Source organism: Mercenaria mercenaria, chromosome 3, assembly GCF_021730395.1.
Source record: "Mercenaria mercenaria strain notata chromosome 3, MADL_Memer_1, whole genome shotgun sequence".
Lineage (NCBI taxonomy): Eukaryota > Metazoa > Mollusca > Bivalvia > Venerida > Veneridae > Mercenaria > Mercenaria mercenaria.
In genome coordinates, this window is record NC_069363.1 from 10,944,660 (window position 1) to 11,072,363 (window position 127,704).

At 34.2% G+C, this 127,704-nt stretch overlaps 1 protein-coding gene and 1 long non-coding RNA gene across 3 annotated transcripts; one reads left to right on the plus strand and one right to left on the minus strand.

Annotated features, from left to right (window-relative positions):
- Window positions 1–660: 660 nt before the first annotated feature.
- LOC123525922 (venom factor-like) lies at window positions 661–93,876 on the plus strand. 2 transcript variants are annotated; one of them, XM_053537859.1, is made up of 41 exons: window positions 666–825; window positions 4,499–4,595; window positions 8,591–8,651; window positions 11,400–11,594; window positions 12,067–12,143; window positions 17,890–18,021; window positions 18,433–18,475; window positions 19,646–19,733; window positions 20,372–20,474; window positions 22,838–23,101; window positions 24,567–24,734; window positions 27,035–27,127; window positions 27,684–27,755; window positions 28,910–29,107; window positions 29,931–30,080; window positions 31,596–31,670; window positions 34,192–34,303; window positions 40,373–40,603; window positions 41,603–41,747; window positions 42,875–42,942; window positions 43,890–44,056; window positions 46,303–46,524; window positions 47,764–47,860; window positions 48,413–48,505; window positions 49,397–49,585; window positions 49,854–49,932; window positions 50,579–50,741; window positions 52,722–52,799; window positions 54,681–54,855; window positions 58,980–59,152; window positions 61,314–61,469; window positions 66,169–66,356; window positions 66,696–66,872; window positions 68,218–68,305; window positions 73,997–74,077; window positions 75,541–75,649; window positions 76,399–76,497; window positions 79,028–79,138; window positions 82,526–82,615; window positions 84,495–84,633; window positions 85,848–93,876. In XM_053537859.1, exons 1-41 carry the CDS (start codon window positions 776–778, stop codon window positions 85,990–85,992), a joined length of 5,241 nt encoding a protein of 1,746 aa, XP_053393834.1. In that variant the 5' UTR covers window positions 666–775; the 3' UTR covers window positions 85,993–93,876. The 2 variants fall into 2 exon arrangements, 1 of the variants encoding a protein (XP_053393834.1); XR_008370102.1 differs by lacking the exons at window positions 76,399–76,497; window positions 79,028–79,138; window positions 82,526–82,615; window positions 84,495–84,633; window positions 85,848–93,876 and having other exon boundaries at window positions 661–825; window positions 73,997–74,161.
- Window positions 93,877–95,723: 1,847 nt separating this feature from the next.
- Window positions 95,724–101,150, minus strand: LOC123525454 (uncharacterized). Its single transcript, XR_006681459.2, has 5 exons — window positions 100,438–101,150; window positions 99,844–100,022; window positions 99,123–99,202; window positions 98,836–98,918; window positions 95,724–97,811 (listed from the first exon to the last, which is right to left on the minus strand). It is a non-coding gene; the product is annotated as an uncharacterized LOC123525454 (long non-coding RNA).
- Between the last annotated feature and the right edge of the window lie 26,554 nt (window positions 101,151–127,704).

Below are 127,704 nucleotides of genomic sequence, written 5' to 3' on the forward strand. Positions count from 1 at the left end.
ACATTATAAATCGCGATTAAATTGAGGTTCTGTCGGAAGGGATTTTATAAGATTATGAAATGTAATTGTAATGATAATAAAAAATAAGCGTTTAATTTTTCAAGAATTAATTTGCATTTGTGACAATCTCGTGTTGATTCCACGTGCCACTGCATGAGAGCTATGAAATGGGCTCTGTAATTATAGGTTATTAGCTTTGTATCGGGAATTATGCACGAGTTCTTCAGCGGGAATATTGCGCGACTTTAGGAGCGCAATATTCTTCCGCTGAAGAACTCGTGCATATTTCCCGATGCAAAGCTAATAACCTTTTTATTACATACGCATCTACACGTATAAATATTATGTAAATATCATAAATATGTTCAATAGCCTGAATAGGATTGACAATACTGAACTAAATAGAAAAAAATAGTGCAACAACACACTGAATTACGTCACGCACCCGATATGAAATTCAGGCGTCAGTGTATGGAAAAATATTGACATTTCCGGTACCAGTGTAACTTAACGGGGAATAGAAACGAGTATGTAATAATTGTTGTTTACTGTGTGACCCGAAACCAAATATTTTTATGCATTGCCTTTGAAATAACGAGGCTGAACTTTTCCTAGAAGGAAGAAATGCGAGTCTTTGTTTTGGCACTTAATCAAAACAAACTGATGCTATGAACCCGGATGCTACATCCCTAGAGACAATGAAAACACTCGTACGCATTTAACAAAATCCTTGAGCTTGTTAAATCACTCGCTGGCTGGCAGTGCAAGCGAAAGGATGTATAATTTACTGCTGTTGTTTGGAATATTCATTTCTGGAGTGAAATGGTACGAATTTAAAAAATTTTCTTTGTTTTGTAAAAAACTTTTGTTTAAAATATTTAATGGAAGACCGGCATTGCAAAATCTTTTATATCTTAACGCACTTTGTTCTGTCAGGAAATCAAAAGATATTTAATTAATGTCATGTATCATGTATAAAGATACTCATATAATGACGCGTTTAAGATGCATAAGGAAGATTTATCGTTAGTACTAATGGAATTAAATATTGAAAATGCAATCGCCTATATTTGCATTTTCAATATTTAATTCCAAAGAAATAATGTTCAATCTTGGTATTGTTGATTTCAATCATTCCCCCATCCAGTTCCTAACATTTAACAACAAAAACATTAACGGTAAATAGCAGTAAGTAATTGTTTGTTCCATTATGCAATACTTACGTTTAAATGTAAACAAAATTCTGATAAACTTGATGGAAACCAGCCATGCACGTGCTTATCTTAATGTTTCCTTACTGTGCCAACAACTACACTGTTGTTTAAAATGCGTTATATTTTTATGTTAAAAAGAAAAAAAATGTTTCCTGTGGAAACGCAAATTGATATAACGAATGTTAAATGATACAATCTACACCGAATGATACAAATGGTAAAAGTAATATCTAATGAATGACTAAGTAAGTAATAGTAAATGTAGTTCTGCACGTTCGGAAAAAAATATTGATTAAACCCTGGTTTTCCCAAACTTCAAAAAACGCCTAGAAAATTCGGAAAAAGATAGGGTCTTGTGCTTGATTTTCCGCTAGACTGATTTGATAAGTTTGAACCTCGCACAAGTTTTCATACTTTCACAAATAGAATTACAAATCAGATTTTGATAAAAATTCATCACAGTCGTAAATAAATATATGACACATAATATGCTGAAATAAAATGAGCCGCGCCATGGGAAAGCCAACAGGATCCATGCTGTTCGCTTACAGTTTCCCTATTACAAAAAGGCTTTGAAAGCGAACAGCATGGATCCTGACCAGACTGCGCGGATGGATGCGCAGGCTGGTATGGACCCATGCTGTTCGCAAACGCACTATGTTGATTTTCTCATGGCGCGGCTCAATTGTATTGGTCCATACGTTTATTATTTTAATAAAGATATTTGTCAATGATTAAAGGGATCAAATATTACACGCAGATCTTAAGACGTTATTTATAATAACTTGTAGAATCACATGTTTAAGGAAAGTCTGTTCTAAATAATAATTTTCGATCAGTTTTACGTACACACGTATTAGAATTTGTTCTAGAACCGACTTGTAGTAAAAAATTTAATTTAATGGTAAAGAGGTCCAGGAATTCGTCTTGAATGTTTATTGCGAGGGACATCTTCTGTCTAAGTGAAGAATACTCCGTGAAACATGACTATTTATTTGACAGAAATAATAATGACACATGATATTATCGCAAATTCTACAAACACTAAAAATTTCCTCCTAGTTCCTCATTAATCCAATGATGACGATTTTCTGTACTATTTACATGGAATACAAAATGTCAAAACTTGTATTTTTTAGAAAATATCCCATTCAATTATATTCAGGATATAATTATTTTATAACGCTTCCGAGCTTATCTGTAAAAAAAAAAGATTAACCTACAGCTAAACATGTTTTAAAGACAGATTTAGGTAGTGGAAATGGCTAGTAGATTTGACAAAGTACATTCATCGTTTTCTAAAAAATGTTTGTATTTTTCCAAATACCGTAAATTGGTTAATATCAAATTAATGTTGACATTTTTTTTTGCTTTTAGATTGAAGACCAGTTTTTGGGACTATATGATAGCGCTTTTCTGTCCGTCCGTCCGTCTTTCGTCCGCCATTACGTCCGTTCGTCCGTCATTACGTCCGTCCGCAACTTCGTGTCCGGTCCATAACTCTGTCATTCATCAAAGGATTTTAATATTACTTGGCACAAATTTTATTGTGCAAAAATTATATATAGAATGACCCAGTACTCTCGTCGATATATGGCCTTGTTGTGTCGATTCGCAGTAAAATCCGACTCGCTCACTTTTTCTGTTGTTATGAATATGTAAATGATTCCATAAAACATTTAAATGCTTAGTTTTAAAACTATTGCATTATGCAAAAAATAAAATAAAAATAAATAAATAAAAAGTTAGTGTAATCTTGTTTTAAGGCCCGCCGTGTGGTTTGACCATCCGATCGTGTTGGGGAACCTTGTCTTGTCAATGATTTAAACTACAAAATAGAGGTTGTTTTTCAAATCTGTTCACAAGAGGAGTTCTGTGTATGAAACCATAATTTTACCGTGCTTACTTTTTGAAGCACTTTCTTTTATTAACTTTAGTTTTCCGGGCAAGAACTCTTAAGGAAATGGAATAATATGCAAAGAGGTCATAAAAGAAAATGCAGTGTACAAGAAAACAATAAGTTTGTCTGGCTTGAATTTGTGAATTATCTTTATTTATCAAAGTTACCCAGAAAATTTTGTTTGCAGAATAACTCCAAATCTATAAAAGGGATATTTGTGAACTTTCAAACAATAATACAGAACATTGAGAGAAAATACAGCTTGTTTCGACAGTTCTTTAAAATGAAATTTAGTATATTCCTCATTTAATGCGTATTTTACATTTTTTATTTTTCTGTAACTTTTGTCTCTGTAACTTTGTCTCTACGCCTGTTGACGTCCATTTTTGATGAATCATGATTTCACGTCCGTCAGACTGTTTTTGAGTATCGTTTTTTCTCAGTCAACAAGTATCGACATGCTTATTACTCAACATATTTCCATATTAAGAATGAGTTAAAAGTTGTATAAATGTGGAGATCATTTTAACGTTGAAGTCCTTATTTACGTTAATCAAAGTGACGTCAGAGCGACAAATATGTCGTTGAGTTTTAATTAAATAGAAAGTTGCCTTTAAAGTAAGGATACGCATGTGCTTTCGTGTTATAACATCTACAGAATCCCGAGGGATTGGTTGTATTTAGAGGGGTATTTTGAGAAACTGCCGTTCTCAATAACGTTACCATGTGCACTTTTGTTGGAATCATCTCCCTTCATTAAATCAAGTTGTTCAGACTATAATTCTTAAAGTACCTACGGGAATTTATTCAAACCGCGTACAAAAACAATGCATATTAAAGAAAATTATATGTGTATGAGGACACTATAACTCTTTCCTATTTACTTCTTGAATTATCCTTTTATCAAATCAACTTGCTGAAACTACGTTTTTTTTCTCAATTTTTAATGCTTTCTGGCCTTTCTTCTTCAACATTTTGTAATACATGTCATAAAGATAACTTAAGAAATGTTCCAGTGTTTAAGCATTAGCCTTATAAATAATAATAAATCTACGTTGCCCAATTTGAACCATGTCATCATTATTAAAATTCTATGCTAAACTGAAACAGAACTGAAAAATTATGCAAGGGATTATGTTGACATTTCCCAGAATGACAGAGGACATTTAGGGGAAGAGCAGTGTGCAGAAGCCATGTTACTATTTCTGTTGCCTCTAAAGAATTATTCGCTTTTTGTATTTACCCCGACATGGCTGTTTCCTTTTACATGGCTTATTTTTATCCAATACCTTCAACTGCATTAGGCTATCAATTATACATTGTAAAACGCTTTAGTCAGCGGTATCTTTGGAGCACTAATATTCTAGTTTTTTTTATTTTGCAGCGGTTATTACTTCGTTACGGCGCCAAATATAATACGGTTTAACCACGATGAGACGGTTGTTGTGAGTGTATTTGGACTGAACAATGCAGTTGTCAAGGTAATGACATAGTTCCCTCTCTATATATATCCATTTACTATAACCAAATTCCGCTATAGTTCCCTTTATATATCCATTTACTATAACCAAATTCCGCTATAGTCCCTCTATATATCCCTTTACTATAACCAAAGTCCGCTATAGTTCCCTGTATATATATATCCATTTACTATAACCCAATTCCGCTATAGTTCCCTCTATATATATCCATTTAATATAACCAAATTCCGCTATAGTTCCCTCTCTATATATATCCATTTAATATAACCAAATTCCGCTATAGTTTCCTCTATATATCCATTTACTATAACCAAATACCGCTATAGTTTCCTCTATATATCCATTTACTATAACCAAAGTCCGCTATAGTTCCCTATATATATATATCCATTTACTATAACCCAATTCCGCTATAGTTCCCTCTATATATATCCATTTAATATAACCAAATTCCGCTATAGTTCCCTCTATATATATATCCATTTAATATAACCAAATTCCGCTATAGTTTCCTCTATATATCCATTTACTATAACCAAAATCCGCTATAGGTCCCTCTATATATATATCCATTTACTATAACCAAATTCCGCTATAGTTCCCTCTATATATATATCCATTTACTATAACCAAATTCCGCTATAGTTCCCTCTATATATCCATTTACTATAACCAAATTCCGCTTATGGTATAATTATTCTTGGTGACATCAACCTAAGAAAGAATTGCCAAACAGTCATTTTCTGTACCCTTGGAAGACTCAGATGTACGCGATTTTGAAGGTTTCCAGCGGATATAGTATATTGTCTATGAAGTTTTGAGATTTTTTCTACTTAGGAATGTAAATTTCGTGTGCATGAAATTTCCTAGTTTTGACCAAAACGGCAATTTCCTATTGGTATTAATGTTTTGATTTCTACAGTAGAAGAAAACATAAATGTGCATTTCATTTGTGCATTCGAATTTAACTTCGTGGATTAACACAACCACAAAATCAATAGAAATATGCGTCCTCACCTCCTCCCACTCCAATGAATATTTATGTCTTTACAGTATCATTAGAAACATAAATCTTCTTACCTAAAATGTAGTCTAGCGTATATAAAACCCTGTCCCATGGCAAAAATCTAAAATGTGTTTTTATGCTAACTAAGATATCCTGAAGTTTTAAAGGTAAAATTATAATTAAGAAAAAAATACAGTTTGCAAAATGTCTGAATCTTGTTTACCATTAAATTCTTAAGTAATGAAGACAATTTAATAAAAAAAACCCTTAAAAGTTCCTACAACACCCTCGGCGCCGCGAGGAATGCTATGTAACATAAATGATATTGCAAAAAAAAAAATGAAAACACCTTGTTGCGTAAGAGATGGATCAAAAGTCATCAGAAAGTTTTATATAACGGAACCTGTTTGAGTTTACAAAATATTTTGAATAGCTTTTAATTAAATTTGTCGTCGGATATTTTCACCATTTTGGACAAAGAAATATTTAAAACTCTCCGTCATTATTTCAATTGTGGATGGACTGTTATACATTTAGGATATCTTAGTTAGCGTAACTTATAATAATAGAAATAATAATAATAATAATAATAATAATAATAATAATAAAATATTAATAGAAATAATAATAATAATGATAACTTTATTTAAAGAGGATAACATATTTGCCTGTCTAATATATGGGTCTGTAGGATAATCCATAGACAGCGAAGTGAAAGAAAGTTTTATGAAATTTTGAAGAAAAAAAATCCTTTCGGCAAAATTCTTCATGGGCAAACAGTTTATAAATGAGGAACACCTGTTTAGCCAAGTATCAGCATAATTAAAGATGTCTTAAAGAGCAAAATGATGCTGTCACCATTCATAGAGATCAAATTTTAGAATTTTTTATCGGGTCTTGAAAGATATAACCATTATTCACAAATAACCTTGTTACTGCTGTAGTGGATCAAACAAAACTAAAAAACTGTTAAGATTACATTTCATGCAGCGGAAGCAAACGGAGTTTTTAGCCCACCATCAGATGGTGGGCTATTCAAATCACTCTGCGTCCGTGGTCCGTCCGTTAACAATTTCTCGTTATCGCCTCTCCTCAGAAACTATTGGGGGGATTTTGACCAAACTTTGTCAGAATGATGTATTGGTACCCTAGTTGTGTCCCTCTGAAAATCAGACTGGTTCAACAATTTTTGAGTAAGTTATGGCCCTTTGTTTATTTTTATAATTTACATAGATTTATATAGGGAAAAACTTTGAAAATCTTCAGGGCCTAGGGCTTTGATATTTGGGTTGTAGCATCATCTAGTGGTCCTCTACCAAGATTGATCAAATTATTGCCCTAGGGTCAAATATGGCCCCGCTCCGGGGGTCACATGGTTTATATAGATTTATATAGGGAAAGTGTTTGAAAAACCTCTTGTCCAAAACCACAGGGCCTAGGGCTTTGATATTTTGTATGTGACATCATCTAGTGGTCCTCTACTAAGATGGTTCAAATTATTCCCCTAGGGTCAAATTTGGCCCCGCCCTGGGGGTCACATGGTTTACATAGATTTATATAGGGAAAAACTTTGAAAATCTTCTTGTCCAAACCACAAAGCCTAGGGCTCTGATATTTGTATTGTAATATCATCTGGTGTTTCTCTACCAAGATTGTTTAAATTACCCCCTAGGGTCAAATATGGCCCCGCCCCGGGGGTCACATGGTTCATATAGACTTATATAGAGAATTTTTTTGAAAAACCGCGTCCAAAACCACAGAGCCTAGGGCTTTGATGTTTTGTATGTGACAACATCTAGTGGTCCTCTGCTAAGATTGTTCAAATTATTCCCCTAGGGTCAAATATGACACCGCCCTGGTTTACATGGTTTACATAGACTTATATAGGGAAAAACTGAAAATTTTCTTATCCAAACCACAAAGCCTAGGGCTTTGATATTTGTAATGTAGCATCATCTAGTGGTTCTCTACCAAGTTTGTTCAAATTATCCCCCTAGGGTCAAATATGGCCCCGTCCCGGGGGTCAAATGGTTCATATAGACTTACATAGGGAAAAACGTTTTAGAATTTTCATGTCCAAAACCTACAACATTCAAATTCGGACCACATGTATAGTTTTGAGTGGCAAGATGAACCTTGACATGAGTTGACCTTGATCTTGACCTAGTATTTCTGTAGTTACAGCCTTCAAATTTGGACCACATGCATAGGTTTGTGTACCGAAACAAACTTTGACCTTGACATTGACCTAGTGACCTACTTTCACATTTTTGAAGGTACATGCTTGAAATTTGGACCACATGCATAGTTTCGTGTTCCGAAATGAAATTTGACCTTGATTTTGACCTAGTGACCTACTGTCACATTTCTCAAGCTACATCCTTCAAATTTGGATCACATGCATAGTTTTATGTTCCAAAATGACATTTGACCTTGATTTCGACATAGTGACCTACTTTCACATTTCTCAAGCTACAGCCTTCAAATTTGGACCACATGCAAAGTTCTGTGTACCGAAATGAACTTTGATCTTGAGATTGACCTAGTGACCTACTTTCAAATTTCTGAAGCTACAGGCTTCAAATTTGGATCACATGCATATTTTTGTGTTCTGAATTGAAATTTGACATTGAATTTTACTTAGTACTTACTTTAACATTTCTCAGGCTACAGCCTCCAAATTTGAATCACATGCATAGTTCTGTGTACCGAAATGAACTTTGACCTTGAAATTGATGTAGTGACCTACTTCCACATTTCTCAAGCTACATCTTTCAAATTTGGACCACGTGCACAGTGTTGTGTACTGAAATGAAATTTGACCTTGATTTTGACCTTGAACTAGTCTTGAAATTTGGAGCATTCAAAAATGGCTCAATGGTGGGCGCCAAGATCACTCTGTGATCTCTTGTTTGCAGTACGGCCGACTAGAACAGAACACATTTTCAAATAATTATATTTATTGAGTGCTTGTTTTTGTTCACTGCAGGTCTGGCTTCAACACGGCGATAAAAAGTTTTCCGAGATCGATGCTCGCGTTCTGAACGAAAGTAAGTTTTTAAATGAAAAACATATTCTATCTGTACTCTGTGAAATCTAGTCAGAATGTTTGGTACGAAAGTCGGTTTTAAAATAAAAAGCATATTCTATCTGTACTCTGTGAAACCCAGTCAGAATGTTTGGGACGAAAGTCGGTTTTTAAATAAAAAGCATATTCTATTTGTACTCTGTGAAACCTAGTCAGAATGTTTGGGACGAAAGTCAGTTTTTAAATAAAAAGCATATTCTATCTGTACTCTGTGAAACCTAGTCAGAATGTTTGGGACGAAAGTCAGTTTTTAAATAAAAGTTTTTAAATAAAAAGCATATTCCATCTGTACTCTGTGAAACCTACTCAGAATGTTTGGGACAAAAGTAAGTTTTTAAATAAGTTTGGGACGAAAGTAAGTTGATATTCTACCTAAACTTCATGAAACCTAGTTAGAATGTAAGTTATTAAATAACAAAGCAACATCACTTCGTGAAACCTAGTCGGAATGTTTGGGGCGAATCAGGCCCGGATCCAGAAATATTTGACGGGGTGGTGGGGTGGGGGGGGGGTGCGGGGTGCGTGGGGGAGGGGGGCACCAATCTAGAACCTAGAACGAAGACGTCACCGCTGAGGCACATAGCGCCGAGTGTGGGTACATAGGGGAGTGGGGGCAGCCTCTGCCTATTGTAAGGGTGGCAGGGTCTCTCCCCAGGAAATATTTGAAATACAGGTATGAAATGGTGGCCTCTGGTGCATTTCCTGGTGGGTAGTCCCTTTATTCTAGGGGGTCAGGGGGCTCATCCTCCGGAAATTTTTTAAATGTAGATGTGAAATGGTGGCATCTGGTGCGTTTCTGGGTCTAAATTTTGAGAAAATACTATTCCTTCGCCAAACAGAAGGGTGCATCTTTGATGGTATATGTCACTTCTCAGCAAACTGGAGGGAGGGGCACGGGACCCCTAGGCCCGGCCCTGGATCTAAGCCTGGACGAAAAAAAAAATGTTAGATAAAATATTATATTCTACATAAACCTCGTGAAAAATAGTCAAAATGTAGCTCAAGTTTGAAACAAGATTACCTTCGGATAGAAAACTAGTTCACATTGTCCGTCCCCAAATGACCCTGTTTAACAGTATAACTACATTAACAATCTAGAGGCCACATTATCTGCTTCAACGTCATAAACAGTAGACGAAAATCTCTGATTGCCATACATCACGATTTTAGTCTTTTGCGCAACCAATGGCAACAGATGGTGATATTAGGATTTTAAGCAGTCTAATATAGACAAGAAACTGATATAGGGATATTCAAACTAACATAACGAATAAAGACGAATTCAAATGTGTATTGGACTCCTATTAGTAATGTTTAAAAAATGGCATTTGCTTGGTATATTCTTAAAATTGACCGTGGTTCGTATTGTGTTGCAAATTTTAAACAACTTTTACAGTGCCGTTTTTTTTTTTTTTGTTTGTTTTTTTTTTTTTTTTAAATAAATTTTGTATAATTTATGGTATATCCTCAAGCTCAAATAGCCTACAGACAAATTTCAAAGTCATGGCCACTGTCCAAAACGTTTGCAGATAATTCATTATACCATTAATTTTGATAAAAGAAACCGTTGAACAAGCTATTGGTAAACAATGATAAAACACAAAATAAAACTGTCAATATCATTTTTCTAGGGTGTGTCAAGTAAATGAATTTAATGAGACAGAATTTTAACTCCAACATTGAAAAAAATAGGGTCTTGAGGGACTGTTTTAAATTTTGCTCACTTCATTCAAAAATAACCTTGGGGCAGAAGTAAAACCTACTACATTTCTTCCACAATATGTAATCTAAAGAGTAATGGCAAAATAGAGAACTTTTACCGCATGTAACTCAGTATTTTCAAAGATGTCTAAGTCTAACCCCTTCTGATTCAGAAGTAAATTCACTTTGAACAGCAAGAAATCGCTGATCTTTGAAAAAAATCCACTTTTGTACAATAAATCAATAATAAGTCTTGAAAAAGTCAAAACTAGAATAAAAGGATTATAAAGGGGGAAAATGGTCCCTGTGGGGCCTGAACCAACGCTCCCCTGAAAAATTTCTGTAAAGTAGGTTTATGGTAGGAATTGAAAAGGGAGTACTCTATTACGGATCTGATACCTTAATATAGAGGCTGGTTTATGCCATTTCGTTCTGGCGTGTTTGTGATTTTGAAGAGCACCAATACGCCTACACACCAAAACGATTAATATTACGGGTTTTACCATACCAGCGCACTTATTTGTCGTTAAAGAGCCGGAAATGGCAGAAATCGATTAATTATATGTCGAGATTTTACTGCTTTAGATAGAAACTGGCAGATATATCGGTGAACCACCAATGGAGAGATGTAGTTTTTGTGATCGGAACTGAATAGAAGATAACCCCCTTTCCCGTTTGACATTCTGTGTATCTTTCAACGACATTAAATGATATCCTAAAGACGAATACTACCAAAAGTGAAAAATTATATGACTGATTTAATGCTGCTATGTGTTGCAACAACCGTCTAAGACTCAACTTATTTCCATTGAACCAACGTCTTTTATCCTTGTTATAATTATGTTGAATACTTTTTCTAGCAATTCCTTTAAATACAGATTGAAAACAATACATTCGGCAGTTATGTTGTGAAAAAGTCGTATAAAATAGCAATGCTCATTATTCTGTTTTGATCCTACATGTAAATAGCGCTAGAAATATAATATAAAACCAACACTCTCTTTTCTAGACGCACCGAGGCATGCGATTATTAAAGTCACAGAGAATGATCTGTTTGACCCTGAAGTTGAAGAGAAGCCAAGAAAAATCAAACTATGTTCGGAATGGAATGGACAGACACAAACAAGAGAAGTAATAGTAAGCTATCGCACAGGCTACCTGATTGTACAGACAGACAAGCCGATCTATACTCCTCAACAAAAAGGTTTGGCTGGTTTACTTTATGTTGTCTTTTGTATTTTAAAGGTATATTATAATTTCCAGGACTAGTTACAGGAATTATATTCAGAATTAGACAAAGTGTCAACACCGACTGAAGAAATTTTTAACAAAATATGATTAATTGAAATTTTATCACATTTAGTGCAAGATAAAAGTGGGCAAAATCAATTTGGTTATGTGAATTTTACGCAAGTTTAATTTTTAAATCAGAAGCAAAGTAAAGTTTCTTGTCTAACGTGGGTAATCGACGTGGGAAGTCCCCACCTGGAATGGATGGAACAACTTCAAGCTGAGCCGACGACAAGCGTCATATTTAAATGAAAGTTAAACCGAACCACGAATAGGATAATTATAACATGAACGATAAATATTTGACCTATTTATTGGACAATAATACATGTTAGTAAATAAAACAATACCCAGACTATTATTGGTTTAAGTGTTTTGTTTTGCAGTGAAAATAAGAACTTTAGCACTTGACGAGTCCTTAAAAGCTGTTGTTGATGGCTGGCAAGTGGGTATGGATATTGTCGTAAGTATTGACACTTGTTACAACACTTAAGTAATCGACGTTAAGGGTTTAGATGTGACATTTCACAAAAAATAACGTGAAGGAATTATAAAAAAAAGAATACTTGTAAAATAATATTACTTAAGACTCTAACCAATTATCTAGGCCTAACAACAATACAATATTTTTTCTCAGTATTCCCGATTCATGATATAAATTTTTTTTCGACCTTGGCATAGTTTTGCGAGTGGGCCGCCTGAATAATTTTACTTAATATTTTCACTCAAACTGAGCTTTTGTGATCGCCCTGTGTCCGTCGTCGTCCGTCGTCGTCATCCGTCGTCAACAATTTGACTGTTGGAGAGTTCGATATTGGGTCATCTGGGGTAAAAAACTAGGTCACCAGGTCAAATCAAAGGAATTGCTTGTTAACACTCTAGAGGCCACATTAAAAAAATCTATATGAAACGTGGTCGGAATGTTAACCTTGATGATCTTTAGGTCAAGTTCGAATCTTGGTTAACTGGGGTCAAAAACTAGGTCACCAGGTCAAATCAAAGGAAAAGTTAGCTAACACCCTAGAGGTCACATTTATAACTATATCTTAATGGCACTTGGTCAGAATGTTAATCTTAATGATCTTTAGGTCAAGTTCAAATCTGGGTCAGGTGGGACAAAAACTAGGTCATCAGGTCAAATCTAAGGAAAAGCTAGTTAACACTCTAGAGATCACATTTATTACTGTATCTTTATGAAACTTGGTCAGAATATTAATCTTGATGATCTTTAGGTCAAGTTCAATTCTGGGTCATCTGGGATCAAAAACTAAGTCACCAGGTCAAATCAAAGGAAAAGCTAGTTAACACTCTAGAGGTCACATTTATGACCATATCTTAATGACATCAGAATGTTAATCTTGATGATCTTTAGGTCAAGTTCAAATCTGGGTTATTAGGGATCAAAAACTAGGTCACCAGGAAAAATCAAAGAAATAGCTAGTTAACACGCTAGAGGCCACAGATATGACCATATCTAAATGAAACTTGGTCAGAATGTGAAACTTAATGATCTTTAGGTCAAGATTAAATCTGGGTCAGGCGGGGTCAAAACCTAGGTCACCAAGTCAAATCAAAGGAAAAGCTTGTTAACACTCTTGAAGCCACATTTATGACTGTATCTTCATGACACTTTGTCAGAATGTTAACCTTGTTAATCTTTAGGTCAAGTTCGAATCCGGGTCATGTGGAATGTGACCTACTGACCTATTTTCTTGTTTTTTAAGATACAGCCTTGAAATTTGGATGACATGTACAGTTTAGCAAACCGATCTTAAAACTGACTTTCAGTGACCATGAATGTGACCTACTGAACTACTTTCTTGTTTTTTAAGATACAGCCTTGAAATTTTGATGACATGTACAGTTTTGCATACTGATCTGAAATCTGAATTTTTTAAGATACAGACTTGAAATTTGAATGACATGTGCAGTTTAGCACATCAATCTGAAAACTGACTTTCGGTGACCATAAATATGACCTACTGACCTACTTTCTTAATTAGCATTTGAAAATATGTAACTCATATTACTCAGGTGAGCGATCCAGGTTCATCATGACTGTCTTGTTATATTTACTTTCTGAAAAATAATGCTCACTACTTGTATATAGAAGATATTGATTAAACTTAATTTGATTTTACTTGTTTTATATGCAAGATATTTTTGTAAATTTATACAATCTGTTTCTAACAGAGACTATTAAACAGCTTATATTTGTATAGCACCAACCGAAGCTCAAAATTAGTTCTTCATTTTATTCTACACAAAAGTCATATTGTAAAGAATACATACAGCAGTTGATATTAAAGTTACAGATTTCTTTCTCACGTCTTGTGACTTTTGTGCAAGATTAAACGACACGTATTTACCCTATAATAATAGACTACGCCTTTCTTGCTATTCTCCTAATATGGAAAATTAACCTTTTTTATACAAGCATCAACAAAACACTGAAATGCTAACCCCAAATGGAATGCTACCTCTTAAATTATAACATTAGCTAGTTTAGAGGCTAGAGATTTATTGAGCTACATGTTTAAAATACACACAGGAAAATTCTGCACTGCGGAAAGTAACATGGAATTTTATTATAGCAGGAAAAACATTTATAAAACTGCAAGAGTATATTATCATTATATGACATAAATGCGTGTTTTCTTCCTAGAAGGCGGATAAAGTGTCCTCTTATTGCCCTCTTATCTTTCACTTTACAGGCTAACTGTGAAGACGCATTTTCCAGCCTTTTTTTCAAGTAAAGATACTTGAGGAGACATTCGTTTTCAAGTGTTCGTGAAGTATTAAGAAACAATAATTCTATGTGTCTCATTTTATCATCTCTTATTCATTTTATCATCTCTTATTTTAAAGCCGTGTCAAGAGTTGTGTTATGATAATAACAAAGAGATGTAAATTTCCCATTTTGAAAAAAGTACAAGAAGATAATAAATGCGACACAGAGATATTTTTCAACGCTGGTGGTAACAAAGTTTATGTACCCTATTCCCAGCGTTTTGGACATAATACGCTTTTTTAATGCTCTCATACGGCGGGACTCACATGATAATCGGCAAGTTCCGTTTGACTGTTTCGGCACATTCCGATTATGATAAATCATTTCTCTGTAATGTCCGAAGGATGCCGGAATAGTATTATGCGAATACGTAATCGCCCGGAAATTGCCGGTATACAAGGAAAAAGATTTGTATTACATGTGGCTATATCTGCATGCAACACTTTTTATCTGAAGTTATTACCTGTTTTAACTTAAAGTTTTTCATAGATTCAAAGTTATTGCAAAGCTCGTGAGTTAATTATCAGCAAATCTTAACATTTATATTGTTACCATATAGCTCACCAGAGCGTTTCATTTTCACGTTTCAACGTAAACATTCTTAAGGGGACGCATATTGCTACATTCACAGTTCATACAGAAATGAGGAAGGGGTGCATATTCAAGAAATTGATGGTGGGAAGATAAATCAAAGCCTTGAAACGTCTGGTGGTTGCGGGTTTTGGTAGATATATTTTCTGTTTAGTGGCAACTGTGTTCCTCAATGCCTTTCATTTACAGCTAGGATAAAGCAGGGAGCATCTGCATTTACATTTTGTCTATTAAAATGTCATGTCACCTGTACAAAATGTAACATTATGAAATAAGAAAATATCACTAAAACCGATGGATGCTCCCCGAAATATGCATTATTACATATTGAAAGAACAAAAGTGGAATTCACTGACGATAATGACGCTATAGTTTACTCATGTTGAGTAATCAAAAGGCAGTTACAGTATCTCATCTGAATGAAACATGAAGATAGTATGTGCATTTCCTATTGGGAGGGAAGTTTCAAGGAATTCCAGTCAGTGGTTGCTAGGGAATACTCCGGACAAGAAATTGTATTATAGTATACCTGATCTGTTGGTTACACTCTATTGGCAACAAAGCAAATGCCAATCTATAGATATACATGTATGAGAAACAAATACAAATGTGCCTCATATCTAAGATGAACCCTGCCTGGCCTTATATAAACTTATCTAAATTGCCAGCTGGAAATCAGTGATGTAAGCATGGGCTGGAATACCTTATCATTGATAGATCTTATATAATCTAAATGGTCAGTGTGAATGGATACAGGTTGAATTAGAACTGATTGACCATTGATAATTCATCCGCATTGTTTATGAATGGGACTGTTTTGTGTAGCACATGAACATCCTTTTGGTGTGGTTAGGAATAAAATAAAGATGCTATATGATTGTCAGAAATACACTTGTAACTTTGGTAGCGGGAAAAACCCGCAACCAAAAATATATTCCTAAATTGATATAATACTGATGGATACCTGTAATATTCAGTACTTTGTGAATAAGGATGTGGTACTATGAATGTAATAGGAAAATAGAGGTCTTTGTGAAAGTACATTCAACACAAAATATTAAGCTTTTGTATAAGGAAAAAACAGATTTTTTTTACAATACCAGTGTAACAAATAATGTTGTAGGGATGAGATTTTCTTTCTAACGCACCAGGTTTGCTTAAACATGTAAACATTTATCGCCACGTCATTTCAACTCGAGATGGACGCCATCTTTCTCAGTGATAAAAATATAAACAAAAAAATCAGAGTGGGGTTGGCATTGCAAGAGCATAACATGACATTCTACACAATGAATACCTTAGTACAGATATGTATAACGTCGATCACTTGAAATTGATCTTGAAAAAGTGGTTAATTTTAGTTAATTTACATGGTTTTTAATTTTCCCACGACTTCTCGGCCATTCACTGCAAAAAATATTACTGCGCCGGACACATTATAAATGGCACTAAAGTGAGGATAATTGTATATTCGTCCAGTTTTGATCATTGACATTTCTGCTGTATATTAGTAAGTTTTGTGAATGAGATTAGAATGTTACTTTTGCACATATACACATTGTTTGGACCTCTCAACCAAATTTCATACCTTATTTTAGGGATTTTTAAGACAATACATTTTCAAAAGTTTGTTGAATGTGTTCTGACATTTAAGTGCATTGTAGTTCATGAATACCAAATTGAAAATTAATAATGGAACCATTTCTAGGCTCTTATTGCAAGCCACTCCACTTCTGTAACAATACATGTTTTAATTAATGTTTTAAAGCAGCAGATTTGGCTAAAAAATAATCTTTCTTTCAAATTGAAGTTTGGTCTTATTATGAACATTAGAATATAAATTTTTGTTTCTAAAATATTTTAAAAGTTCCATATCAAGAAAAAAAGATGACTGCGTCGGGAATCGAACCCCGGAGAGCCGCGGAAATAAAGACATTTTCCCGTCGTCGTAACCAATAGCGCTATAGCTGAAGTAGTGAATAATGACTTCAAAATATAGATATTTTTAATCGAGACAGTTTACATGGAGTAAAAGTGTAACAAACGCTTTTCGATTTTCATCGTAAAAAGTAGTAAAAACAGCAAATTCTCATGTGTTTCCGTAACATAAAATTTGTCAGTAATTAAGTTTTAAAGCCTTTTGAAATATAGCATTTATTTCAAGATATCTAAAAAAAAATTTTTTTTGTTGTCGAACGATCTGGAGGCATGTTGCTTTAAGGGGAATATACTCTTTTAGTTTTGGAATGTGGCCTTCCTTGACCACCATATCTTTTCTTATGCACTACTTTGTAAAGAAACTAAATGCTGTGTTTTAGCTTACATATGCAAAATGAAAATAAAGACAGTGAACTTTTTCTTTAAATTAGAATCTGTAGGATATTGATAAATGTTTGGACAAGGTAAAGCGCTATTATTTTCGCACAAAAAATATTAATTGTGGACTTTGAATATACAAAATAAGTCGTATGTAATTCAACAAAAACTTTCTTGTTTGAGTTTTTTTTTTTTTTTCATTTTTATTTTAGTGAGCAATCCTTTGTGTACTTATAACAGTTGAAACAGTATCCATTTCATGTACCAAAACTTTGTACTTTTTTGCAGGTAAATTTTATCATAACCCACCCACATTTTTTCAAATTTCAAAGTCTGCGTCCCTTTAATGTCTATATCATTTTATGGTATAACGTACACTGTGTATTCATATAGGTATGACACTTCCACTCTTTTCAATATAAATGTTTTCTTTATAATGTCTATCTTTAATTCTTAGTTCTACTCAAGTTTTTTTGACAATATTACGTCATATAATACGTTGTTCTTCCAGAGTCCGTCAAATTTAACAATGGCAAGGAGGAGGATGGCACATAAGCCCAGTGGATTCTATCAACACGAGTTTACCTTGCCACCTTACCCGGAAGTAGGATTATGGACAGCTAGAGCTTTTTATGAGGGACAGGTAAATTTAATATTCCTCTTAGGGATAGATAACCAGTTACATCAAAATCAGGGTATACGAGGTATGTTCAAGAAGATTTTAAAACTACTGAATTCATTTGTACTGTAAAACAAATGTTAACATCAATCCAGTCCGTGAATTTCATGCTGTGTTTATTTATAGAAATACTCTTGTATTATGTAAAATATTAGGATATGCTGTCTACGGCGTGCAGTCAGTCTTTATCTGTACAAACTCTCATAAAATACTTATTGATACAAATTATTATCTATTTTGAATTTACATGCACGTTGTTTTTCAACAATAGAGTGAAGAGCATGTGTTTTATGTATTCGTTTGTCTTCAGTGTTTGAAATTGTTTCTATAAATATCATAGGAGCCACAAACGAACATGGATATTGTATTTTTCAGTACGAAACAGAATCCCGCTCACTCTTTGAAGTTCGAGAATATGGTAAGCATGCTGCAGTTAATAATGAAAAATTATAAGGTTCTGACTTCAGTTACAATATAATACGATACGATACGATACGATACGACACAACAGAACACAACACATGACAGAACATGGCAGGACAGGTCAGGACAGAACACGACACATGACAGACCATGGCAGGACAGGTCAGGACAGAACACGACACGACATAACACGACAGGCGTGACTGGACAGGACAAGGCACGGCAAAGCAAGGCAATGCAAGACAGTACAGTCAAGTACAACGCAAGGCAATGCAAGACAATGAAGTACAGTACAGTGCAAGGCAAGGCAAGGCAATGCAAGACAGTGCAGTAAAGTACAGTTCCGTTTCAGTACAGTACAGTACAGAGCAGAGCAGAGCAGAGCAGAGCAGAGCAGAGCAGAGCGGAGCGGAGCATTGTTTTGGTTTAACGTCGGATCGACACAATTATAGGTCATATGGCGACTTTTCAGCTTTGATGGTGGAGGAAGACCCCAAGTGCCCCTCCGTGCATTATTTCATCACGAGCGGGCATCTGGGTGGAACTACCGACCTTCCGTAAGCCGGCTGGATGGCTTCCTCACATGGCGAATTCAACGCCCCGAGTGAGGCTTGAACCTACATCGATGAGGGGCAAGTGATTTGATGTCAGCGACCATAACCACTCGGCCACGGAAGCCCCCAGAACAGAACAGAAAAGTACAGCGCAAGGCAATGCAAGGCATTACAGTACAGCACAGTACATACAGTACAGTACAGTGCACTTATACAATACACTTTACTACATACAACACATATTTCGTCAAGTTGACATTTGTAATAACAAACAATCTAATGCAAAAATGTCAGTGTGTTGGTAAATATAAAGTAAGATCCTAGACAAAAAAGGCATGCATGGGCTTCTTTAGAAAAATGTAATCTTCCCCATAGCAGACCCTAAAAATAAAATATCTTAACAATACGAAAGACCATTTCAGTATGAGTACATGGAGCTCAACTCCCTTGAATGCTTGTTAGGGTATATCGGCACATCCGCAAATGGAAAGCCGCCGAAACATGATCCGGAACGACCATTAAAAGTCTACATTTTTTCAAATAAGTCATCAAAACATGACTTCTCCAACGATTTTTCAGAATGATAAATTGTTTTTCAACTTTATTTTCAGTTCTTCCTACATATGGTGTAACCATTGACGTCGATGTTCCGTTCATTCTTCAGGATACAGCTGACATATTGGTCACAGTAACAGCCAAGTGAGTAATATGAAACCTTATGTTGTCGCAACGCTGTACTACGTAACGTAACAGACGTAACGCTAGGATTGAATATAATGTGTTTGATATCGCTCCAGTAACAGTTCTGGTCCACTGAAAATTTTGACGTTCATTTCGTATGAACAGCAAAAGGAAAGGCGCAAAAGTTACGTCAACGCTGCTTAGTGATAACAGGCCGCCGTTTTGATGACATCCGCGTATAGTCAGGGAGAACGTTCCTTAAATGACGTCGCAGTTGTTCCGTCTGGTGAACAGAATGGCCGGGAAGCTGATTTTAATGCTAAATGCAACAAAATGTGTACAATTTATGATATAATCTTGTTTACAAATGGAAAGAAAATAAAATGTAAATATAAGAAATGAAAATTATTTTTATTAAAGATTGTCTCAAAATGATTCTTTTCCTGGCAAATATTATGTACAAGCCATGTAAGTTTTATTATTTGGTTACGAAATTGTGAAGGACATGTGACACAACCATTATTCATAATTTGTTTGCCGCCCAGTCCGCACGATATTTTATAAGTGAGATACAATAGAGTTGTTTGTGAGCGTTGAATTATATCTACATTCTTACATATGGTATTTGAAATTATTATGATTGTCAATTCTTAAAGGTACGTATATGGCAAGCCTGTGCATGGAAATGCAAGACTTACCTTGAACTTGAAAGATGAAAATGGAATCAGCGAATACATTCTGGATGTCGGGAAAAAGTCGGTATGTCTATTTCATAATGTAGAGCATTGTTCCGGTAAAAAACAGATCAAGTAATATGCTATAACATTCCACTTACAGACATATCTTGCCCAAATTTCATATTTGAAAATACGAACAGTTACTAACTTACTATATATTGTCTTTTGTTAAAGGATGATAACTTGATTATATGAAAGTCACCGTCAAAGCATTTATGGCGGTAAAAAGTTAAATACAGCCACTATTAAAAAAAGGTGCTGCAGTTTGAAATTGAAAAACATAGATAACGGAGGCAGGTATTTTAAGTGTCACATTGCTCGGCCGGGTGTTCGTCCGTCCGTGCGTCCGTCCGAGAACGCGACTGATACCTTAGATGGTAGGAGGTGTGGCCTAGGACAAGAGAAAACTATTGTATTCATTCTGTACCCACTTAAGTCTTTTGTTCTTAAGGTGGGCATTCTATTGTTTTCAAACAATGGAATGACTACCTTATACCAAAATGTCGGGGCGTCCGTCCATCCGTCCAGAATTAATACTGCTTATAATTCAAAACCGTATTTAAGCTAGAATCACTAAACCTCACATTATTATTATTTAGCACATGACCTGTACTCACACTTAGTATTATCCCCTTGGTCCAGTGAAAGCAGAGTTTTTCCCCTTGATTTGTTTGGAAAAAAAGAGAATATTTATAAAATTTCAAAATGTATTTCAGCTAGACTCACCAAACCTCGCGTAATTATTAATTAGCACCATGACCTTTGCTCACACCTTGTATTAACCCCCTTGACCCAGTAAAAGCAGAGTTTTTCCACAATTCAAAAAGTATTTCAGGTAGAAAATAATGCTCCCTTTGCTCACACATTGTTGTAACTTCACACAATGATAGAGCTCATTGAGAGAAAGTACAGTGATAAGGAACCATAACTGTAGATGGTCCCATTTTTTAATTATCTCCCATTTTGTAAAAAGCTGGTCCCATTTTTGAATTATCTCCCTTTTCGTAAAAAGCTTGTCCGGAGCCAAATCCATAATTATGAAAGGGATTGACTTGACACTTTACATGTTGATAGAGGTCATTGAGAGAAAGTACAGTGTCAAAGAACCATAACTCTAGCTGACCCCATTTCTGAATTATCTCCCCTTATGTGAAGAAAGTTTGTCGCGAGCATAATTTGAAAACTATAAGAAGGAATGACTTGATACATCATGCAAATATAGAGGTCATTGAAAAGAAGTGCAGTAACCAAGATCTGTAACTCTAGCTGACCCCATTTTTGAATTATCTCTCTTTATGTAAAAAGCTTGTCCGGAGCCTAAGTCCACAACTATGAAAGGGATTGACTTGAAACTTTACATCTAGAAACAGGTCAGTTAGAGGATGTGAAATGTCAAATAACAATAACTCAAGTTGACTCTATTTTTGAATTATCTCCTCCTGTGTAAAAAAAGCTTGTCAAGAGCATTACTTTAAATTTATACGAGGGATTAACTTGATACTTCGCATATTCATAGAAATCAGTGAGAAGGAGTGCAGTGTCAAAGAACAATAACTCTAGCTTACCCTGTTTTTGAAATATCTCCCTTTATGTATGAAAACATTTCCGGTGTTACTTGAAAAGTATTAAAATGATTGACTCAATACTTCACATATTTATAGAGGTCAGTGAGAGGAAGTGCAGCGACTAAGAACCATAACTCTAGCTGGCCTCGCTTTATTATCTCCCTTTGTATTAAAATGTTTGTCCTGAGCATCTCTCCTTAACTATAAGAGATACTTTCTTCAAACTTTAAATTCTTATAGAACACATTGAGGGGGAGTGCAGTTCATATAACCAATAACTCTAGATCACCCTATTTTTATTATCTCCCTTATGTATAAAAGATTGTTCATAGAATAACTTGAAAACTATATAAAGGATTAACTTTATAATTAACACATTTATTAAGGTCTTTGAGAGGAAGTGCAGTAACTAAGAACCATAACTCTACCTGTTTTTGTATCGCCCCCCCCCCCCCCCCCCCCCCCCCCCCGCTTTCTGATATTTGCTTCGGGGAGCATTCATTGGTGTTACCGATTGCCTTGTTTTTTAGGCAGAGACAAACGCGATTAATTAAGTTACAAACATTATAAAGGTAGTGACAACCGCGACAAATGCAGGGACCACATTTTGAAGGTAGCGACAAACTCGATAAAGGTAGCAACAAAGTTCATGAAGTTACGGACAAACGCGATAGAGGTAGCGACAAACTCGATAAAAGGTAGCGACAAATAATTATTTAAAACTTTTACACTACTTATAATCCAAGACAGGTAGCGACAGAAATTAATAAGTAAATTTGTATAACGTAAGCTCTGTTCACACATTCTGTTCTGTTTATAGATGGAAACTGGAAATCAAGACATTGAAGGAAGTGTAACTGAATTCTCTATTCCTGTTGATCGTATCCTAAATTCTCCGCTGCTACAAAACAGTGATTTCCCGGCCGGGAATCGGTTAGAAGTGGTTGCTACGGTCCTAGAAAGCGCCACCGGCAAGGAAGAAGCTACAAGCCACGAAGGAACAATATTTGCCATTCAGCCGTATATATTCAAGTTTACGAGGTCAAAATTATACTTCCGACCAGGATGGGAGTATTTCGTGAAGGTACTTACTTCTGGTGCAAACTCTAATTTTGTTTTTACAGTTACATTTGAAATGAATTTCATGTAAATTTTAGTTGCGTCCTTAGCGGGATGACTACCATTATTTACCTCTCACCTCTGTTGGTTCTTGCCTTACTCAGGACGTCATGTGGGAAAGCCACCAATCCTGCTTGTGGAAGGTCGGTGGTTGGGCCAAGCTAGGTGCTCGCACTGGAGAAATTGGTCAGAAGTCATGTGACCATCAACGTGTCGAGGGGTCTGTAAACTCATCAAAACGAACAAACATAATACTAGTATCATAATGTATCATTCTAGACTCAGATAATGTAAACCTTGACCGCAGCCGGGTATGGCAAAGCTTTAAAATTATTTCAAGACCAGTCTTTTGGTGCAAAACGTAAAAATATCGCTCTCTCCGTCAGTCCAGACCATGTATGTCTGCCATTTCCTTGTCCGAACACCTTGTGCAAACCATCAACTTTTGACCCATATTATCTTTGCGCAACATCGCATGCAGTACTATTTCAAAGGTCAAGGGGAGGGGCGTAGCAGTTTTGGTTTAGGCTTTTGTACGTATTGAAACTTCACACATTTATTCCTTGTGATGATCTGAATAGTAACGCACAAGTTCCATATTTCTTTTTTGAATTTTTACAAAGTTATGTTCCTGTTGTTTTTTGCGTAGCAATGTTTTGGTTCAGTGTTTTGTATGTAAGCTTGAATCTTGGTCCCTATGACGACCAGGCATATAATGACAAGTTCCATCACTGTACTTTGCTTTTCACAAAATTATTTTTGTATGTAGGCTGGAGTCTCAGAAATAAATTGGAACATACTTGTTCACTGTGATGACGTACAGTTAACTCTGTTTTGCAGTTTTACAAAGTTATGTCTTTTCTGAGTTAACTTTTGTATGTAAGCTGGTATTGCTTAGTAAATATTCCATTTTTGTTAAGGTCACTGTCAGAATGGCTCAAAAATATCTTTATCGTGTTTTTTATCTTTTATAAATGTGGAACTTTACTTTATAACTTACACTCTGCTTTTATTTATACTTGGTAAAGGTATTAATGTCAATATCTAATTATGTTCCGAGCAAAATTCATCCTCTTAAAAACTGTATATATTATTCTGTCCTAATATCCAAGGTCAAGGGTTGGAATGGACACCATTGTCCGAACCATACCATTGTCCCTAGCATTCCAGTGTTTTCTGTGTCGCCGATATAACCTTGATGCCATAAACTACAACAGGTATATAGACAACCTTTAAATATTGAAAACATTTTGTATTTGTGTGGGTTCAAACGCGTATAATGTTCTAGAACAACTGTGTAAGTTGCTTGTATTCTATGCCTTTATTATCCGTTCAGAGGTCTTATATTCATTTGTTCTATGTCTCATTAACTGCCACATTGACATTGCATTTCTTCTCATTACGTCAACAGTATTTTTTTCTCATAAAAGGTTGAAATGTTATTTGCAAACGGACAACCAGTTACAGGGGAAAAACTGAAAGTGAAGATGTTTAAGAACGATCAGTTTGATAGCTCTATAGAAGCAGTGACAGATAGCAAAGGACGAGCTGTGTCCATTTTTATAACTTCACAAGATGCCGCTAAAATCACGTTTAAGGTAAGTGTTTCAGGATTTTATTATTGTTAAGAGTGAAGAAGCCTGATTTAAATTGGAAAAGTATCAGTACATCAATTAATTCACAGTGTGAATGTAAATGTAACATATCTGTGTGTATAAACAGTGATTTGTGTTTGGGTTAAAAAGCATACCCCTAACACTTGTACAGCTAAGCACTATATAAATGTTTGCTACCACTAAAAGACTTTAAAAAGTTTATTAGAACGACATTCAATCGTGAATGTAGAAAAACATTTTATATTCTTAATACAAGTTAAATTCATTTGATTTAAAGTCAGAATCTGTGAATGAACCATGTTAATGAAAGGAGCGTATCTGATACTGGATTAGCAGAGTTAGACACATATTAATTTGATTTCACGGTCAGTGTAATGGGTTGTTTAGGCATAGTCGAGTCTATATATGTAGTACATGTAAATATAAACTAATCCTTCCCGTTTGGGGAACAATCTATATTGTTTTTTCTACTTCCAGAACGGGAAACTTGATACTAAATATAGTAACTAGCTTCCCATTCGGGAGACAAAATCACCATATTTTACTTGTTTTATTTTCAGAAGGGCCAGTTCATAAGAATAAATGAAATACATCATTATGAACCTGAGAGATTTTTTCCAAATTTCTACCGTTCAATTTTCGAAAATTATAATATTTTTTATCCGACATTTGAATATCTTAATTTCAAAGCTTTCTGAACTGGAAACTTAACTTCCCAGTAGGGAAACGGAGATATATGATTATAATTATGGGAAAGTCAATTTACTGAAGAATTCTCATATTCAGTAAACAAAATTCCTAGAAAGTTGTAAGGAATCTGTCTAGAAGAGAAAGAAATGTACAATGTATATTTGAACTGCCGTAACTCAACTGCAATCCAATCTACTAGGCAACCCTTACTATGCACAAACTTGACATAGAGTTTGATTCCTACAAATTTGATAGACATCTAACAGAATTGTTGCTTTGAATCTTAATACATTTGGTAATAATCATAATATGAATCTAAATGCAAAAAAAATATAATATCTGATTAGTAAAGGGATCATAAATCTGACTAAATGCAAAATAATAGGGTTATTATAATGGTAGCTCGATCTGAGATACTGTATTCGGCTCGAGTGGATTTTGTCAGATCGGATCTCACGACGAGTGTGATCCGACGGCTTGCAAAATCCACGAGAGCCGAATACGAAATCCCAGATCTAGCTACTGTTATAATGACCCTTTTGTTAACTACCTCTACCTTTTTGTTTTGTTATTGAATAAAATCTTCAATTTATCTATTATATACTTATATAAATTCTGTTAAAAATCGGCTTGTATTTCACAATTAAATATGAACAGGCAGAAAAAAAATCCGTATTGTACCTTTTGTATTGTATGTTGCTGGACTACTTTTATTAATATGCATGACCTGACACAGTTCTATAAATAGCGCACATAAAAACTTCACTAAGTTCCATTTTAACGTCGGTAAATATTGAAGATTTTATTCAATAACAAAACAACAAACAAAAAAGTGGAGGTATATAATAAAAGGGTCATTACAACAGTAGCTAGATCTGGAATTTTTATTCGGCTCTCGTGGATTTTGCAAGACCTGGCAAAATCCACTCGAGCCGAATACAGCATCCCAGATCGAGCTACTATTATAATAACCCTATTCTGTAATATGGTTGTAAACAAGTTTGTTAAGGCAACAATTTTATCAGATTTTGATCACAATGATGCATTTTTATCTATTCTATTGGTACGATGTCTTTTCCTGTGCACTGGACCATTTAAAAGAAGCAAGTAAAATAATTTTACTTTAAAGATTGGATCACGTTTCCCGTTCTGGAAGTAGGGAAAACTCCATAGATTGTTTCCATAACGAGAAATTACCACTATTGATCATGGGCAACGATTTACAATATTTTCAAAGTATATGCTGATGGTTGAGCATATAAGTCAAGTGTCGTGCAATTTTGGTCCTATATTCTGCTGATGTGATATCTTTATCTTTCAGTTTTAATGATTTCTTTATTTAACAATGTACCACTTAGTATGAGTTAAAGTATACAGTATAATACAGATCGCTCGAAGTGGAAAAGGGAAAGTTAAATTCTCAAGACATACAGGGGCCCGAGAGACTCAGTGATAACAGAATATAGCTCGAGTGAGTCCGGGTACCTATGCTTGAGCGAGTGGTGTTTTACTGCATATACCTTCGTTTCCATTAAGTGTTTGTAAATCTTTTCATCAATCTGTCTAGAATTTAAAATGATGTATTTAAACAGGCAGCGACTTTAGATGAACGACAAGAGAGTGAACCATTTGAAGTGACTGCATATGCTGGACAGAATCAGATTCAAGTGGAACGTATTATTACCGTGAGCACACACTTGTATATTTCATCACATGTATCACGTAATACATTGAAACCGTTGTTAAAGGACACCTCTGAGGAGAGAACACCTCCCAATTTAGGCAGATATTTTTCCAGACAAAATAGTAGAGAAACTACCTCAGTACAACAAACGAATGTATTTTATAGCAAAGAAGGTTGCTGTATACGAGCGTATAATGAAATGAAAAGACGACGAATGATTCAATTTGATGAATTCGAATCCCCGCTTCCTCACAGCTCACCAACACACCACTGTAGTTTCGAACCTTGCTATTTGAATAGGAACGATTATTTTTTAATATGATAATTAGAAATAACTGCTTGCACATGATAAGTGATTCAAACCAGGTGCCCAACAGTATCTGAACTAGCATACATAGGGATATGGTTGTCCTGCCTCATAAGTAAAAACTGGAATCTGTTTTGAAACTCAACAAAACTGATCCTAATATCCTGTAGTACATGTTTATTAAATCAGTATTCAGTATCTACTGAGAGAACTCTATGAATAAAAATGATGCTTTATTATCTTTAAACAGAACGACAACATGATGTTAATGCGAGCATTTACAAACATACAAGGTGCTGGCTACACTGGAATGCTTTTCATGGTAGGTTATAACAACAATGATTCTATATCAGTTATTTAACTAATAATAATGATAATAATAATACTTATAACAAAAGTAATGAGCATACTACTACTTCATATTGTATTATAAAAAAAATGACCGTGGACTTCGTGGCAGAGTGATAAGGTCGATGACCCTCCTCTGTCAGTTCGAAACCTCACTAGCGGTGAGAATTGTTTCATGTGAGGAAACCATCCAGTCGGTAGTACTATATAGGTGTCCGACCTTGTCTGAATTGATGCACATCCACTGAAATAATCCGCCACCAAACGCATAATATTTCAAGTTGTGCCGATGTCACTTAAAGGCCTAACAAAACAAGCATGTCAAGATAATAATGATGTATATTATGATGACGGCAATGCTACAACTGCTGATGATGATTTTGATGAAGGTGAAGATGATGATGATTATGACAATGGACAATGGCAACAGTAGCGGTAATGATAATGAAGTGATGCTGAATATAAATTAAATCATGATGACGATGTTGATGATGATGGCTATGATAATAAAAATAAGAATGATGATAGTGATATATATATATATAAGAATGATGATGATGAAAATTAGATTGATGATGATGATGAAAAAAGAATGTTGATAATGTCGATAATGATGATGGAAATAAAAGTTGTAATGGTGATGAAAGAGATGGTGACGATGGTGAAATTAGAATAATTTAGATGAAATAAGAATAATGATAATGATGATGTTGATGATAATGTTGATAATGATGATGATATAAGAAAAATGCTGTTAAAATAAGAATTATGCCGATGAGATAAAAATAACGATAATGATGTTGGTGATGATCTTGATGATAATGATGATGATATAAGAATAATGCTGTTAAAATAAGAATTATGCCGATGAGATAAAAATAACGACAATGATGTTGCTGATGATCTTGATGATAATGATCATGATAAGAATAATGCTGTTACAAATAAGAATACTGTCGATGAAATAAGAATAATGATGAAAATGCTGAGGGTGAGGAGGAAAGGGAGAAGGATGTAGAGATGTGAAGTGTTGTTGTAATACGGATTAAACAAATATATTCTGGAGCATAAATATTAGATTATTTTATTTTTATTAAGTATACTTATGTCGACATTTATAATGTACAGGTGGTGACCAGAGGACAGATTGTATACACACAGTTTAAAGACGCAGCAAACCAGGCTAGTGTAGAGATACCGGAAGATCTCCAAGAGATAATAACTCCCAATGCTCGCCTTCTTGTATTCTATGTCGACAAAAATACTCATGAGCTGGTCGCTGATTCCATCAAGTTCGACGTAGAGAAGAAATGCCGTGGTCATGGGGTAAGATGTTTCAAAATATTTATGCAGATGAAAAAGATTCCTCAGTATCTGTTTTGTCGAATGCACTGAAAAATACATATGAATTCAATATTATAGATACATTTTACCTTTATTTGAAATATGTCTTAATTCCTTTTGCTTGAAATCAATTTTCGTCATTTCTGTTTGCTCTAGTGTAGGTAAAACACAAAATGTTTGCATATAAAGTTTCATTTCTTTTTCCTGTAATAAGGTCAAATTCTTTAGATTGTAATTTTATTTTACTGTTTTCTGTGTATTACCTGTTACTTGGTATGAAAAACAATTAACTACTGATTGTATCTGGAGTTGCGAAATTATTCGCCATGTGACATCCTAGTGAACAAAATTCCTCACGCATTAATCTTATTGGCTAATGCACAGTGATACATGTAATATGTATACCCCAGCATCTTTGAACATTGAAATATCTTCTGTCTTTTTAAAACGAATTTACTTTTGATGGAGACACGTTTCTTTGCGGATTTTACTACATATTGATAGAAACGCTTCAAAAAGACAATGTCACCATTAATGTTACAAGAGGAAAAATATGTTTAAAAAAGATAAAGTATTCTGCTGACTTAAGTGTCAGCAGTGTGTTGTTATTGTAAATATAATTAATTGATAAAAGGCATAATAGCTGATAATTTCGGTAAAGCACGTTAGGAAATGTGTTAGTTATAACGATTTGATGTTTAATAATTGAAATTAGTAAATCGGTTTTGTATCAAACAACGCCATAGACATGCGCCAGAAGTAAAGTGTAATCTTGGAAGTAAGAATTAATTTTGATTTAATACAGCTTAACTTGGAGACGATAAAACCCCTACTGAAACCTGGATCCAATGACCAGTTGACTATTTCTGGCTCCCCGCTTATGTGGGTTGGTCTTAATGTTATCGACAAAGCCCTCCTACTACTCAACGACAAAAACGTTCTTAGGAAAAGCAAGGTATGTATCTTTCACAATCCATTTCAAGTCAGGTTACTAAGTTTATCTATTGAAAATGATGGTCATTTTGTAAAACTTATTATAAGAACCTAACTTTAATTTGTAACTAAATCCATTAACTTTTATTTTATTTTTGCATTCTGCTTCTGATAAACGAAATACCGGGAACTGTACATGGTTGATGAGATCTACACTTTACAGTTTTAATAGCTGTTTCGATATATATAGAATCCAAGTTTTGCAGCTAAAATGTTACCATTTTGCTATTAACAATGCATGCTAGTTATGTGTAAAGTAGACAGGTAGGCCTAAATAGTTTTGAATGATAATTCTCGATCAAAGTTCGTTTTAAGGTCTTTTTTGTCAAATTTATTCTTTTAGAAAATATCATTTGTTTACAAATATTATGCTTTATTGTAGATCAAACCTTAAATTTAGGAGGAGTGTTAGGGACAATTTTAGCTAAATTCCAATAATCAAAAGTGTTTTCCTTCAAAATGAGCAGCTTGACCTATAATTATTTTTATGCATTTCAAAAGATTGCAATGTTTTGGATTTTGGAATTTAATTTGAACAAATGCTGTCTACACGTTTCATTAAAATGATTTTGTACGTAAAATAGGAATTTTTCACTGAAGAAATTGAATTAAATAATTTTCAGGTTATTGTTTTGACCTCATAACATTTCTAACATTTCTAATTATTCTTATATTTGATTTAGAACTGAGGTCAGTTCTGTTTATAACAATATATAGAAAGTTAACCTTTAGCTTGCTAAGTTTCTATAATGAACTTATCCATCTTTCAATTTGGACAGTACCATTAACTGTTAAAAGGGGTGCTAACCAAAACGATACTGACTGAATGGCGAACAGTACAGATCTGCAGATCTGCACTGGTCGCGAAACCAGGACCAATCGTGTCCAGCATGATAAGGGTTAAGACTAAATTTTAAAACAAGATTTAACATAAACGGCATTTTTGCATATTGTTATAGTATTCATTTGAAAAATATTAGAGCATGCAATAATTGATCGAAGTCGACAAATGAACAAAATCTGTCTATTACAAGGAAATATATACCGTAAGTTAACAATTCGAGATATTCATTCAATTTCTTGGAATTAAATATTAATTTGCTTCGTCAATGCAGTCGCGTATCATTTAGTGCAAGTTAAAGTTTTTTAAAAAAAATAATAATAAGGTAACGTAATAAAAAATGTAACGGTCTTTCCGAAGTTCAGTTTATCCAGCTAGAAGTCTCCTAGAACTAGTACTTTAATTGCCATATATTTGTTTCTGCTATATTTTTATAAGTTGATGTAAAAGGGAAATAACCATGTATTAATGTAGTTTTTATGCACTGTAAGACAATTTGTATTTTCCAAGGAAATTTACTATTTAGTAATTTTATCAAAAGCCGTATAGAAAGTAATAATGTACTCGCACCAAATGTAGTAATATAACGGATACTCTATACTGAATGCAATGACATGATTTATATTTATTCTACAGATGTTCGATGTTCTCCAGTCACATGACATTGGATGTGGAGAGGGCAGCGGAGAAACGAATGGTGATGTAATCATGGTCAGTGTGTAAAATTTGTTTTGATTAACACTGGGCGTCTGAAACTGAAATTTAACTGCTGGAACTGAAATTATACTGATGTATTTATATCAATTTCATACATTAAGAAGATTTGAATAAAATTAAAATAATTTTTTATCATGTCGGTTTTACACAGCGAGTTCATGGAGGCAAATAAGGTAAGACTAAAATCATTGATCATATCAGTTTAATAAAATGAGATTTAATAAAACTAATATCAATTATATCATATCATCTTAACAAAATGAGAACAGAAGGATTGAATAAGACTGAAAATATTAATCAAATGAGATTGCATAAGACTAATATCATTTATATCATACCAGCTTAACAAAATGAGAACGGAAGGATTGAATAAGACTAAAATCATTAATCAAATGAGATTGCATAGACTAATATCATTTATATCATATCAGCTTAACAAAATGAAATCAGAAGGATTGAATAAGACTAAAATCATTAATAAGATGAGATTGCATAAGACTAATATCATTTATATCAAAATGAGAACAGGGAGGCCAATAAGATTAAAATGATGTTTATAATATCAGTTTAAAAATGAGAACAGAAGGACTGAGTGAAATTAAAGTCATTACTTTCTTTTATATCATATCAGTTAATGAGTATAGAGATTTTTAATACAATGAAAATAATTATTTTAAATAAATTAACAGAATGAAATAGAATAGGGAGTTTGAATAAGATTGAACTCATTTTCATGAAATCAGTTTCACAAATTGAGAATAAAGAGACTTAATCTGAATACAATCTGTTTTACAAAATGAGAATAGAAAGGCAGATACAATTTAAATCATTTACTAGTATGTCCTATCAGATTTACAAAATGAAAACAGAGAGGTTGAATCAGACTGAAATATTTTTAATTGGAGTCAGTTAACAAAAATAGAATATGCTTAAGGTAATTAATATCAAATAAGTTTTACAAACTGAGAATAGAGAGGCGAGTAGAATTAAATCATTATTATATCATATTAGTATTGGTTTAACAAAATGAGAATAGAAAGTTAAAGGATACTCTAAAGGGTAAAGGGATGACTTGCTTTAATATGATTTTTCTCCACCCACATTTCTGAAGAAACTAACATGATGTGTAGCATACCAAAATGAAAGTAAAATATTGAACTATACCATGGTACTATTTTTATATAATTTGATGCATCACGATTCTTTCAAGATAATTTTTTTTATAAAACTCTATCGTTATCTTCAAACAATTTTTAACTCTCTCATCAGTACTTCAAATCAGCCAAAACGTTTATGTGCAGTATGAGAGGCCCTTAAACTGCCAAAGTGTATCACAAATGTTTCCTAATTTGCCAAAAAAAAAAAAAAAAAGAGTTAGACAAGTCAATTATTTTTGGGTATCTGTTTCTGTCCCCAATGAATTACAAGTGATATAATTAAAAAATGGGTTCATTTATTAAAAAACTTTATAGAACACCCTACAAAGGAACAATTTTCTTCATAAATAAAGTACTTGAATCACATCATACACGTCACCAAGTTGTGAATTTCTGTTTTGAGAAAAAGAAGAAAATGTATTATATGAAATACATCCCTAGGACCCACCTTCGTCAAAGCATAAACTTCCCTTATTTTTCTGCCAACAGATCAGACTACTTCATTCTACCATTCGTGTATCAATTGGTCAACAGTTTGAGCATTATATATACTTATTCACAAATAATTAGGCCTCTCCACCAAGATACCAGTCGAAATCCGTTATATTTACCTGGTGAAAATCGTCCATGTAATTTCGGTAACATCAAAGCAGTATAACTCCCATTAACTCTGGAGCCTCGATGACCACGTTATGATTATTGAGGTTCAGGAGATCATATGCTAAGCCGATGGTCCAGAAAAACCGTGACTTCATGCATCTGATAGAGGAAAGTATGGTGAATTTATATGAAATAAAAACAAAAATGTCCAAAAAATGTCAATTCACCCCTTAGAGTATCCTTAAATAAGATTAAAATCATCATTATTTCAAATCAATTAACAAAATAGAATATTGAGGTTGTGTTAGAATGATATCATTTGTAGTACTAGTATATCAGTTTTAAAAAAGATGAGAGAAGAAAAGTTTAATAAGATTAATTAGAACAAATTATTTCGTACAAGCAAAACAAGTGTGAGAATTAGAGACGTCAACTTGGAATTAAGTCATTACTTAATATCAGTTATAAAAAAATAATATAGATTTCTACATTCTTGGCACTGATTGTTTTGAATTTCTTCTGCCTCAATAGCTCAATGGTTGAGTGTCCGCTTTGAGTGCGGGAATTCGGGGATTCGATTCCTGGCCGCGTCATACCAAAGACGTGCAAAATGGTACTAGTAGCTCGCTTGCTTGGCACTCAGTAGGAGGTAAAATAAGCCCAGGCAAATATTTGTTGCTAGATACCTAGTTTGTCGTACAAGAGCTTTGCCATGAATTTTACTGAAACTAAACTGAAAACTGACTTACTCATTTAAGAAATCCGGACTGACGGTATTAACGAATGCTATGGTAGATGAGGACCGCATTGTGAGGAACAAAGAAAATTGTGAAGGAAAGAAGAGGAGAAAACGTGATATTGACACTGACAGTACGTTAAACACTTCTTATTTTTTGTCGAACTTACTGGTGAAAACTGGGTTGCTTTATGTACGCATAGTACTAGGGATCAGTATAGATTCATCCAGTAATTTACTTTTAACACCTTTTCATACACTTTACATTTAAAGCTCGACTGTGTGTGAAATTTCAAATAGTCAGGTCAAGTCGAAGTTTATTAGGCAAAAACATGTTCATCGCCAATAACAACAGTAGGAATTTCGTTGTCATACCTTGTCCTCGTCCACGTCCGCGTCCGCGTTACAATTGTTTTGCATGTAAGCAGGTTTCTCAGAACCAGTGAAACTAAATGCTTTCAAACTTCACATATATTTTCAGCATTAGTTGACCTCACATAGCAAGTAAAATAAGTTATGCCCATTTAATCTTAGAATGTTGGTTAAAGTTTAAGCAGTTATCTAAGATACTACTATGCCAAATGCTTTCGTCCTTCACATTTGTCTTCCCTATGAGATAACCTCACAAAACAAGTAACGTAACTCTAGCTTTTATGCTTGTTATCAAAATGATGCCACTTTTTAACTAAGAACTGTGTATATTGTTTTGCGTGTAAATACGTTTCCCAAAAACTACCTGGTCAAATGCTAAAAACTTTACACATGTCTGTGGCATGAGAGGACAAGTTATATAACTCTAGCTTTAATTTTGTCACAATTATGCCAATTTTTGTCAAAATTATGCCGATTTAAACATAGAAGATTCAAATAAGCAGATAGTTTCTCAGAAACTACCCGAGTGCTTTCATAAGTCTTTGTCATCGTGAATTGATCTCACAGAGCACTGTCTTAAATTTCTTAAGATTATGTACCTGTTTAACAACATTCCTATGTTAAAAAGGGTATAAATTTTGAGAAACTGTAAAAACAATCGAAATGTTTCAAGGGCTATTTATGTTTATATTCACGTGTGGCCTTCGAAAAAAATACAACACAATGGCGTTTTCGAACCAGGTTCCATATCTGCCACTTACAATTTATAGAATTATGCCCCTTTACAACTCAGAAAGTTTGATAAAGCTTTTGTTTGAAAGCTAGCTCTTGTCTTCAAACCAACAATAAATATCAAGAGTTGTGTTTTTTTTATATCAAAAATATTAACAAAGTATTCGTTTGTAAAACCATTTTTTGAGAATTTGTAGGACAGAGAAATCAACTTTTCAGCACTTTATCATGTTTTCCGAACTATGAATATTTAGGCACTATCTATACTTTATGTACCGATTGTACTAGTGATAACTAGTACACATCATATATCGAGTGTACTATGGTTACTCGTATACTTTATATATCGTTTGTAATAGTGATTATTGTCATGCTTTATATATCGATTGTAATAGTGATTATTGTCATACTTTATATATCGAGTGTACTGGTGATTATTGGTATACTTTATTTATCGATTATACTAGTGTTTATTGGCATGCTTTATTTATCGAGTGTTCTATTGATTATTGGCATACTTTATATACTGAGTGTACTATAATGTTATTAATCAAGCAATATGAAATCGCTTGATTAATGATAATATTATTATTCAACTTTCAACTGTTGGTGGTAACAGTATAAGAACTCCGTGAGTTACCTTATCTGCTTATGACAGCTATGCATGTTCAGGTGAAAAATCTTGACAAATTGTTTAGACGTATTTTAGAAATCATGATCATTTTCGCCAGTAAAACAGAATGAATTGTATGTAGGTACTTGAGTATAATTTTGAGAGATATTTTTAATGCGACAACATCAAGAGTAACTAGAACGTACCTTGTTTTTGGGAATTCCTATTTATTTTCTTTTAATTTTAGCGAGTACTGTGAACTGTATAAAAACTGCTTTAAAACTCATTTCTTTTTAGGCTGCAAGCAACGAGACACAAAATTACACACATATGTGTTGATCAAGATAATACAACCAACCAAGCACATATTATATAGTCCCATGCCTCGTTTAATTCTTATCCGAAATTGTTTGCAGTTCACAACTGACACTCTTGTTCGCCAATTTATTTATCCACTTTCCAGCACTTGAATCGCTATTTTTCATTGCACAAATAGTCCACACTATCAAAATGTCTGTTAAAGATAAGTCTCATCCTTTTAATTAATCTGAGTTTCCATATTTTCTTATTATTTTATTCATTGACAACTGCCAGAATTTCTGACAGGAAACACTTGCATTTTACACAATACCGAATAAGCGAAAGTACCGTTGTAATCTCTGAAGACGTACATCCCGCTCAGTCATACTTGGTTATTAAATGAACATGTTGGATGATATTTTTTTCTCAAAATGTGAAAAAAATGTACTGGTTGGCGGCCCAGATTCGGACAATTTTACAACCTTTTCAGCTGTCATATCTTCATTTTTAATTCAAGATCCATGAAATGTTACCTGCATCAAGTTCAGTTCTTCGGTAATACAAAACGCGAATTTGTTTGTATCTAAAAATAAACTGAACACGTCACTGAGGCCCGAAAGAGGGTACATAAATTTGACGTTTTTAGCGTGTTGCAGGACCCAGAAATCGGACAGTAGGAAAATGCTAATTATCGTCATTTCTGTCTCTCAGAATCACTTTTAGGTCGGTGTTAATGATAAAAAGACATGTTCACCTTGTTTACATTCAACTATTAATGTTTTATATAAGGCTGTCGAGAGTTAAAAAATTCAGCTGGCCTATATACGACACAAAATTTTGAGTAAAAGAATGGTTTAAACGCATTTAACTCATGTTATTAACAGGAAAAACCTTGACACTTGTTTTAAAACACGCAATTTTCTCGTCTGCATTTAGCAGATTGTAAATGTGTACCCCTTGAATAATGTTGGGGCCTCAAAACAAGTATGCGCAATGAAAGCACATGCAACTTCCCCCAGCGAGGGCTGTCACAACATTTCCTGAACAAATGTAAATATTCCAATTTTGTAAGTTTTACTTACTGATTTGCAATTGTTGCAGTGGATGTTGCACATAAAGCAAGCGTCTGTGTACTTGTCAACAAATGATAAAAAATAACGCCAAAATAAGCGTTTACGCGACTGTCTGGGTTGGGTCGTCCGAAATTCTGGGTCGCCAACCAGTAATCTATAACTCTGATGTAAAACAAAATGGCGTCATTTAAAAATCTAACGGAAGTGGCTTCTCCGTATTGGCCCTCTCTTTTGAACCAATCAAAATGCTTGAATTCCATATTGGCCCTGTTTTTCACGTATTGGCCCTGTTTTTATCATATTGGTTCAGTTATGTTTTGTATTAACTCTGTCTGTTTCATATGATGTTTGCAATTGATCTAATACATTGTGTAATATTGTAAAGTTGAATAATAAGGCTGATTATTGGCAAACTTTATATATCGAGTGTACTGGTGATTATTGGCATACTTTATATATCGAGTGTACTAGTGAATATTGGCATACTTTATATATTGAGTGTTCTGGTGATTATTGGTATACTTTATATATCGATTGTTCTAGTGGTTATTGGCATACTTTATATATCGAGTGTACTGGTAATTATTGGCATACCTTATATATCGATTGTACTAGTTATTAGTATATCGAGTGTACTGGGATAACTGATATGCATTATGTATTGAATGTACTAACTTGCAATATTTATATATCGATTGTACTAGTGATTACTGGCATACTTTATATATCGAGTGTTCTACTGATTATTGGCATACTTTATATATCGAGTGTACTGCTGATTATTGGCATACTTTATATGTCGAGTGTACTGGTGATTATTGGCATACTTTATATAGGTTAGAGGTCAGTAATTCAAATCCTTCTTTGTTTCATATAAAAAACGACAACTTCATGTCGTCTTTACGTATCTTTAGAGAACATCACTTTTTCCTACACCAATTTTTCATGAAAGTTCTATCACAAATTAACGCAAAAATGAAAAGAAAATAGGGGGTTGAATAGTTCCTAGTGAAATGCCAGTCAGTTGTGGTCTGCTACTCTAAAAATGGCGCATATTTGCTCTCCTCCGCGCAATAAACACCTACTTCCGGTTTCGATCTGCAAAACTTGCCATGTGGGTTGTATGAACATGAAAACCGTCTCATTTCATGCAGAATGTATTCTAGTAGCGAAAAAGTGTGATTAAAGCACTCGTTCTACACGAATTTGCGCAGAAAATGGGAAAATTAGGATCTATTTATTATGGACTTCTTTCGACTACACCACGGAAGCACATTTTCGACCGAATTACTGACCTTATTCCTATATCGAGTGTACTGGTGATTATTGGCATACTTTATATATTGAGTGTTCTGGTGATTATTGGCATACTTTATATATCGATTGTTCTAGTGATTATTGGCATACTTTATATATCGAGTGTACTGGTAATTATTGGCATACTTTATATATCGAGTGTACTGGTGATTATTGACATACCTTATATATCGATTGTACTAGTTATTAGTATATCGAGTGTACTGGGATAACTGATATGCATTATATATTGAATGTACTAACTTGCAATATTTATATATCGATTGTACTAGTGATTACTGGCATACTTTATATATCGAGTGTTCTACTTATTATTGGCATACTTTATATATCGAGTGTACTGCTGATTATTGGCATACTTTATATATCGAGTGTACTAGTGATTATTGGCATACTTTATATATTGAGTGTTCTGGTGATTATTGGCATACTTTATATATCGATTGTTCTAGTAATTATTGACATACTTTATATATCGAGTATACTGGTAATTATTGGCATACTTTATATATCGTCTAGTGTTTGCATCTTAATCGAGTGACTGGGATTATTGGCATACTTATACCCTGCCATGGGAAACACATAGTGGCTTGCGACAGCTGGATCAGACACTGGTTCCGCAGTTGTCAGATCATATGTCGTTCAAGTCTATGCAATAGAGAAACTTAGGAACAGCTGGATCCTACCAGATGCGCGATGCGCAGCTGTTGGATTTCTGTCGCAACCACTATGTTGTTTTCCATGGACGTCATATATCGATTGTACTAGTGATTAGTATCATGTGTACTTGGATAACTGATATGCATTTTATATTGAATGTACTAACTTGCAATATTTATATATCGATTGTACTAGTGATTATTGGCATACTTTATATATCGATTGTACTAGTGATTATTGGCATACTTTATGTATCAGTGTAACAGTTATTTCTGGTATACTTTATATATATACTGACTGTGTATACTGACGATAAATGGATTACTTTATATAGGGAGTGTACGTAGTATAATAAGTACGTTTTATGTATCAGACATACTCGTAAATAACTGGCATAATTTATGTATCAAGTGCACTGGTGATAACTGGTATACTGTACTGGGAATAAAAATATTCTTTATTTATTGAGTATACTTATGATAATTGATGTGCTTTATCTTTTGTGTATACTGGTGTGTTGGTGGTAGTTGGTATGCTTTTAATATGGAGAGAACTATTGACAACTGGCATGTTTTACGTATAACGTATACTATTGAATACTGGCATACTTTAGGGGCCTCCGTGGCTAAGGTCGCTGACCAGCTATCCAGCTGGCTTATAGAAGGTCGGTTGTTCCACCCGTGCCGCCTGTGTCGGTGTTACATTAAACCCAACAAAAACAAAACAAGATACTGGCATGCTTCATTTATCGTGTGTACTGGTGATATCTGGTACTTCTTATGTATTGAGTGTTCTGGTGATAATTATGACGCTCTTTATATCGAGAATACTATTGATAACTGGCATGTTTTATTTATCGAGTGTACTAGAGTGATAACTGGTACACCTTCTGTATCGAATCGAGTGTGCTGGTGACGTGACCACTGATGACCAAATAAAAAAAAACGAAAGATAATTGAAAGTATATAACAAAAGGTTAATTATAATAGCTTGATCTGTGATGAATTCGGTTGTCGTGGATTTTGCCAAACCAGATCACATCCATGATTTGTGCGCCTCCCACGATCCAGGTATGGTGGATTTTGTTCGAGTCGGATGAAACTACAGTACTTATAAATACTGATCCTATTTTCTAGGTTGTTACTATGGTGTTGACGAAACGTGCTGTGATAACGGATACTATTACGCGGAGGAACTTATCTACGAAGCCGATTTCCCAGAACGTCTAGATCCGTATGTTAATTGCTTTGTAAAAGCAAGAAATCTGACTGACGGCATATCAGATAAGACAAGTAAAACGGCTCTGCCAACGAAATGTATCATGGCTTTTTTTCTAAGCTGCATGGAGGAACTAGAGGACAGAATAGGTAAGTTTAACATACTTTTAGTACACATGTTTAAGATTTACAAGTAGTGTTCGTGGGTGAGCTTTTATGACTGGCCATGTTAATTTGTCGATCTACTGTCAGTCGAAATCTTCCTCAGCAATCTGAATAACAAAGAGTGAAGATTGCTACCAGATCTAAGGAAAGACGGTTAATACTTGCTTAACCATAACAGAAAAGTAGTCGGCATTTACCTTGATAACACAATAGTTACAAAAGGCCATATTTCTGGAAACTTACATTAAATGTTTTTTTGTCCGAGATAACATAGAATGGTTTTGTCCTTGATATCTCTGTCCAGATTAATGATAATAACTTACTTAAATATCATTTAAAGTACCGATCTTTAAGTCAGTAAAAAGTGTCGTATTATATCTTGTTACAACTCATGAAACTTATGCAGAAACTGTATGTTTTAAAGATTCATTTTGATTGTTGACAGAATTGCAAATTTACTGCTAGAATCATTAACCTTAAATTATTGTGAAATCAGTTAATTTCCTAAGCAGGAAAATTTCGTTGGTTTGGTTGAAACAGCTGTTTCGTTTGGATATGAAAATGTAAATTTCTTTTTTTTCGAAGGTAAAGTTCTATGTATTCGGTGGAATTAAATTTCATGAAATTCACGAAAGTTATTCCACTACGAATGTTAATAAATTTCACCGTAGTTATATTTTGCTATATGAGACCTTTTTGACCCATTAGTGGTTGCATCTGTCACTCCTCTTTAGTAATCATGATGATAATTTAAAGAATGTGTAGCGACACAAGTTCAAGAACAGGTGTATTACTAACTTGCTATATGAGAATTTGTCCTTAGATTTTGAGACTTGCCATATTTTACTACATAAACAGATTTAAAGTTTTGAAACCTTTTAAAGTTGGTTGGGAGGTTGCCGGGAGGAAGGCTCGGCTTCTACAACAATTTCATGTTATTACGCGTATACAGTTGAATACATTTCTTATTTTGTGTTGTTCTAGGAACAGACTTTATTGTATCAAAATCCTTGGGTGACGAGAGTGAATATGCCGCGGACCTTGCACGGTTGGCAGACGCAGGAGTCAAGCCTAGAACCAGATCAGATTTCCGGGAATCATGGCTTTTTGAGGTCGATCAGCTTGATCAGTAAGTATTTACTAATATTTCAGTCTACAATATATTTAACTTTGTTTGAATGGTGCTAGCACAGTATCATAGATCCATGCCAATGCGTAAAGGGGTCCGCGAAAGGAAAGGAAATGAAATACAAAAATCTAAGCACCCTTAGAAATATTTTTTTACATAAAGGTATAGGTATTAAAGTTTGAAGAAATTCTATAATAGGTAAAAATTTCGCCCATCTCATATACAGGGAATTCTAGCATACGCCTTAAAGAGTTTTGATGTTGTCAATGAGTCTGCTTCATACTGTTCCCACATATTGCATGTCTTGGTCTGCATAGACCTCTCTGTGCTGTCTGTGCTTTTTCCAGCTTACTATCCGAGACCAGCTATCAGTTATATATATGTTCTTTTCCTTTAAATGTATCATATTTTGATTATTATTTATAAGTAAATGATCAATATTTGTATGGGTACGTTTTGACTTCTGAAAAAATAAAACATGGGTACATTTTGACTTTCATATGTGGGTACATTTTCACTTCTTGTGGGTATATTTTGACTTTTTTATTTTTGGGTACATTCTGGTTTGGGTACGTTTTGACCTGCACCATTACCAGGTATCTGAATACAAATTCCCTGTAACTAAATTAAATTTACTTTTATGAATTGATGATATCAGAGGTGTAAGAAGGGTTTAGACCCGTATTGCTTTTAACCAAGAATCTGTAGGCTTGTAATAGCATATTTCATTTTAAATTCAACATTTATTTAATACAAGCTTAAACAGAGATTATGTCATACAGAGGTCAGTACATTCCTCCGGTGTTCCAGTTATTCGGGCGTAATACCGATATTACGAAAGAAGGCCGTTGAACACGATTGCACTTTCTCATCGTATTCTTTTGTCTTCATTCCTTGCACACGAATTTTGTTAACGAAATCGTTAATATTCGTGGCGAACTACTTTTCATGTGGGGAATCCTAAAGGACATATAAAGTTCCTATTCATTTTATCCGCAAAACCATAAACTCTTCAGCAAACCACGAAAGTTCTAGCCCGAGATATTGACAGCATATATGCATGATCATGAAAACTTAACCAATTTTCAAGTGAGATACTTATTAAATGATAATTCTTGCATTTTTAGAAATGGACAGAAAAAGAAAATACTTAATTTTCCAGACTCTATAACCGAATGGAAGATACAAGCAGTTGGTAAGTTCTTGCGTCTTTGTCATGTGAATTAAATAATTATTTAGGTATTTTTTTGATGAAAAGAATCAATGAAGTATTAAAATAATGTATTGTTTTACGAAACAAGTGTGTTTGTCAAAAAAGATATTGCTATAATATAACAAACCGTCAAATCAAGGAAGGCGAAATAACTTGCCATGTAGCTGGTATTAAAACAACGAAAATGGGAATATCAAATTCCATAATGATTTCAGGTCAGGCACTGCTGTTGTTTTTTCCATAGGCCTCCATTATAGGAAATGGCCCTGTCACATACCCCAAAACTGAAAGATGACCACTAAAATGTGATTCTTTCAGTAAGGCAGCACTTCAGACACAAAAAATACCCGGTAGCAATCAAGTTATTATATTCTTTTCCAATCAAAGTTTAACATTTTTCCTCAAACAAACCTCATGCAATGAGTCAGACACCTACAAAATATTCCAATTTTTGATATTTGTATAGTAGATGCAACCGACGTAAATGCTTCTAAATTATATCACGACAAACACAAATGAATTTGTAATTTCATTTGTCACAAAACACAAACTAATGTGTACAGCTAATGAAAATGACGTAAAAGTTTTTGTGCTACAGCAAATTATACGTAGTTGTATTTGCAATTCTAGATGTCACCTGAGACAAAGGCAGGTGTTCAGCGGACGAAGTAGATGTAAAACTCCTCTGTGTTATAACATAGTATCAAGATGTATCTGTAATTATAGGAATCACCTCAGAAGTAGGCATGTGTTTAGCTGATGTCATTGATGTAAAAGCGTCTATGTTATGAAATGATATACAAAGATAAAGTTGTAAGTCCAGTTATCACCCCCAAACAAAGGCATGTGGTTAGCTGATGCAACTAATATAAAAGCTGCTGTGTTATGTTATGAGATGAAATGTGTAGAGTATGCACTTGTAATTCCAGGAATAACTCAAGACAAGGGCATATGTATAGCTGATGCAATCGATGTAAAAACGTACAGAGACTTTTTCGTACAGCTTGATCTTCCCTATAAGGCCGTCCGTCTGGAACATTTTGACGTGAAAGCAACTATATTTTCCTATGGACTTCCTGTTGATGACAACAAACAGGTAGACTTTATTTTTTTAGAAAAACCATTGATACAACATCATATAGAGTAATAGAAAAGTCACTCAAGCTATTAAGCTTTGTTATCAAATCCCAATAATTACAAGGTTTTAAATTAGGCCGTTGTTTGTCCTCTACTGCTTGAAACCCAGTTTCGGGGACAATATGAATGCGCTTTTCCGTCCTTCCGTCATTCTGTCATTCCGTCCGTCCTAATTTCGTGTCCGGTCCATAACTCATTCATAAAGAGATTTTAATATTACTTGGCGAAAATGTTCCCCATGATGAGACGATGTGTCTTGCGCAAAACTCGGTCCCCTGGCTGAAAGGTCAAGGTCACAATTGGAGGTCAAAGGTCAGTAGGGTTTTTTTCCCTTTCTGGTCCATAACTATGCCATCCATTAAGGGAATTTTAATATTAATTGGCACAAATGTACCCCAAAAAAAGACGATGTGTCGTGCACAAGTTTCAGACCCCTAGCTCCATGGTCAAAGTCACACTTGGCGGTCAGATGTTAACATGGTTAGAACAGGGTTAATATTTCCCATGATGAGAAGACGTGTGTCATACGCAAAACCCGGACCCCTAGCTCAAAGGTCAAGGTCACGTGTGGGAGGTCAAAGGTCAGCAGGTTTTTTTTTCTTCCTGTCCAGTCAATAACTCTGTCATCCACCAAGGGATTACAATATTACTTGGCATAAATGTTCCCCATGATGAGATGACGTGTCATCACAACACCTGGAACCCTAGCTTAAAGGTCAAGATCCGGTGTATAACGTTGTCATGCAAAATAGGATTTAAATAGCAGTTGTCACAAATATTCCCCTGGATGAAACAATTTGTCATGCGCAAAACCCGGACCTTAGCTGAAAGGTCAAGGTCACACATAGAAGTCAAAAGCCAAAATGGCTTTATTCCTGTCCAGTCTGTAACTCAACAATCCTTAAACAGATTTTAATATTACTTTGCACAAATGTTCACTACCATGAGACAGAGTGTCGTGCGCAAGAACCAGGTCCTAGGTCTAAGGGAAAGATCACACTTAGAGGTCAAAAGTCAAATTCTTAGAATGACTTTGTCCGAAGCATTTCTTCTTCATGCATGGAGGGATTTTGATATACCTTGGCACAATGTTCGCAACCATGAGAACGATTGCCGTGAGAGAACCATGTCCCTATGTCTAAGATCAAGGTCACACTTAAAGGTAAAAGGTCAAATTCAAGAATGACTTTGTCCGGAGTGTTTCTTCTTCGTGCATGGAGGGATTTTGATGTAAGTTGGGACAAATGTTCACCACCATAAAGCACTCTTAGTTTTAGAATTACTTCCCTTTGTTCCGTAGGGAAAAAACGAGACCACTTTTCTGTGGTACAACATGCATGTAACATCCAATTTTGAGATGTATTTTGACCTATCTCTATCTGGTAAAGACTTTGTTTTACTACTGGCACTCCTGTTTATATTTATAGATATTATGGAACAATCAACCACTGTAGGTTTTTGTATATGCAAGTTTAAATCCAAATGTTTTGTTATAACATACTGTTTATGTAGTACAATATTGTTTATACATCATTGACAGATATCAGTTCATTATGTTATACTGCAGTAGAGAAAATCAGGTGCTTTCCAGTAGGGGACTTTGTATTGCATGGCAATACTTCATTCACTTGTTATGTATCATTTTCCATTAGTGTGTTTTGAAGTTCCTTTGGACAGATTTCGATCATCATGTACAATTTCGTAATAAATGTATGAAAACTAGCATGACCTTAAAACATCAGCAAATCGGGTAATGTTTAGTTTTTTCACGTAGTGTTCATACTTCTAACCCTTATAAAAGATTTTTTTGTGACAAGTAACTTCAATTTATCATAAATTACGCAAAACCTATTTGGTTAATGGCCACTTGCGACAAGGAAACAACTCATTCTCTCTTTAAAGAAAGGTTGAAATATACATTTTTAGAAGTCAGAAATCGGTGATAGATTATTAATCTTTCCAAAACAAATATGTTATATATTGAGGGTTGAACGCAATACTGTCGTAAGTCCTTCTTTATTTAATAGGAGTTACTACAGTATTGCGTTCAGCCCTCGATATATAGAGCTCTTGGAATCATGTTAATAAATGTTCGCCATTTCACACCGAAAACACAATATTCTCGCTTAACTCTACAAGTCTTACCTCCTGTAGATGCATTTAAGTTCCTAGTTATGATCCGAATAATCATATCTTTTGTTGTAGGCTAATATATACTTGCACGGTGTAGAACATCTTTGTTATAACAAAGACGCAGGAGAAGAATCCCCTAGAATAAGGATCGAATTGCCACCTAACAGTGCCAAAACCGTGAGTTTTCCCATGATACCACTCAGACCTGGAAAGTTTCCGGTGAAAGTAAGCGCCATGGTTACAGATTTTGGCATACCGGAAGTTGACGTAATTGAAAAGAAGTTATACGTCGTGGTAAGCATAACTTGATCATTTCAAAATATATCAACATTTTCTTTAGATAAAGGCATTGTAAATCCATTGTAAGTCGTTTGTAAAACTGATAGCGCCTGATACTTATAATGTTTATGCATGTTTTGTCAATTCTTATGAAAGTCGTTTGTTGATGGGAATATACAATATTTTTAAGCTGCATAAAATCATCTCGTATTAACGCTACGCATTTGAAGGCAACCGATAGAGGGTCACGTTCAGACGGCCTTTCCGCTAGCCATTCAGATCCCTGCTTTCAAAATTTTGAAAGTGAAAGTAGAAGTTAAAAAATGAGATTCAAGTTTTCGATATGTGAGTTTCATTGGTTTATAATTCCTACGACGGCAACATCATGTCTGTGCCCTTGTGTTTATTCTTTACGAAGAACAATACAATAATAAAGCAGAAAGTATATAGATATTGCGGAGACCACGTATATAACATAATTCTTGGCACTGGTTTACACTGTCGATTTTAATTTTTTTCAAAGCATCGGCTTCGTCATTCGATACCATTTTGAAGGTTAAGCAAATCGCGTGTTAAAACAAGTCGTCTGATTGGTTCAACTAAAGTTAAACTGGTGGAAAGTAAAATAGCAATTTCCGATTATACAGGAAGATGAATTTAAATGGGTCGCCATCAGATTTTACATGAAAGGAAATCGAGTACTTAGTCAGATTGACACTGGATTTAAACTTTTATCGTATCCTTGCTCATGTCGAAACAAAATGAATAGTTTAGAGCGAATTGTAGCTAAGGCCGCCAAAAGTTACACAATTGAACGTAATACTATGTTTTTCGCACCAGGATTATTTGTTTTTAAAACTTTAAGTCTCCTGCGGAATGCAGTTGATGGAATACCGTAGTGAAAGCATATGTATATATACAGGTACGTCACGGTACCCCTTTATCTAAAATAAGATAATTGAACGGACTTTGCATAGCCATTCAATCAAGATATTACTTGTACATGTCTTGGCAGTTGAATGTTTCAGTTGAAGGATATTTCAGCTGCAAGCTGCTCATTATAGTGAACAAGAATGAAACTGGTCAGAAAATTTAGATATTTTGTGCACGCGGTATCGAAATTATTCGTAACTCTATTTGCAATGCATTGCCCGCATTAGTATGAATATCTGTGCCACTTCGGATTATGAAACTTTGCATCTTAATAAACTGCATAGATCTAGCGACATTGAAGCTTATTTGTTGTTTGTACAGAATGAAGGTGTGGAAGAACAGATCGCAATAAATGTTTGTTTAGACCCCAAGAATCAAAAAGATGACTGCAGAAATGATGATCGAGTAAAAAGCGATGGTACGTATCTGAATGAAAAAGTAAAGTAAGTTTGAATTAAAAAAAGCGCAGTAAATTAGAATAAGCGACTGAGGGTACTACATACGATTCTAATTGTCTTTTAACAGTCACAAACTAAAACCCTTCATTGAATCTTGCACAAATATTTTGTGCCTTTAGACAACCACACAGGTAAGTAATTCTTATCCTTACTGCTTGAAGCTCTCTCAATTTAAGTTTAGCTGAACTTTGAACGTCTTGTTTTTATGTGAAATGTTCACAAATTAGCCTAATAATATGCTCTTTTGTATAATAAAATGAAGTCATAAAATGTTTTGCGTAATAGAATTAAACCTGATACATTTTGCAAATACGTGGATGTGTAATTGAGCAGTACCGTTCAGCTACTTAATTAAGCAAAATGATATAATTTAATAAGCGTATTACTTATGAAATGCGTACGTGAAAGAATTTCCCATAAAAACGAAACACGAAACATGCTCTGAACAAAAAGTATATTTTACAAATGAAATATATTTAATCTAATTTGTCTACATAATTATATCCCTGCAGTTCGAGGAAGCCACGAAAGGGTGTACGAAATAGACCTCACACTTCCAGAAAACAGTATTCCGCAAACCGGTGCAGCTACGGCGTATATTCAAAGTAAGAACTTCCTTTAAAGAAATACAGACTTCGTCTCAGTAGCAAATTTGGTGCATTTAAAAACAAATATATTACATATTACATTATATATACCGAAGATTTGACATAATTTTATCACCATTATCAGTACATACAAATAATATAAAGCTGGAACACACTTGTCCCAAACGTCTTGGGAGAATGAATATTGTCAGAGGATGCTTTGAAGGCTATCACTTTGGTAACTTTATATCTATCTGCCATTTATTGTAAGAAACTACGCTTGATGACAAACTTACAATGTAATGGATAACTTTAATTGTTTTAATCAATCTATAAGAAAACCCTTTGGAAGCATAGCTCGCAACGAGACAAAGTAAGAGCAGACATGGTTCATGATCCCTTACGTCCCCTAGTATCGGAACTCAAGTATAACACTGAATGGACTTTAGGACCAGAAATAAAAGCAACACATTCAATTAAAGCTTAAACTATTTTTTTCTGTCGGTAAAGATCAAATTGAACCATCACGACTGTATGACTTTTCACTGGATTTAAAGACCAGTATTTTCATCGGAAGGCGAATTACAATTGAACTTGAGCGCGTTTTTGGCTGTTCTATTTAGTTGTTTAAAAGATCGATATATTGACATTTATTTTTATTTTCTGATACTCATTGAAAGGAAATCACTTGTATTTGTAACATGCTATCATAAAAATGTTTATATACAAATTGAATGTTATTTTTTTTGCGTTTATACGGGTAAAACAACAACTGGACTTCTTGCAAATTATCCAATGATCGATAACGCGATCCACAGATTTGCAAGAAGCCCCATTATAGTTATTCCCCGTATTAACAACCAAAAATGACAATCTATTTCTAAATTGTGTTTTGTTAAATTTTAACAGCTAACATAATGGACAACGTTGTGAATACTATAATAGAGGGTGTTGAATCTCTGTTTCAACAACCGGCTGGTTGCGGGGAACAGACAATGATTCGACTTGCGCCAACAGTATCTGCCATGTATTACTTAAAGGAAACAGATCAGGTGACAGCTGAAATAGAAGTTAAGGGAAACCAGTATATTAGGGATGGTATGTTTTATCAACTTTGTTGCAAAAAGCATAAAAGCTGCATGATATGTTTTCATGTTAGAGTATTTATTTGATCCGAACTGATAGAGGTCACAAGTCTGACAAATATAATCACCTTTTTAGTACTTTTTAGAGTTCAGTCGTGTGAGATGATGGCATTTCATTGATACATATTACGTGGGAGACTTAGTACTTGCATGTTATAATGCGATATTACATTTATTGGATTTTTTCATTATTTATGATAATACAAATTATAACGTTTTAGGTGTGAACCGCGAGGTGTCTCAGTACCGACATCCGGATGGATCTTATGCCGCCTGGCAAAACCGGCAGTCAAGTACCTGGTGAGCGTCTAATCAGTGAAGTTTGTGTACATGGAAAAATATCCCATGGGAGCTTTAATATATATACAATGTATCTTACGCCATTATTACTTTCAACAATTTTATACATTTGAAATATTAACGTTACACCCAAACGCAATCAGTTTTAGATACACAGAAAAATTGAAGTTAGCACATTACCACTATATAATATATAAATATCATATGGCTGATATAGTCAACCCGAGGGAAGAATGTCACCCCAGGCGAAAGCCGAGTGGTGACATTCAGTTTCAAGGGTTGAAACATATCAATGTCATACCCGCTGCCATATGATATTTATTTTATTATACCGAACAAAATTAAGTACATAAAAAAGTTGAAATAATGTTTTTAATTAATTTTATTCAACCATGAACAAGTTAAGAAGGTAAACAAAATATTACATTGAATAGTGACGTCACCACTATATGTTTATAAGGGAGGCAATCATTTCATGGTTTGGCTAAAAATTTGAAGCAATTATTTGCCCTTATATGACATTCAAGTCACGTGTCAAAAAGAATCGTCAAAATATCTCTTTCTCGGGTAATTGGACTTTGTAATTGTAGACAAAAGTGAGGTATAATAAATATAGTTAATGTCATTTATTCCGACGATATTACAGGCTGACGGCATTTGTTGCAAAAATATTTTGTCAAGCGAAGAAGGTTGTGGACGATGCAGTCGACGAAGAAAAAGATATAAAATTAACAATAGACTGGCTGAAAAACCAGACTGACGATGGCTCATTTGTTGATCATATGCCGGTTATACACCGAGAAATGATTGTAAGAATACACACTATAGCTTGAGTCTCTTTTTGAGTAAAAAAGACTTTCGTTAACTGTTTCACTCTTATTTCCTTTTCCTAATTATTCAGTTACTAAGATCATTTGCAGTAGTGGTCTGATAAATCCGTGTGTAACGTTTTTATTCATGTAATATGTCTCTATCGGTGCGTTGTTACCTGCTAAAACTTTCAATATGTTATATAACTACAAATTCTATTACACATTCCCATGGTGTTTAGCCCATATAAGGTAAATGCTGAAATTTATAATAGAAAGCCCTTCTCAAATTAGATATTTTAAAAGGACAGTTTGTTTTAATTTTATAGTTTCCTGTTACCAGAAGCTTTTGATTTGTCATCAGTATTACTAACATTTAATATTAAGGGTTGTTTTTGTATCCGTAAAATAACTAGCAAATTTTTATTTACCCCGCCGTTTTCGAAGAAAAAAGAGGGGCATAGGAATAATAAATTGATGTGTCATGCGCAAAACCCGGCACGCTAGCTCCAAGGTCAAGGTCACACTTAGAAGTCATTTAGGTTAACAATGTCTGTTTCTTGTCCGGTCTTAACTCTGCTATTCATCAAGGGCTTTTAAAATTACTCAGCACAAATGTTTCCCAAAATGAGTTTATTCAATTCAGTAGATGTGGAATAAGTTCCGCCTGAGCCGGTGCTAGGGGGCGTAAGAGATTTAGCACATTACAGTACCTCCTATGAACAGACAATCAAACCGAGTCTGTTATTATTCTGCTTGGTTGCATTCTATGGTTCCAAAGGATCTTGTAACAAATTTTGTTAACTACACAACAGCAATCTTTAAGTGCCGTGTGCGACTGTAAAACGTCTCCTCGTACTTGGACTCAATGTTGTTACATTTTCTGGTCCTTTGGGATCATGGAGTCTATTCAATAGATGTGTAATAGAGTTCCGCTTCAACCGGTGCTAGGGGGTATGAGAGATGTTGCACATTTCATTACTTCTAATGAACAGACTGAAACAAACTGAGTCTGCTATTATTCTGCTTGATTACATTCTATGCTGCCAAGGATCTTTTAACATATTTTATTGATATATCATGTAAAAGACCCAAACCCCTAGCTCTAAGTTCAAAATTATTGTGTGCTTTTTGTCGGGTCTGTAACTTTTTATGCATCGGTATATACATGTATTTAAATAACTTGACATGAATATTCACCATTACAAGTGATTGTGCCATGTGCAAAGGTCAATGTCACAAGCACCCAAGTTAACTCTCTTTTTTGTTTGTACCTATTTCAATTTCTTTTTCTTCTGATTGTATGTTTAAAGTATTTTAATACGAAACGCGCTGCAAACTTGCGTTGTCTTCTTTTAACCATATCAATTTCTTCTACATTCATCTGAAAATGTATTCTCTCTCAAAACTATCCGATCTTAGATTTTATGACTTGAGCCATGAGAAAACTATGTCATTAGTCTTGTTTCTATATCATTCTCAGCGCAACAATATTTTATCGGAGTAACAAGTACTATAGTTCAGACGGGCAAGTTATAGAAAAAAGTAAACACGTATGTGTAAACGTTATAAGAAGTCCGATTTAACATCACAATGTGTAAAAATATTCCAGCCAAAACAAATTCTGTTGTTACTTAAATACGTATTTACATTTCATAGTAGTTATTTCTTGAAACAGAATTACGATTATCCAGTCTGTTGTTCCTTTTGTTTCGTTTCGTTAAGGATCAACTCAAGTCCGGAATATATCTTAATCCATAAGACTGGAATATTTTTTCAGTTCATAATTAGTATTATATTACGTTAATCTATTATTAGTGTGTAGCATTCTCCAAATGTAAAAATGTAGACACATATACACAAATATTTATGTATGCATGCTAATTTCACTGTTCGTCATAAACTTACCTGTTTATGTCCTCATGGGCTTTAATCCTATTGGAGTTGGATAAATAAACTACTACTTTGTGTTTTCTTTAGGGACAAATCAATGAAAGGGATCCGTCGCTCACCGCCTTTGTACTGATCACGTTACAGGAATGCGGTATAAAATCGGATGTAAGTGCCCAGATTTATTTAATAGAAGCATGTTAAATACTGAATTATCTTTTCTTAGAAGGGGAGAAGTGGGAACTTCTCTTGTTACCACCAAGTCACATTGATGTAATCACATGCACTGTGAGTACAAGTACTAAACATTTAGTAAAACATGTCAGTTAAGACACATTCACCATTCTGACTATGATCTCTTAATACTAGTCTATAGAATGTAAATATTTTCTAAAGACTGGTATTGAGAGAGCTTGTTTGGTGCATATTTAATACATATTTGCTCCAATGAAATCCTTACAAAATAATAAGGATACGTAACCACTAATGAACGCAATAATAAAAAAGAATTTACAAACATACATGAAGAAAGAACGCATTAGGGCACCATTTCAATGGCAAAACTTCTTGGGAGTTCAGATCAGTGCCTCACTTTTGAACTCTCATCTTTTGACTCCTACCATGTTTCTGTATTATATAAATTTTCATTCCTCAACCAACATACATTTTACTGACTCTTTATTGTTATACCAGCCACAAAGAATAACTTCCATAATCTTTAATATGGGGAAATTATTTCAATAGAATTGCTTGCCGCCAGCAGGCAGAAGGTTAATAATTTCCAACTGAACATACCAAGTCACTTGAAGCTTAATGTCATTTTCTTACATTAAACTAGATAGATGAAAGAGTAAATTGTTTCTGATTTGTCAAGGCTGAAAGACACAATTCGAAAGGAAACACAACAGTTTGACGATTTATAGTGGTAATTGTTAAAGATCTATCCGAATAAAGAGGATATTTATTGATATATTAAGAACTTATTCTTTATATCCTTTCCGCAGCCTTAACTATTAAAACGTATTAGCGTCTGATGGCCCTTTCACGCTTCCGTAGAATCAACATTTATTACACGAAATTGATTTTGAAAATATTTCTGAAATGTCTTGCCGCCAGCAGGCAGAAGGTTAATAATTTCCAACTGAACATACCAAGTCACTTGAAGCTTAATGTCATTTTCTTACATTAAACTAGATAGATGAAAGAGTAAATTGTTTCTGATTTGTCAAGGCTGAAAGACACAATTCGAAAGGAAACACAACAGTTTGACGATTTATAGTGGTAATTGTTAAAGATCTATCCGAATAAAGAGGATATTTATTGATATATTAAGAACTTATTCTTTATATCCTTTCCGCAGCCTTATCTATTAAAACGTATTAGCGTCTGATGGCCCTTTCACGCTTCCGTAGAATCAACATTTATTACACGAAATTGATTTTGAAAATATTTCTGAAGTGTCTAGGTCTGCAGCTCTCAAAAACGGTTATATCGTACATCCGAGTCATATATGATAATCTCAGACAACATCAAAAAGACCGTTCAAGCGCTTTGATGAAGTTCCAAAATTATCAATGTACCCTTGGTCCGTTACGAACCCCTGTGGGATTTGTGTTTATTCCAAGCTCAAATATCTTTTTGTAGATGAAAAGCTGACATGCAGTTCTAATGCCTAGGTAATTTCAATTCGTTAGAAAGCGCTGAAAATTGACTCCACAACGTCCACGCGCATACATTTAGACGGGGTGACCCCTGCGCGTGACCCCTGACTATCTACGAATCAAAATACGGCTTTCGTTTTCAAGTTTAGCATTTCTACTTTCATTTTCTTTTCTTCCGGAAATAGCTGACGGTCGAATGACGTCATTTTATGTGTTGTCAAAACATTTATATGCCTGGCAACATCGCATAAATATGTGCAGGTCCTCCTAAGGTTATGGGGGAAACATAAACATGATTTTCCAACTTAAAAATGTTGGTCAAGTGTTAAAGTAAAAGTATATTTCACACTCTTCTAAATCAGTTGATCTTTTATTTAATTTGTGAAAGGGTTTGAAAAACACCATTAAAAAGGCAAGAGAGTATTTGGAAGTTTTACCGGAAGAGATGTTAAAGAATAACCCTTACTTACTGGCAATAAGTACATACGCTTTGGCTTTGACAGACAGTAGAGAAAAATACAGATTCAAGGGGTTATTACACGAAATGGAAAAAAGGGATGGGCGTAAGTATTATTATTAATTCTATTCGTCTATAACTTTTGTCCATGGTATGCTGCATATCATTATCTGAAGTAACAAAACATGTAAAAATTGCACTGAACATTTGTGCAATCATCTTTGCGGAAGCGTCTTGGTATTTTAGCTCTTTTTGAAACATTTTGTTTTCTTCTTTGCATGGGTACTTTGAAAATACTGCAAAGGTTTTGTTTTTTGTTGGGTTAAACGTTGCACCGACACAATCATAGGCCAAATTTTGATTTCATCGCGGGCGGGCACATGGGTAGAACCACCGACCGTCTGTAAGCCAGCTGGATGGCTTTCTCACATGAAGAATTCAATGCCCAAATGAGGCTTGAACCTACAAGAAAGGTTTTGTACATAACACCACTTGCATAATATACATGTTTAAATGAACTCATCTCCAAAGTCCTCATAACGGATGTAATTTTACATATCGAAACTCCCAATGTAACATTTTTCGTATTCCTATAAGGATTTGTTTTTTTAGCTCGACTATTCAAAGAATAGAACTATTGGACTCACCCATGCGGGCGTCGGCGTCCCGATATGGTTTTTGTATGTAAATGATCTAAGGTTGTATCTTAGTAACCACTTGTGGGAATGGATTGACATTTCACACACTAATTTACTGTGATAAACTGACTTTCGTTGCACAGGTTCCATTACTCTTTTTTGCGTTTTTACAAAATTATGCTCCATTTTTGACTTAGAAATTTTTGGTTAAGGTTTTATATGTAAGCTAGTATCTCAGTACTCACTTATGGGAATGGATTGAAACTTAACACACTTGTTCACTGTAGTGATCTGACATGCAGTGCAGAGGATCCATAACTCTATTTTGCATTTTTCAAAATTATTCACCTTTTTCGACTAAGCAGTTTTTGGTTACGTTTTTGTATGTAAGCTGGTATCTCAGTGACCACAAATGGGAATGGATTGAAACTTCACAAACTTGTTCATTGTCATGATCTAACATGCAGTGCACAGGTACCATAATAATGCTTCGCATTTTTACAAAATTATGCCCCTTTTTCGAATTAGCAGTTTTGGGTAAGTTTCTAGCTCACCTGAGCCAAAGGCTCAGAGTGAGCTATTGTGATCGCTCACCGTCCGGCGTCCGTCGTCCGTCCGTCCGGCGTCCATCCACACTTTCCTTTAAACAACATCTCCTCCTAAATCACCAAGCCAATTTTGATGAAACTTTACAGGGATGATCCTTGGATGGTCTTCTTTAAAAATTATTCAATGAATTGAATTCCGTACAGAACTCTGGTTGCCATGGCGACCGAAAGGAAAAGCTTTAAAAATCTTCTTGTCCAAAACCACAAGGCCTAGGGCTTTAATATTTGGTATGTAGCATCATCTAGTGGGCCTCTACAAAGATTGTTTAAATTTTCCCCCTAGGGTCAAATATGGCCCCGCCCCGGGGGTCACATAGTTTATATAGACTTATATAGGGAAAACTTTGAAAGTCTTCTTGTCCAAAACCATAAGGCCTAGGGCTTTGATATTTAGTATGTAGCATCATCGAGTGGGCCTCTACACAGATTGTTCACATTATTCCCCCAGGGTATAATATGGCCTCGCCTTGGGGGCTCACATTATTTCAATAGACTTATATAGGGAAAAACTTTGAAAATCTTCTTTTCAAAAACAAAAGGGCCTAGGGCTTTGATATTTGGTATGTAGCATCATATAGTGGGCCTCTACCAAGATTATTCAAATGATCCCCCTTGGATGAAATATGGCCCCGCCAAGGGGAGGCGGGGGGGGGGGGAGGGTGTCACATGGTTTATATAGACTTGTATAGTGTCTGAAACCACAATAACTAGGCTTTTGATATTTGGTATGTAGCATTGCCTTGTAGTCCTCTACCAAGATTGTTCAAATTATTCCCCTGGGGTGAAAAGAGGCCCTGCCACGGGGTTCCCTAGTTTTACATTGACATATATAGGAAAAAAACTTTAAAAATCTTCTTGCCTGAAACTGCAAGGCCTATGCTTTTGATATTTGGTGTGTTGCATTGCCTAGTGGTCTACTACCAAACTTGTTCAAATTATGCCCCTGGGGTGAAAGAGGCCCTGCCCAGTTTTACATAGACTTACATAGGAAAAAACTTTAAAAATCTTCTTGTCTGAAAGTTCAAGGCCTATGCCTTTGATATTTTATATGTATCATTACTTGATCTCTAACAAGATTGTTCGAATTATGCCCCTGGGGTGAAAAGAGGCCCAGCCCCAGGGGTCACTTGATATATGAGTTATATAGGAAAAAATACTTAAAAAATTATCAGATCATATTTCCTAGCCTGTTTAATTATATTTACCCGATTACCCCAAGTGATAAGGGTCACCCGACTGTGGCCTTGACCTACTGACCTACTTTCTTGTTTTTTAAGATACAGCCCTATGGAAATTTTACAAAATTTTCCCCCTTTTTCTACTTTTATTTTCATTCAATTGACAAGGCTGTTGAATAATGGAGCGTTGCTGTCCTCCGACAGCTCTTGTTAATATAACCAGTTGTTACTTACATCGGGTGCTAATTTGTGGGATCCGTCTGGTAAAATCCAACTTTAGCCATAACATGTCATAAGCACGTTACGATTAATTTGTATTAAGTGATTTTAGACCTAATGTTATTGAAATGTATTCATTATTGTTAATTGTTAAATTAAGTTTCATACATGTGAATTTATTAAACGAGTGGAATAAAATAGTAAATTCAAGGCTCTCTTTTAAAGGTTTTATCATTTTATTCCACGTGTATGATACATTCAAAGTAGAATTATTTAATGTAAGATGTTAACTTTTCTGCTTAATCATCTTCTTTCTTCACCTATCATAGGCAAACGTCTTTTCAACTGACACTAGTGTAAAACCGAAATATACCATAGCCTAATTTCACTTCCAATACATCAAACATGTGATAAACACGTGAAAAACTGTATAATTATGGTACGTAACAGTTCTTTTAAAATGGATATGCTCAGATGTTTTACAATATCTGTAAGAGCTTGTGTTTAAAATAAGATTATTAGTCCCTTACTGGTTCAAAACAAGTTTAGGGGACTGCAGGATTGCGCTTTTCCGTTCGTCCGTCCGTCCGTCTGTATGCATTCTGTGTTTTATTTTGTCAAAATTATTCCCCATTTCGGACTTTCAAGGATAACTGTGTTCCATAGAGCAGATTGAGGTATTTTATTGGAATTTTACACATACCTGTTGGCTTATGAGAAAGTTGTAATAATAAGTCCAATAACTCTTTCTGCTTTTTATACAAAATTGTCTCCCTATATAATTGTATTTGATTTTTCACAATTTTTATAATGAAGAGAATGACATTAAATCTATTAAAGGGAATTTAATGTAGCATTGTAAAGAGAAATTGAAGAAACTGCCCTGAATAATGATAAAGTCATCTCTATTTTGGCACCTGGAATATTGCTTTGACTTTACTGAAGGGAATTTAATATGACTATACACCATGAAAGAGAAATGAATTCAACCCAAGGGATTTGAATGTTACTTGGCGCGAATGTTGCCCATGATGAGACGACGCGTCATACGCAACATCTGCATACCTAGCTTAAAGGTCAAGGTCACACTTGGAGGTCAAATTTCAGCAGAGCCCTTCTCCGATTATGTCCGATTTGTAACTCAACATCCATAAAGGGATTTTGGTACAAAGGTATCCCAGAATAAGAAGATGTGACATTTACAACTTTCAGAGATCAAAGGCAAATAATGTTGTTGTTTTTCCTGTCAGGTCCATAACTTTGTCTTGCAAAAACGTATTTAAAAAGTAGTTTTCACAAATATTCTCTTAGATGAGAAGACGTGTCATGCGCAAAACCCGGATCCCTAGCTCAAAGTTCAATGTTACAGCAGGAGCTCAAAAGTCTTGTCCGGTCTTAGCTGAACAATTCATAAAGGGATATCAATATTACTAGGCAAAAATTAGTTGCCTTCCAGTAGTTGTTTTGCATGTCAGTATTTCATTCACATGTTTTTATTATTGTTCCATCAAGGCTTACAAGAACATTTTAATATAAAAACTGAGAACGCCGTTGTAAGTTAACAAAATAACTTCTTTATATTTGCAGAAGATATGTATTGGGTAAATGCTGACGGCAAGCCTGGAAGTGCTCAGTCCGTGGAAACAACATCATATGCACTTCTTGCTATGATTGAATTCGGTGACTTCAAAAGTAGTGCGTTTATCGTTAGGTGGCTAACGTCTCAAAGAGATGCAAGAGGATCGTTCAAAACAACACAGGTAGCTATATAAAAGAATAGGACGATATACTCGCATGTGTTACAGATCGACACAATGCATGAAGTGAAAAGTACAATGATATATTCACTTGTGTCTCAGAACGAAACATACATAAAGTAATAGAAGATCGATATACTTTCTTGTGTCTCAGAAGGACAAGTACATAAGTAATAGTTTAATGATAAACCTTCATTAGCTAATATGTCTCGGAATAACACTAGGGCCTCCGTGGCCGAGTGGTTAATGTCACTGACTTCATATCACTTGCCTTATTTGTAGGGGGAGGGTAGAATTCAGCCATCCAGCTGGCTTAGAGAAGGTCGATGATACTACCCTTTTGCCTGTGAGTGATGCATTTTTCCCCGGAGGGGCACTTTGTGTTTTCCTCTACTATGAAAAGCTGGAAAGTCACCATATGACCTATAACTGTGTCGGTGTGGCGTTAAATGATTTTTTTTAAAACGCTCAAAGCACTGACGGTGGCTACATTTGTTACTAATCAATTTGTAGAATTCTGGAAAGAAGTTGTCATCTCAAGAATTCTTACTATAATCAAGACGAGGAATATTTTTTTTGCAAAACACGCGGTTTTTTGTTTCAAAATAAGTGCATTTTCACTGCTTGTCATTGTTTACATACACACTGATTTTGTCTTTATTGGATAGTTTTGGTCTTTTTTGATTATTTGTGACGAAAACTATTACATAACCTACACCGACGGGTTTTTTAAGTAAATAATAAGAAATGAGCCGCGCCATGAGAAAACCAACATAGTGGCTATGTGACCAGCATGGATCCAGACCAGCCTGCGCATCCGCGCAGTCTGGTCAGGATCCATGCTGTTCACTAACCGTTTCTCTAATTGTAATAGGCTTTGAAAGCGAACAGCATGGATCCTGACCAGACTGCGCGGATGCGCAGGCTGGTCTGGATCCATGCTGGTCGCAAAGCCACTATGTTGGTTTTCTCATGGCACGGCTCAAATGTTTTTCCAGTTCATTCACGTTTTTAAATATCTTTCAAAAGCTTTTGGACACTGCCTTCCATTGATTATATAAACAACGATTTAGTCTTTCCCAGACAGCTTTGGTTTTCGTATATACAATAAAACAAGGAGAGATGCTTAAAGTATCACCCCGTCTATTATATTCGAAAGTTCGCAATGCATAACAGTAGGTTTCGCAAAAGTGTTTTGCAGAATGCTTGACATTCGGTCGGACAAACGAAAGCGACAATGCAACGGGAATATACATTAAGAAAAAGAAAACTATTATGCTCTCATGTAAATCAAATCGGCACTACGGACGAAAATAGATACAATAATATACTCACAATGTGTCTCAGAATGACACTAAAATATACATACAGAAAATAAACTACAGATATGATACTCTGTGTGTCTGAATATACGATCAGAAATATTTAAAAACAAAGTATGCTGTAATGTGTCTCACAACGTCACTAGTTAGTAATGTAAATAACTTTTGCATTTCAATCGACAGTTGTAGTTCTTCAAGCCCTCTCACGATACAATATGGCAACTAAGTTTACTGAAGTCAGGCCCTGCAACTGATCATGCAAAATTTGTTTACTTTTTTATACTACGATACTGTAGTCATTCTGAAGCCTTTTCACGACAGATAATAGCAACTTATTCTGCTAAATGTGTTTACTGTTTTATACTTCAGGATAAAGTGGTTACTCTTCAACCAATGTCCACGATAAAACACAGTATCTCATTCTGCTTAATGTATTTACTGTTTTATACTTCAGGATAAAGTGGTTACTCTTCAACCAATGTCCACGATAAAACACAGTATCTCATTCTGCTTAATGTATTTACTGTTTTATACTTCAGGATAAAGTGGTTACTCTTCAACCAATGTCCACGATAAAACACAGTATCTCATTCTGCTTAATGTATTTACTGTTTTATACTTTAGGATAAAGTGGTTAGATTATTGTGGTTTTTTTTTTGTTTTATACTTCATCATACAGTAGTCGATCTTCCACCACTTCCACGATACAATACAGTAACGTAATCCTGATTATTACGTTTACTGTTTTATACTTCAGGATTCAGAAGTCAGTATTCAACCACTCCTACGATACAACACAATAACCTAATCCTGCTAATTGTGTTTACTTGTTTATACTTCAGGATACAGTAGTCGGTCTTCAAGCGCTGTCACGATACAGCATAGCAACTTATGATCCTGACGTGGATCTCGCAGTGGAATTGTTAGCAGAAGGCTGGGCTGGAAGTCAGTTTGATGTTAATAAGGAGAATGCTGTAGTTCAAAAGATTGTTAAAAACGTAAGTCCTTATGTATATGTCTGTTCTACACCACGTACGTAACAGACATTTTACTTTATATAAACTTTGTCAAGCACTTGAGAGCATTTCTAGTATAGTAAATTACATTTTTTTCAATTGAAGATTAACTATTTCTAGAATATTTTTGCTTCATAGGCACTCTGGGCACGGGTATATTCACAATATTCACTCCTCTTCACCTGTACTACAAACTATGTGCTGGCGGTTGAGAAAGCCATATATCTGTAGAACACGGGATTTATAATCGAATTATAAATGAAGAACATTTCAGACATGAAACAGAACAAGCAAATTGATAGTAGACTCGGTACTAGTAATATTGGATGTTTCTCGCGCAACACCCACGCCTCCTAGCCACGGCCTGACTGTAACAATATGATATTGAATGGCTTTCATGAGCCAAAAACTTAAAAATCTAATTGTGAAAGTTTTTAAAAATGTATCTTCAGCAAGCAGCGGAGATGTGTTAGTCAATCAAAGATTTAGAACACTTGGCTTAATGAAGCTTGCAAAAGCTTTTTAAAATATATTCCTTCAGATAGTTCACACGAGATTGAGACCATAACTCTAAATAATGATAGGCTAACAAAGCGTGTGTCAAGTGTGTCAGTGCCTAGAAGACAAAAGTGTTAATACTAGTAAATGGTTTTTCATTCAGAAATTGTTAACAATGAATGAAACATCCTTGCATGCTTATTACAAAGGACACTGCTCAGTTGGTTGACAGAAAACACTTTCTCTTTCTGTCTGTCTAGTTGTTAAATTAATGTTCCCTGTCAGTATTCCCAACAATGAGTTTGAAAGTACTTCGATGATTTTGTCTACTTAACGTAGTTTTACATTGTCCGTGCTTAAGTGAGCAAAACTATGAAAATAGTGGAATTGGACATTTTATAGATATTAACAGGAGTTTCCTAACCTTGCATACATATTTTTTTCCGGTCGGTATTAATTTCACCTTTACTTCCTGTAAATATCTGGGGTGAAGGTCATTTAACAGCTGATTAAAACTGTACATTATTATTGGTGGATGAAAAATTCCACAGGTTTTCGAATGGAATAGATAATATTTTCTTAAGGGGTGCTCTGAGCTGTATTGTTAGACAGTATAATCCGTTGCAAGACTTCTGTGGAAATAGCTTACGTCATAAACCTGAATTCTCTCGATAGTGAAACTGCGGCAGAGTTCAACTACAAACATGCCATCTCTGCCACTTTGATACGGAGTGATCTCCCGTAAACGTAAAAATTGTAACTTTATACAATGATAGAGCTCAGTGAGAGGGATGCGATACCATAACGATAGGTGGTCCCATTTTAGCTCACCTGAGCACGAAGTGCTCAAGACGAGCTTTTGTGATCGCCTGTGTCCGTCGTCGTCGTCCGTCGTCAACAATTTGACTGTTAACACTCTAGAGGTCACAATTTTGGCACAGTCTTGATGACACTTGGTCAGAATGTTACCCTCAATAAAATCTTGAACGAGTTTGATATTGGGTCATCTGGGATCAAAAACTAGGTCACCAGATCAAATCAAATGAAAAGCTTGTTAACACTCTAGAGGCCAGATTTATGACCGTGTCCTTATGAAACTTCGTCAGAATGTTAATGATCTTTAGGTCCAATTTAAATCTGGGTAAGGTGGAGTTAAGAACTAGGTCATCAGGTCATATCAAAGGAAAAGCTTCTTAACATTCTAGAGGCCACACTTATGATAATATCTCTATAAAACTTGGTCAGAATGTTAATCTTGATGATTTTTGGTCAAGTTCAAATCTGGATTAGGTAGGATAAAAACAAAAACTAGGTCACCAGATCAAATCAAAGGAAAAGCTAGTTAACACACTACAGGCCACTTTTATAACTATATCTTCATGAAACTTGGTCAGAATGTTAATCTTGATATCTTTAGGTCAAGTTTGAATCTGGGTCATGTTCCTTTCCTGATTGCCAAAAACAGACAGAATGTCCAATTTGTATGTTCTTACAACTCAAGTTTAGTAGTTTTTTTAACTCACCTGAGCACGAAGTGCTAAAAGGTGAGCTTTTGTGATCAATAAAATCTTGGACAAGTTTGATATTGGGTTATCTGGGATCAAAAACTAGGTAACCAGGTCAGACCAAAGGAAAAGTTTGTTAACGCTTTAGAGGTTACAATTTCAAGATACTATAACGATAGGTGGTCCCATTTTAGCTCACCTGAGCACGAAGTGCTCAAGATGAGCTTTTGTGACCGCCCTGTGTCCGTTGTTCGTCGACGCCGTCAGTAGTCCGTCGTCAACAATTTGACTGTTAACACTCTAGAGGTCACAATTTTGGCCCAATCTCAAATCAAAGGAAAAGCTAGTTAACACTCTAGAGGTCACATTTATGACCATATCTTAATGAAACTTGGTCAGAATGTTCATCTTGATGACCTTTAGGTCAAGTTGAAATCTTGGTCACGTGTGTTCAAAAACTAGGTCACCAGATCAAATCAAAGGAAAAGCTACTTAACACTCTATAGGCCACATTTATGACCATATCTTAATGAAACTTGGTCAGAGTGTTAATCTTGATGATCTTTAAGTTAAGTTTCAATCTGGGTCAAATGAGATCAAAAGCTAGGTCACCAAGTCAAATCAAAGGAAGAGCTTGTTAACACACTATAGGCCACATTCATGACAATATCTCTATGAGACTTGGTTAGTCAGAATGTTAGTCTTGACAATCTTTAGGTCAAGTTCAAACCTGGGTCAGGTGGGGTCAAAAATTGTCACCAGGTCAAATCAAAGGAAAAGCTTGTTAATACTCTAGAGGCCACATTTATGACTGTATCTTCATGGAACTTGGTCAGAATGTTAACCTTGATGATCTTTAGGTTAAGTTCGAATCTGGGTCATGTGGAATGTGACCTACTGACATACTTCCTTGTTTTTTAAGATACAGCCTTGAAATTTGGATGACATGTACAGTTTTGCACGCCGATCTTAAAACTGACTTTCAGTGACCATGAATGTGACCTACTGACCTATTTTCTTGTTTTTTAAGAAACAGCCTTTAAATTTGGATGACATGTACAGTTTAGCACATCGATCTTAAAACCGACTTTCAGTGACCATGAATTTGACAAACTGACCTACTTTCTTGTTTTTTTAAGATACAGCCTTGAAATTTGGATGACATGTACAGTTTTGCAGACTTATCTTAAAACTGAATTTCAATGACCATGAATGTGACTTACTGACCTACTTTCTTGTTTTTTAAGATAGTTTTGAAATTTGGATGACATGTACATTTTGCATACCGATCTTAAAAACTGACTTTCAGTGACCATAAATGTGACATACTGACCTACTTTCTTAATATCTTAGCATCAGTTTGACATGTGAAACATGTCGCTCATATTACTCAGGTTAGCGATCCAGGGTCATCATGACCCTCTTGTTTAATTATTTCCCTTTTTAGAAAACGTTTTTCGGGCATAACTCGAATACTATGTAAGGTATTGATTCCATACTTCATATTCATAGAGATCAGTGAGAGGGAGCGCAGTATTAAAGAACCATAACTCTTGCTGACCATATTTCTCTTTTACACAGCTGCCGTGACTTAAGAGCCTCTTATGCTAAGTAATTTCAGGGAGCATTCATCGCCTTGTTGTTTAGGTCAACTTTATTTAATACTATAAACCAACAGCTTTAAATAAGATATGGAACCAAAATTTGTAGTCCTGTTTGGCGCCATATAACCTATACTTTGTTGGAGCGCCGTAAAATCCAAATAAATAAATAAATAAACAAAACTTAACACACTTGTTTATCATCATTATATTAGTACATTGGTTTATTCGTTTGCATTTTGTCAGAAGTATTGCCCTTTTGTTACTAAGAAAATTTGAATTTCTTGGTTAAAACTTTGTTCATGTCCACTAGTTACTTATTTTTATTTAGATTTACCTTTCTTCAATAATGTAGCTTTGAAAATGTATGCTCTCTCTATTGATTAAAAGGTTATAGAACCATAACTCTTTTTGCGTATTGCGTCATGTCAAGCTCAAACATACAGGTATGAGCACCTTCAGGTTGTGCTCGTTTTTATTAAATAAGGTCTAACTACTTGACACTATATCAGAAAGCGGAATCTTATCTAGTTGGCGGAACTAATCGTGTATTTTTCTTCTTTTGATTGTTGATTAGGAACAGCACAATGTACATGTATCTTGTGGAGTTTTTACTTTTTGTCATGTTTTGTTAATGAAGGCAGAATAAATGATGTCATTGCCTGTTATGAGTGGCATTAATTTGTTCTTGCTTAAGTGACTAAAACGACTACACAGCTTTTGTAAATTACCGACAAAGTATTTGTGTATATCTTTGTCTCATCTTTTCAGTTTCAATTGTATACGTGTGACAAAATGTACACAGCTCTTATAACCTGCATGTGAAATTTGATAAATAGGTGACAAATACATTAAATTTTGTATTATACCACTATTTTGTTAATACTTTGTTTTTAGATTTATTATTTTCGACAATGACTGCGTTCTCTTCGAAAAAGAGACAATCTATTTCGATATAACTAAATGTAGATATATGCCTGCCTCGTCTATTGAAATAAGTTGACAGCGATATAATTTGTATATTTACCACTTCTGTTATAAGTTAGCCTTGTCTTTTCTCATTTTCTGTATGTACAGTTACCTGTAGAGAAAGGAAATAATGAGTTGACTGTGAAAGTTAGCGGCCGGGGAAGTGGTATCATGACAATTGACTTGCGGTATAACAGACCAGCTAGTGAAGAGGAAGAGTGTCCTTTTGAAATTTCTGCTATTGATGTCGGCGAGAGTAATGATGCTCCAATTGATGTTAATCTAGGAAATGAACGGTAATAATGACACCAAAACATGGAATGTTTTCAAAGTGTATCTTTTTGTAAATGCTGACACTTTAATGGCACAAAGGAATTAAGTACAAAAACATCATCTCTTTAAGAACATTTAACAATATATCAAAATCTCTCAAACTCAGTAATAAATTATCTCGTGATATAATTTGTTCATTCAGGTTACAGCTGTAAAAAGCAGTTCAGTTCACTGAATAAAACAAAGATGACATTATACTTAAAATGGACAATGTTTTGAAGCCTTCTTTCTAAAGGCTCCAACACACATCTAAATAGAAGTGTTACCGGTAAAATCAACATAAACGCTTGTTTTTGACACAGGAACTGTGATGTGTGCGGTCAATGTGAAGATGAACCTGATGAACCAGATTATGACTTTTTTGATCCTCCTGCGGAGGCAGAACCTAAAATTGAAAGTAACTTTGGAAGACGGAGGAGACAGGCAAACAGGAAAGTTAGAGCTACCAGTTCCAAAAAATGTATCCGATTTAGTGTCAGGTACGATTAAAAATTATAAAGATTTATAAATATATTCCTTACGCTGTGTATATTTGATGCATTTATTCCATTTAATGTCAAATATGATTTACGGTTGATATAACTGTATTATAATGGTTTTCTTTCAAGAATATGGTGTTCAATTTCATCGAATGGTATGGAAAAAAAATATTTCACCGGTGGCTATGCCACTCGTGAAATATTTAATTTTCATACCATTCGATGAAAATGAAATCCTTAACCTCAAAACTTTATCCATGATAAAACCTCTTATTTTCTGTTTATTATATACAGTAATAATTGGAAACGTGGTTTGTTTACATTTAGAATGAGTAAGTAACAACAATACATTTGTACAGCTGAAATTTAGGCTTACTTACGATATAAACGGAACACTTTACATTTACAGCATCAAAGTGTAGTTGCACAGATGCGAACAGATTGTTGTTGCTTAACTCTTTTGTGTTTGAAATCGAATAATTCCGTGTACTCATATACTTACCGGATAGAATGTTGCAGGTTGCGATCATTGTAAATTCTGAATTGAAAAGGTTATGTCCACTACATTTACCTCTTCAGTTAATACCAAAGTCACTGCCCCCCCCCCCAACCCCCCCCCCCCCCCCCCCCCCAAAAAAAAAAAAAAAAACAACAACAAAAAACTAAAATATTTCAGGAAATTCAGTGAAAATATAGACAATATGTCTAACTGCAGTGAAAGTACAGAAAATAATTCGCTACATTTTAAAACAAATACAATAAAAATATGCGTAATATTTCTTCAGTATTTTTCAGTATTTCTGTTATATTTAGCACACATCTATTTAAGGTTATCGACGTTTATCCTTTGGTGCCTTTTACAGCGACGTCACGTTTGACGTACTTCCTGTGTACTTGTTTGTATTTGCATTGGAATTGTTGTAATACAGTCATTGAAACAAAACGTGCCTTTAGTATTGATGTCAGTCCCGACATTTAGGTTCCGAGAACCAGAAACACAACTTAAAAGAGAAACTTAAGGGACAACTTAAGAGTAGATTACCGCTACAGCCGCAAAGATGAATTTGACGAAATTACGAGCTTTTATCAAGGGAAATAAAGTGTCAGAAACATTTCATATTATGCTTCATTCCCTTGCGGATATTCACAAGGATACAAAGGAAAGTGTCCGTATTTCTGTCAGATGGAATGAATTTCAGCATTCCAATGTTGGCACTGCACCTCATGGCATAGTAAGACATTATTCGAGTTAATGAGTGGCACGGTTATAAATTTATAATATTTTTAATAAGGTAGACACTTTGGGATATAAAAATGAACATGGAGATATTTCGTATATTTGCAGTTCTAAAAATGAGAAAGTGCATGGCATGTCCATTGTTAATTTTGGACTAGAGACTGGTGTGGAAATTGTCCAGGACGATTTAGAGAAGGTATAAAATAGCTACATTTCTTTACAGATGTACTATTAAACTCATTTGTCACTAAATATTTTTTCGTACCATATTGACTGAATTCAAGAAAAAACAATTCTAACCTTACTAAATATATATACTTGCATAATCCGTTTGCTGCTATCACTATTAAATGCCGTATTGTTTAAAACACGTAGCATTTCATATTAATACTGGGTTTACTTATCGGCTGAGACAAGATCAAGCAGGGATTTTCAATGAGTATCTAGGTCTATGCATAGAGCTCTGAATTCGGCTACCTTTATCGGGCCTCAGTCAAACGGCAGCATGACAATACTTGCGATCAGCTGTTTAGAGTAAAGTATGTGATTAAGTAGGTATGACACTAAAGAGCTACTTAATATAAAAGTTGTAGTGGAAAATGTGAGTATATACCTGCGTTATGTTTTTATCTTTTTCAGTGTTGTGTTACATAGGTCATTTAATTTTCAACTAAAATGTTACAAATTATACTTTAATTACTGTAGTGATTATGTACACAAGCTATTGTTGAATGTTTCAAAGTCGGCATATGAACTCTATGAGTATGTTGAAAACCTGCCGTGTTGGAGAGTGACCATTTTTAGCCTACCATCATCGGATGGTGGGCTATTCAAATCACTCTGCGTCCGTGGTCCGTCGTACCTCCGTCCGTTAACAATTTCTCGTTATCGCATCTCCTCAGAAACTACTGGGGGGATTTTGACCAAACTTTGTTAGAATGATGTATTGGTACCCAAGTTGTGTCCCCCTGAAAAACAGACTGGTGAAACAATTTTTTAGGGGGTTATGACCCTTTGTTTATTTTTAGCGCACCATCCTCAGATGGTGGGCTATTCAAATCACTCTGCGTCCGTGGTCCGTCGTCCTTCGGTCCGTAGCATCATTTAGTGGTCCTCTACCAAGATTGTTCAGATTATTTCCCTGGGGTCAAGTATGGCCCCGCCTCAGGGGTCACATGGTTTACATAGACTTATATAGGGAAAACTTGGCTTGAAAATCTTCTTGTCCAAACCACAAAGCCTAGGGCTTTGATATTTGTAATGAAGCATCATCTAGTGATTCTCTACCAAGTTTATTCAAGTTATCCCACCAGGGTCAAATATGGCCCCACCCCGTGGGTCACATTGTTTATATAGACTTATATAGGGGAAAAATTGAAAAAACTTTCGTCCAAAACCACAGGGCCTAGGGCTTTGATATTTTGTATGTGACATCATCTAGTGGTTCTCTACAAAGATTATTGAAATTATTCCCCTAGGGTCAAATATGGCCCCGCCCTGGGGGTCACATGGTTCATATAGACTTATACAGGGAAAAGCTTTTAAAATCTTCTTGTCAATAACCTACAACATTCATTTTGGACCACATGTATGGTTTTGAGTGGCAAGATTAACCTTGACATGAGTTGACCTTGACATTGACCTAGTGACCTACTTTCACATTTCTGTACGGCTTCACATTTGGACCACATGCATAGTTTCGTGTTCCGAAATGTAATTTGATCTTGATTTTGACCTAGTGACCTACTTTCACATTTCTCAAGCTACAGCCTTCCAATTTGGACCACATGCATAGTTTTGTGTTCCGAACAAACTTTCACCTTGACATTGACCTAGTGACCTACTTTCACATTTTTGAAGGTACAGGCTTCAAATTTGGACCACATGCATAGATTTGTGTTCTGAAGTGAAATATGAACTTGATTTTGACCTAGTTACCTACTTTCACATTTCTTAAGCTACAGCCTTCAAATTTGGACCACTTGCGTAGTTTTGTGTACCGAAATAAACTTTGACCTTAAGATTGACCTAGTGACCTACTTTCACATTTCTCAAGCTACAGCCTTCAAATTTGGACCACTTGCATAGTTTTGTGTACCGAAATACACTTTGACCTTGACATTGACCCAGTGACCTACTTTCATGCACAGTGTTGTTTACGGAAATGAAAAGTTGACCTTGAGCTAGTCAATAAGTCTTGAAATTTGGAACACTCAAAAATGGCACATTGGTTGGCGCCAAGATCACTCTGTGATCTCTTGTTATAATTTACATAGATTTATATAAGGGAAAACTTTTAAAATATTCTTGTCCAAAACCACTCTTGTTATTTGGTATGTAGCATTATCTAGTGGTCCTCTACCAAGATTGTCCAAATTATTTCCCTAGGGTCAAATATGGCCCGCCTCGGGGGTCACATGGTTTAATTATATAGACTTATATAGGGAAAAACTTTAAAAATGTTCTTGTCATAACCTACAACATTCAGATTTGGACCTTATGTATAGTTTTAAGCGGCTAGATGAACCTTGACATGACTTGTCCTTGATCTTGACCTAGTGACCTACTTTCACATTTCTTTAGCTACAGCCTTCAAATGCATAAGTTTGTGTACCGAAATAAACTTTGACCTTGACATTGACCTAGTGACCTACTTTCACATTTAATTTGGACCACATGCATAGTGTTGTGTTCCAAAATGAAATTTGACCTTGATTTTGACCTAATGACCTACTTTCACCTTTCTCAAGCTACAGCCTTCAAATTTGGACCACAAGCATATTTTTGTGTACCGAAATGAACTTTGACCTTGAGATTGACCTGGTGACCTACTTTCACATTTCTGTAGCTACAGCCTTCAAATTTGGACCAGATGCATAGGTATGTGTACAGAAATACACTTTGACCTTGACATTGACCCAGTGACCTACTTTCACATTTTTGAAGATACAGGCTTCAAATTTGGACCACATGCATAGTTTTGTGTTCTGGAATGAAATTGGACCTTGATTTTGACCTAGTGACCTACTTTCACATTTCTCAAGCTACAGGCTTCAAATTTGGACCACATGCATAGTTTTGTGTTCTGAATTGAAATTTGACCTTGATTTTTACCTAGTACTTACTTTCATATTTCTCAAGCTACAGCCTTCAGATTTGAAGCACATGTATAGTTTTGTGTACCGAAATGAATTTTGACCGTTAAATTGATCTAGTGACCTACTTTCACATTTGTCAAGCTACAGCTTCAAATTTGGACCACATGCATGGACCACATGCACAGTTTTGTGTACCGAAATGAACTTTAACCTTGATTTTGACCTTGATCTAGTCTTGAAATTTGGAACATTAAAAAATGGCTCAATGGTGGGCGCCAAGATCACTCTGTGATCTCTTGTTTGTAGTTTCCGTAGTCCCTATTTTTTATCCCCCGCCACAAGTGGCGGGTGGTTATAGAAATGGTCTCCGTCCGTCCTTCTGTCCTTTCATCCTTCCGTCCGTCTGTCCGTAACACTTTCATGTCCGCTGCATGTCTCCTAATCCCCTTGAAGGATTTTCATGAAACTTGGGTCAAATGATCATCTCATGAAGACGATATGCAGAACCCATGAGTCAGCCATGCCGGCTCAAGGCCAAGGTCACAACTCACGGTCAAATATTTGAGCCTTCCACTTTGTGTACGCTCTATATCTCCTAAACCCCTTGAAGGATTTTCATCAAACTTGGGTCAAATGATCACCTCATCAAGACGATGTGCAGAACCCATGAGTCAGTCATGCCAGCTCAAGGTCAAAGTCGCAACTGAAGGTCAAAGGTTTGAACCTTCCATTTTATGTCCGCTCTATATCTCCTAAACCCCTTGAAGGATTTTCATCAAATCTTGGGTCAAATGATCACCTCATCAAGGCGATGTGCAAAACTCATGCGTCAGCCATGCCGGCTCAAGGCCAAGGTCACAACTCACGGTCAAATGTTTGAGCCTTCCATTTTGTGTCCGCTCTATATCTCCTAAACCCCTTGAAGGAATTTTATATAACTTGGGTCAAATGATCACCTCATCAAGGCGATGTGCAAAACTTATGCGTCAGCCATGCCGGCTCAAGGCCAAGGTCACAACTCACGGTCAAATGTTTGAGCCTTCCATTTTGTGTCCGCTCTATATCTCCTAAACCCCTTGAAGGAATTTTATATAACTTGGGTCAAATGATCACCTCATCAAGGCCATGTGTAGAACCAATGAGTCAGCCATGCCAGCTCAGGGTCAAGGTCACAACTGAAGGTCAAATGTTTGAGCCTTCCATCTTGTGTCCGCTCTATATCTCTTAAACCCCTTGAAGGATTTTCATCAAACTTGGGTCAAATGATCACCTCATCAAGACGATTTGCAGAACCCATGAGTCAGTCATGCCAGCTCAAGGTCAAATTCACAACTGAAGGTCAAAGGTTTGAACCTTCCGTTTTGTGTCCGCTCTATATCTCCTAAACCCCTTGAAGGATTTTCATCAAATCTTGGGTCAAATGATCACCTCATCAAGGCGATGTGCAAAACTCATGCATCAGCCATGCCGGCTCAAGGCCAAGGTCAGAACTCAAGGTCAAAGGTTTTAGTCTTCCATTTCATGTCTGCTCTATATCTCCTAAACCCTTTTCAAGGAATTTTATAAAACTTGGGTCAAATGATCACCTTATCAAATTGATGTGCAGAACTTACGAGTCAGCCATGCTGGCTCAAGATCAAGGTCACAGCTTAGGGTCAAAGGTTTGAGCCTTCTATTTTGTGTCCACTCTATATCTCTTAAACCCCTTGAAGGATTTTCATCAAACTTGGGTCAAATGATCATCTCATCAAGAGCTTATGAGTCAACCATGTCAACTCAAGTCAAGGACACAACTCAAGGTCAAAGGTTTGAGCTCTGTATCTCCTAAACCCCCTGAAGGATTTTCATGAAACTTGGGTCATATAATCACCTTATCAAGATGTTGTGCAGAATTCATGTGTCAGCCATATCAGTTCAAGGTCAAGGTCACAGCTAAAGGTCAAAGGTTTACCCTTTCACTATCCATAACAGTGGCGGGGGATTTAGCTGTCTTTCAGACTGCCATGTTAACTAAAGCATAAACACACATCTGTCATAACATAATCTAATGTTTACTATCTACCCTTACATATACACAGAGGGTATTACATATCAGAAAGTTTTCACAAGAGTGATTGTAGTTTAAAAGTACGGGCCAGTATTTGCTGTCCGTAGCCCCTGTAGTGTCTGTAGCCAAAATGATCCATTTTTTAAACAGAATTTCTCCTCTGAATAATCTGCTGTTTATTAACTGCATTCAATTTATCAATTATGATACTGTATATGAATGATAGAACCACTTTAAATTCAAATTTAGGGTCATATGAAAATACTGCAGGATAATGTTCCAAAGCTAGATGATGAAAATAAAGAACTACAGTATCAGCAACAATGTAGTATATCATGATCACGCAGTTACTTTTTTCTTTTTCATATTAACAGAGGCTGTAACGTATCAGACATTTTGCTCCAAAATAATACTCATTAAATGGTTGTGGGCTAACATTTGCGGTCCATAGCCCTGTAGTGTCCATAGCCCCTGAAAATGACTCCTTTCAAAACGGATTTTCTCTTCCAAATGAACTGCAGTATAGAAACTATTTTTTTTTCTTAATTATAGTACTGTAATTGAATATTAAAACCTCTCAGGTCATATCTTGGCTCATTTGAAATTGTTGTATGATAAAATTTCCAAAATCAAAATATCAAAATAGACTCTTATCAGTACTGTATCTGAATAAAGATATATATCAGAACAAAACTAACATTTACTTGTAAATGTATATTGGACACAGTTGTTCTTATTTCAGCTTGTGGCAGACAATCCAAACATTGCAAGATATGAAATGCCATCCAATGGCAGAGGCTTTGTGGTGTTTTATTTAGACGAGGTTTGTGATTTGTGAATTGAAGATTAACTTGGCTGCGCAGCTTCGTACCGACAATCGGCAGCTTATGTTCGATAATATAATCTCGTATGTTATTTCTTCAGTATATTTCAGCTCCACCGAAATCGAATAATGCCGAATGTTGAAATCACAAACGGAGATACGTTATCGAACCGAAGCTGCCAGTGTCAATACGTATTCGACAAAGTGTCGTTTTGAAAACCTTCCTAGGTGTCAAACTTAGATTAGTTCTAGAAATTGATTATTTTTCTGAATGCAATCTCAGTGTTAATACATTCCATCTAGATTTAACATTTAATTAATGATGATATGATACATACTAAAACATGAAAAACTGACATACGAGTACAGCGTTACTTACACATATTTCATCAACTGTTCTGGGCCAAAAATATGTATAGGTGCATAGTCCGTCGTTAATCGTCCGTTGTCCACAGTCTTTATACTAATTACAACTAGAGGTCACATTTTTCCAAATCTTAATGAAAATTAGTCACTTTATTTGCCTCATTATAATCTCTGACGAGATCCAAACTAAGCCATCTGGCTTCATTTGACTAGGTCACTAGGTCAAGATATAGAAAAAAAACATTGTTAACACTTTTGAATCTACATTTCATACCGGATAATTATAAAATAATGTAATAAAGCTGTCTTTATAAAATTTTAGTTTGAAAGCTAAAACCTGGGTTGTCTTTGGTCAAAACGGTCTGGCCTAATCAAAGGGGAAGATTGTTAGTTAATACAGCAGAGACCACATTTTCTCTTTTAACTATAGACACATTCTCAGAATTACCTTTTAGATGATCTCCCATTATTGAATGAAGTTGTTTTATGTGTGTCTGACATACAGAATTGAAAAAATTGCTTACAGGATTAAGTTGACATTTCATCCAATGATAGAGGACATTGAGAGAAGAGATGCGATATAGGGACCCATACCTATTTCTGTATCGAAAAATGCCATTTGTTTTAAGTTAAATATGGCTCTGGTTGATAAAACGTTTCTTGTATGAGCCATATTTTACACAATTTCTTTTTGAATTCGATTATTAGATAACAGCTATATATTGAAAATGTTTTGATTTTGGCCTGCCTTTTTCATAGTCAAGAGGCCCTTATTTTCTACCTGCTCTACACGAAACCTGGCAAAATTATTTGTTGAATAGGCCAGGTTAAAACATTGATCAGGGGGCAAATCTTAGAAAAAATCTTATTGTCTCACTAGAAGATATTCTCTTCCTGACTTTAATAACTCTGGACAAAATGTTCGCATTTATGAAATCTGTCGTTGCACTTTTATGTAAAGACAATAGGTTACTAGGTCAAACCATGAATAGGACTCACATTTTTACTTGATCTTCAATAAACTTTTTGTCTGTGTTTCCAGGTGAGGGCATTTAGGTCTCCATTACACTCTTATATAATTATCTGTATCCTTTTAGGTCACATCAAACGAAACAAAGTTCATATTCCGTCTGAAAGACATGTTTGAAGGTAACATAAATTCGAGACAACCATCATCTGTTAAGGTCTACGACTACTATCATCCAGGTATATTCTGAATCTGTTAGTTTTGTTTAGTTGTTAGTCGCACAACTTCAGCAAAATCAAGGATACTCTTCGCTTTTACAGTGAAGAAAATTCCAAGGTGTCCCTCCGGTGTTGGAAGATACCTTGATAGAACCATCGACCGACGGCATGCAAGGGAGATAGCTTCCTCACGTGAGATAAAACCGATCTTTGGCAAGGCTCGAAGTCACGTTTGTGCGGTGGGAGACCCGAAGTGAGGTTCTCGACCTAAATATATCCAAGAGACAATTTACAATGACCATTATCCATATATGTCTGAAGCTTAGTTTTCAACAACCACAAAAAAAGAACACAAACCTGAAGATCACATTTAATTTCACGAAAAAAAGGTTTTTTGAGCTATGTGTGGTAAAGGCAGGATTTTTTGGCAATTGCCACAAGTTATGTTGTTTTGACGGATTAAATTGAGGAAATGGTGTTTGGCATTTGTTTTTGAACTGCATTTCTATCACAAATATTCTGTAACTGCAGTTCTACCAGGTAAAGGGGCTATTTCCAGCACATTTGTTGATATGCAAATTAGGTAAATTTGTAGACAGACAACACAAACATTGGTCAGGAATAACTGTGTCTGGAAAAAAAATTGTAAGGTTTTGGCGCGATTATATAAAACTTATATCTATGTCATTGGGCAAAGTGAAATCGATTTTATTCAAAGAATAGCCCAAATTTCCAAATATGTTCACGAATAAATATTATCCTTTCTATAGATCAGCATTGCACACAGTTTTATGGAACCGGTCCAAACAGAGGTCAGAGCGTTTCATATGAATGCGACAAAGATAATAAACAATGCCAGTGTTTACAAAGTAAGTATATCGCATTTTATCACATGTTTGACGTCGCGGGAGTGAAAAAGGCCGTTACACAAATTTGGTATAATACTAGCGTAATAACATTTGACGTGATACGTTGTAAGTGTACAAGACGATGGTCGAATATTATAGGTAAAGGAAAAAGAAATGTTTGTTTTTGCAGGATAAGCTAACATGTGATGAAATAGTATTATCTTTATGTTTTTCCTTGTTGAATTTATGCACGGCATGTAAACACTGGCTCCTACTCTTCTTCGGAGGTGATTAGAAAAAAGGGCCTGTGATGCTTACGAAGCGGCGCTAATACCCGGAACTATACAAGAAATGTAAACAAGGAAAGAGGGTGAGTGTATTTTAAAACTTTCTGTAACAAATCTAAGACCTTAAATCAACAAACTGGCAATGTAGTACCACTCAGAAATGGTCTTACTTTTAATATATTCATGTCGATGTGTTGAGCGAAAGATTTTCTGACGTGAGGAGTTTTGAAAGTTTTGAAATAGGACCAGTTCAAACTCAAAGGTGAACATTTCCCTATATATTTCGCCCTAATATACACAGTGAAAAACTTCAAAGTCACCATACCGGTCTTAATAATGTATGGCCTATGTAATTTGTTGACGGGTTTCATCCGTCTGTGATCATTTTTTGACCAAGAGTAGGAGTCATCGCTTCACAAGTGGCGCTAATAAAGAGAGTGGGTTCTTTGCCTCCTCTTGGCCAAACATGCACATACACAGATGATATCCATCAACAAATCACATAGGTTTTACAGTACTAAGAACATCTATTCAGCGATGTCCTTTTGATTATTTTGATCATCATTGATATGCGTAAATTAGGGCGAAATATACAAACACTTTGGGTTTAAGTCTTTACGTAAAGAAAAACTTTCCCTCTACAAATCGACCTGCATACATAAAAAGTAAAACAATTTCTGAGTGGAACTACATTGCCCGTTTGACGAAAAAAGGTCTTAAGTATAAGTAAAGTAAAATACCAACTCGTGTTCTTTCTTTATATTTCTCGTATGGTTCCATTCATTAGCGCTACTGGCTCTTTTTCAATTCGCCTCCAAAATAGAGAACAGGTATAAGCCAGTGCTTACAACCCGTGTTATTAATCTTGTTGAATAAAATCTAAAAAAAAAAAATCGGCAGAATATCGCATTTGACTTCTTAAACTCGTTTAATAAATACATTATGTAAAGACATTCATGTAATAGTCTCTATTCATTGCAAGAGACTTGCCCACCATAGTTAATAAGAGACCTTATCTGCCCTACAGTCTAAAATATGTTCACTGTTTGAATAAACAGGAATGAGCAATGTAGATATTCTACAATCTTTCTCTATAGTTACCTCGTCTGCCATTCTGAAATAAAAATGATTACGTTATAAACTACCAACCTATTTCGGTTTACATGTAGGGGTGTCATGTACTCCATTTCATGAATATGAACTAATAGTCATTACAAACGAAACCTCCATTTCATGAATATGAACTAATAGTCATTTCAAACGAAACTAAGGTCTACCCTCTACATAGATTATAATCAATAAACAGTTGACAATACTTCTTCAGAGGAGCTTATGCATAATGAATTATGCATCTTTAGCATGGAGTGCGCAATAAAAAATAATGTATCTTAAGCCCAAAGTGTCAAATAACGAAATATGTATCTTTTATCCAGAGGAAGTGGTAATGAAGATTATATCTTTAGTCCAGGTTGCGCAAACCTGTAATATGTATACTGAGCCCAGAGTGCACAATGATGAATTATGTATCTTTGGCCCTGAGTGCACAATATAGATCTAAGAGCTTGCAAGGATGAATTGTGTACAATTGTGTATCTGTAGCCCAGAGTGCATAATAATGAAAATAGTGCGTCTTTAGCCAAGAGTGCTCAATGATGAATTATGTATCTTACCTCAGAGTGCGTGATCTTTAGCCCAGAGTATGAATTAATGATATCTTTAATTTTCTTATACTTAAAGTAATCATATAAAGAAATCATGAACCCCATTGGAAATAAGTGATTGTTTTACTTTGATGGGTCATCCCAGGTATTAAGATCATATCTTTATTCTATTTAATAAATCATAAAGTATAATTGACGTACTCCTTCATGTATTACTTATCACATTTATTTTAAGATGTTTATAACATTATAATCAACTCATTTTAGTCTATATTATCTATTGTATACATGCTTTTTATTGCATTAGTTTTATATCATGTTTTATGATCATATGCCTGAATAAATTTGAATTGAATTGAATTGAACCAAAGGGTGAAAACAATATGTGTTTGGCAATAATAATGTTTCCTAAGTGTGCAATAGTGAATGATGTATCGTTAGCAGCGAGTAAACAATAATCAAAATGTATAAGCATTTCTTAATATGCAGTTTATAATAATATATCTACAGCTCCGAATATGCAATAATGACTTAAATATGATTCTTAGCCACAAGCATGCAAAATGAATTGATATTATAATGTGATTTTGCACTTTATCATAGGCATGTGTGCACAGCCTGCAGAAGCTGAAATATTACAACTTATTAAAAGAAGGCAGAAGCCCGCTCTTAAGCTGTATAGACACACCTGCAATCCAGAAAAGGCAAACTATGGTATGTAGCCTTTGAGCGAGACGTTTTAATATAAAGTGCTGTGAATAGATAAAAAGTATTGTTAATGAACGCAATACCGTATTTGTAAATAAATAGAGACGCTAATATAACAATTGACTAGATAAAAGCATGATAACTTTAATTATTATAACACTAATTAAAACACCTACAGCACGTGATACAGTTTATAATATCGCAGAACTAAAAGTTACGTGAAGCAGTTCCTAAATTCCTACAATATATTTAAAGGATAGTTGCTAAACAAGGCATTCGGTAGTATGCAAATGACGTCATGGCAATCGAAGTATTTTAACTTTATTGATTATATTGTTTACTATTTTATGCTGATAATCATGGTGGCTGATTTCTGCCGTTTCGTGTTTCGTGTTGGCGGGGCAAATTTTACACGACAAATTTTACACGAAAACAAGACGTTTAGAGGGAGCCGACACGATATATTTGTTTGTCAAGTTTTCGTGTTGACGGGTATGAATATGTCGTACTGGCGCCCTTTACTTGTCGTGCTGTCGTGTTTTTGCCCCGCCGACACAAAAACACGACAAATTAGGTATTTGTCGAGTTTTCGTGTTGTCATGTTTTCGCCCCGCCTACAGGAAACACGAAAACACGTTAAATATCTTATTAGTCGTTTTTTTCGTTTTGGCGTCTTCCGTTAGACATGCGCACAACAATTACTGAACTGAACATAACATAACTGCATGCAAAAATATACAAAATACAGCTGGTAAATATAAGTTTTAGAATAAAAACTGACTTATATTCTATGTATGTTTCGGCCGAATACCATTTTGTTACATTAAAAATATTTGAAAGACGAACATTGAATATCAGACTAATTACTTTTACCTTTTTATTCCTCACCTACATTTTATGTATTTTCTCATAATGTATCAAAGAAATTTCTTATAGAATAATAAGAACATAACACTTTTTATAATGACCAAATCTATCGAGTCTGTGTTTTTGACAGTTTTTTTTTTCTTTATTTTTTTTGTTTTAATTTTGATGACTCCACGAAGTATTACAGTGAATATATTGCAAGTACGAAAATGGAGAGTTAGCTGTTAGCTAATAAATACACATATGGAGGATATCAACATTATTATAAAATTGCAGGACAAATATTTGATATACCTGATATCAATTCCACAACGGCAATACAGAATTACAATAAATTTATTGTACATATATGTGTACCCAGCGAAGAAGAATTCTATGATAAGGTTGAGCTCTGTCATACGTTTAATAAAGTTTATAAGAACAATATCATAAAAGTAAAATAAAAACCTTTATTAACGAGGAAGCTCATTTTATAACTGGCATCTGACATATTATAGTATTGGTTTGTAATCTCAAATCTCCTAATGCAACTTTACTGCCACTGGCTTCAGAATAACTAGGTTTTATAAGAAATGTCTGAAAAGTATTTGTCGTGTTTTCATGTTTTGTGTTGTCGTGTCGGTGGGGCGAAAACACGACAACACGAAAACTCGACAAATACCTAATTTGTCGAGTTGCCGTGTTTTCGTGTGGGAGTTGTCGTGTTGTCGTGTCGGCAGGGCGAAAACTCGAAAACACGACAAATAAAAGGCGCTAATACGACATATTTATACCGCCAACAAGAACACTCGACAGATAAATTTGTCGTGTCGGTGCCCTCTAAACGTCGAGTTTTTGCGTAAAATGTGTCGTGTTTTTGTGTTTTCGCCCCGCCACCACTAAAATACGAAAACACGAAAACTCGACAAATTAGGTATTTTGTCGAGTTTTCGTGTTTTCGTGTCGTGTTTTCACCCCGCCAACACGAAATGGCAGAAATCAGCCAACATAGATAATGGTGTTGTATCGGGTATAGAAATATAAATTGACATGTCCGGTGCGCAGAAATGGCACTGAAACTGAATAAATAACACTTGGCAACGGAATATAAGCACACACAGTGGCATATAATTATAACAATGAAGCGACTTTCTCAGGTTAACATCGTTAATATTGTCTGAACAATCTAACATAACGCTAAAACTGAAATTTTAAGCCGAGTGAAAGTCATATAAATGTATCGGATTAGCCGTTTTCTAGATCGGTATTCTAGTGAACCGTTGTTGGTCTTGCAGGCATTTTCGTTTGCCAAAAATTATTTTTTCATTATTTCATTTAAGGGTTCCTCGTGATAGTTATATATGTGATCAAAATACTGTCGTGGTCGGACTTCAATTCTGCTAAATATTAAGTTTTAAGTAGATCGCCGATTAGAAAACAGTTCTCGCGTTAAACGTCACGTTTAGCAGCTTTCGAATTTCAAACCGTTTGGTAAATAAAAGTTTGTAAGCCCGAAATAAAACTAGGCAATCATAAAATGTCTACTTAACACATTTTGAAGTAGCGCCTCGAGTCAGAAAATTAAAAGAAGATGCAAACGCGCTTAAAATAGAAAAAGTTGAAACTCTACAGGTCGCTCAACACGACAAAAACAAAAATGTGCAAGCAAGTATTTCGTAATTAACGGGGCAAGTAAGTTGAAGCGCCACGGGTAGTATAATAGAACCGAGCCTTTGATTGCCTTTAAAGTTTAATCAACGTGCTATCGCGGTCTCGCATTCATCAGTTTAAGCATAAAATATTTACGGTCGGCAGTTAGAATTTAAGACCGGTCAGGCCCCCAGAAACAAAACTGGTTTTTGGACCAATTTTCATTCTTTCTGTAAGGTCTCCTTCAGTGAAATGAATTTCAATGATAAAGTTAAAAGCATCTCAGTGTTTGATCAAGGTGACAGCCATTTTGTTCCCATGCCAACAATTGTTAGTTATTTTAAGACATTCAGCTGTGTTTCCCGAATTCTGAAAAAAACAAAAACATTTTTTTCAACCAGAATGAACGAAATGTTCATGCTTTACATCTTACGTTGAGAAACAATAGAAAGGGATATATCTATTCAAATATAGCAGTCTGATTTTAAAATTTATTTCAGCATTATGAAAGGACTCTGTGGCCAAATTGTAAAGGTCGGTGACTTAGAATCACTTGTCCCACACCGCTGTTGGTTCGAAACCTAACTTGATGTGTATAATTCTTTCATGTACAGAGGGTCGGTGGTTCTGTCCAAATGAACAGTTTTTTCAGGGAACCACCAAAGATCGTCTTCGATCATGCAGAGCTGGAAAGTCATAATGTAACCTAATGAGTGTGATGTTAAATCGAACAAATTCTCTTAATTAATCATTTCGAAGGATTAGATAACGATTTCCATATAAAATGAACTTACATTAAGACATTTCTTCTTCTTTAAACGACATCATGTAATTGAGTCTATTTATGCTGGTGATGTACATAAAGTGAAAATTGTCTTTTTATATTACCTTTTGCAGCTGTCGAGGTGGAGATCGAATCATTGGACTATAACCAAAAAACTAATCAGAAAATTGCTCGTGGCAGAGTATTGAAAAGTATACATCGAGGTATGCATAATATATGCCTTTTTCGTAGGAATAGGGTTACAAATACAACTCTTCATTCAGGTATTTGTATAGTTTATCACTATAAATTGAGTCATGGCTGCACTTTAAGATATATAGACTATTCCTTGAGATGAAGAAACAGTGCAATTTTTTTTAAGAAATAATATGTCCCAAACAGTGATTTGTCGTTGAATAAAATCAGTTTGGAGTTTAGATGCGAAGGAATTATATCACAAGGGCACGAACAAATCTCTGTTTGAGATGTATTACTTCGATTCTAACACGTTATCAAGGATCATTATGTACGTCCTTGACTGGGCTAATATTTAATGAATGTCGTCAAGGATGTACTTTAAAGAGAATTCCTATAGTTTTTTTCCTTTCATAGAATTTTTTTAAATTCACATATATGATAGGAAAATTTATGCTGAAAACAATGAACAAATAAAAATAATTGGTCACCAGGCTTGTTTTTGTGAAAAATTGTTTTGAACACACCCACTGTTGCTGAAACTGCTAGCGATTTTTCAACATTTTCATAATTTTCTGCTTTTTTATAAATACCAACCAAAATATACATCAAGACAACACAATAAGGTTTTTTTTCTTTTTACAGATTTTATTATATACTTATTTGATATCATAGTCATATTTGTAATACTCTATCCTTACAATAATGGGTACAAATGAAAAAAAAAATATTGTTTCATATTTACTTTTGTAAACTTTTTTCAGTGAAAAATACCCATAGTGAAGAATATCTTTTTAAATTTTGAAAAAATTCTTTCATAGAATTTTTCCTGTTTTTCTTGTGTATAGATAATTGTATTGTGAGCATAAAAATGGCTAAAAATGTATGGGTCACCAGGCTAAATTTTATGTTAAGACCGCTAGAATACAACACCTGTTCGGACGGAAAATGACGCGAACCTGGCCAAATTGATTACATGTATGTCTGCTAGAAATTAAAAAAAAGTTTTAAAAATTCTTAATTCTTTCTATTATTGAATACTAAATAATCTGAAAGGTGATATTGTCTTATCAGTACTAAGTCAATTATCTTACATTATATGAACAACACTGTCTTTGTACCAAAATGCGATGTGAAAACACAACCACAAAAATAGCAAGATACCTGTCAGGCATGATACTTGTCAATACAACATAAACCAGTATCAACATTTGATTACTGATAAAACTTATCAAAAATGTTATTTCATTCAAGATTCCTCATATTTAAGACTGTCTGTAACATGTTTCAACAAATGTTGACTTCAGTTCAGTTTTCCATAGAAAGTGTCGGCTGCGCAGAAAGATGCGCATAAAAAACTATCGGAATTCCCTTTGAAATCATTGGTAACGTGTTAAAATCGAAATAATATATCTCATTTAGTGATTTGCTCTTGAAAAAAACCATTGTTTGTCGCTCAGATGCGTATTAATATAATTCCTTCGCATCTGAACTCCAAACAATGATTTATTCAGCGACAAATCACTAAATGAGATATATTATTTCTTAAACTTTTTTTTTTTTTGCATTTTCATCAAAAGAAAGGTGCTGGTTGTTTTAGCTTATTAAGAAAGGAAACTTAGGAATAAATTTCCAATTTTACCATGATTTAGGAAGAAAGGCATGATTTTATTTTTCAAGTTTTATCTGGTTTACGTTAACAATTTAAACATATTAAAAAGAAATTCATTTTAAATTTGTCAACATCATTCAAATTAAATATGAAACGTAATCTAGTGAACATTTGTTTGAGATGCACAGATTCTAAGAAATTTTAATTTTAAGAAAAATTTTATTTTCCCTTTTTTATAATGGTATTTTGAAGAAATGCATACTAGTGTTACCTTATGGCTGTATTGTTAAACACAGGAATAGAGCAACTAGAAAATGGTGATGAGATGGCATTCTTCTGGAGTTTGAACTGTGAACAGCCTCATTTGGAAGAAGGGAACAAGTATTATGTTATCGGACGAGATGGCAATATATTCAAAATAGATGGTCATGAGGAGTAAGTTAGTTAACAGTTATAATTTCAGGTTTTATTGGAATGTACTCGTGAACAAGTCAGTTTTGTATAGGTAACTTACGGAATAGCTGATCAGTGTGAAATATGATTTGCTGATAATGATATGTCCGGGTTTGTTCACCTTTGTTAACTAGTGCGGTAATATGCTTTTGCAAGTCCATGCATGAAATAGGATTAGGATCAATAGAAAAGCAGCCGATACGTAACAAAATTTGGTTATACTTTTTTCTTCGATTTTTTTTTACTTTTCGGTGGGAGTCTTAAACTGGAAATTTCGGTATGGAAGTATAAGTTTTGACAAGGAAGAAAAAAGGGTTTTAAATGTTAAACTTCATTCAGAAAGATTTTGCCCAAAAAGTCTTTGTTTTAAAACGTAGATCTATGTGGACTCAACTGATACAGGGTTTCTAAATTTTGTTTAGGTCCTGAAAACTGTACACTTTCATACTTAAAATTTAGAAAATTACTTTCACTGGCGGAGCTTAGTTCCTTTGTATGTGTACAGTAAGCTCTCGCAATGTCTGATAGCACTGGCTAGGATTCCATATCCTTGCATGACACACAACCAATCTGATAAATGTCATGTTCATCTGTCAATACATGTTAATGCATTATCTAAGGCTGTCATGGCCCTGTTATTGTTAAAAACTGAAATTAACAGCAACTATATATTTTTCATCTATTGACTAAAATGTGTTTTAAATGCGTTTTTACGATTGATTAACATTGTGTGGCAGAAATTGTAATTGCTATATAATTTGGTTGATGGATTTGGAAGCCATTTAGACCTTGATGGTCGTGAAATTTTAAGACGATTCAGTTAATCGTGTACATTATCATCAAGAGACTAGGAAGATAGAGATATTTTAAACTTTATAATTGTAACGTCAGCTCAGTTGTTGATAAGCACTCACGAGGATGCATGCCGTATGTAATCTTTTTATAATATTATCTTTTTATAGTTCAGTTCCCCGTTAATATTGTATATATCTATATGAAAATGAGTAAATGTAAACTATTCACAATATGTTATCTATTTATAATATAGTTATCCGCTGATTCTGTCAAAAATATCTGAATATGAAAATGGGAAATGTATACTTTTGAAAATGTTTTTATTTATAAAACAGTTAATGTTGCCAAAATGTCTCTATGTGAAAATGAAGAAATGTAAACTTTTATAATGTCTGTTGTAGATATCGTTATCCGTTAATGGGAACTGCTGTAGTAATCAGGTCTTTTGAACCACGTGAGCGGAAACGAGGAACACAGAACTTAAAGATCTTCCAAGTCGTAAAAAAGTACCAGCAATTGATGAATTTGAGGGGATGTGCGAGTTAAACCGTGCAGAAATATATGTGGCTTGAAAACTAGCACGCACTTCTATAATATTCTGTTTATGTGCTTGCAACACAGAGGACATAAAATATTTTCATGATTGTCGTAAATACTTTTAACACTGAACGAGTGTTAACCACAGAATGATATTTTCTTTAATTTCCTTCAATCACATGTCGAGGTGTTTGATCCATTTTTTTTTGTAACAGTATTTTTCCTTAATTTCTCTGATTTGCAATTTTAGATAATACCACTAATCATAAATATCGTTCTAAAGAAGTCCGAGGGTGGTAATTGGAACATATTCATTTTAAAATATCTTCATCACTGCCAAATTTATCTTCAAAAACGATTTCTGTTGCCTATTTTAGCCATTTTTGAGACGGCTATTTTTTCTTTAATTTGAACTTTAAATTTATTTGTAGACGGATTTTTAAAACATTTTGAGGGTAACTTCTCAAATTTTGTCATTCGCTAGCAGTTTAGAAAGCGGAAAAAAAAATACATTGGTAAGAGATTTGGCATTTTCAACTATAAAATGTATGTATATATATAAATATATGTATATATCCTGTAACCATCTCTTAAATATTCTTAAAATTATGTATAACTTGTATCTTTAATTGTGAAAACTGGTTTTGCAAGATAAAGAAAATTTATATGAAAAAACATGTTATGCATTAGCATATCAAGCATAACTTTATATTGATTATCTTAAGCTGGTAATTCTGGTAATTTATTCACAGATGTATTTATATAAGATTAAACCGTGTCATTCAGATGATCTTGAAATCATCTTTGAGCTCCATGACCCGAAAAGCTATAGTTGAATACTGAGCCTGAACAAATCAACGTTCAAAGACTTAAACTTGGACTTGGACCATAAAAAAATAATAAAAGAAAATAGAAGTTTTTTTTATTTTGCTCTATGCATTGCTAAACTGGTACATATTGAAACAGACTTTGGATTCTGCAATTAAAGACAACACAACATAATTATTTCCGTCAGTATAAACTTTAAAAAACAAACTTATGGCATTTGAATATTTGCTTGTCTGAGCTGTAGAATTTAAACGTTGATGAATACTGGCCCAAATATCCATGTGTCATTTTGAAACAAAACAGCCGCAGTCTATAACTTTTTTATTATAATGCAGTCAAACTACTTTTTTATTAAGGTAATCGCTTGTAGATAAATACTTGTGAACAAGTGTAAATGGTAATACTTTCCAACGGTTTGCCAAAAAATAATCAAAGATAATGTGCAAGATATTTTTTGCTTATTAAATGATATTGGCATGTCATAAATGGTTATGTACTACTAGCCTAAGGGAATAGCCAATGTGCTTATCTAGGTCTTACTTTACCATTTATTCAAACGTAACTTCTCTATTGCACACGGCATAGTTATAACCGGTTATTATACTTTTTTCAAGGTTTGTTCACTGTATTGTAAGGTATATAATAGAAAAAAACTCATTTCATCAAATGAACATCATAGTAATAATGCTAACGAATGGCGTATTAACGGGTTAGTGGTCATAATAAAAAAGACATATGAATTTTCATCAACATTAAACATATAGCTCGTCCGATTATTGAAAAAAGGTCAATGAGTTTTTGCCGCCACTTGACCATCGGCATTTGCGTTGGTCAAGATTTTTGTTTAGGTCCACCTTTTCTCAAAAGCTACAAAAGATAAAGCTTTAAAAGTTTACACGCGTTTTAACGTAATTTGGGAAAAGAATCATAACCCGCACTTGCAATTTCTCAGAATAATGACCCTTTTTGTACTTAGAAAATCTGAATTTCTTTGTTAAACCTTTTGTTTAGGTTCATATTTCTATTACTGTAGGAGCAATAGCTTAGAAACGATAAGTAAGTGAACCAAGAACCATTACTCATGCTCATATTTTGTCAGAATTATTGGCATTTCTGTAGTTAAACGAGTGAAATTACTTGATTAAATAATTTGTTTAGGTCCACTTTACTTGAATACCATAAAAGCAATAAATTGAAACTTTACAGAGTTGTTTATCACCAATAGACAAGTAAGTAGGCTAAAAACCGTAATTCAGATATGCATTTCCTCAGAACTATGGCTCTTTGCGTACTGAAAAATTGTAATGTTTTGGTATTTTTTGTTAAGGTCCACGTTTCGTGATAGCTATAAGAGCTTTAACTTTGAAACTTTGTGTACTTGTTTATTACCATAAGATGTGTAAATAGTGTACGAACAATTGCATTTTGTCAGAATTATGGCCATTTTAACTTTGTATTACTTTGTTAATGTTTTATTTTTGTTAAGATTCACTAAACTTTGAACTATACACTTCTGTCATCAATATGTGAATAAGAAGGTCAAGAGCCGTAACTCTTTTCTTGTAATTTACCTTACGTCTAGCAGTTACAGACAAGCGAAGGCATCCGCAGGCGGTGCTGCATTTTCAAAGATTTTTTTTTTGTACAAAAATGTGAACCTATCGCTAAGGTAATTCAAAGTGTATGACGTAACGTCACATATTTTTGGAACATAAATAATTCTACGCAAATGAGTGACCATGGTTATTCTTGTTGATCAACTGTAATGCTTGTAATATATTTTGAGTTTTTAGCGACAGACTTTATTATTGCAGAAGAATTTTTAATTTTGCTTTCACTAATCAAAGAATAGCCAGTAGAATTATATTTGATATTCTGTTCGTTTGAATTGATAGACCTTAGGGATATAATCCCACCGTTATATTTAAATATACCACTGTAAAGCATATTAACCCTTACAATGCTGGACACGATTGATTCTGCCTTTGCGACCAGTGTAGATCAGGATCAGCATGCACATCCTTGAAGTCTGATCTTGATCTGAACTGTTCGCCATTTAATCAGTATCTTTTTGGTATGCATCCTTTTAACATTTAATGGTACTGTCCAAATCTACAGGTGGACAAGTTCATCATAGGAATTTAGCAGGCTAAAGGTAAGCCATGCGAATTTATTATATGCCGCCCTAAACTTAAATGTTATATTTGCATTTTAACTGCATTTTAACGTTGTGACGTCTTGACGTAGCTCGTGACGGTTTGAAGGAGAATGGGAAATGTTATAAAATATGGCTGTATTATAATTGAAAAGACGTAAATTCAGTTTGAGTATTTAAGGCACTGATGAAACGTATTTATCCTTATTTTCATAATTTTAAACATTGTTTACAAAGAATTCGTTATGAGTTTACACATTGACTGTAATAAAAGAAAATACATATGTTTTATTTTTTCGGCTAACCTTTATTTCAAGAACAAGACACATTTGATATGAATCTGTTTTTTGTTTAAGAAAATCTTACTTCTCATCTTTGTTTAGTGGATAAAGTGGATTGTTTTACAAACAGAACAGACGTCACAACATAGTGGAATTTAATGATTTGCACTACTTACATTGTTACTAAATCTCCGCTCATCTCTCATTTACATGATTAAATAATGAAATTGAATACCCAGAAAACAAAAGAAGTAAAAAAAGCCATGGCCACAGACTAAATCTTCACGACTGTATTTAAAATGCATTATTACAAAGGCCACTCGAATATCTATAATACAAACAATTATCAACTAAAAGTTATTAAACATAATAACGTAGACGGATTTTATTGTGATCATTTATTTGGTAATAAATCGCGTAATGCCCGCAGAGGCAGGTATAGTGGTGGCATAAGCGTATATTTTAAGCAAACACTAGGAAATAATATAAAAATAGTGGAAAAGAACCAAAATGGAATTATATGGGTAGAACTTGGTAAGAATCTTTTTGCATTCGAAGAAAATGTTTATATATGTAATACGTATTTAACGCCAAATAACCTTGTACTTGTTGATAACGATTTTGATTTTTTTGAGGTAATTGAAACTGGTCTAGAGAAGTATAGACTGCAGGGTAAATGCTTTGTTACAGGTGATTTTAATAGTCGCACTTCTGATATTTCTGATATCCTAGATTATGACATGTACATTGATGTAGACGACATGTTGTCAAACCATCCGTTAATTCCTACTCGAGAATCTCGCGATAGGGTACTTGATAGAAATGGGAGGCGCTTGATTGAGCTTTGCCAATCAACGTCCTACGTTATAGGTAACGGTCGATTGCATGAAGACTATGGTATAGGTGAATTTACATACCATTCAATGAATGGGTCAAGCGTCGTTGATTACTTGCTATTGAATATTCATGACTTTGATTGTGTCTCAGATTTTAAAGTTTTACAACCTAACGAGTTTTCTGATCACTCGGGGATTTCCTTTAATATCTTAAGTAAACAATCTGTCCAACCATTATATGGCGAAGAATTGAAAAAAGAAACTATATTAAAATGGGACGATGATAAATTAACAGAGTTTAAGCAATTATTATTAAGGGATGTAAATACATTTTCAACCCTTACAGAACGAATATACAATAATGAGAATATTGATGAAGTAACAGATATATTTGTTGATACTTTAAAGTTTTCTGCTCAGAATCTTTTTGGTAAAGAGCGGGTAATCTTTAAATCAGAATTTTCTAAATCCTCTACGAGTAAAAAGCCTTGGTTCGATGCCAACTGTTTTACTATGAGAGCCCAATTTAAGAGAGCTAGGAATTTATTCTTAAAAGATAAAACTAATGTCAACTTAAGACAAGATTATTTACGTTCTAAAAATAGTTACAATAAAACGCTACGAACAAGTAAGAAAAAATACAAAAGGATCGAAGCTAAAAGCCTCACAAATTTAAGTAAATCGCAACCACGTAAGTTTTGGAAAAAAGTTAAAAAGCAGTATGCTAAAACTCCCGTAAAAGCTAATGAATTAAATAATTCTGATTTATTTACCCATTTTAAAAACTTATATAGCTCTGAAACGAATGACAGGGAACAAATAACTAACCAACCTTTGATTGCAGATGACGATTTAGATGGAGCTATAACTATCGCAGAAATTAAAGATGCAGTTTTCTCACAAAACAATAATAAAAGCGCAGGTATTGATACTATTATTGCGGAAATATATAAGCATTCTTTTGACGTTATTTCGCCCTTTTTATTGGCAATTTATAATAGAATTTTTGAACAGGGGGAATATCCTAAGAAATGGGGAGAAGGTATTATTGTCCCAATTTTTAAAGGAGGGAACATTGAAGATTCTAAGAACTATAGAGGAATTACTCTGATAAACGTTATTGCAAAAATTTATTCCCAAATATTACTTAACCGTCTAACCAAATGGTCTGTTAAGCATAGTAAAATTATTGACAATCAGTTTGGCTTTCAGAAAAGAAAATCTACGATAGACTGCATATTTTTGTTACACTCAATAATTGCTAAGTCACTGTCACAGGGTCAGAAGATTTACTGCTGTTTTTTAGATTTCGAGAAATGTTTCGACAAACTAGATCGATCTTTTATTTTTCAAAAGTTGTTTACAGAAAACGTTAGCTCAAAATTTATAATAGCGCTACAAAGTATGTATGCATCAGTTAAAGCAGCTGTAAGGTATAATAACAAAATTTCGCCGTTCTTTGATTCAAATATTGGGGCAAAACAAGGTGACCCCAGTTCCACTTTATTATTTTTATTCTTTGTAAATGACATATTACAAAACATAAATTCCAATATAGACGGTCTTTTTACAATTGATGACGTCAAAATATTTATTTTGCTATTCGCTGATGACGCAGTTTTATTTGCGCATTCGCCTACAGCACTTCAGTCTATGTTAAATGATTTACACGCATATTGCCAAAGATGGGGACTTAAAGTAAATACCAATAAAACAAAAATTATGATTTTTGAAAAAGGCCGACATACTCAACACAATTTTATATATAATGATACAGCGTTGGAAAATGTGAAAATATTTAAGTATCTTGGAATAAATTTGTTCAAAAATGGTCAGTGGTACCGAACACAAAAGAAATTAGCACAACATTCCCTGTTTTCATTACACAATTTATTTACAGTATTTAACCAGTTAGAATTATCTATTAATGAAAAATTTAAACTTTTTGATAGCATTGTTGGTTCAGTTTTAAACTACGGTGCTGAAATTTTTGGTTATCATGAAGGGAAAAATATAGAAATGATACACTGTAAATTTCTTAGAAAAATCTTATGCGTAAAAAAGACAACAAATCTTGATGGACTTTATGGTGAAACGGGGAGACATCCCATGCGAATACAACGAAAATTAATTATGATAAAATATTGGTTAAAAATACTCTCTTTAGGTAATGACTGCTTGCTGAAACGAATGTATAACGTCCTAAAACTTGATGCAGAAAATGGTCTTTCTTATGGTGGAAATAATTGGGCATTTCAAATAAAACAAAATTTAAATGAAATTGGAATGACAAATCTGTGGATTAATCAAGAACATTTAACAATAAATTTTCTGCAAATAAAAAGTAGAATACTCGACATCTATAAGCAAGAATGGTACGGTAGCGTTAATAATTCTAGTAGATTATCAACATACAGTATTTATAAACATTCTTTTGAAACAGAAGAATATCTTAAAAAAGTTAACATTAACAAATTTCGAATTTCACTTACAAAATTTAGATTATCGTCACATAATTTAGCAATAGAAACCGGACGATACGAGAATGTTACACGTGAAAACAGACTTTGTACAAAATGCAATTTAAATGTAGTAGAAAATGAATTCCACTTTTTGTTAGTTTGCCCGAAATATTACAATCTACGTCGCAAATATTTGAAACCATATTACTGTCGTTGGCCAACAGCACAAAAGTTTCAAAATTTAATGTCTGCATCAAATACTCAGATATTAAACAATTTATCTAAATTTTTGTATTTTGCATTTAAGGAACGAAACAATGATTAAAGCATTTTTACGCTCATCATCTACATTACTTTACATACTTATTTTATCAGTAGAACATTATTACTTTGTAAACTGTGAATACGTAAATACTTTCTCTGTAAAACACTATCACTTAGTAAGCTGTGAGTCATCTTACATTACATGATTGTTTTTGTAATTGTATTGGCTATAAATGTGTATTTGTCATTTTATGCCAAATAAAGTATATGTTATGTTATGTTATGTTAATAAAAAGACTGAAATTTTATCTTATTTACATGTGACAAAATTTTGTTTATATTTGCAAGAATTCTCAGTGTTAATTGAGGTCAATTAGTGTGTCATTAATAAGCATGAAGAAAACGTATCGTGCATGTTTAAATCAACACGAGTGAAAGAGAAACAAAAAACAAACAGTTACCATGTTTATTTGGAGCATCTTTAGCAAATAGTATAGTCACGCATTTCTCTTCATTTTTAATTGTATAAGTGCTTTACGATTTTCTTATTCTTCTGCAGTATTTATTGATTCAGCGCAGGGCTTTTAAACAAATATATGGAATAAACATTTGATATCTGATGTTGAAAGTAAATGAAAACGGATTAAATTATATTTCCATTCAAATCATTTTTTCAAAAGTACTTCTGTTAAAAAAAATGTGCTCGAAAATTAGGTCAACTTCTAGTTATTCTGTGCAATAATACTAGTATATTCTATTTAACAACCATTTTCTCTTATGGGGTAGACTAAGTTCACTGAAATGACTGTGCCATATTTTTTATAGTTCAGTGCTAATGTGTACTTTATAATACCACATAGAAGTATGAGCAATTTAACAGAAATGAAAATGTCATCTATCAAATAAAAATATGCATATAAATTTTATTTTCACCTTCACTGTTAAAAGAACTTTAGCTATGGCAACTTTTACCTTTGTTTTCATTTTTCTATGTGCATGCCTTATAATGTGCTTTTATTGTCTTTTTGATTATTATATAAATAAAACTATAAACAGAAACATCTCAATACTTCTTTGTCCTTTGTTTCAGGGGAAACATTACCTTTTCGATAGGCTACAAGCCGCATAAGCAAACCTTTTATTTAAACCATTTCTAGTTTTCCAAGCATTATTTCAAGCCTAAATATGATATGTACACACTTCGTTTGTAAAAGCCAGTTTATTGCGTCCATTTATGTCAATATTTCGAAATTTGAACCGTTATTCTTTAGAGACATGTGCTTCTAGGCCGTCCGTATTAACTACTTGTCAGCAGGACGATAATACTAGCATATGAAATGCATTGGACCAACTATATAATTATACTGTTGTATTTTGTGATCCAGATTACATGCAGATTTAGATTTAACATTTTGTTGTTCAGCTTTTATAGTAGAATCATAAGTATGGCTAGCTCATGTTTCTTTCTAGTTATAACATCTGCAGACTCCCGAAGGATTGGTTGATGCCCGAGTCCGTTACAGTTGGAAGCAAATAACCGTTAGTGCTAGCATTAAATGCTGGTCATTTGCCCGTATATTGTGCGACTTTTGAACATACTCGAGACCAAAAGATTTGTGGTCATGATCTAATTATGAACATTATCGAATTAATTTCAAAGGCAAGAAAAACGGCACATATATAAACAGTCAGAAAGAAAATTAACCCATGGTCCATTAAAAGTAACACTTATGCCCATTTGTGAAAAGACTCTTGGTTATGAGTTAGATATTTAGTCATTTCTATATCTTATCAAATAACTTTGATTTGAATAAAGTTTCCTGCGGATAGATGCAGTAGTTTCGCTGTTTATCATCTTGACAAGAAAGCAAGGTAAAAATCTGCATGGTACTCGATAAATTAGGTCTCTTTCTTTGTTTTCAATTCAAACTAAACTATCATCGTAATAGCGACACGTCAAGGCTTAATTAAAAGACTCGCTTTGGATGGCATACATTTCAGAAGGTGTAATCTCCGTGCTGACACACATTTACAGACGTGTTCAAACACACTTTCAAATCGAAAATAAAAGCAGTCTTATGCTAGAAAATGTGCCCAAAACTTTTACCTGGATACCTTTCATTTTTGTCCTTAACTCGTGATATTTCTATAACATTTGCTGTTCATGTATAACATCATGTACTACAGACCTAACCACCGCCTCGGTAGCCTAGTGGTAGAGCGTCCGCTTCGAGTGCGGGAGGTCGTGGGTTCGATCCCCGGCCGCTTCATACCAAAGACGTAAAAAATGGTACTAGCAGCTTCCTCGCTTGGCGCTCAGCATTAACGGGATAGTGCTAGGACTGGTCAGCCCGGTGTCAGTATAATGTGACTGGGTGGGTTATCATGCCACGTGTCTACTGCGTGATATTCCAGTGAGGCAGCACTATAAAGTTGGGCATTGTGCTCACTGCTACAAGCAGACACCGTCGTTTATATGACTGAAAAATTGTTGAAAAAGACGTTAAACCCGAACACACACGCTACAGACCTGTAATAATCTAAATAATCGATACAAAAATATCAGCAGGAAACAAAACAGGCAGACATTTCTTTAAAGATGTATGAATTATAATGGAGATAATGACAGATGTTCAGTTAGAATTTTTGTATCCTGTATCATAAAAAACGAAAATAATTCTGCGCAGAACTTGATGGAAAATGATGTGGAGACGGTCATGGCTGCTGTTATGCTACAATGTCATCAGTTTTATAGGACAGTAAATACTTTACTTTCTGTAAATTTGTACGATTGTTAATATTTGACATATGGGTTAAGAAATTTTAAAATGTGACAGGTTTATACATTTTCTAGATACTAGGAAAAAGAAATACAGAGCTTCAGATAGATAGATTTATTTCAGCATAGGAAACATACAATGGTTTACAAACAAATACAATAAAATAAAGGCATTACTAGAATATAATGAATATAAGTTTCAGTTGAGAAAAAATGCAAATTAAACCATGACATGCTTCCAAAGATAACATAAAAAGAGCTCGTCGAACACGAAATGCCCCCCTTGATGCATTCAGTTATTGCATAAGGAACAGAAATTATTTGCTCCCTGTAAACAAAAGTTCTACTGTTCTGGTTCAATGGGACATTGACCTTTGACCTACTGACCTCAAAATCAACAGGGGTCATCTCCTGGTAATGATCAACCTCCCTATCAATTTTAGTGAGCCTAAGCCCAAGCGTTCTCAAGGTATCGTCTGGAAAGGGTTTAACTGTTCCGGGTCAATGTGACCTTGACCTTTAGCCTACAGATCTCAAAATCTATAGGGTCATCTACAGGTCATGACCAACCTCCCTATCAAGTTTCATGATCCTATGTCCAAGCATTCTCAAGTTATTGTCTGGAAATAGTGTAAATGTTTCTGGTCATTATAACCTTGACCTTTGACCAAATGACATCAAAATCAATAGAGGGCATCTGCTGGTTATGACCAATCTCTCTATCAATTTTCCTGATCCTAGGCCCAAGCGTTCTTGAGTTGTCACCCAGAAACCGTTTTACTGTTCCTGGTCACTGTGACCTTGAATTTTGACCTACTAACCTCAAAATCAATAGGGGTCATCTGCTGGTCATGACCAACCTCTCTATCAATTTTCATGATTCTAGGCCTAAGCAATCTTGAGTTATCGTCTGGAAACTGTTTTAATCGACAGGGGTCATCTGCTGGTCATGACAAACCTCCCATTCAACTTTCATGATTCTAGGCCCAAGCGTTCTTGAGCCATCATCCGGAAACGGATTGGTCTAAATACAGACCGACCGACCGACAGACCGACCAACATCTGCAAAACAATATACCCCTCCTTCTTCGAAGGGGGTGGGGCATAATACGCCAGCGATTATTTTCATTCAGGTCCTAATAATATTGGTGGCATGGCACAGAGAGGCAAACTTAAAGACACCGATATAAAACTTTGAATTCACAATTAATTTGCATATCACAGGTGAACTTATCATAGCTAATTAAATTCAATATGTAGAGACAAAAATCTAGTGGACAAATATAACAAACAAAACATATCACAGAGATACTTAATCACAAAAACACTGGTTAAGTAATACCAAGTTTTTGAGAAAGCACAACCTGCAAATCACACTGTAAGCATACTATGGAATTAAATGCTTAAAATCAAGATAGTAAAATATTAAGATTTATTCTTTATCCATTTTATCTATCCAATCGCGTACAAAATATCCTGTATTTTCTGTATTTGGACGCACGTGAGTACAAAAAATCTTCTGTATTTGGACGCACGTGAGTACAAAAAATCCTGTATTTTCTGTATTTGGACGGTTCAACAGTCCCATGTTAAACATACGATAAAGCCCAAAACGCGTGAAAATGTTCCAAATGTAAATCGGATGTAGTAGGCGCTCTAGTACAGATCGAGTTTGATTATGCGTCTTGAAATCAGGTTTAAATAATTGACTTTGTTTGTATTTTGTAAATTTATATAAAGCAGGTTCCTCATACATGACAGACATTTCTTTTTCCATAATTCTTGATATTTCTTCTCTGATTCTCCCAGTTTATGTCTGGAAATATGACTACACGTTTTGTATTATTCATGTAACTATGTTACAATTTTTATGTATAATTAATATGTAGAATTATGCTTAGAAAATTGGAAAAAAGAAACAACGTTGTTGCAGTATTGTCTGGACACATATTTTCCAGAAGAGTACTCCATCCTTAACTTCCATTAGCAATTGTGAGATTTCAATGTATTTTGCAAATTAATCTATTAGGCAGGGTCTTCATGCATGTTGCATATTTTCCTAACTCTAACACTTGATACTTCTATATCTCTGATTCTGGAAATCTGATTGTACATTCCGTATGATCCATCAAATAGTTCAGTTGTTTTTTTTTGTTTTTGTTTTTTTTTGCTTTTGTTTTGTTGACCAATGCTTCGAACACTTGCGGCCCTTTAGATGTGCATCTGAAATGAGAAAAAATAGTGATTTTTACACTTAGTATCAATCCTACATCTTTCACTTGTTCATAACAACTACAAATTTTAGAACACAAAATCTAAAATGTTATATCTTAGAATTATAACAATAGCAGTCTGACAGATATTACTAAGAAAATGTCATGACGTTATTATAAAGAAGTGGTAAAACAGTACCCTATACAAGTAATGAAGACTAAAACCTAGGAATTTTAACAGATGATATATATTTGTCTATAATTATGTCTTCATACACCTTCATTTTCAGCTAACACTATGCACATGATCACTTCATGCTGATAACTATTTCTTTTGAACTGTTTGAAACTGTGAATAGGCCTACACAATGTACAAGACAGTGTATTTGTGATATTTTGAAGATAAAGGACATAACTCAAGAAAGGTAACCTGAAATTGAAGTCTGGCAATATGTGCATGCCTACTTCATGTTGATAATTCATTTCAACTTACATTTCCATTGTGACACAGTATGAAAACTGTAGGAGGAGAGGAGTACATTAAATACAAATATAACTGTTATATTTTAAAAGGGGGGCATAACATCCCTGAAATAGAAAAAGGCCCTGACAGTTATGGTAAATATGTATAACAAGTTACAAGGGTATTGGATAGAAAGTGGGGGAGGAGCTGAATGCATACTGTAGTATGTATTTAATTCAAAGTCCAAAAAGGGCCATAAGTTTAGAAATGGGTCACCAGTTGTAAAATTCACTATAGTATGTGTATGTCTGCTGCCTAGCCATGAAGTATACCATGATCCATTTGAATCTGATTGAATTTGCAGAAGGAGTTTTAATACACAAGGTATCAAGGTAGCTATGATATAATAATATAAAAATAAACAAATGGTATATTAATTGAAGGAACAAATAATCCAATTTGATAGCCCTGTCCACTTCACTTCATGCTGATGTTGTGTACCAAGTTTCATATGAACTGATAATTAGTAAATACATGAAAGAATTTAATAAAAGCAGCAACTGTCCTGTACCTTTTTGATGTCTACTGTTCATGGTCCAGCCAAAGCCCCATAAGGCTGCATTGAGGGTATTTATTCACTATATCATACTTCAACTACAATAAAAGACCAACATGCACATTTATATATACATAAATTTTACTTTCACAATTAAATGTGCTTTCTCTTTAAAGTTCAATTGCTGACACTTTATATTAAAACAATTTTGAGAAATATATAAATCTAAAATCAACTATTATAGTTAGTTTAATAAATGCTTTAGTAAATGTCACATTTATTTTCAAAACACTGACACCTACCTGTATAAAATGCAGTCTTCTTCTTGGTAATTATAACATTCATTGTCCAATTGCTTATTTGGATCAATTTACTTCTTCATCTGAAATAAGTGCAGTATAACAAAACTATGAGTATAATGAAATTAACATTATATGGAATCTTGACAAGTGTGAATTTATGTAATACTATTTTGAAACTACTCATGTAGCTTCACTTCTTTAATGATGCCTACAGTACTGTTGATGTACAAACTTTAATGTAGTTGTACAATTCATGCATGCCATATGAAAAATATTATTAGAAACTAACATTATATGGAATCTTGACAAGTGTGAATTTATTTATTTTGAAACTACTCCTGTAGCTTCACTTCTTTAATTAGGCCTACAACACAGTTGCATGAGGTACAAACTTTAATGTAGTTGTACAATTCATGCATGCATATTATAAATTAACATTATATGGAATTTAGACAAGTGTCAATTCATGTATTTTGAAACTACTCAAGTAGATCTAGCTTCACTTCTTTAATTAGGCCTACAGCACAGTTTATGTAGTTGACCAATTCATACATGCCATGAAAAATAATAATTATTCTACTAAATCTACTGGTGTAATCTATGTTATTGTCAGTCAACTTGTAGATCTATCAATTTGTTAATATTTAAGTCATGACCATGCTTCATTCAGACCCTTGACCTTTTCAGCTATGCAGAGGTATCCTTTGGTTTGCTTACTTACAGACATCGTTTCTTTTTCATACAAGAATATTGTAGACTCTATGAATATTGACATTAGCCTTTCTGTACTGTTGGTCTCCATCATGCATTCTTGTTGAATAGGAAATGTGCGAGCCGAACACAGGTTCCACGACAGTTTACAAATTAGATCTACAATATTTCCATGGTGCAGGTATTCATCTGAAACAAACGCAAGACGTCATAGCTAACCGTATGATCCAGGCTCACGTCCAATCATACATGTATTAATTTATAAAGGGTTTCTGGCCGTCTTCTTTCTAATTATGTCAATTTGAATGTAGCAAGTGCATAAACGTTTTATTTGCTATGACAATGACCTATTCTGATCGATTTACTATCTATGAGTATATATTTAAAAAATGGGTCAATGCGTTAATTCTGCATCTAATGATTTATCTTTAGAAACTCTGGCGACAGTAGGCTGCATGCATAGATATCTATATATACCGGTATGCTATGTTCTCCACCCGTTTTTAAAATGACTGGGCAAATCGTTTCCATGTCTTGAAATACAGACGACTGATTATCAACCTTGTTTTGTATTCGTTACAAAAGAATTAATTTATAAACTTACCTTATCGTCGTTCCTGCAAGAGCAACTCGACCTGTCAAATATGTAAACACATGGGAGGCCTTTTGACAGCACAGTCATGTAAACATCCGGAGGAAATAGTCCAAATTTATTCCAGTTACTTCCATATGCGATACTATCGTGAACTATATTCATATGCATAATGTATCGCATGTACATTTAAGCATAAATTGAATGCTTGTGAATCTTGTCCTTAAATTGTTTTCACGTTAAGCGCCGAAAAGTGTGTAATCCATGAGGCCATGTGCTCAGCCTGATCACATTTCTACGCACAAACACATTTTTGTGTGAAAAAATATGCTGAAATTTACATTTAATTCTGTCAATTACTTTGTGACCGCAACTGTTTCTAAAAATAAAATTGACACATCTGACTTTTATGTGTATTGGCCTAATAATGATATTATGGATTTTTATCATAAATACACATGTTTATTTCAAATCATTAGTGAAATGATGATGTCTGTATGAAAAAAAGAGAAAATAGAAATTATCTGAAATGATCGACTCTAACAGGCCTTTTTATCAAATTTATTTGAAAAATAATTGCTCGCAGGAAGTAGATCTTTCATCTAGGTAGGTTTTGGTCACAATTCTAAACAGAATACTGCTTGCGTGTAGTAGCTGTCGATTTTGAAAAAACATGACCTCCTAAAAATATTTTTCTCTGTCTTTTGTCCGGATTTTCAGGTAAAAGTTGGCATTTATTTTTCAAGATATATACTTCAAAAGAGAGCTTAATCAATTTGATAAACGACATTGTGTCTGAAATCATTAGTCCTCCACCTCTGATTCATGTGGGGAAGTTGGCAGTTACTTGCGGAGAACAGGTTTGTACTGGTACAGAATCCAGGAACACTGGTTAGGTTAACTGCCCGCCGTTACATAACTGAAATACTGTTGAAAAAACGGCGTTAAACCCAAAACAAACAAACAAAACATAATCAATTTCAACAGGCGTTTCATTCATCAAATTGTGAAATTCTTCAGTAAAAACTCGCAAAATGGTAGTAAAGAAAAGCACTAAAATGTCGATATTTTGGCTATAGAATGTACCTTAAGTGACTTTTTATGGCAACGTTAAAATGATGCAACTTTTCTATTTTTGCATATATCTGATGGTAACCTATTCCACAGTTTGGAACCGATTGAGCAAAATGATCTTGAGCCCGACCCTTTTACCTTAGTACAAATCTAAACATTTTATATTGAGTCATTTGCAATTTAGTTTTAAAAATAAAAAAGCGAGTTTAGGTTATACAATATACAAAAAATTAATGACGTAATTTGTTGACGAACTCTAACACGCATTCTAACACGATCCGGTTCATTTTCCTATTAAACAAAGAAGGCTGGAAACAGTGAATTATTAAACAACAATTCACTGTTCTGACGTCACAATTATTACGTCATAGCGTGAAACGGCGTAGCGGCGCGCTGGAAAAGGAACCGATTGAAAATGAGCAAGTATGTAATGAATGCCAACAAGGATGTTCTTTAAAGTCCTTGGTAACGTGTTAGAATCGAAATAATATATTTCATTTAGTGATTTGCTCTTGAATAAATCACTGTTTGTCGTTCAGATGCGTAGTATTATATCACTCGGGCTGCGCCCTCGTGATATAATTCCTTCGCATCTGAACTCCAAACAGTGATTTATTCAGCGACAAATCACCGATGAGATATATTATTTCTTAAATAATTCATTTCTCTGACGTCACAATTTTTACGTCATAGTGTCGAACCGCATAGCGGCGCGCTTGAAAAGAAACAAACTATTTAATGGATGCCGTCAAGCATGTAAGAACATGTACTTTAAAATCCTTGGTAACATATTAGAATCGAAATACTAGTTTATCTGATTCAGTGATTTAAACTTGAATAAAATCATTGTTTGTCGTTCAGATGCGTACTATTATATTACTCGGGCTGCGTCCTCGTGATATAATTCCTTCGCATCTGAACTCTAAACGATGATTTTATTCAGCGACAAATCACAAAATGAGATATATTATTTCTTAAGTAAGAGTATATTAAAAATGAAGTAAGAATACATCAATACACAGAAGAGTAGTGTGTTGTTGTTTTTTTTTCAAGCATTTTATCATTGTTTCGTTTCTAAAATGATACATATCGAACAAACAATGAGTTTTGTTTCTGTATTAGGACTGTTTCTTGATATACTAGTACACAAAGAAAGAATAATGGTACATTGAATTAATGTAAAAATATTTGATTTACACAAAGAATACGTTTTGACGTTATGGCGTATCGAAAGCATATATTAATATCTTAGTAACTTCAGTGATAAAGATATCAAAACATAGACCAATGTAAAACACTATGTTCTTATTGCATGACATTCAATTAAAAAGAACAAATCTATTGATGATACTTTGTAATAAAGCAAACATAAGGATGATGGGAGTGCAAAGTTTTATTATAAAGAATGACATGAAAAATGAATAAGATCTAAGTAGCATTTATTTGCTTATTCATTCGTTTGGACAGCTCAAGTGGTTATATAGTCTAGGAAATAATGCATTCCTGAAATGTTATGAAATGATTACCAGCATTAAGCCAGACCTTAAGGTATTAGATCACTAATAGAGAACCTCCTTTTTCCTTATTCAATTCCTACCATAAACATACTTTTACTGCAATTCTTAGGGGGGGGGGGGGGGGGGGGGGGGTAGGTTCAAGCCCTACTGGAACGAAATTTTTTTCGTCATTTTCCTTTTTTATAGTGAGTTTTAACTTCTTTCAAGACTTATTATTGATTTCGTGTACAACAATGGAAAAAGATGAATATTATAAGCGATTTCTTGGTGTTCAAAGTGAATTTACTACTTAAACAGAAGGGGCAGAGTTACACATCTTTAAAAATATTGAGTTACACGCGGTGAAAGTTCTCTATTTTGCTTTCACTCTTAGATTATATATTGTAGAAGAAATTTAGGTAGGTTTTACGTCTGCTCTAAGGTTATTTTTAAATGGAGTAAGCAAAATTCAAAACAGAAACACAGCATTCGACCTTATTTTTTCAATGTTGAAGTATGAATTTTGTTTCATTAAATCTGTTTACTTGAGGCACCATAGAAAAAATGATATTGACATTTTTATTTTGTGTTTTATAATTGTTTACCAATAGTTTGATGTTTCTTTTATTAAAATTAATGGTAAAATGAGTTCTCTGCAAACGTTTTGTTTATTGGCTATCACTTTGAAATGTGTCTCTACTTGAGCATGAGGAGATACCATAAGTTATACAAAATTTATGGAAAATAACGGCACGGTAAAAGTTGTTTAAAAATTGCAAAATAGTGCCAAACATGGTTACCTTTCAGAATATACCAAGCAAAGGCCATTTTGTAATCATTACTTTTAGTGATCTAATACCTTAAAGACTCACTTAAAACAGAAATAGTATCTACATACCTACAGTTAACCTACTAAAAACGTTCAGAGATTTAGAGCACCAAACAAACTACTATACATCAAGCAACTGAAAGAAAAACTATAAATACAAATAAAATACAATCTGAAAAGAAATGGTGAAGTATTCTTGAAAACAATAACGAAAAATGGAATATAGTTTATGGACACATTTTTAAAGCAACATTAGACACAAAAATACAAACTTCCAGCATAAATTCTAATGCGAATAGCTCAAACTAATAAGTATTTGTTCAAAGTAAAGTTGTCTACATTTGTCTGAAATTTACTGATTTTCCTTTTACTGCAACAGTTAAACCAATTTTAAGATTCTTTGTGTGCTATTTCTGGGTTCCGTGTCGCCATGAACACATAATGATGTTTGCAGCTCTTTCTGATATGTTTTTACCTTGCAAAGGCACTCGTATTCTTCTTCTCTCAGTTTCATCATAAGTCTGAGAATCAGGCTGAAAGGTGGAAATGCATAGAAATATAAATTTGACCAGTTCATAGCAAAAGCATCAATAAACTCTGCCTCCGGATCTGGTTTCCACGAAACAAACCTATTCAGCTGGGTATTTAGACTAGATGCAAACATGACAATTTCTGGTTTGTTCCAGGTATAAAGATTTTTCTAGGGTATATACCTGTCTAGCATCCATTCAACATTGTCATTATAATGTCTCGACTCATAGTCAGCATCATTCTCAGCGCCGAAATCCATATATTGTTATCAATAGACCAAAGCTAGATTTTTGGTCAATGCATTGCATAATTCTGACTTTATGCCAACAGGACTATTTACATAAGACATTGCACAAGTATTGTCTGTTCTTACCTCCATATAAATGTCTGAATCTTGTTTACAAAATGAGTTTAATGCATGGACATTTGCCAGCAGCTCTAAGAAATTTTTATGATGTAAGGCCTTATCATATGTCCATCTCCCGCATATTTACAGATTGCACCCCAGCCTATACCACTCGCATCTGTAATTATTACTTTATTTGGGGAACCATGGGATATTTTTCTTGAAGCTGTTGGCAAATTTTCTATCCCCCAACTTAATTCCTGACGCAATGGCGTCAGCAATTTTCTTTTTTTTTCATCAAAATTACCACAGCTCTTAGCTAGACACTTTCCTTTTCTTTTTCCATTTCTCTATTAAAAAAAAGCGGTCCATATTCCACCGCTGAAAATGATGCTTCCATAAGACCGACTGCCCTTGAAACTCCTCTAATTGTCACAATATTTTTGTTTTTAAGGCTCTTGCATTCATACAGTAGTACTAATTTTCTTTCTTCAGTAAGAAAGAAAACATTTTAACAGAATCTATATGGTTTCCCAGGAAAATAATGCTTTGAACTGGTTCAAAAACTTTTTCTCTCATGAATCATGAAACCTAACTCTGACATAACAAAAACAGTGTCTTTAACATTATGTTTACACTCAATCTTTGTATCACCAAGAAGCAATGAATCGTCAATGTACCCAGAATTTGAAAGACTCATTTGACGCAATTTTGCATAAACAGGTTCCTCCTAGGCACTAATACTAGACCGTTATGTAATATATATGTAAGTATATTCTAGAATTTTGCCTTTCCAAATAAACCTTAGATAACTTCTATGAGGCTTATAAGTATGCAATATTCACCACACTGTCATCTGAAGTCAATTTTCGACAATTTTGTTTTAAAAAAAACGTTGCCTACCTGTTTGAAATTTGGCATTTCTATGTAAAGAAAAATATTTGTTGATCAAACACAATAATAAAATAATCAGAAGCTTCCTTTCACAATAATGAAATAATGAGAAACTTACTTAAAGAAGTATGCAAGATTTTATTTTTCACTCATTTAAAGCTTAAAGAATACTGTAAATAACTTTTGTTTAAAATTTAAAACAGAATGTGCATTTCAAAGTTACAAAGCAAAGCATGAAAAAAGTCACGTTTGGCAACATACTGAAAATGAAAATTGAGTATAGATGGAACACAATAATTTCATATTCAAAAAATGTTGATTTCATGAATACAAGAAAATCAATTTCCAATTCGAAAAAATATTGTTTGTCAGCACAAAGAACTCATGAAGTTTTCACTATACTTATGTATTATTATTATCATTATTTTCAATATTATTACTGTATTTTTATCATCCTATCTTTACTATAATAATAATAATAATAATAATAATAATCATCATCATCATCATCATAACAATGATTATGATTTTGATTATTTTAATTATTATTATTATCATTATTGTAACATTAAAGTAATAGTTACTATCATCTATATAATATCAAAATAATAATAATTATTATTATCATTCCACATTCACTGAAGAAAAATTAATTTCTTTCAACTCCACTGCACACATCTCCATGGTCTAATTGGGGTCCCTGCTGTGCTAACTGCCCTCTAATCAGTTACTGTTACATAATCGCTGATAAGCAGCAGATAAGATGGGAGTTGTATATTGAATTTGCGGGGGCACACTTATATAGTAGTGATTCTAGGCCTTTAAATGCTACATTTCAACTTGTCTTGTTCATCTCTTGATATCTTTGATATCCTTCACAATTGTATCACCATACAACATATAAGAAATCGAAGCCGACGAAGATGGTGGAGCTTTGAATCCATGTCTTTTATGTGGTACTCTTTTCTATGACAATTCAACCATTTATTAGCTTGACCCAACAGAGCTATCGCATTCATAGCCAGTCGTAAATTCTCTTGATCAAATGTCTCTGCATAAACATCCAGCACTCTAACAATATTACAAGATGCTTTCACAGTTCTGACTGCCCCGAATTATTGAATCCTCCATTTGTGTATGTTGTCTTAACACACTCCATACACCTTGGTTCACCTTAGTTTCTTTCACACCTGCACAATTTTCTGGCCTATGAATGTCTTTCACAACATTCTGATAATGGTCATCAGTCATACCCTCACAAAAAGCATCATTTACAAGCTTCGATGTCAGATCAATTTTTTAAAAAAAACTTACTAAACTTACCAAACACCGAGTTTTGTGCACAATCATTCAAAGAATCTTGGTTTGATCGTTGATCATTCAAACTGGCATTAGATACCTGTTCATCGTTGTTCTGACCTGACCCAAAATCATAGTTTTCATCATCGACATCGTACTGTATATCGTACGATTCATAGTCGTACAAATCAACAACACGTTTGGTCAGACTTTCAACTTTTACATTAGTTTTGTTTATGCTCTGGTTCATTTCACGTAAAATGGCTAATGCATCTTTATTAAAGTTCTGTGCTACATTCGGGGGCTAAGCCACCAGAATTTAATTGGAAACTGCCAGAAATCTGGTCATCCTCTTAAACATTACCTGCATTCGTTGACGATTTCTTCGGCCTAGAACCCGTGACATGTCTTTTCCCTTTACCAGAAGTATTTTTGGCACTTGTGTCAACGTTCACAACCGGATTTTCTGAAATCTGAAAGAAATATATACCTCTCTGCAGCGTGCTGAATCATGGCAGCGGCCATATTTGTCACATACCTGTGCATACGTCACAGAAAAGAATAGACTGCGGAGTAATATTACTGCAAAAAGAACTATTGTGTGAACTACGTAAGCTCTAAAAATAGTAAGTTCTAAACATTGTAGTGGGAAAAACTAAGGTTAAATCTTGACAATAAAAAGAAAACTGTACTATATCGTAAACACTATATTTATCAACGGCTAAATATCACGTTGATTTATAGATACGATATTTTACTACGAGGAGTGTTCGATATGAATTGCTTATTGTCCTCTAGCTCGATATCCACGTGGGGCACGATAAAAACCAATACCTACCTGTATAGGGTTATTCAATACCTACACAACGGTGTATAAATGTACATGTTAGACTAAGTGTAAGACATAAAATTTGCCATTTGAATACACGCAATCATTGACCACTGTAGTAAAAATGGTTGGTAGAAGCGTCGACAAGAAAGATGAAATACGGGCTTACATCAAAGCTCGCTCAAAACTTGGTTGTTCTTTGAAGCAGCTGATGACTGAACTTTCTACTGCTTATGGACCTTCTTGTGTGTCTTATGACACAGTTCGGCGGTGGAAAAAGAAATTTGAGTCTGGTGTAGAGTCCATCAAAAATGCACCGAAATCAGGTAGGCCAAAATCTGCATCTCGTAAAGAAATCATTTCCAAAATAAAGGAAATCATTGAAGGAGATGCCAGATTTACAGTTCGTGATATTGCACGAAAGGTAGGCATATCACTATCAACGGTTCACCTTATTTTGAAGAAGCATTTGAAAGTCAGAAAGATTTCTGCTAGATGGGTGCCACATCTGTTGACTGATGAGCAAAAGAGGCAACGGGTTAAAGTGGCCAAAAAGCTGCTTCAAATGTTTCCAAAATATGACAAAAAGCAGTTTGCCAATGTCGTCACAGGTGATGAAACCTGGGTCCATTATTTTGAGCCCGTCAGAAAGGTTAGCAATAAGATCTGGGCCACTAAACACAGCAAACGCCCAATAATTGCCAAACGTTCTTTGAGTGCAAAGAAGGTTTTGTATGCAATCTTCTTCTCTGGTGAAGGAGTCGCAATAACAGTGCCGGTGAAAAAGGGCAAAAGCATCACCGGAAAGTACTACAAAGACGTAGTACTGAAGAAACTGAAAAAGTATTATCAGAAACGACGCCCTGCCACTGGTTTTAAACATGTCCGTCTTCTACATGACAATGCCCCCGCTCATACCTCCGCAATAGTTACGGCGTTTTTGAAGAAAGAAAAAGTAACTGTTTTGCCTCACCCCCCGTAGTCCACAGACCTTGCCCCATGTGATTTCTTTTTGTTTCCGAAATTGAAATCATTCCTTGCTGGGCGGAAATACCAGTCCCGACAGGCACTTGGATCTGCCATTCATCAGTACCTTATTACTGTGCCCAAATCAGCGTACCGTGACGCCTTCAAGAAGTGGATACATCGGCTGAAACTTTGCATTTCTAGCCACGGGGAGTACTTCGAGGGCATGAAATGAGCCCTTTTGGGCTAACTTGAAATTTGAAGTCTCTAGATAGAAATAAGCAATTCATTTCGAACATCCCTCGTATTATAGTGATAAAACCAATAACTTTACATGACTGTGTTTTTTTATTTATCTTCCATTATTTTGGTCCTTAAAAGCCTTGCCTGTCACAAATATAAAACAGTATGAACGTCAAATTATTTTGACTTGCCCTCAGGTGACCGGACAGCTAGCAAATTCTTAGGGGATTTTCTAGCCGTCAGATTATTGATTTCTTAATGAATAAGTAATGATTTTTATAGTTTTATCTGTTATTTACTTAAGATATCAATACCTATCTGTAAACAAAATATTGTGTGAATACATACCAAAGTATATTTTTCAACGTCTCGAATAGAGTACCTATTATCAGTCGATAAAACGAATTAGATCATGTTTGTACACAAATCCATTGATATTCTTTTTTTAGAAATGATAAAATATTGATTGCCGAACGTCCGTGTTATGTTTACTTTAATCCTTAAAACACAAATTTAGAAATATTTTTTGATGAATAGAAAGCTTATAAACCAAGCAATTCATTTATGAATTTTGACTTGATTTCAAATAAAATGGATTTTTTATGAATGCTTAACTACTGGTTTTCTAAAATTTTGAACATCACATTGCCGTTATTGGTGTTAAATGTCATTTAAAACAGTTATTCATTTAAAAAATATCTACCTTTGAAAATCCATTGAAAAAAATGCTAAAATCTAAAAATCTGAAAGAAATATATACCTCTAATTTTTCATATTCAGTATTCAGACATTATCACAGTAAGAGAAAAAATAACAAAGATGAATCGTCATCGGTATGAAAATATTAAAATTAGTAGTGACTAGGGTGCCAAAAACCGAACCTCAAGACAACACGTACAGGAAAATACGAGTACTGAGAGACATATTTTATCTTTAAAATTAGGGCTGGGAGGATTTCAAAATTCTGAAAGAGATTAATTATTTGTATGAAATTGAACCGAACCGTTTAATCAGCCGCCATATTTAAAATGCTGTTTTCTTTCCTGATGACTGTCAAGCTGATTACATTAGGAACTTCCAGACTTTATCGTTTGCAAGCAGTGTGATAACTAATAAGTCATATTTTGGTGTATTTTATTTTAAACATATCATGACAAGCAAATTAGTGATTTTTATACGCCCGTTTGGAACGTCCCTGACGAGCGAATGGGTGGGCTGGCGGGCGGCGTCCACAGACTTTGTCCGGAGCATATCTTCTTCAAGCATGGAGGGATTTTGATGAAACTTGGCACAATTGTTCACCATCATGAGTCGGAGTGTCGTGCGCAAGAACCAGGTCCCTAGGTCTAAGGTCAAGATCACACTTAATGGTCAAATGTCAAATTCAAGAATGAATTTGTCCGGAGCATATCTTCTTCATGCATGGAGGGATTTTGATGTAATTTGGCACAATTGTTAACTATTATGAGACGGAGTGTCGTGCGCAAGAACCAGGTCCCTAGGTCTAAGATCAAGGTGACACTTAGAGGTCAAATGATACAAGAATGAAAACATTGTCCGAAGCATTTCTTCTTCATGCATGGAGGAATTTAGATATAACTTGGCATAAATGTACACCATCATGAAACGGAGTGTCATGCGCAGGTCCCTTTAGAATTACTTCCCTTTGTTTTACTATAAATAGCTTATATTGTAAATTTTTCATTACTAGTCATAGGGAAAAATGGAGACCACTTTTCTGTAGTACAACATGCATGTTACATCCAATTTTGAGGTGTATTTTGACCTATCTCTACCTGGTAAGGATTTTTATGGGACTTACAATTTTTATTTTTATTTATTTATTTTTTTTTAAGATTTACTTCCCTTAGTTGTTACTAGAAATAACTTGCATTGTACCTTTTTTATAATTGACCGTAGGGAAAAATCAAGACCACTTTTCTGTGGTACAACATAGATGTTACTTTCAAATTTTAGATGTATTTTAAGGTATCTCTACCTGGTAAGGAGTTTTTTTGTGGACTTAGAAAAACAAAAGAATTACAATAATCACTAAAAAAAATCATTGTAAACAACCACAAAATTAAAATTCCTTTTGCAAATACAGGTGCTGGTGTAAAGAAATTTGTTGCGACGGGCGTATATTGTGACATTCTGGCACTCTTGTTATTCTTTGAGAGCGATTAGAGGTTTTGCAAAATTGAAACCGGTTTGACCTAGTAATCAAACCGGATCCAATTAACCGACTAATCATCCCTATTTGAAATCGGGTGCTGATTTCAAGAGTTTGCTCTCCTACTTTTTTTGTCTTGTCGATTTATATGGAAAGTTACAGGAAACTTAATGGTGAAAATACAATGGCAAATTCAGCAAATATTAAAGGAAGTGTGTAGAAGTCCGGTAACTGGATGCCTAGCCAGGGGATTTCTAGCCGTTCAGTAATAGATTTCTTGAGCCGCGCCAGAAAAAACCAACATAGTTCATTTGCAACCACCACTTATCCAGACCAGCTTGCGAATCTGCCCAGTCTGGTCAGGATTCATGCTGGTCGGAAAGCCACTATGTTGGTTTTCTCATGACACGGCTCTCTTAATGAATAAACTTACTGATACCTGTTATTTACTAAAGATATTGATACTTATGTGCAAACAAAATTTTGATTGGAAACAAGATTTTAGAAAAGCATTGGGTCCAGTAAACATTAAGGGAACATGTGTAAATTCCAGATAAAGCAAAAATATAAAAGAAACAATTAGCTTCTGAACAATAGAAATGAGTTTTTGTTGAGCTTGCTTGCGGTGAGCTCGACTAGCTGGACTTAGTCGTCATTTTGGCTAGTTGGTGTTTGTGTGTGCGTCTGTCCGTTCATGCGTCCGTCCGATTTTGTCCAGACCATAACTTTTACATGCATGGACCAATATTTTGTATATTTAGCATGAATGTTTACCTAAGTGAGATGTGACATGCATAAACCCCATGTTCCAATCTCAAAGGTCAAGTTGGGGGTCAGATTTCAAATTGAAGTTCTTCTTCATGCATGGTTGGATTTTGATGTAACTTGGCATGAATCATCACCTTTGAATTTGCAGGTGGCACTGCATTTAAGTGCTTTTGCTTTCCGTTCCTGATTGCCAAAAACAGACGGAATGTCCAATTTGTATGTTCTCATAACTCAATTTTAGTGGGTTTTTTTAGCTCACGAAGTGCTCAAAAGTGAGCTTTTGTGATCGCCCTGTGTCCGTCGTCCGTCGTCGTCCGTCGTCAACAATTTTACTGTTAACACTCTAGAGGTCACAATTTTGGCCCAATCTTAATGAATCTTGGTCAGAATGTTACCCTCAATAAAATCTTGGACAAGTTTGATATTGGGTTATCTAGAGTCAAAAACTAGGTCACCAGGTCAAATCAAAGAAAAAACTTGTTAACACTCTAGAGGGCACAATTTTAGCCCAGTCTTAATGAAACTTGGTCAGAATGTTACCCTTAATAAAGTCTTGGACGAATTTTATATTGAATTATCTTTGGTCAAAAACTAGGTCACCAGGTCAAATCAAATGAAAAGCTAGTTAACAGTTTAGAGGCCACATTTATCACCATATCTGAATGAAACTTGATCAGAATGTTAATCTTGATGGTCTTTAGGTGTATTAGGTCAGGTGAGCGATACAGGGCCCTCGTGGCCTTCTTGTTTACCAGTGTGACTGAAGTATTTCTAGTTCGACAAGATAACCAAAGTTTTAGAAAATACTGCACAACAGATTTAAAAGTATTTATGAAGAAATGATATTCTCATCCTATTTTAAAATAATTACATAGGTAATTTCTTAAACTTGCATTTGATTGAAGAATATAATTTTGGATTAATTTCATGATTCTCAATTTTTACAAATAAAATAGATGGAGGAAAATACATTTAAGCATAACCATACATTTTCACTTCTCATAATGTGTATGCATTTGTTTTGAATTCTTCTGATATTGTATTTTCAAGTTTCAAGTTACAACATTTTGCTAAATCCTCTCCATATTTCAATGTAAGAATGCTTCTTACACCATGTAGGAAGAGGTCTGGGTTCAAGTCCCAGTGGAGAGTATTTTACTACTGGATATAAAAAAATTGAAGACTGGACAAAAACATACCTGCTCTGCAAAAAAGTGACTAAAATGGAAACGTAAAGATTATAGTGTTACCCCCACCCTCAATATACGAAATTCAAAAGCTATACATAGCTTTAATATGTTGTATTGTTATATTTAACAATAATATTGTTTACAGACAATAAATAAATATTGAATTGTTTTCACAAAAAGTATGTTTAACTTAATATTACCTGTTGTGCAAGCTTTGAATTTTCAGTTCAGTTTTGTTAAAATCTACTTCTTGATTACCATTCAAGATACTGATGTGATACGTCATAGGATGGTGAAATATGATTACTGAATGCTAAAGGCAAGTACATGCGTTCCTACATCAAAAGTAAAGTTCACATATATGGTTAAATGTCAAACTTTGTGTACATTTACACAAGTACACTAGAAAAAGTTCCCCTGATATTTACACATAATCTGTACAATCTATGTTGTTCAGAGACAATCGATCCTCCAGTACTTTCAGTGCTTTGATCTATATCGGTATTCTAGTGAACCGTTATCGGTTCAGTAGCTACAGCTGCACGAAAGTTCTTGCAGGCATTGTCGTCTGCCCAAATTAATTTTCATTATTTCAATTAGGGGTTTTAAGCCTGTAAATCCTCGTATTTAGTTATATCTATGATCAAAATACAGTCGTGGTCGGACTACCTGTTAAATATTAAGCAAAACGTAACGTTCAGTAGCTTTTGTGTTTCAAATCGTTTGGTAACTAAAACTAAAAGCCCGCAATAAAAGTACGCGATTATAAATTGTCAATCCACGGTATACTTAATATATTTTGAAGTAGCGCTTTGTGTCAGAAAATTAAAAGAAGATGCAAAGGTGCTTAAGAATGTCGTAATTAACGAGGCATGTAAGTTGTAGCGCCATGGGTAGTATAATAGTACCGCGGCTTTGGTTGACTTTAAAGTTTAAACGACGTGCTATTGCGGTCCCGCATTCATCAGTCTAAGCATAAATTATCTACGGTTGGCAGTTAGAATTTAAGTCGGTCGGACCACCAGAAATAAAACAGGTTTTAGGACCATTTTTCTTTCTTTCTGTAAGGTCTCCCTCCTTAAGTGAAAAAAATTTCAATGAGAAATTTAAAAATATTTCAGTGTTTGATCAAAGTGACAGCCATTTTGTTCCCATGTCAATGAAAACCAATTGCCGAATGTTAGTTATTTTAAGATATTTTACTGCGTTTCCATGTTTTTATTCAACCAGAATGAACGAAATTTTCATGCTTTACATCTTATGTTGAGAAAGGATAGAAATGAGTATATTTAATGGGATAGTTGCCTAATAAGGCATTCAGCAGTATGTAAATGACGTCATGACACTGGCATATCTTCTTCAACTATCTCAGTCTGATTTTAAAATTTCTTTCAGCATTATGAAAGGCCTCTGTGGCCGAATGGTTAAGGGCGATGACTTAGAATCACTTGTCCAACACCGCTGTTGGTTCGAAACCTCTTTTGATGTGTATAATTCTTTCATGTACGGGGTGGGGTTCTATCTAAGTGTCCGCTCATAATGAAACAATTTTCTGAGGGAAACTAGTATTGTCTTTGACCAGGCAAAGCTGGAAAATCACAATGTAACCTAATGAGTATGATATTAAACCGAACAAATTCTCTAACATTCATTTTGAAGGATTAGATAATGACTTTAAGTTAAGACGTTTCTTCTTCTTTAAACGATATATCATATAACTGATCCTTTTTATGCTGGTGATGTGCATAAATTGAACATTGTCTTTTTTATATTACATGTCCCTTCTTCAGCTGCCAAGGTAGAGATCGATTCAATGAACTTTAACCAAGAAACTTATCAGAAAATTGCTCGCGACAGAATATTGAAAAGTATACATAAAGGTATACACTTTTGTTTAATAGTATATGATAACTTTAAATATTATATCTTTTTTGCATTTTATCAAAAGAAAGGTGCTGGTTGTTCAAGGAAACGTAGGAATAAATTTCAAATTTTACCACTATTTAAGAAGAAAAGCAAGATTTTATTTTTTTTCAAGTTCTGTCTGGTTTTCGTTAACAATTTAAACATATAAAAAGAAATTCATTTTAAATTTGTCAACATTATTCAACTTGAATATAAAACATAATTTAATGAACATTTGTTTGAGATGTGCGCAAATTCAAATTGCTTTTTTTTTTAAGAAAAATGTGATTTCAGATTTTTAATGGTATTGTAAAGAAATGCATACTACTGTAACCTTATTGTTGTATTGTTGAACACAGGAATAGAGAAACTAGAAAAGGACGATGTGATGGCATTCTTCTGGAGTATGAATTGTGAGCAGCCTCATTTGGAAGAAGGGAAAAGGTATTATATTATCGGACGGGATGGCAGTATATACAAAACAGATGGTCATGAGGAGTAAGTTAGTTAACAGTAATATTTTAAGGCTTCCTTAAAATGTACTAATGAACCATTCAGTTTGTATAGGTAACTAACGGAATAGCTGATCATTGTGAAGTATTTTTTCCTGATAATGATATGTCTGGTTTTGCTCACCTTTATTGAATTGTGCAGTAATATGGTTTATCAAGTCAATGCATTGAATAGGACCAGGATCAAAAAAAAAAAAAAAAAAAAAGAAAACCGATACGGAACTAAATTTTTTATACATTTTTTTTTCGAAATTTTGACTTTTCGGTGGACGTCTTAAACTGGAAATTTCTGTATGAAAGTATAGGTTTTGATCTTAAAAGACAGAAGTGTTTAAAATTTTAAACTTCATTTAGAAAGATTTTGCAAAGTAAACATTAAAATGAGATGAGCTAATTTTATTTTAAAACGTAGGCCTAAGTGCACTCAACTTATACAGGTTTCTAAATTTTGTTTAGATCCTAAAACTATACACTTTCATACTTAAAATTTAAAAAAATGACTTTCACTGGAGGAGCTTAGTTTCTTTATGTGTATACAGTAAACTATTGAAAACTCGCAATGTCTGAAAGCACTGGTTAGGATTCCATAATTTGATTCAATGCCCATAGATGACACACTACCAATCTGATAAATGTCTTGTTGATCTGTCAATGCATTCAAATGCATTATCTAAGGCTGTCATGGCCATGTTTGTTGTTAAAAACTGAAAATAACAACAACGATATATCTTTCATCTATTAACTAAAATGTGCTTTGCCATGGATTAACATTGTGTAGCAGACAGTCGTTGCTATATAATTTGGCTGATGGATTTGGATGCCATTTAGACCCTGTTGGTCGTGAAATAAGACTATTCAGTTAATCGTGTACACTTTCACCAAGAGATTAGGAAGTATAATTTAAACGTCAGCTTAGCTGTCGATAAGCATTCATGAGTAGGCATACCGTATGTTATCTTTTTATAATATTATCTTTTTATAGTACACTTCCCCGTTAATATTGTCAAAAATATATCTAAATATGAAAAGTAGTAAAATGTAAACTAGTCCAAAACATTATCTATTTATAATATAGTTATCCGTTGATTTTGTCAAAAATATCTGAATATGAAAATGGGAAATGTATACTTTTGAAAATGTTTTCTATTTATAATACAGTTAACTGTTAATATTGTCAAAATGTCTCTATATGAAAATGAAGAAATGTAAACTTTTATAATATCTATTGTAGATTTCGTTATCCGTTAATGGGAACTGCTGTTGTAATCAGGTCTTTTGAACCACATGAGCGGAGACGAGGAACACAGAACTTTAGCATCTTCCAAGTCGTAAAAAGGTACCTGCGATTGATGAATATGATGTGTGCGAGTTAAACCGTGCTGTTTATGTGTATAAAGTGCTTACAACACAGAGGACGTAAAATATTTTCATGATTGTAGTATTGAACGAGTGTTAACTTTTTTTTATTTCTCTCAATCACATGCCGAGGTGTTTGATCCATTTTTTCTGTGACAGTATGTTTTCTTAATTTCTCTGACTTGCAATATTAGATAATACCATTAGTTATAAATATCGTTCTAAAGAAGACCGAGGGTGGTAATAGGAACATATTAATTTTAAATATATTTTCATCACTGCCATATTTTTCGTCAAAAAGGATTTGAATATGATATTTTCAATTGTCCATTTTTAAATTAGTCATTTTGGACCAGCTATTATTTCTTTTATTTCAACTATGAATTTATTTGTAGATGAATTGTTAAATTATTTTGAGGGTAACTTTTCAAATTTTGTCATTAGCTAGCATTTTACAAAATGAAATAATACATTCTTGGCAAGAGATTTGGCAATTTTAACTCAAAAATATATATACATGTATATCCTGTTACCATCTCTATATATTCTCAAAATTATGTATAACTTGTATCTGTATATGCAAAAACTGGTTTTGCATAATAAAGAAAATTTATATGAAAAAGTATGTTATGCATTTGCATATCAAGCATTACTTTATATTGATTATCTTAACCAGGTGATTCTGGTAATTTATTTACAGGTAGTATATTCATATAAGGTTATACTGTGTCATTTAAATGATCTCTTTGAGCTTCATGGCCCTTTAAAGCTATGGATGAATACTGAGCCTGAACAAATCAACGTTCAAAGAATTAAACTTGGACTTAGCCTTAAAAAAGTGATAAAATAAAATAAAATTTGTTTTCATTTTGCTCTATCCATTTCTAAATTGGTACATATTTGGACTTTGGATTCTGCAGTTAAAAACAACACAGCATGTTTCCGTCAGTATGTACTTTAAACATTTAAATATTTGCTTTTCTCAGCTTCAGAATTTTAACGTTGATGAATAATGGCTCAGAATGCCTTGTGTCATTTTGAAACAAAACAGCAGCAGTCCATATTTTTATGATAATGCAATCAAAACTACATTTTTCGATTAAGGTAATCGCTTGTAGATGAATACTTGTGAACAAGTGTAAATGATAATACTTTCAAGCAGTTTACTAAAATGTAATCAAAGATAAATGTACAAGATATTTTTTGCTTATTGAATGGCATTGGCATGTCATAAATGGCAATGTACTACTAAGCCTAAGGGCGTAGCCAAAGTGCTTATCTAGGCTTAACTTTACCATTTATTGAGTTTATTCAACACTCAAACGTAACTTCCAATTTTTTATATGTCACACGGCATAGTTATAACCGGTTATTGTACTTTTTCAAGTTTTTTTTCAATATATTGTAAGGTATATAATAGAAAAAAAACAAGGAAGAATATCCAACAGGGAAAGCCACGTTCCAAAAACGCAGCCTCCCCAAAGGCACACACGAACAACACTCGCACACCACACACACACACACACAATAAACACACAAGGACAAAACAAACAAATACAGGACCATGTTCCAAAGTCACAAGAACTTGTTTCATCAAATGAATTAATAATAATGCTAAAGAATGGCGTAATAAAAAACATTTAGCTCGTCTGATTGTTTAAATTTTTGTCGCCACAGGATCACAGGCGTTTGCGTTGGTCAAGATTTTTGTTTATGTCCACCTTTTCTCAAAACCTACAAAAGATAAAGCTTTAAAACTTTACACGCTTTTTATCGCTATTGGATGAGTAATTTGGGAGAAGAATCATAACCCGCACTTGCAATTTCTCAGAATATTGACCATTTGTACGCAGAAAATCTGTATTTCTTTGTTAAACTTTTTGTTTAGGTTCATATTTCTTTTACTGTAGGAGGAATAGCTTAGAAACGATAAGTAAGTAAACCAAGAAACATGACTCATGCTCATATTTTGTCAGACTTATTGGCATTTCTGCAGTAAAAAAATGATATTCTTGATTATTTTTTTTGTTTGTAATTTGCCTTACGTCAAGCACTTACAGATGACCGATGGGATCCGTAGGCGGTGCTACATTATTTTTCAAAGATTTTGTAAAACAAAATGTGAACCTATCGCAAAGGCAGCTCAAAGTGTATGATGTAACGTCACACATTTTTGAAACATTAATAATTCTACGCAAATGAGTGACTATGGTCTTCTTGTTGATCAACTGTAATGTTAGTAATATCTTTTGAGTTTTTAGCGACAGAATTCATTATTGCAGAAGAACTTCTAATTTTGCTTTCACTAATCCATTCAAGAATTGTTTCGTACAGGTAGATTATATTTGATATTCTTTTCGTTTGAATTTATAGACCTTAGGGATACAATCCCACTGTTATATTTAAATATGCCACTGTATTTAAATATGCCACTGTAAAACATATCAACCATGCGAATTTATTTTATCCTACCTTCATGCAAAATAAAGGCAAAAATCAAGGGGTCAGATAAATTTTGCTTTATTTGGTCAGTGACTAGATAAAGCTTGGTGGACTACTTTTTGGATTTTTTTTTAAAACGACGCCATCTTGTTTTTGAGAATAACTGCTAAAAGACATATTTATGCAATTATTTTCATAAACGCGCTTTTATTAGGTATGTGAGACCATCACAAATGTATAGTGTATGCATACCGTACTTGCAATTACTACAAAAAGTCTTTATAACGGAAACGCTCGGAGAAACGGAAAGTGACTCATGTATAGCGTTTGTTCAGGGGAAACACTACTTTCTATAGTTTTGTCGGCCATAGTCCAGGCTTTGCACCACTAAAATTATGACTCTAATATACTGACTAGAGGTTAGGGTTAGGTCGACTATGGCCACAGTGGTTCGTTTGCCCTATGGAAAATAGCCTTACCCTTTGTTCAGAATTTTAGCTTTCTACTCGTCAATCTAGGAATATATTGCATCTGTAATGGAGTGTTATTGAATAAAATCATCGAGGAAACGGTTTGCCTATTCGTTTTGTCAAGCGGCGATATGGCGTGTATATAAGTCTCGTCAATCGTTTGCTTGGTGAGGATTGGCAATCCGACATTCAACTGAACTTCGGACAAAACTTCACTTGGCAGCAAATTAAAATTATTCTTTAATGTTCAGCAGAACAGAGAAGTCAGACACAAAGCAGAACAAGGTTAGCCTTTGTTTTTCGGCTCTAATTTTATAATATTTTTATTTTAAAGACCTGTTCGTGTAATGGTGGGGCGTATTAATTTCTGTGCAAGACAGACTCAGATCTAGTTGGTGGTAAATTTTGAATTTTAATTAAAAAATGATTTTAGATCAGAAGGTAGGATAAATAGAACATTAGGTTACTGTCTTATAAATTTAAATTTATTAAGTGAGTCGGAGAAAATATAAAAGTCTCGACTTTTATATTTTCTCCGACTCACTTAATAAATTTAAATTTATAAGACAGTAACCTAATATTCTCTATATATGCCGCTCTATACTAAAATGTTATATTAGCGTTTTAATTGTATTTTAACGTTGTGACGTCTTGACGTATTTCGTGACGTTTTGGTTGCGAATGGGAAAAGCTTAAATAACTTTAAACTAAAATATGACTGTATTATAATTGAAAAGACGTTAATTTAATATGGGTATTTAAGACACTGATTAAATGACTTACTACTAATTTTCATGATTTTAAACATTGCTTACAAAGAATTCGTTAAGATTTTACACATTGACTGTAATAAAAATACATCTGTTTTATTGCAAGAATAAGACACATTAGATAAGAATTTGTGTGTGTGCGTGCGTGCGAGCGCGTACGCGTGTGCGTGTGCGTATATGTGTGTAAAAAGTATTGTTGCATGTTTTATCAGAAAGCAAACTTTATTTGTTCGATAAAGGGGATTCTATATGACCAAGTTTTTTTTACAAACAGAGGAGTTGACGGAAGTAACTCACCACGAGTGTAGCGAAAGAGGGCATAACGATTACTTTCCATTTTTCAGGGAGTTAGTAAGAACATGACGTCACAACATAGTGGAATTTAAAGATTTGCACAACTCACACTCTTACTAAATATTCGGTGATCTCTCATTTACGTGATTAAATAATTAAATTATATATTCAGAAAAGAAAAGAAGAAAGAAAAGCCAATGCCCCAGACTAAATCTTCACGACTGTATTTAAAATGCATTATAACAAAGGCCGCTGAAATATTTATTATACAAACAGTCATCAACAAAAAGTTATAAGTTATTAAACATAATGAAAATACTGAAATATCATCTAATATACATGTGACAAAATTTTGTTTACATTTGCAAGAATTCTAAGTGTTAATTGAGATCAATAAGTGTGTCATTAATAAGCATGATGTAAAAAACGTATTATGCATGTTTAAATCAGCACGTGTGCAAGAGACACAAAAAACAAACAGTTACCATGTTTCTTTGGAGCATCTTTAGCAAACAGTTTAGTCACGCATTTCTCAATTGTATAAGTGCTTTACGATTTTCTTATTCTTCTGCAGTATTTATTGATTCAGCGCAGGGCTTTTAAACAAATATATGGGATAAACATTTGATATCTGATCTTAGAAGTAAATAAAACTCGATTCAACTTTTATGCCATACAAAATCTTTTCTTAAGCTCTCTCGAGTACGAAGTGCTCAAGGTGAGCTCTTGTGATCGCCCTATGTCCGTCGTCCGTCGTCGTCCGCCGTAAACAATTTGACTGTTAACACTCTAAAGGTCACAATTTTGGCCCAATCTTAATGAAACTCGGTCAGAATGTTACCTTCAATAAAATCTTGGACGAGTTTGGTATTGGGTTTTCCAGGGTCAAAAACCAGGTAACCGTAAGCTAATTAGCTTTCTGTCCAGTTCCCTTATCTCAGTTGTTGTATATTATTCATGTAATGACTTAAAAATAAATAAAATATGTTTAGACCAAAAACCAGGTCACTATGTCACATCAAAGGAAAAGCTTGTTAACGCTTTAGAGGCCACATTTATGACAGTATCTCTATGAAACTTGGACAGAATGTTGATCTTGATAATGTTCAAGTCAAGTTCAAATCTTAGTTAGGTGGGGTCAAAAACTAGGTCACCAGGTCAAGTCAAAAGGAAAAGCTTGTTAACACTCTAGAGGTCACATTTATGACTATATCTTAATGAAACTTGGTCACATTTATGGCTGTATCTTCATGAAGCTTGATCAGAATGTTAAGCTTGATGATCTTTATGTCAAGTTTCAATTTTTCAAGTTTCAATTTTGGTCAGGTTGGGTCAAATACTAGGTCACCAGATCAAATCAAAGGAAAAGCTTGTTAACACTCTGGAGGCCACATTTATGACTTTATCCTCATAAAACTTGGTCAGAGTACTAATCTTGAAGATCTTATCTGGGTCATGTGGAGGCATAACCCTTGATGATCTTTAGGTAAAGTTCGAATCTGTGTCATGTGGAATGTGACCTACTGATCTACTTTCTTGTTTTTTTAAGATACAGCATTGAAATTTGGATGGCATGTACTGTTTTGCACACCGATCTGAAAACTGACTTTCTGTGACCATGAATATGACCTACTTTCTTGTTTGTTTTTTTTCACATACAGCCTTGAAATTTGGATGACATGCACAGTTTTGCAGACTGACCTTAAAACGGAATTTTAGTGACCATGAATATGACCTACTGACCTACTTTCTTGCTTTTCAAGATAAAGCCTTGAAATTTGGATGACATGTTTAGTTTTGCAGACTGATCTTAAAACGGAATTTCAGTGACCATGAATGTGACCTACTGACCAACTTTCGTGTTTTCTTAGATACAGTCTTGAAATTTGAATGACATGTACAGTTTTGTAGACTTATTTTAAAACTGAATTTCAGTGACCATGAATGCGACCTACTGACCTTCTTTCTTGTTTTTTCAAGATACAGCTTGAAATTTGGATGACATGTACAGTTTTGCAGACTGATCTTACAACTGAATTTCAGTGACCACGAATGTGACGTACTGACCTACTTTCTTGTTGTTTTTTTTAAGATACGGTCTTGAAATGTGGATGACATGTACAGTTTTGCAGACTGACCTTCTGTGACCATAAATGTGACCTACTGATCTACTTTCTTAATATTTTAGCATCAGTTTGACATTTGAAACATGTAGCTCATATTACTCAGGTGAGCGATCCATGGTCATCATGACCCTCTTGTTTTCGAAAGTACTACTGTTAAAAAATGTGCTCGAAAATCACGACAAATTCTAGTTATACTGTATAGTAATATAAGTATATTTTATTTAACAACCATTTTCTCAAATAGGGTAGCCTAAGTTCACTGAAATGCTTTTTGAGTCCAGTGGTAATGTATGCATTATAATAGCACATATAAGTATGTGCAATTTAACAGAAATGAAAATGTCATCTATCTTTAACGAGACCGTTAACAAATATATGCATATAAATTTTATTGTGTCACATTCACTGTAAAAAGAACTTTAGATATAATTGCTATGCCAACTTTAGTTTTTATTTCCTATGTGCATGCCTTATAATGTGCTTTTATTTGCTTTTTAATGGATTAGGCCACACCAAATTGATAAGTTGTTCATCGGATTTTTTTCTGAAAAAATTGAGGCGGCGAGCGAAAAAATAATTTAAATATTTGTTTAGGTTTTTGAGAAAATCAGGAGCGAGCGAAGAGCGAAGAAATATATTTGTCTTCATTTGGCTTTCGACTGACTAATAAAAACCTTAAAATAGAATGTATAGCCCTTTTAAATTAAAAAGTAAGTCCCCAGGGATTGAGAAAAACTGACCTGCAGATGCACAACAAAGCGAACTCGTGGAAAAAAAGGTAATAACATTGTCATACAGTACACTGTAATAAAATAATGCATGCTTTTGAAAATGCTGTTAGAAAATATGTAATAAACAACAATGCATAACCTTACACCATACTTTTCACATACATATGTGACTTGAATATTTACTGCTATGAAAATGTAGCATTCTTAGCTGACTTTACAAAGTTTTTGATACATCAAATATCTATGTGAGTGTTACTAGATCTATTAAAGCTTCTGATTTGAAACTTAGAACAGTTATTTACTGTCAAAGTCTACACCTGGAGAAACAATACTCTTAAGTATGAATCTAGACAGAGTTATACCCCTTTTTAACATAGAATATTTTTATTTAAGTTTTATATAATGACCAATAGCTCTGTACTTTCAAAGCTTCTGACTATTATGCCCCTTTTACTGGCAAAGCTCTGATTCAGAAGAGTCGAGCATGATGTCTTATGTTTCTAACTTTAAACTTTCATAACATATTAAATTTGTTGAAACAAAGTCTCAATTAAAGTCTGAAATGGAGATTAACGTGCATTAACATTAGTCTAGTAAATGACTGGAAAATCTGAAAATCGAATCTGTTCTGAAAACAACTCGTAATGTAAATTCCTTACCCCACCAACTTTCGTATGCAAATGCTGATCATTTGGACAGGAAAAACAGAAAACATAAGTGACATGCATCAATAAGTATTTACCCTCACCAAAATAATGTAGATTGATGTTATCAAATAAATTAGTATGTTTCTCTTCATCCAGTTTTCAATGAAATAAATCCATTTTTGTAGCATGTAATTTGGTAAACATTTGAAGAAAATGGCGTAACTGCATAAAGGGGAAACAACTTTAATGCAACTAAATATAAGTGTTATGATTTATTATAGACGATGTGTGCGTAGTATGTATTTATTTTGATTAAAATCCATTTGAGAACAATCTAGGACTGGAATTATAAGCATTTATACACTTTTACGTCCGTAAAAAGTAGCGCACCAAAAAATTTTGGATTGATTTTTTTCAATGGGGCGAGCGCAAGCCAAAAACAAAAAAAAATAATTTTTTTGTGTTTCTCAAAATATACGAGCGGCAAATCCGATGAACAACTTTTTAATTTGGTGAGGCCTTATATAAATAAAACTATTAAAAATATCTCATTCTTTTTGTCCTTCTTTGTTTCAGGAGTAACATTACATTTTCGATAGGCTACAAGCCGCATTAGCAAACATTCTTTCGTTTAATCAATTTCTAGTTTTCCAAGCACTATTTCAAGCCACCCACTTTGTTTGTAAAAGCCAGTTTACTGTGTCCATTTATGTCAATATTTCAAATTGTATTCGTTTTAGGTCATCCGCATTAACTACTCGTCAGTAGGACGATATTACTAGCAAATGAAATGCATTGGACCAACTACATAATTATACTGTTGTATTTTGTGATCAAGATTATAAGGAAATTTAAATTTAGCATTTTATTGTTCAGCTTTTATAGTAGATTCATTTGTATGGCTAGCTCATGTTTCTTTCTAGTTATAACATCTGCAGACTCCATAAGGATCGGTTGATGCCCGAGTCCGTTGGAAACAAATAACCGTTAGTGCTAGCATTAAATGCCAATCATTGGCCATTATATTATGCTACTTTTTAACATACTCGAAACCAAAAGATCTGTGGCTATGACATAATTCTGAACATTATCGAATTCATATCAAAGGCAAGAAAAACGGCACATATAGACAGTCAAAAAGAAAATCAACCCAGGGTCCAAGGTAAAAAAAACAATTAAACTGATACCCATATGTGAAAACACGCTTTATTATGATTTAGATATTTCTAACAAGTCATTCCTATATTTTATCAAATAGCTTTCATTTAGATGAAGTTTCCATTTGATAAATGCAGTAGGTTAGCTGTTTCTCAGCTTGCCAAGAAAGCAAGGTAAAAATCTGCATTGTACTCCATAAATTAGGTCTCTTTCTTTGTTTTCAATGCAAACAAAACTACTATCGTAATAGCGACCAGTCAAAGCTAAACTAAAACACTCTCTATGGAATGCATATATTTCAAAAGGTGTGATATCCGTGCTGACACATCTTTACCCTCGTGTTCAAACACCCCTTCAAATCGAAAATAAAAGCAGTTTTATGCTAGAAAATACACCTCTACCTGGATACCTTACATTTTCGTCCTTAATTTGTATATTTCTATAAAATTTGATGTACATGTATAACATCATATAGCACAGACCTGAGATAATCTAAACAATCGATACAAAAAAATATCAGCAGAAAACAATAGAGGTAGACATTTCTTTGAAGTTGTGTCAATTAAAATAGAAAAAATGACAGATGTTCAGTTAGAATTTTTGTGTCATGTATAAAAACAACAAGAAAATAATCCTGCGCAGAACTTGTTGCAAAATGATGTGGAGACTGTCATGGCTGCTGTTACGTTACAATGTCAGGAGTTCTATGGCACAGTAATTACTTCACTTTCTTTAAAGTTTAACGGTTATTAATCTTTGACATATGGGTTAAGAAATTTTAAAATATGACAGGTTTATACATTTCCTAGATACCATGAGAAAGAAATACAGAGCTTTAGATAGATAGATTTATTTTGGCATAGGAAACATACAATGGTTAACAAACAAATATAATAAAATGACGGCATTACATTACTAAAATAGAATGAATATGTTTCAGTTGAGGGAAAAAAATCATAACATGCTTCCAATACCAAGGATAACACAATAAAGCGCTAACGATTATATAGCATTGGTGGCATGACATAGAGAGGCAAACTTAAAAGACACTGAAATAAAACTTTGATAACGTCACAATTAATTTAAAAACACAGGTGAACTTTGAAATGTAATTATCACAGCTAATTAAATTCAATTTGTAGAGACAAAAATCTAGCGGACAAATTTAACAAACAAAATATATCAAAGCAATACTTAATCACAATAATACCGGTTAAGTAATACCAAATTTTTGAGCAAGCACCACCTGCAAATCGCAGTGTAAGCATACTATGGAATAAATTGCTTAAAATCAAGACAGTGTAATATTAAGATATATCTTAGCCATGCACAGGTAAGAATATCGGAAATCTCAATCTGGTATGCAAGAAAATGCAGAAGACATCAACTAAAAACTGTTCATTAAGTGACTTTCGATGGCAACCTTAAAATGATGCAACATTTCTACTTTTGTATATATCTGATGGTAACCTATTCCATAGTTTCGAACCGATTAAGCAAAATGATCTTGAGCTCGACCCTTTTATCTTAGGAAGACCGTAACCTCCTTCGTTTCTATGCCTAGTGTTATATTCATGCACAGAATCTTGGGCAGCAAAATATTCATCCATATACCAAGGGGCCATATTATATAACACAACATCAAATGACCAACTTTATACAATTATTGTCTTTTGGTGAGGTCGATATGTGGACTTATCGACCTGATAAAAGCGATATCGACCGAGGGCGTGTGTTATTATACATTGTTTCTTTTATGGACCGTTTCCTTCAATTTGATTGGCTAACATAATTTTTTACAAGTGTGTAAAACAAATTTATTCGGATAACTTTTATGCTTCTCCCGATGTTGGACTACTTTTTTCACTTTTTATTTTTACTGCTAGTACAGAGATTTGAAATAATTTGACTTGACTTGAAAACAATTACTATAAAAAGAAACAAAAGTAACACATGTCATATTTATTTTTGTTTTTACACACTTGTAAAACCCGAAACCTCGTACACATATCTACGATAACGGCCTTCCGGTCGTTATCGGATATGTGTCCTTCGGTTTCGGATTCTAAAGTGTGTAAAATAAAACAAGAGGGCCATCATGGCCCTATATCGCTCACCTGTTATCATTGCACTTAAGACCAAGAAGGTCAAAAAATCATAATCAAGATCAATCAAAAAATTTATGAGAAAATATAGTTGAAATTTTCTTAAAGTTACTTTAAATAAAATT

Coding starts and splice junctions, on each gene's coding strand:
- LOC123525922 (XM_053537859.1), top strand. CDS start 776: ATGTATAATTTACTGCTGTTGTTTGGAATATTCATTTCTGGAGTGAAA. Junction 30,081..31,595: donor ACGTTCTTAGGAAAAGCAAG/GTATGTATCTTT, acceptor TTTATTCTACAG/ATGTTCGATGTTCTCCAGTC. Junction 46,525..47,763: donor AAAAGAAGTTATACGTCGTG/GTAAGCATAACT, acceptor TTGTTTGTACAG/AATGAAGGTGTGGAAGAACA.